This window comes from Poecilia mexicana, unplaced genomic scaffold (genome assembly GCF_051168715.1).
Source record: "Poecilia mexicana isolate PSO_F unplaced genomic scaffold, ASM5116871v1 scaffold_19, whole genome shotgun sequence".
NCBI classification, from domain to species: Eukaryota; Metazoa; Chordata; class Actinopteri; order Cyprinodontiformes; family Poeciliidae; genus Poecilia; species Poecilia mexicana.
The window spans coordinates 16,857,704-17,001,882 of NW_028263388.1; the positions used below are offsets into that span (position 1 = coordinate 16,857,704).

The following is a 144,179-nucleotide window of genomic DNA, read 5'->3' on the forward strand; positions in this document are numbered from 1 at the left end:
GTTGGCCTATCTTCTCTGTAGCTGAAATCAAGGAGCAAATGTTAATATGGAAAGGAAAACATAATAACATATCTAAAACCTTTTGTGTAGAGCTTAAAAAAGGGGCTGATTTAACATTTACAGTGTTTAATTAAAATAATTTATCAATAATTTATTATTTATTTATTTATGCCCTGAACTGTAAAATCAGACAATATTATGTCATTATCTAAAATGGTTTTCTATAAAGTATTTACTACATTTCCATTTGTTCAACATTTATTTCTCGTGTGCTTCCATATGGAATCACACATCTTTACATACTACTAATTAGAAATGTATAAACTTTAAGTAAACTTTTCCTCCAATGTAGCTGTGTGAAAATGGTTTTAAGGGCAAACTGTCCAGTTTCTCATGTCAGAAAAGCATCCAGACATAAAATTTCCACAACTCCTCACAGCTGCTGATGGGGTTCATCTAAGAAAAAATGCCTTTGATCTTAACCGGACATCTGCACGACCCTTTGGACCCTTTTTCCTTCTGTACTGGATTAAAATGCTGCCTTTTTGGTGGTTATTATTCACATCAGACAAACAGACGTTGAGCTGAATTTAATTGCACAGCCAGAAAGAATAAATTGTCTAAGTTTTTAAACCCTCTTTAAGTTTCAAAACTATATTAATGTCTTCCCAGACATAATGATAACCCAGCATTTAGTAAAAAATCTTAATGTGATGACAAAAGGATCATCACCTCCTTTCGCTATGTGAGAATATTCATATTCCTCTCAGTTAATCTGCAAATATGGATCTTGATTATATTAGAAGGATAAAATAAGTGTAATTACTTCACTCACATTTTCTTTGTGAATAACATGTTTCAATTAGTACTTTAGCTGTAAAATTTCTCAACATTGTGCCAGAAGCCATATTTTACACCTGTGATTTTTAAATAGTTTAAATAGTAATTTATTATTTTTAATATTCGGGGGAAAATGAATTTACAGGTAAAAAACTAAACTGGTCTTGTTTTTCTCAAAAGCCATCCACAAAGTGATGTATTCTGGTTGAGGAAAAAGAAATTGTTCTCTTTAATTATATTTAGACAAAAAATTAAAAGGTCTCTCTATTAATTTTTTAACCTGATTTTGTTTTGTTATAGTAAAATTGAAATTAAATTTCCACATTTTCTTAGGATGTCCTAGTCTGTGTCTCATGACTATTTATCTAATCCTTTTTGTGTCTTTTTAACCTTGTGTAGGTTAAAGAAAATTCCCAATGAATTCAAACCTGAGCATCCACCTGAGCATGTTGTAAAATCGTTCCTCAGGAGACATAAAAGCTAATTAATCAGACATTCATGCTCATGATGAGTGGATGTTAAATTCTGACCTGAACTTTATCTTCATGCACGTTTTAAAAATGAATTACAACCATGCATGTTCCACACACTTTTGCCGAACCATGCGGAGGAGAATTAAGATATTGCCTGTGCAAAAAATCTGTATAGCTACAATTTAAGCCCAGTCACTCCAACAGAAATTAATTCTCTAAAGCCTCATTGAGCCATGCTCCAGCTTCAGCTAGAACTTTATCAGCATGTCTCAACAGTGAAGTGTAATAAGAGCCTGATCAGTGGAGACTCCCTGTGGTTTCTTCAGGTGCCAGATTGTTCAGTTTATAATTAACTAAGTCTTACGTTCGTAAAGGTAGCAAAAGTAAGTATGTAGCAGAATCCACAGTGAAGACATAATCATCTCAAGGCTGAGTGGTATATATAAACTTAATTTTCTTTAAAAGGAAAACATCAGGAAGGATGAAAAAGTTGTATTTATAGGTGCTGCTAGTACAATTGAGCACTGCTGAAGGTCTAAAAGCTCATGTTAGGTTTCTCTTAAAAAAAACAACAACAACATATAGCAAAGTAAAAAGATATTTGATCTCATGTAAGAAAAACATGCCTCCGAGTTACATTGAAAAATGGATGTCAGTAGGCCGTGGATGACATTTAAATGAAGGTAATTTTCATGCAGCAAACAAGTAATTCATGTGTGAGAGTTAGCTTGGATACTTTGCGAGGTTTTATGAAAAGGTTGAGAACATACTTGATGGCCTATACTCAAACGCAGCATTTTTGTACCCATTCTATGTGTTTTTGTTGTTGTTTTGTTTTTTAGTTGAACATGTTGGCATATATATGTTGAACATGTACTAATAACTAAAAAAAATGCTGTTTGTGATATGTCTAGACTCATAATTATTTTAAAAAAAATGTATATCTTTTGTTATATTTGCCACCATTAGAGGTCGCCATTTTTCACCACACGCAATGCATGCTGGGTTGTTGATGCAGTTGGGTCCATTGCCTTCAAGAATCTACAGTAAACACATGAAGTTTAACTTTACCCCAGTTGGTTTTTATCATATTGTGTTTGACTGGTGTGAATTCAGACACTGTGTTGCTGTTGGCTGTAATAAAGAAGTAAATAAATACAAATTTAAAAAATAGTGAGATGAGTCTGGATCCTTTACCTCATGAAAAAAAATTAGAGTGCAGTGGAAGAAGAGCTGAACACAACTTCTGAAGGCCATATTTCTGTGCCCTCAACGTTTTTCTCCAGAAGACTTTGAGTCATTTGTACGAGCAAAAATGATAAAGGATCTAAAAGCTGGTCATTACCTTCGCAAGCTAAAACCAAATCCTGTGCCGACAGTTTTTATCCACAAAGCACCTTAACCCTGTGGGTAAACCTTTGGGCACAAGGTAGAGTTGCTACATAATTATAGAGGATATTTTTTTCTGTTTTGTTCCATCACTCCATCAGTCTGCAGTGTTTGTGCAGGAGGTCATATATAAATTGTGAAAGGAAGACAGCTGAGATCTGACAAAAAAAAAAAGAAAAATCCCTCATACCTGTTGCACTTGATGGTCTTGCTTGCAATTGTGAATAATCTGTGGTCTGCTTCTGAAGGCATGTTTCACACCCGGAAAGTGCAACTATTCAGGCACAGCTCAGCATAAGCCCCAGAACCACTCGGGCAGCACTTTTTGACCAGAAAATTGGCTTTTTGGTAAAAATGAATTGGAGCTGGTGGACTGCTGGCAGGGAATCAGGGCCAAAGTGAAGTTTTTCATATCAGAGCAAGAGTCGATGTTGGTGTCAATCTGGCTGAAGAGCCACAGAGGAGATGGAGATTAGATTTAGTCAGAAAAAAAAAAAGGAAAGGATAACGCTGATGCCCATTTCCATTCTGGAAACGAGTAGGAGTTGATGTCAGAGATGGAGCCTCGCTTTTGACTAAGAAAGCTGAAGCAGATGACGAAGAAGACGATGAGTGGAGTCTGAGTTGCGTCAGAGTGGAACCAAGCAGATAATTGCTGGAATGAAGCCAGCACCGAGCTGCGGGAGTCTGAACTGAAGTCAGAGAAAGAAATGAAGTGTGGAGGAGGAGCAGCGAGATGAAGACGTGTTACTGAGGGAGGATTTGTGATTTTTGTTCTCTTTTTGTTTTATTTCGTCTCTCATCCTAACTGTGTGTTGCCAGTTGAGGTTTTCGGCAGCGAGAAGCTGACAAAGAGAAATTACGCTGTCAGTTGTTGTGTTGCTCTTGGCAGGTGAAGAGGACGGATTTGATTTGACAAAACGGAGACTGTTTGTTGCTCTGGAGGCAGAGGATCTCTGAATAGGACACTTGACAGCCTCTTGTTTGTAACCGCAGGAAATAACTCTATTTCTGGAAATATAAACATGAGCAAGCAACTCAATTGATCAGTTATCTCATATATTGTTCCTTTTGCTCAACTGCGAAAATTATTCACAGCGATTCACAAAGCCGTTTGGTAATGGACTGAGTGGTAAATGTTAACGTGTATCGTTCCAGATCAGATGTTTTTGTAATAATATTTTATTTCTGACAACAATCTTTTCACTCCTTTGTCCACTTGGGATTGAAAACACATTTAAATAATGCATACACCCATCAGAACATAATGCTGTGCCTGCTGAGAGGTTAAATGCCCTTAAAAACATTTTGTTTGTCTTGGCACAAATTAGAGGGTAGGATACATTAGGAAGTAGATGGACATTTAGTCCTCAAAGTTAAGGCAAAGCAGGACAAAATGGACAAGCATAAGGATTTGAGGAGTTTAGCAAGAGCTAAATTGTAACGGTTAGTCGACCAAAACTGGATCTGCAATGGCCAGTATCTGTCAAAACTGGTCTAAGGAAGGAGCAGTGCTAAATGGACGAGAGGTTCAAGGCTCAGGAATGCATGTGAGCTCAAAAATCCACTTGTAAACATCTTAAGAATGTTACTTTAACACGCCCAACCTAACTAAGCATTGTTGAAGGCAATGTCCATCCTTTCATAGAAACAGAAAAGAAAATGGTTCAGGAATGGCTCTTTTTTTAAATAAGTGACACTGCCAGGGGTTATAAGGTCACGATACGTTTTCAGTGATTCGAAAAACATTGAACAGTTTCTGTGAAACATTATGAACTTGCTTTATTTGTACATGCAGTAGTGCTCTCAATTATAAATGAAAAGTCTAGAGCACTTCTGTCCAAACTACACAATTAACTAAACTAGATTTTAAAAATCTGTTCCTTTAGTCTTTTATTTTTCACATTTTAAAAACAAACAAACAAAATTTGTACAACGGGTTAGACTACAAAGCTTGAGCCTCTTTCAAAAAATAAAGTGTAGATGTGACCTGGCAGGCGAATCTGTCAGTCAGGCCTCTCTCAAGCAGAGCAAAAAGGGTCAGAGAAATTTTCTCACCATTGCAAAGGTAAATAATAATTTCACATGAAAGTCTTGTGATTGCCAATCACCCAGAATCAGGAAGATCACAGTCAATCCATCAGGTGGTCGATCAGGTAGCACCCTTACTGCTGCTAGACAGGTGGTCGTAATGTTAAGCCATATTGGTATAATTTAGACTGATGTGTTTGGCGCCCTGGAAATTTGTCCCCATGACAAATCCTAAATTTCTCTGTGCTCTGTAACGTCTTCTGTTCCCACGCAACAGCTTTAATCTCCTCTTTCCAAATCTCTGCACTGCTGAACGGAAAGAGTTAAAGTCCTTCACTGATGGTGTGTTAAGCATTTTCGCTTCTCACTTTATTTCAGTTCTCAGAGTATTTCAGTGTACTCCTTTTGATGTTTCAGAGATTTTTTTTTCCTGCGGTACCTCAAGGTCATTATCTCATTGAAGCATTTTTTTTCTTTCCATCTTTCTTTCTCTCTTTTTTTCTGCCGCAGCCTTGCACTGAGCCCAATTCAGAAGGCTTTCTTTTGGGGTTGATTGATGAGTACGCTGCACTAAGGTGCTCGCTATGTTCGATGTGCATCATACAGATGAAAGAGTTGCGATACGTGCAGCCCTTTAGATGTAATCAGATTTTATGGTCTTTAAACAACAGATTTAAAGACATTGTATTTAAAGGTACACATATCAATGACAAAGCAAGACTCGGCTTTGATCAAGGAGTTTTGTAAATGCATTGAAACTGAAGTGGTAATTAATTTCCTTACTGCAATATGTTATGTTTCTATTAGTGGCACTCGAGATGCTTCATCAACGTGACGGTGCTTAAAAATAACCAACATGTTTGCATGGTAATTGGCATGGGGAGAGTTGGGGTAGTGGTTTTTAGCATGTACTAAGTTTTACAGAATCAAATGTGAGCCTTTAAGTTTAACATTGAGTTCTAAAGAGTGATCCGAAACACAACAGTAAGTCTAAAACAAAAATAAACAAACAAGTAAAAAATGATGGTGTTATGAAGGCTCAGTCAAAGTCCAGACTTTATCCTGATTGAAAGTCAAGATTTTTAAAAATCTGAACCAACAAGAGACTTATAAGGTTAACAGAAAACAACTAATTCAAGTTATTGTTGCACGCTTAATTATTTTAAATGTTCTGCCGTAATGCGAAACCAGTGTATTTTTGCTAAATGTTATCATGCTGTTAGCAGCTCTTGAAGGTCCTTGCCAGGGCAGCACTCCACCAGCCAAGCCTTCATAGTGAAACAGCCCATCCAAATGCACTAAAAGCTCTCAGCAGCTTAGTCAATAAAAGATGCCAAAAAGTACCTGGATGTATCTCAAACCACAAGAAGCAAGATTGTCTGATCTGAAAAAGACAAAGATGGAAAACGTCCTAGTTGGCTGCAACTTGTAAGACTCTGGGCACTGATCATTATCTCATTACCACAATCCCTAGACTACATGGGATAAAGGTAAAGAAGGCCGTGGAAAAAACACTGAGCGATCTCAACAGTCTGCTTCGGAGTGCCAAGGAAACATGAGTGGCTTCAGGAAAATGTTGTGACCTAGTGAGAGTTTGGACCAGAACCCACTAGAGCATCTCTGGAGGGATCTGAAAATAGCTGTGCAGTGACTCCCCAACCTGCAGGAGCTTGATGTTTCTGCCAAGGCAAATGGGAGTAACTTCCACCGAATACTAATGATTATTAGATGATATCATTCCGATGTTTGAGTTTGCTTTCACCAAGTACAAAGTGATGGATCTAAATATTTCACTCTCATATTATTGACACATTTACAAAACTTTTGAAGACCTGTTTTTTGCTTTTCTCATGAGGAGAACTCCTGGTGGAGTAAAAATAAACTGGCTGCACCATAAGATGATTCTGAAACATGCCAAAATGTGTAAATATTTGAGGGGGATATGCCGTGTTTTTAGTTTCTATCTCCAAGAAATAAAAGTAGCACAGAGAAATGTCTTCTTTACACATCTGCGCCCTACTTTTAATGATGAAGCGGTAAAAAAAAAAAAGACTGAAGGCAATTCTGTGAAGCTTATTTCGTTATTCTTATCATGGTATCGTCTCACTTGGAACTGTAGTATTATGAAAAATGTCAAACCAAAGTCAGATTTTCTTGTCAAATTTTAAAATGATCTTGTTCAGTAGTTCCAATCCCAAGGTTTACCTTTGTTTTTTTCCTTTTTGTCAATCAGTATATTCTAGCTGAACTTGACAGCAAATCCTGGAGGGAATGTTTGAAAATTAGAAGAAGTAGAGACATGGAGGACAAAAAACCCCCCACATGCCTAAAAATGTATCTACTGCAGATAAAGAGAATCTGAAAATAATGCCTGCAAGTTATAAATAAAATCAAATCTGATTTATACAGAAGGTTTGGTGAGTGTTTATGTGAAGGGATGCAAACATGCACTGATGTGTGTGTGTGTGTGTGTGTGGGTGTGTGTGTGTGTGGGGGTGTGTGTGTGTGTGTGTGTGTGTGTGTGCTTGTGAAGCTGAGTGGGGTGTCAGAGGGCAGAGTTAAGTAAGGTGAAAGCTTTAGGGACAAAGCTGTTCCTGAATCTGGTGGTTTTAGCCCAAAGGCTTCAGTAGCACCTCCCAGAGAGCAAACGATCTGTGTGCTGGGTGGAAACAGTTCACTAACGTTTATTGCACAGCCGAGATGCTTCTTGTAGATGTCCTAGAAAGGGATGCCCTAGTGAGACCTGGGGCAATTCTCCCCACCTTTTTTAATGTAGTTCTAACACAAGACTCTAACACAGTTATTAAAGATGACCCATTATGCTTCCTTGAATAGATTAGGGTAGGTCTGTGGGCTTTATAATACATGTTCATCTTATTTTTGCACAATATAATTCTTAGATAATGAGATTTTAGTGTGGTTGAGCCTGTTTTAGGGCATCTTGTCACTTTAAATCCAAATATGCTGCTGTTGGCCATGCCCCCTAACTCAACATTTACACTCAAACGTGAAAATGGTTGCAAAAAGGCGGGCAACTATACCACCATACATCTTTGAAAAGCAGAAGTAGAGCCTCCTGCACAACCAACAAGAAAGCAGCAAGTGGTTTCTGGATGGTAAGTCAACAACAAATAGTGTAGTATTTTCTTTTCCAGCAGCCATTGTATAGTGAATACAGCATTAAAACAGCTGACCAAACATGCTGGGCTTTGCTGGGATTGCTACGTAATGGAGCAGTCTGACTAAACGATCAGATTGCTTTTGAAATGTCTTGTTTTCCAAACATCAAAAAGCATTAACTTATTGCCATAAAATGGCTGCTTTTTTAAGTACTTGGACTGTTTTTAGAAGCAGTTGAAACCCAAACGGAAGTACAAAAACATGCAAAATGTGAACCTAATTGCATAATTTGTCTCATTTAAGGATGGTCTTGATAGTTCAGCAGTAAATGTTCATCAGGATGTCTGAGAGGAGATGTTAATCCTAGCTTGCTTCTTTTGTTTCTGTTTTTATTTGTTGAAAATTCTCCTATAATTTCCCCATGACAGTTTTTTTTTTTTTTTTTTTTTTGTGGTTTAAATTAATCCTGAGTGGACGAAACATACTGAAAGAATTTCCTGTTTGACCAATGAACCTCTTTGTTTTGTTTGCAGTAATCATTAATGTGAAGTTTTACAGCAGCCTGGTGCACTGCGCTCAACATGGCTGTCGTTGAGCTTCATCTGCATACACCCTAAAAAAAAAGTGCTGATTGACTTCCTTTTCCTAGATGTAACATTAGTGTTTTTTACTTCTAACACTTTGGGCAACTAGCAGAGAAATTCAGCCAAATGAAGGACAATCAGCAGACGAATGCCTTTAAGGTGCCACCACCTAAAGTGTTTAGACACATATTGACTTTTCATTATGTTTTAATGGTGGTTCATCCATTTAACATCACACCATTGGACGTTTAACCACTTGCAGGAGATGCCGCTCTTTTTACATCACCATCTTCTCCTTTTGTTTCATCTTATTGTGACAGTGCAAGTAATAAGTGCCGAAGTGGAATCACAAATGGAATGGAGCCAGTTGGTGGCTTTCGATGATGAGGTGGCCGTGACTGCGCCATGGGTCAGATTGGAAATTTAGCCGAGCCACCAGGGAAGGTAATTGTTTTCCAGGGATGGCAAGGGTTACATGAAGTGGGGTTGGGGGGGAAGAAATTGGGGAATGATAATGGAAACTGTGAAGGGAGGGTACGAGTAGGTAAAGCAACCCGAAGCGCCTCTCTCTCCTCCTCCTCTTCTCCTCCCTGTTCCTGTCCTTATCAGATAAGCGGACGCCTTCATTTTAAAGCAACTACCAGACATCACCAATACCCATGTGTGTGTTCGTGTATGTGTAGGTGTGTGTGTGTGTGTTTTGTGACAGTTATGGGAGCTTGTCATCATGCCCCCCCATCCCCAGATCAATGGAGCACAGTTTCCTAGCAACCTGCTGATCGGGAGGAAAGAGGCGGGAGGGAGAGGGGAGGAAGAGAGGGAACGGCATCACATTAGGAATGAAAGAGGGAAGGAAAAGAGGGTGAGATCAGCAGTAAAGAATGCTCTGGTTGGATGACAAGAAAGGGGACCTAAGACAGTAGAGCTTAGCGTGTCAAATCTGTCTTTGTGTGTACAGTAAGTTGTGGGAGGAGGAGGCGGGAGGCTGCAAGTGTAACGTGAGGTGTGCAGCAGCAGCAGTTTGGGACTGACGACTCAATGTTGATGCTATCACGCACAGAAAGCGAACATCAAAGTGGTGACGACAGCAGCACAGTTTCTCTCATTTAGCTGCTGATTTAATTATCTTTATCTTAAAGGGGGAACAAAGTGGTTAAACGCAACGCGTTGGCAGGGAGCAACAGCGGCAGGAGAGAAAGAGAAAACCTGAACGGGGGGTGGGAGGGTGAATTTCCACAAAATGGGGAAAAAAACGAGGCGAGGGGAGGAGAGGAGAGGAGAGGCAAGGACGAGGAGGTAAAAACGGGGGAAAAGAAGAGATAAATAGGAGGGAGTCTGATGATCAGGTGTTGGTTGGCCTCGTGAGAGATGCACACATATGCTCCAAATCGTCTGTGGTATTTGCATATTCTCCCTACTCTCTTTCTCTGTCTCTCTCTGCCCACGATGGCAGAAGGAATGAAGAGGAGGAGGAGACAAAGGGAGGATAGGGATGTCATTATGAATAAAAAAAGAAGAGAAGTGAGGGAGAAATAGCTGCACATCCCAGAGGTATCCTCTGTGACTGAGTTAGAATAACATGTGGAGGCAGAGTGGCTGTTAAACTTTATGGAGGATTGAGAATGGACAATTAGCATCTCAACGATTCTCCCTCTGTTGTCATCATACCTCCTCTCCTCCTCCCCTCTATCCACTCGCACTTCCTAACTCATATTCCCCCCACCCACCTCTCTCTTTCATTTGGCCTCAGAGTTCAGAGCTGCTCCTACACACTCCTGTGCACACAGACAAGCAAATGGGGCACTTCAAAAGTAAAATCAATGCAAACGAAATGTTGAGTGCGTCAAGTCTGGGTTGGTTTTTCATTCAGGGAAATCCTAATGGTCCTGCATGCAGTGGATCTGAATGAGAAGAGGAGATGATGGTTTCCAGAAGGCTAATTTATGGGTAAAGACTTAACCACACGTAGATGCATCTTAATTAACATCAGTAAGATAAAAAAAAAAAAAAGTGCATTTAAGGTTAGATTTATCACACACAGGCTGCTCTGTTTCAGTTATTTATTTCTAATTTTGATGATTACTGGTTATTGCTCTTGAAAAGTTGTGGACTTTTTAGGAGATTCATGAGTTGGACTCTGAGTTTCAAGAGCCACAGTGCACTGACGTATCCAGGAGATGAACTACAAGCGTCGCATTCCTGGTATATCAACCACAAACATCAGAGGATCCCTGGATCAAAGAGAAGTTTGACTGAACTGTTGCTCAATGCTCAGGTAGGTAGACTTTCATTCTTTTTAAATGAAAGTCTACCTAGAAATTTCTGATTGTAGCTTTAAGCCCGCACTCCCAAATGCACCAATGCCTGATTTGATGACCAGATGACAGAATGGTCAACAAACTGGCCTGACCTGAACCCCACAGAGAATTACTGTTGAGAGGAAGATGGGAGATACCAGAACCAACAATGCAGATGACCTGAAGGTGTAAGGATTTGTTTTTTGTGTGTGTTTATTTGGGTTTCTGTCTGCCTGTGTATTTAAACCCGCCTGTGTTCCTTGTTCTTTGTCGGGTCCTCGTCTTGTCTGCTGTCAAGTCTGTTGTCAGTGTTTTTCTGCACCAGTTGCTACCAGTATTGACTTGATATTTCTGACATCATCATCATTAAAATCATCATTTCATTCCCGACAACTTGGGTCCTCTGCGTCTGCTTCACCACCTCTCACCGCAAATCATGACAGAAGGCTGATCACTTCTGTGCCACACCGCACTGGTGCAGTGATTCATGCAGAAGAAGACCAGACCAAGTACTAAATGCATAATACTCATCTGGCATTTCTGCATTTTTAGAGTCGTTAATAATTTGGATGCCCTTCCTGTATATGGGTTCTCTCTGGGTGCGCCAGTTTTCTCCCACAGTCCAAAAAAATAAAAAATAAAAAATGCATACTAGTTTTAATATCTCACTCACTTGATTATCTGTCCTCTGTGTTGCCCTCTGGCGGAGTGACAGACGTTAGCCAGAACAATGAACGCTAGGAAAAGACTTCAATGCATTATCAGCTTTACAGCCGCAGCTACTGACACAACAAAAGACCCAGCAGTGTCCAGAGTTATGACACACTTGGCTTGAAAAGGTCTCTTCTTAGGATCTTTGTGACTGTTAGTCTAATATTACCTTGCTTTTTTTGTGTCTCCGTTAGGTTTCCTGGAAAATTTGCTCATTACTTGTTCTTTTTGTGATTCGAGTTAATCACGAGTGGACAAAACTCAAAGAAAGAGCTTCCTGCGTGACCAGCGGAGTGCTTTGTTGAGAACCCATTTTGACCTCTGGAAATTTGCACCAGCATATAATCCTCAAAATACTTAAGTATTTGAACTTTGTGATGATATCTTTATTTGTTGAGGTGCACCTGCATGGCAGCTTTGTGTTGAACTCGACTGCCAGCTTCACTGGCTGAACTGAAAACAAGAGACCTGTGTGAATGTCGTTGTCACTGCTTGTGCCACAGGCGTCTCTGCTCCAGTACTCTGAATATACAGCTCCAAAGCTCCAGCTGGTTGTAGGATTTTGTTATCCAACTTCAAACTTCAACTTGAACTGGAAACAGAAGCTCTAGAAAAGCTGCCTGAGGAAACTGTGCAGTCTCACTCAGAAGGCAAGCATTTAGTCAAACTGCTTCCTTTCAATGCATCACAGCTTTGGAATCGTATGGTCGTAAACAAAAAGCATGCGACAGCCGTGGAGGGGAATTATATAGACAAAAGGGAAAGGAAAATAAAGGGGAAAATACAATGACATCAAGAAAATAAGCTGGAAAATTACTGTCAATGCTGTACGTGCTATTTAGTATGAAGTAATGACGGAAGATTTATTGTGAATGTGTGCGCTAAATTAATTTTAAGCATAATTATAATAAAACTAATAAGTATTTAGAAAATATATGGTGAACAAACAAATAATAAAAAAGTGAACAATGAAATATAGATAGCACATACAGTCACCACAATTAATCATTTTTTTACCAATCAAACCAGACGTTTACATACACCAAATTTATTTTTTTAATTGTTAAATGAAACCAAACTTTTTTTAGGTACATATATTTGAACTGTATCGATTGAGTGAACTGTTTTACAATAGTTTGCTGGGGTTCTTGATTAAATCAGGGCTTTGTGATGGCCAAACCAAAACATTTACTTTGTTGTCCTTCAGCCATTTTCTAACCACTTTGGCTCAATCTTTATGTTCATTGTCCATGTGGAAGACCAATCTGCGGCAAAACCTTTACTTCCTGACTGATGTCTTTAGACGTTGCTTCAATATTTTCCCATAATGTTCTTTCCCTCTCATGTTGTGATTCTCTGTTGGGACCGCTGCTCTTACACCCTTTTTCCTCCAGATGTAATGATGCTCATTATGTGTCTGGATGGTTACGGTTATTGCCCATTTGAAAGAACTATTTCCAAATGTAGCAGTGGTCATTATGGCCAAACCTTTCCACTTTAGTTTCATCAGATCAGAGGACATTTCTCTAAAAATGAAGGTCTCTGTCCTTGTGTGGATTTACAAACTGAAATCTGACTTTTATGTTTCTTTAGAATAATGACTTCCTCCTCACTGAGTGACCTTTCAACCCGTGACATGTCTCATTGTGGAAAATGAAACTGTTTTAGCATCTTCACAGGGTCTTTGCATTTTGTTCTATAATGGTGGCACAATAGAAAAAGGAAAAAAAAAACGTGCAGGCGAGTGAATATGTTCGGTTTTTATCTTTATTTATGATATTTTATAAGGCTGGTGTGACTGTTTGCTATTTTGTGCTTGTGAGTTGGTCTCAGGTGGTTCGGTCCGCAGGATGACATTCCCCACCAGAACAACCCCCAGGAGGTACCCTGTTCATTGGGCAATCATAAATCGACATTTTTTTCTCATTTCTGTTTCAAGCACGGTCTCTATTTTATCTTATCTGTTTTATTATTTATGTTTTCTATGACGCAACTGGAGGAAGGCTGAGTACCAGAACTTGTCTCTCATGCTGTCTGTCTGCTGCGATTCCCTGCAATGAACGTGTTTGTTCCCTCTCCAATCCCCAGTCACTGGAGCCAGGCCATGCAATAATTTATATTTAATACACAGTTACAGATTCAGGTTTTTGGATAAAAAACCTGAATCTAATAACATTTATTATTAGTAGTATTAGTATTAGAACTAGTATTGAGTGATGTTTACATCCTGTGCCACCAAAATATTATCAGTGGCGGCCATTTTGACAAGTCTGTCGACAATCTTTGGTACCCATCTGCCCCAGTGAACTGGGCTATATTTAACAACTAAACTATTTATATATTCATGTGGTAATCTTGCTTTTTTTACATTAATTAAAAATAATTAAAGAGAGAACTATTTTTATTTTTATATACTGTTATATCCAACGTGAAAAAAAGATGCCTTGTGTTGTTTGGATGTAGTTGAAAAGTTGAGTTTGAATTTTAATGACTTTGTTTAAAACAAATTTAGACCAAACATATGGGCCGTAACAGCTTAACGATTTCTTTGGGTATGAAGCCATAAAATGACTCACAGACATACTGATAAAAACATTGCATTTTAGTCCAGTTTTTGATACTGCGGATCTTTACAATTCTTCCGACTACTTTTTGTCGCAACACCCATGGAGACAGCAAGGGTGTGCTTCTCCAGAGCTATCATGACATGAAATGCTTATCATAACTTATGACTGTACTTCTGTTGTTCCATCTGTATGTTATATAAGCTGGTATTAAACACGTGGTCATTTGGAAATCTTTCCTTCAAATATCTGCACATTCCTCTGGAGAAGTGAATATTTGGCATGCAGAGGTTATGAGACCACAAATGTGAATTTTAAGGAATATTTTATTAGGAAATATCTTCCCTGAATTGGGCAGTCTTACTGTTGTGAGCACATTTTGTGTCATAGTGGATGAAATCGCGTGTAAGCTGCCTGTCCGTGTAATCTGCAGGTGTTCACTTCTTGTGAGACACATGCAGCTCCACCATTAAACCACTAAAGGCTTAGCCATGTGTGCTCTGCAGCTAATTTGATATTCTGGAGGCCCCAAGATAGAAGGCCAGGAGTCCAGGCAAAAGGTGACAGCATGTTCCTTGTTACTAGTTTCCCTGTTCATTATCCATTCTCTGAAGGTGGCCCTCGGACGCAAACTGCTTGGACCCTTGACCTCCGTCCCTGCAGCTTTAGGGCATGGTGTGCAGCAGGTTGAACGGAGCTGCATCACCACGACAACCAGCAGCAGCAGCACTTTGGTGAGGATTTGCTGTCGTTTTGCAGCCCACAGACTGAGCTCTGCAAATATGAACACATCATTAAATCAGTAGTACATGAGCTAATCAGCTGTGGATCTTTCCCTTTTCCTTTCATTTGGCCACACATGTGAGCACATCCACCCTCATCCATGCAGCCCCTGGTCTTTTATTCTGTCTCTAGTCTGAGTTCCTACGTATTTTTCACATTCAAAACTGTTTTTTTGGTCCAAGCAAAAAGACCACAATTAATTTGCAACAGATATTTTCTACAGAGGTCAGGTTTTAAATAAGGAAGCTGCAAACATCACTGAACAGATGAATCCAACATTTAGACAATCGAAGGGGGAATAAAGTCAAAATATACCTCCAGTTTTTCATACTATACTTTCATTCACACACTTATCCAGCCAAGTAAAACTCTTAGGTCTTGGACCAGCAATCCAGGGTTCAATTCCCCTTCTGGGGTGGATGTCTTACTCTTCTCTCTCTGCCTTTCTTCCTGTCAAGCTACTATTGAATAGAGAATTGGTGCTACAAAATCTTAAAGGGGACTTGTGTAAAATTGATATTTTGCACATTTTTATGCTTCCATTTGGATTTTAGCTGCTTCTAAAAACAGCTCAAACACTTACAAAAACACCCAGCCACTTTTTGGCAATAAGTTAATGATTTTTGGTGTTTGGAAAATGAGACCTTTCACTGCACCATTAACTAGCAACCCACCTAGAGCATGAGACATTTGCTCAGCTGGTTTTACAGCTGTATGCCCTGTACAATGGCTACTGGGAAAGACCAATGTTTTGTTGTTGACGTACCATCCAGAAACCACTTGTTGCATTCTTGTTGGTTGTGCAGGAGGCTCAACCTTCTGCACTTTACTGAATTTAAAGTGACAAAAGGTCCTAAAACAACTCATTCTGAAAAGAGCTCAACATAGGCAGAATAAAATCTCATTATCTAAGAACGTTTTTTTTTTTTTTTTGTCTTGCATAACCCACAGACCTATCCTCACCTGTTCGATGAAGCAAACTAGGGCACCTTTAAAAGAAAAGAATAACTTAAGTCCAATTCCAGACTACAACAAAACCTTGGGCTTTTCACACACAGACACAAGCACGCAGTCAGACAGTGTTTATTTGATCCTTGTCGGTCACTCTCCATCTGCTGGTCAGATGATCAATGCTAATGCCTGCTGAGAGTGCTAATGACACACAGATCCATACACAGATGGACTGCACGTTTGCTCCGCTCCGGCCGCGGTGCGCAGGGGCGTCCGGTCGTGCATGCTTGTGCACACACCAGCTAATGTTATTTGTGTTTAGAAATTGCAAATCCTTCGATGAGGACAGGTCGGTGGTATTGTTATAAATGAGAGTGAGATTGCCGGGAGGTGACCTCTCCCACGCTCGCACACATGCACACACGTGGCTGTTTGCACTATTGGCATGCGGAATTAGTAAATGTATGAGCTACACAGAAACTCATTACAACACGATTAGAGACAAACCTCCCATTTAATCACATTTAGAAAAGGGTGGGTGCCTGTCAAACGCACTCACACCGATACGCAAAGACTCACTTACACACACACCGATACACACTCATACTTACGCAGAGATGACCCTTTCTGTATCATCGTTTTATGAGTCCGACTGACTCATAAAATGATGCTCTTATAATTATGTTCTCCCACCACTCTGGAGGTAAGTGTTTCAAATGACACCAAGAGTCTTTCACTTAAACATAATCCCACCTCTGATATTATATTACAGTTAAGAGCCATATTTCTTTACGTGTTACTTCCATTTACAGCTCAAACTACATAAACCTCACTATCTTAAGCTCAGGTGCAACCTCACCGATTCAGTATCCCTGCAGACAACCATCTTTTCCCAATGATATTACTAACGGGGGCTATCAAAATAAAATCCACGCAATATTTTGGTGACTACCAAACCAAATCAGAGTTTGATTATTTAGTGTCATCCTTCTCAGTTGCATGTGGATCATGAGTATAATATTTCTACTTCTGATAGCTGGAAAGTATTTTTTGTCGTAATTTTATAATGCATATTATTATTGTTGTTGTTAGTTTTTATATACATACATATATTTCTAATACTTTTGGATCTTTTGTGTGAAAGTATATATCTTGATGCTGCTGTTACACCTGAATTTCCCCACTGTGAGACAAAAACAAAAAAGGCTATTCTATTCTATTCTATTCTATTCTTGCAGTATGTAAACTTCAAAACTTCAGGAATTGTCAGGAATATATCATTTTGCAATTCAGTAATTATTCCTAAATTATCTTTAAAAAATGAAAATATTTTGTCTGGTTTGATGTCAAATAAAGAAATGTTGTTTTTTTTCCCCTATGTAGATAAACAGTAAAAATATACAGTAATATAAATATCTGTTGCATGATAGAAGTCGACTAATTCATCCAGGCAAACTGACTTGAAATCTTAAAGTTTATAGGAGGCCATATTATCTGATCCTCAATTCATCCTGTTGATTTTTATTTGGATGTAATTTGGGTGATTAAATCCAAATAATCCAACTAATAAATAATTAAAAACAGTGTGTTTCTTAGCAACTTTACTTCATTTCTCTGAATCAAACCCAGAGTATTTTTCACTGTGTGTTTGAGTTTATTGTCTAACTTAAAAATCCACCAGAGATCAAAAATGCCATAAATACATTTCTCCATTCATCTCTCCTTTAGTGATGTGAAGTATTTTTGTGTTAAATGATGGAAAACAACCATCATTTAACCACTTCACGTGATGTAGTGTTTTTGGGTCGATGGGCCAACCACATATTCAAATTTGATCTCATTTGATGATATTTTTCCTGTATTTTATTGACTTGTTCAAATAAAAGCAGGTTAAACATGCTTTTTCTTCAACAGTGGAGTCTTGTGTAGGGAGTATGCATACAGACCAGTACAGTCCTTTTTATTTTATCTTTAGGAAAACTGTACCACTGCAGATCCAGGTTTTTGAATGCTTCTCAAATTATATATTATTTACCCTCAGTATGGTTTGCAGTCTTAGCATTGGAGAGATTTTCACACAGCTTGATAAATTTGCAATTAGAAGCCTTTTCATAGGCATTAGATTGCTTTGTAGATTTCCTTATTTCTGCACTAATTTGTGTTGATTTCTTTGTGTGTGAGCTACTTGACTTTTTTATTTGACTAAGATATGATGTAAATTTCATACCCATACCCTCATTAGAAACATACTGTATTTACAGAGCTCAATGCTTATCCCCGTTTCAATGTGGATGCAAGATCAAAATCTGGATGCACGAACGGCACACAGACACACAAACTGACCGGATGCTGACAGATGAGTTTTTATTTTTGGTTGTATATTCTCTCCGCTGGCAGTTTAGACATATATTACCGCTAGCACACATACTGCATATAAAGAAAATATGTATACACACCCACACACACACATATACAGTGACCTTCTCTCTGCTGAGTAGGCAAAGAGTCAGGGGTCAGCGCTTGCTGTCAGCCTGTCAGAGCGGGGAAGAGAGAAGAGGCCAAGAAAGGCAAAGTAGTGAAGGGGAGGGGAGCATAGAACGAAGCTCTGGTTCATCATTCAATAAGGACTAATGCTAAAAGCTGCAGCCTATATCTGTCTAGCTTAATGTTAGCTGATAGAGTCACAGCAGTTTTAAATGCTTGTGCTGTAATGCATTTTCCCCCTGTGTGTCTTACAGATGGATGATGCATCACGTCATGCCTTGATGGCTGCTGTTGAAACAGATAACATGTTTAGCAGCATACCCCACTGAGTCTGGCTTATGTCTGACTATTTTCCTCTTTCTCTCTTTTTTTTAATTTCCTTTATTTAACCAGGTAAACACCATTGAGATCCAGATCTCATTTTCAAGGGGGACCTGGGGTATTAAAATCTTAAATCCAAAATTTTCTGAACTCTGCTTCTCCAGTTCTCAGAATTGAAGCAGATAATTACACACTCTGCTTCTGTTTCATCATGCAAAAAACAATGCTCCCATGGTGACCACAAAACTTACTGAGCTTCAACCTGCAAAACGTATTTTTTATCTCTCAATTGTGACAATTTTTACATATCAACACAACATTCTTGTATCTAAGCTATTATATTGTAGCCGTTTATTTTTGTTGACCTGCTAGAAGACTGTGTAGCTTCAGGTTTTCTTCCTCTGTATTTGGCTTCATCAATCTTTCCATAATGTCTAGTTTCTAGACTAGTTTTCCTTTGAGTACATTATAGCTTGTGCAAAACTTCAAATGGGACTTCTTATCGATTTAACAGTGATTTTCCAATTAATACTCTTGTATTAATTGCTAGACGTTTGGACTGTGATAAAATACTTAACTTTTTTTGTATTCCAGTGAAACTCTGTAGAATTCACTGTTGTGTTTCTGACTTCTTTAAAGGAAAAAAAGAAAAAAAGAAATGAATGTTGGCATGCAAGTCCAAACATTTAAAACTTTGAAAATTACTTTGAAAATATAAAATCAAAATGTTACACTTCACAGCATCAATTATTTTAGGGTATATTCATTTATTTGATTTTTTTTAGAAAGTAAAATTTAAATGAAAATAATCTTTTTTATAATATTTCAATATTTGTTTATTTTATCATTTATTGAACAAGCTTATTTTCAAAAAAGCATTTTAAGCAAATATTTGAGTAAAATTAAATGTTCAAAATTAAAATGTTAAATGTGCTTTTTTGTTCACAGTGAAATAAAACCTTTGGTGCATTTCTGCTTTCAAGAAACATCAGTTGGCAAAATTATATTTAATAATTTTGTTTTAATCCAACAGATTGACTTTCACAAGAGGAGCATTACAGTTTTACTCCACTTGATGGTTCTTCCACCAAATATTGATTTCTGAACTCTTCCTGAGTTAAAACATTAGTATTGCCGTTTCTAAATGAATATGAATTTGTTTTCTTTGCATTATTTCAGATCTGAAAGCACTGCATCTTTTTAGTTATTTTGACTATTTCTCCTTTTCTGCAAATAAATACTAAATTTTTGCTTGGAGTTTAAGAGACATGTCAGTACTTCATAGACTAAAACAATGTCCATTATTCAAACATATACCTTTAAAAAGTAAAATCGGAGGAACTGATCATTTAAAGTGGTCTCTTAATTTTTTCCAGAGTTATATATACATATTTTTTTAATGAACTTCATCCATTCATTGAGCGTCTTTGTCCTTTATGCTTCAAGGTAACAATACTGCGCAGCTCCTACTTATCTATTTAAAAACTTAATTTCTCAAAATTACATTCAAATCCCTAAAAACATTTTGATCAATACATGGTAGTTTTTTTTTTGTCTTTTTTTAATAATCTTAAATAAGACTGTGTGTTTTACAAGCACAATGCTGAACTACTGTGAATTAAATTTATTGTAATCGATGGCCAAACTTAATAACACCTTAATCTTATTAGAGCAGTGAATACATACTGGATCTTATGTGTGCTTGGTAATCCACAGTTCTTCTGAATTTTTGGCGTTTCTCTTTGCCAGGCACCTTTAGAAAAATATTATTGCGACTTAATGCCATTTGGTCTAAAAGGTCAGCCTGGCACAGTGGGGGGCCAGGAGCTAAAGAAGGAGCACCAGCAGAGTATGAGGGAGTTGTGGTGGTCTCACCAATGGGAGACGGTGTGCTGATGTTGAGATAGTTTCCATAGTAACACCTCCTCCACCCTGTCTCCTCTTTCTTCTCCTGTGTTTCCCCTCGCACACAAGACTGACATGCAGACAGCTGCACTCTCAGACTTCCTATCTTCGTGTCGGCAAAGGTTTTTCTGGTCAAACCCTTTCGGTTTTGATTCTGTTGCTCAAATCATTTTGACTCGTTCTGCTCCAGCTGTGCAATAAAACTGATGGTGGTTCAACCACAGAGCTGCTTCTCTGCTCCGTCTAACAGTCGACTGCCTTGCTGGAGTAAATAGAGTATGCACATAAGTAAATACCTCCAAGCACCAAACAACTGTTAGATTAAACAATCCTCCAAAGATGAGAACCACTGTGCAAAAACAGGGGGAAGCAATGTTTTTTGCTGCCAGCTGCACTTCTCCAAGAGTCATTGTTTGGAGAGGATCCACAATGATGTCACAGTTTTTCTGCTTTCTACAGGACAGCCTTGACGCCAGTCGATTCCCCAGCTGCCCTGCTCTCCGGCTTAAGGTGTTGGTAGGAAAAAGCAATTTTAACAGAGAGTCTGAGGGGCGAAGCATGTGTCGGCTTGTCGAAGGCAGACAAACATGGATCCAGGAAATGAGAAGGGGGGGAAAAAGAGCAGCAGCTGCGACGGAGAGCCCAGAGAGATCACTCCTGAGCTGGGCTCAACCCAGCTGGAGTCCCACAGATTTAAAAAAAATACACAAAACAAAACAAAAACACGGTATGATGGGCCTCCATCTTATTGGAAAAACATGTCCATCACAACAATTACATGCAGGAATCAACTTTCAAGACTAATAATATTGGCTGCCAATCAGAGACCACGGCAGCAGGTGTTATATTACCAATGCTAGTTTAGGGGATTGTTTTTGTTAAAGATTGTTCTGGAAAATTCTGATTAATTTTAAGCCATCAACCCAAATATTTTACTCTGACTTTTTGGTGCCTATATCTCATCCAGGCAATGTTCTTGCTTTAAAAGCAGATGAACTTACCTAAATGTGAGAAACTGACTGTGATTCCAACAAGATGAAAATACTTTGAGGTGAATCCGTCCAACTGCTAAGATCACTGGCCAGCATCAACTGAAATAGTCCATTTTTGAAGTGGTTTTGTGAAATGCAGACTCCAAAACCAAACCCGTAACAGGGTTATGTTGAAGCTAAATCATTATCTGGCATAACATTATAACCACCTGCCTATAAAGACTTGGAATGGATTAGCAGCTTACTGAAAAGCAAAGTTACAAAATCATGAAGAGTACACAAACAGGTATATGAAAAAAAAACACACACACAGAGCCAAGCAGTGACAAATAAATGCGGGGTAGCAGTCCAGAGAAGAGGCCTAGTAATAGAAGAATTTGGCAAGAAAATGACTGACGAGGAGCATTAAAACTGTGGAGGACGCTTACCAGAATCAGGATCAGGTGAGCCTAATTAACAGAACATGTTGCTGTTATGTGGGAAGCAAGACAAGAGGAGAGTCAGGAGAATGACTAAATGAAACAAACCTATGTGAACCACACAAGCATGCATAAAACCCCCCACCAAACTCTAAGTCAGGGATGATGAGTTTGTTTTTTCCTTAGGTACAAAATCATATATGTTACCTACTAACTGGTGCCATGATGAAGAGGTAATCAGTGTTATTCTCTTCATCTGTCAGTGATCACAATGCTGAGCCTGATTGGTGTATATTATACATTGTTATCTATATAGGTGGCAGACATGTATGCTAAAATAAGAAAATCATTGAAAGAAGATATCAAGTAAGTTTACTGAGTTACAAGCCTTTATTGTTTGTAAAGGTCTGTTTCAATATCCGGGGAAAAAAAATTCTATTTAATTCAAAAATACTTTATTTAACCAAAGGGAATTAAATGTTGTTATAACTCATATCCTTCCAGGAAGGATCTCAGGTAGCAGTCAGTCTCGCAATGAATTTGAAGAGACCTCTGACTGAAGATTGTTTCTATGACGGTATCATGATGGTCACGACATGGCAACAGGTCGATTTCAGCACAGCAGATAACACAAGCAGCTGCTAATCCACGCCATTTGCTTTTGCTGCTTCTCTTTAAATCTCTGTCAGGTTAGAAATAAAGGTCGGAGTTGAGGTATGGTCCTTGCCCATTATGATCAGTGGAGGAGGTAGGTTAGGTTAAACATCTACCATCAGCCTTGAAACGCCCTTTTCAACCCTTTTCAACTCCACTGTGGTTTGGGGTTGTAATTCAGACATTATTTGAATTTTTAAGATACCAAATATCTGCTCCGATTTGTAAAAACAACAGGTTGTTGCCAAGGTTACACATCCTAACAACTGTCCGAAAGTTAAAAGTAAGAGTAATAATCTTTTCAATCGCACAGCCTCCAAAACCAGAAGGAAAAATGTTCCAAATGACTGAACCAAAATTTCTTTTAACAAGACAAAATTAAAAAAAGCAAATCGGAACTAAAGTAAGAGTTATTTCAATATGCCGCCACCTTCAGTGGCACAATTTTAAGAAGTCTAAGTCAACAGTATAGTAATTCAGTGAAGACTGGAAATGTAGAAATGTCACCGTTCAAGCTTTTTACTATGCAAAGTCAGATTATGTTCTTTTCTAGGAAAATCGTGTTAATATGCAGTGTACAGAGAGACTGATATATATCTTCAGAGCATCTCTTCAAACATTGATAATAAATCTGTGTGAAGGCTGAGCCATGCTTTGTATTTTACATGATTCTGTATGTAGCTGGAACTCATTCAGAGCTGTCAGAATGGGTCTTTGTTTTATTCACCCAATAATTATGAACGAAATCACAACTGGTTATTAAAAAAAAGCCCCAGAATCCAAATGGGGAAAAATCAAAAATCAGTGAAACAAACAATAATCTATCAATCTGTAAGCAAAGACCCACTCTGGTAACGATTAACTCAGACCATGTGGGTGGAAGATAAAAATGGATTTTCCAACTGAACATTTGAAAGAGCAACAACAAATGTTTTTTCCTAAATCATTTTCAAAAAATTCACTAAGAGTGTTATCATAGGTGCTGATTCTTTTACTTTTTTCAAAAAGGTTGCATTGTCTAGCGCCTTTAGACACATGGAAGTTGTAAACATTGTCAACAAAAATGTGTTAATGGGGACAGAAATTAGGTCACTGCTCACTGCTGCACTGTTTCGAAATCCTGAACAGTGAGACAAGTTATTGTCATTTAAAATAAAACATTGTCTGACAAAGATCTACTATAATAACATTTTCTCTCGTGAGCAGAACAGACAGCTAGCTTAAACTAAAATCTTGTAAGGAAGAATTTTTGTTTGTTTACTTTTTAATCACATCGGTCAAGAAAACAGTTACATGTGTGAGTAGGTTTGTGAATGTTTGGGTAAAGACAATTAAATCTAATATATGATTAAAGGCAATCTATAAAAGCACAAAATCACGTAAGACATTGCAAAAGGAATACCTGGCGAGCAACATGAAACTACAAGCAGAAAGAGATTTTCGCATTTTGTAATTTGGGTGAAAAAGAGACTTTTGATATGTGAACTAACTATTAGGACTGACCAATAAATATGAGGATCATTTTCTCGATTAGTTATTTGAGGAATGAAAAATTTAGAAGAGAGGTTGACTCGTTATACCAACCTGTTGCAGCCAGGTTTCTGTAAAACAAAATAAATTATTCTGATTTTAAAGATCTACTTTGTTTAGCTAAAGTAACAGGATTTGTTATGATGAGATTTTCATGATTAATTTCAGTTATTTTTGGCATTGCAGCATTTAGACTTTGAACCAGTGAGCTGGGTAAAGTTAATAATGACATGTTTTGTGGTTATTACTTACTCACTGCTTTATATCAAATCAGACCATGTTAAACTGTATTTATCTATGTTTTTAAACAGAGAAAATGTGCTCTATTTTTAGTTCTTCTGAGTTTTGCAGTCATTTATTCTACTTGGCCTGCCTGTTGGTTTCTAAACTCTCGCCTCCACATTCTCAGTCATACTGAGTCATAGGATGAGTTACATTTCGTCAAACATTTATCAACAACCCCTCTTATTGTTTAACTTTTTAAACTTCTTTGATTGTTTTTCAAGTTGTGAAAAACACTCATCAATCTTTTATTGCTGTTATAACTACAATGCACTTTGGAGCATTAATTTTTCATGAGCTTTTATTGTTAAAAGATTAATTACTTGCTTTCTAAAGCTATATTCTCATTTATTGAGTTTTTAATCACATTATTAAAGGAATTCTGTTTCAATTCTATACCCGGCTTTGCTAAAATCTACTAAAAGTGAAATGTACATAAATGTGATTTGTGACTCAAGCCTTATGCCAGTAATAAGGTGTTAAAAAAACTTAAGAAATAGTAACTAGTTACATTTACTTGAGCCACTTTTTTTTTTTTTTTAAAGTACTTTTAGGAGTAGCTTTACACTTACACCGTTTCTGACTGCTGACCTTACTGAGAAGTTTGGTCGAGTAAAGATACAGTAAATACTTTACAGTGTTCTGCCAAATATACATTACTTACTGTAAATATTCAAGTTTTATGTTGAAAATTTGATTTGGGAAAGTGTTTTTTCTGCCTCAATTTGTCAGTTTGTAAATATGTTATGTATTTGTATTCATTTTTAATTTTAATCTTTAAAATACCAGAATTTGCACATAACTTTATATTTCTCTGTCTGATAACATCATTTTTAAATGATTAAATTAGATGTTATGATCAGATGTTCAGTACTTCAGTAACCTTTTTATCAAGTATTTAGAGTAATTTCCTGTTGAAGTAGTCCAATTATTACTTGAGTATAATTGTTGACTGCTCTGCCTGCCTCTGTATATTGTATTACAACAAATTTAAATGCTTTACTTAAAAAAAAAAAAGAAAAGGTTTTTGTGGCCTTTATTCATCAGTAACTGGACAGGAAAAAATGGAAAACTACAGTAAGTGGCTCAGGGCCAGGAACTGAACTGAGGTTCACCTCTGTATAAGTTTCACCTGTAGCCGGGCCACAAAAAGTGGTTTCACTGAACCACAAACCAAGAGTGAAAGAAAGGATTTCACTGGTATTTAATAAGGGGGGAAAAGACAACAAAAAAGGGAAAGAAATTCTGCTACGATATGTAAAGTTTTGAACACATTAATCGATGCGTTTCCAGTTGGCTCAGATGGTTTGAATTAAGATATAATTCAAACCATGAATTATATATATATATATATATATATATATATATATATATATATATATATATATATATATATATATATATATAATATATTTCGCGCGAGCCTTGAATGAGCGCTGTCCAAGGTGCTGCAGCACCGCACGTCCCCTCCCTTTCTCTCCCTTTTCCTCGCACACACACATTTTCTCTCCCTGAAAACCACGTGACCCACCCCTCTGCCGAGTCTGCCGCGAGAGCATCATCAGACTGCACCTTTTCCTCCTCAGGAGAACGGAGGAGAGAGCGACCCAGTCAGACAGACGGAGAGAGAGAGAGAGAGAGAGAGAGAGAGAGAAAGAGAGAGAGAGAGAGAGAGAGAGAGCGGGAAGCAATAACACCTTGTCATCTTCAGTCCGAGCCTGTAATAGTTGTGTTCCTGTCTGGTCGTTTCCCTTTTTCCTCTCTTCTCGTGTCGCGGATTCAAAATCCACCTCAAATGGGAAGGGAGATCGATGCGTCGCGCGCGGCACTGTTGCCACGGGACCACATTAAGCGCGTGAGGTAAGCAAGGATCCTTTGAACAAAAGCGGTTCTGTGGCTTTTATTCACAGACGAAACGCGCTCCCACGTTCTAGTTGGCGCAATAAACATCTGCTTTTGTTTGTTCATAATGGAAAAAAGGAACGGAAGTAGGAGATAATGTAGTAGTTAGCAGCTAATAGGGCGCAGGTGACGATGAAGCTGAGCAACTGCCACAGGGAGTGAAAGGGGGAAAAAATGGAGAAGAGGTATGGGTGCAAATCGAGAATCGATAATTCAACCGCATTCATTCACCCCGTCTATCAATACCTGTGATGTCTCCGCTTTCTTTTGCTTTTTTTCAACACGGTGTGAAGCCTCCTGTTAGTGTAGTGAGCGGTTATATTCGCAGCCAGTGCGGGTTGTGTCCCCCTTTTTTTTGGTTTGAAGGCGTTCAGACGTTAGAAACGGGGATTTTGGAGCGTAATTCGATTTGAGTCATCCACCGCAGTAGCAGCGGTGGCGGGAGCTGCTCCCGCTCTTTGTGATGGGGCTAACTGGAAACCAAGAAGGTGCAGTGAAACAGCTTCTTACCGTAAAAACATTTTCTCCCTTAAAAATAACAACAAAAATGGAGTCAAGAAGTCGTTCAATAAAGACAGCATTTAGGAAAATATTAAGTGTTTGAGGGATATATTTGTGACTTGAAGCTAAGTTGCAGGTATGCCGCCTAAAAAACCTCCTGCGGCATTATGAGTCTCCGTTATGGAGATGCTCTTGGTGTGTGTGAGTTAAAGTCAAGCTTTTAATCCCGATGTGTTTACAGATTGATCAAATGTGACCAGGCTAGCGGTGCGCTCAAAATCCATGAGAAAGTGTAATTTGAGAATAACAGGCTCAGCTTGCTTGCGTGTGTATGTATGTGTGTGTTTTGTATGGATGTGTGTTGACCCTGGTTGATTGTGCCGTCTCTGTTCTCTCTGTAGGTCGCTGGAGAGAGGGGTGACGATGGCACACACTCACATACACACACATATTTGCCCACACACGCTTTAAGTCTTGCCCCTCAAAGACAAGGAAGAGGAGAGGGGGAGAAAATACTGCTATGACGGTGTCATTTCTCACCATTACCAGTGTGTGAGCTGCACACAAGCACACTTGCACTCCGTGGGGAATTGCCTGCATGGGGGATAAGACCCTATCTAGGGCACAAAGATGGAGTTTGCATCCTGTTTGTCCCACATCTAACACACAAACATACTCACACACACACCTGGAGTCTCATGACTGAAATAAGGAATGAAGAGGAGACGCTGAACATCGAAAAGACAAGACAAACACCAGGCCAAGGCATCAGAAGATGTTCAAAGGGTGTTAAGAGAACAGAGGGTGCTGCCGTCTGACCCCTCCCTCCCTCTCTGGAGGTCCATTGTAGCTGAGCTCTCTTTGGTTAAAAGCATTACCAAGACAGCAGGGTGGACAGGTGACAGTGTTCTACGAAGTGCCCTGCAGTTGTCACCATGAGCTGTAGGCTAGAGGGAACACCCCAGCTCTAGCCTCTATTTAATTTTGTGTGTGTGTGAGTGTGAGAGCGAGTGTGTGCATGAGTGTAATGGCGGTTTGCGTTTGGGCGGCAGCCCCCCTGCTCTTTCTGGGGCTGTGCCTGTGCAGCGTAGGGGGCCAGGCCCAAGGGGAGGTCCTGGAGTTTGGGGGCGTGTCCAGCCAGTGGGGGCGGTTTCCGGTGTGGAACGCCTGCTGCGAGAGCGTGCTGAGTTTCAGCCTGCGGACTCAGAGCCAGGAGGGCCTGCTGCTCTACCTGGATGACGAGGGCTTCTGCGACTTCCTGGAGTTGCTGCTTCTCCACGGGCACCTGCGCCTACGCTTCTCCATCTTTTGTGCTGAGCCAGCTGAGCTGCAGTCAGGCGTGGCGGTGAGTGATGGGCGGTGGCATGCGGTGCGTGTCAAGCGGGACTGGAGGAACACCTCGTTGGAGGTGGATGGGCGACTGGAGGGATGGGCAGAAGTGACGACTAAGAGAAGAGACATGACAGTATTCAGTCACACATACATGGGCGGGTTGTCAGCAGATCTCCACTCCTCGCCGCAACGCCTCACCTCACCCTCAGTGCGGGAGCACCCCGCCTTTCGTGGCTGGATCACGGCAGTGAGCATCAACGGCTCGCTGGTGGCGCTGGACAGCTCAGAGGGCGTCACGGTAACAACTGGCTGCGGGCCGGACCTCCAGTGCCAGAACGGAGGGGTGTGCAACGTGGTCAACGACCAGGCCGTCTGCAACTGCTCCGACACCGGCTACCAAGGCAATGACTGCAGCGAAGGTAAGGCCTGAAACCATGCTGACCCTTCATATACATCCCATCCTTTACAAATACTGACACACATACATACAGATTTATCTTAAACCATATCTGCAAATTTAACCCGGAAATTCCTTACCCTAGCTTCCTTAAAAGAGCATATCATTCACACCTTCACAGTTCTCCACGGCTGGCATCTATAGACCAGCAGCCTTCACAAAAAGTGCTAGGCCTGCATACTGATTATGCTTTATATTGATTTCTTGCCTGCAAACGACTCCCAGCCTACAACGTTCACCCAAACTCAGATATAAGGCTCCTGCTAGGAAGGGCAATCAGTTTAGCGAGGCCTGAACCGAGATGGTGGGAACAGCTGTTAAGTGTCGCAGTAACACGGTAAAGCCTTTGAGTCAGCAGACTGAATACAGATTCCTGAAACCCAATGAAAGGTCTCTCCTGGCTGGCCGGCTTTGAAGGCCTACAATGGTGTATTTGGCAGAATGCAGTACCCATCTAGATCCACTATGGATGGGGTAGCTGGATGGTGTTGAGAAACTCTATTTAGAACCGTGCTAAGAGGCTGGAAATCACTAGTTGTTACATGGCTGACACCTGACTGCCTGTGTTAATGGATTTGGATTGATTTTAGATGGCCTTCAGAGCTACTATGCATAGGGTGTTGAAATGATGTGTGTAGAATCTATCACTTGCCATTAATTTTAACAGCCTCCAGCCTTTTGAGATGCTCTGTTTGCGTCTGAGTGATTTGGTATAGTGTGTGTTAATGTGACAGCGCTCCTATAGAAGACAGAAACAGCGTAGGACGCACTTCATGAATGAATAACTGCTCAAAAAGGAACAATATGCTTTAATATTTAAACACCACAGAAACACCCTCATTTAATTCTGCCAAACAAGCATTTGGTCAATATGAGCGCCAATAGGCAGGCCATTGTAATTATGGCCATTACAAAAGCAAAACAGTTGCTTAATGAACTCAGCTACCTTGTTATGGCCCTCAGTGCAAATGCTTTCATTGCCACCCCGCTAAAGATGTGTGTGTTGTCAGATCTGCTTGACTTCATTGAAAACAAATCTGCATACTTGATCAATAGCTCTAGAAACTGCTGTAAACCAAAGATACCTTCCAGCTTTGGCCAAGCCATTGATTTTTTTTTTTTTTTTTTTTACTCCCTAGAATTTAATGATACAAATGCATCTGCCAAAAATGGTCGGGTTGCCTTGCAGTTTCTCCACCAGGAAATAAAAAAAAAGACCTTATAGCACCGCTGTCAGCATCACACACATCTCTTTAGCCACCCACCGCATCACACCTTCTCATTTAGTGGACCGTGGGATGGCCTGGGTTGCCATGGAGACAGGACTAATAAGGAGACCTCATGCCAGGAGTGTCTCTTCATCATATTTCTTTCATTTCCCCCTTCGGCGTTAGCCTCCCTTTTTCCTTGGTACCTGCAGGCTGTGCCCGGCTACCGGTGACGTGAGCCGTAATTTTCCCCATCCAAATCTGCATTATCTGAACTTCTTTGTGTGCAGCGTGTGCGGTTAATGTGGGAAGCATCAAGCTTTACCAAGCAGCTTTAAAGGTAAATTTGCTGCTGCTTTGTGTTCACACGTGTGGAAATAATTAATCCACTGGGGGAGAATTAATAAAATCACGCTCCAACAATTAGTCAATTAGTTGTAGAAAATGAATCATAAAATAGCTCAATTGTGAACTCTCAGGTAAAAAAAGAAACACGCTAATTATTTACAGATTCAAGAATCCTAAATGTTTGCTTTTGATGCCTTTTTACTGGCATATATGATAAATTTTCAAGGGATGCACAGTTTTATGGTTTTCTTTGCCTATTCTGATTTTGACCAACGTTTAAATGTCAAGGACTAATAACACATAAAACAGAAAATATTACTGCCAATTCCTTTATAAAAGTAGTTGTTTTAAATCCAACAGATAATTAAGAAATTACACGATAATCCCTATTTACGCATCAAACTGTTTGTCCCAGATCTTTATCTGGTTATTATACTCTAAGGTGCATGGTGCTGGGTGACAAAACTGGGGGAAGTCTGAGTTTTGATGCATTTGATGAATAGGAAAAAAAATCTGATTTTCCATATTTTGATCACTGCTGACCTTGGAAAAATCGTCCAATTCCAATCCCCAGATGACTGATTCTTGCATCTCTAGAGATGCCCCAAAACATCATCTGACAAATAATCTGTACATTATTTGATTACAAAATAAGCAGAGTATTTAGCTGCTGTTGCTTTTAAAAGATGCATACATTTTCTCTCAATTTAAAATCCTTTATTTTCACTAGGTAAAATGAAGCAAAAACAATTATCAAAATCTTTCAATGTAATGTAGAAGCTCAAGTAGTGATAAAACAGAATATTGATTCATTATTAATAAAATAATTCCTGCAATAAGTGTTTGCAATCAAAGCACTTAGGCTTTCTTAAATACAGGAAGTGACAAGTTAAGCTGTGCAAAGGCTCCCTGCTGCACTGAAAATTACTCTTTATGTGATCCAAGCCAGTCTAATCCAGTCTGCTGTTTTGCTTCTTCTCAGCGACACACTCATACCTCCACAAACATATGCAGCCCAAATGTACAAACACATGTAGACACACATTGTGAGATATGCAGCCTCCAGGACCACCATTATTCACACCACCGCTGATGTACCTGACAGCAGGGCAAGCTCTATGAGCCAAATAGGAGATGCATACATTTTACATAAAGGCTCTCTGCAGAAGCATTGCCTACATTGCGCTGGCACTTGTCACTCAACAAGAGACTGCTCGAATCTATGAAGTGGAAGATATATATTCCTAGAAATGGGCTCACATATTAGCTGCGAGTGTTGTGGATAACACCTGGTACACAGATTGTTTTCCCCTCTTGGCAGTAGATCTTCTCCTTAAATGGGTCCACGGGTTGAGCAATAGTATGTTTGACATTGGGGAAAATCATATAGCTTTACAAGAGAAAAATGATACTTATGCTGCCTCTTGAATAAAATTACAGAGCTGGATAAAGTATAAGAGGCTATTATTTGTGGGCTGAGTAACAGGGTCTCTATTTTTTATTTTTTTCCCCGTGCCATTTCCATTTCTCGTGTTTGCATATTTGAGATTAAAGGGACAGTTCAGTATAAATGAGATTCTGTAAAATGCTCAGTAGCAGTTATTAATCTACATCTTCATTTTATATAAATAGTTTCTTCCGGAGGCTAAAGATAACAGCTAGTGAGAAAGTGAACTTTGCCAACAACATGGAAGCAAATGGACTTAAGTAGCTCTAAATTGTTTCATGCAGCAGCATTTTGAGTATTTGGATGAAAAAAAGAAAGAAATGGTGAAAATGTAACAGACAAGAGACAAACAACTTAGGAGGTAAGAATATTGCAACTGGCTAAATGTTAGCAGCTAACAATGCTAAAATAAGTATCTTATTGTGCTGAAAAGCTTTTACACTGTCCAGTTAGTGTGGACTGCACTGGATAATTAAAAATTAAATGTTATTTTTCATTTGTTTATCTTAAACCACGTTTGAAGTGTTTAGCTTCCAGAGCGAAGATGTGGTGCTTTATTTTCTTTAAATAACATTAAATTTAGCTTTGCTTTATCTTTTCCAATTGGCACCTAAATTAAAGACTATTTTGCTGTTTTGATGAGTGTAGATTGTTATATGATCTCTAAATGTTAACAATAATTTCAATATTTAGGTTGGATTAGACTGTAATTCTTGAATAGATGATTTAAAAAAAAAAAACACTGTTTAGGATTTCTGAAGCTTTTATGTGTGAAACACAAAATGGGAGCATTTTTAATGCTTTCTTTGCATTAAAACCTCCTAAGCAATATAGTATAAAATGTGCAAAAATGGATTTGTCAGACCTTTAATTTACTGACAACAGAAGTGAAAGCCTTTGCTTGAATTGTAATAAAGAAAGGAATCATCTTCTGGTTTTCCCAGAATTGTTGCTAACCTTGTCTAATTCTTGTCTCATCTCGTGCTACTCATAATGTTTTAGCAGAACCAAGCTTAAAAACTACAGAACTATCCCTTTAAGGCGCAATTTCTGTTTCAGAAAGATGGTAGAAAAAAAGACAATTGACAGTTTGGAAACAGTAATTCAAGTCCCTGTTTTGAAAGTACAGTAACTTGTGAACTTTAGCCCAGTAAACGCAGTCAGCGTGCTATTGAACTGAAAGTGTTTCTGAGCAATTTCGCAAGAAGATAAACCAGGGTGCAGTACTCTTTAGAGTGTTTCCAGTTCTTCTCCCATACCCATTTGATTCATGTTTCTCATTTTCTTTAAATAGTTTAGAGATACAGATAGCTCAGAGAGGAGAATTTAGCAGATGATGTATTTTTGTGGATGAATTAGATTGTGCTTTAAAGTGCTTTTTATGGTCTGAAGTGTTTTTACATCTGGTCCTCCATATACTGCAGTTCATTTTGGTCTGACAAAGATACTGCCTCGGTGTTATGCCTCCAACCGCAGTTTGTGCAGGCTGCAGCTAATATTTATGCCACTACCAGGGAGTAGCCTTAATCAACTTAGAGTATGTCTGCAGTAAGAACGGGCCGGTACGAAGTTACCAGGAGTAAACCTATCATATATCATGATTTATCTAAAACAAAAAGCACCTACAGTTCCTGCAGCTGCTCTAATAATATAACATTGATTAATGTGAAAATGTTTTCTAAGAACCCTATTTATAACCATGTTTATATATGAATGTGAATAAATGACTGCTAAAATTTAGTTGTTGGATCAAGTGGTCATCACACAGAATATTATATCCTTTTTTGCCAAATGATAAGTTAGTAAGTTGACATCAGGCAGTTAATCTGTTGAGTCTGCTGCAGCTTTAGTCCTAAAACAGCTTTAATATAATGATATTAATATATGGAGATCCTTTAGTTCCATTACTGTCTGTGTTTTTCATGGCAGTGAATATTTCCAAACAGGCGAATTTGTATTTTTGTAAACAAAAGAAAAGTGTAGAGCCATGTAACAGGAAGCTGGCTAGCAGTGGGCAGGTGGGGGAAGAGATAACGTTGTGCTACATTAAAAGAAGTTCAAATCATAGCAGAATTTATTACCTCAGTCTACCTTAATACTGGTGACTCTTAGCTCAGAGGTACTTTAGATGCACTTATTAAAAGACCTAACAAACTTATTTCCTGATTTCTCTTTGCACTGAGAGCTTGACTTCATGATTAATTTGGCTAAGAATTATCTGACTGCTTGGAGCCACTAGTACATTTGAAAACCAAAAACAAATGCTAAGCAGAAGACTGTCGATTCCTCACTCTTGATCCCAATACACATGCACTATTCAGAACAGGAGAGAGTACATAGAAGAAAAGGCAAGACTTCCACTTTATTTCCTTTACCTTTGGACCCACATTATGGGTTTTACTCCAGGAAACACGACAAACCAGAAAGCAGCTTTACAGCAGCTCTAATTTTAAATAATAAAGGGAACATTTTTAATTTGGAGTTGCAGTAATGACTCGACTGGAGCCTATTTTTGCTTATACTCAGTTAAATTTGAGTGTATTTGTTATTTGAAGTATTCAGGCTTTTTATTTCTTTAATACATAAATAATAATGATTTCATTCTATTTATTTTTGACATGCTTCAGGTAGCATGTTAATCTTGGGGTAAATTCAGTTTTTTGGTGTTCAAAGAATTCCATAAGTTTGTTGGAACAAAATAAACTAAATTGAAGTAAAACAGCTATTTATTTTTGGTCTAAATTAGTCATTTAGATTAATTCAGATTCAGCGATTAGTCCAAAAAGGAATTTGGTGGTGGCAGCCCTAGTTTGAGCAGATCCGTGCCTAAATTTAATCCCTGTCTGACGCATTTTGCCCTGCAGTGAGAGCAGAATGAACCTGGCTTGTTAAGCCTGGCCTGGCTTGCATTGTCCTTGAGGGCCAACCACTGTTAGCATGCTAATGGCTCCACCTGTTTCTGCCATGCTACTAGCGCAAGGGCAGAGGCAAGGAAACACTCTTCTCACCACGCAAATCAAAACACACGCACGCACTTTCACACATGTACACGCACACACTAAAAAACATTGACACGCACAGTCAGACCCAGCACTGAATCATGCATGCCCCTTGTCCTTTTTTGCACTGCTAATCCATCCCTACATGTTTTCCCTGCTATTTCACGTCATTATTACTGCCATAGTCAATGTTGCTGTGTTTGCGTGAAAGACGGCGAGAGTGTGAGAGGGAATGTGTGCGATTGGGTTTGTGGGTATGCGTGTGTGTGTGTGTGTGTGTTGCATGCTATCTGTCGGGGTGCTCTGGGGAGAGGAAGCAGCTACAAGGTAAGTTGTGGGGTAAACGGCTCTTGAATCCAAATCAACAGGTAGGAATGTATATTGATGCCAACACCCCTCTCCTCTCTTACTTCCACCCTCTCTTCCTACAAAATGTGGGTGCTTGTGTGTGCTGTTAAGACAAGATCTAAGGAAAGTTGTGCATTTCTTTAACCTGGCTGCGTGAATATACGTCTAAGCAAACCTCAGTTTTGGCTACCAGTGCAGCATGGTATCCATCGTGACGTTTGTGTTGACTTTGCATGCACGATGCAACGGTTAACCCCTGGACGGGTGTGCATGTACAGTAAGTAGCCATGGTGACCCTTGGGCTGAGCATGCATGTTAATGAATGTCTGTCTCTCTCTCTCTTCGCCTGGCCGCCACGCCCTTCCAGAGCACAGCTACACTCCAGGTACGTCACATTATCTATCTATCTATCTATCTATCTATCTATCTATCTATCTATCTATCTATCTATCTATCTATCTATCTATCTATCTATCTATCTATCTATCTATCTATCTATCTATCTATCTATCTATCTATCTATCGCACCAATTTCCTTCATGTCTTTTCTAATCTTCTCTTTCTGCCTTTTGTTCCTCATAACATCTTCTACTGTCTATACAGTAGCACTAAATAGCCAGGGTAGAAGTTAGCCAACTTGAGTATATTCTGGGTCTTGTGTTGTTATGTACAGTAAAGGTTCTTTGCTGTCATCTGGTAAGTACTACATCTCTTGTTGCAATCATCTGAAGCGGCACTCGCCTCAAGGTTACATAGACAGATAGATAAATACTGCGCCGTGTACGACCCAGTTCATGGCTGTGTGCAAACGTCTTTGTACGTACCTGTACTGTGCGTAGGATAAGTAAGTGCGTTCAGAATGGTTTTATTCTTATAATTTAGATGACTCATATTTATATATATATATATATCTATATGCACACACACGCAGGGAAGTAGCCTCCTCCAGCATGCCACTGACAAACTCCTGCACCATTAAAACACATCTATGCATAAGCACTCACACACTTCATGGTCCTTTGCTGTGCTGACTGTGCTCTTGTTTTCCTTCAAGGTCTGGCACACCTGATGATTGGCGACCAAGGTATGGCCTCTTCTTACCTCACTTCCTGTTGTCCTCTGCTCTTCCATCACCCCCAACCTCCTCCTCCTCCTCCTACTTCTCCACCTCACACCCCTACACTCAAAACTCCTTGTATCCCTCCTCCATCTCATCAACACCCGGTGCGGATGGAAGTTGTTTCTCTAGGCACAGAACTCAGGTCAGTCCTTCATGAGATTCTGAATAATTTTGTTATTAAAAGAGGTAGCTTTAATTAGAGATGTTTTTAACCTCTTGACCTGAGAGCAACTTTCGCTATATATATGTATATATATGGGGAAACACATATATACATATATATTCTAGCTGCTTTGCTGGAATTAACTCCAGGTCATGGCAATGGAGCAAAAGGACATGTGACCCACTGACCCATGGATGGCGGATGGTTTGAATTGGTTTTTCCTCTTCATTTCAGTTTCCCTTCTCCGTATGTTGGAGTCTGATTGTAGCCATGTGGTGTGTGTGCGTGTGTGCATAATGCTTATACACATGTGCATGCATGCCTCAACATAAATCAATGGCAGTTCTCGCTGCTTTCCCCCATCGTGCATCAGCTTCAAGCATGTCTCTTTTTATGCCACCACTGGTGCTCAAATGGGCTCCTGATCATACGCCGGCGAGCGCATGTGATCCCGAACAGCTGTTTGCTGCAGTGTTTGTAAAAAGCAATGCTGTTATACCCCGCAGCCTCTATGTAGTCCATTGTTTTTGAAAGTAGCCCAAAAACAAGAGCCGCAACTGGTCTGCTTTTAGAAAAGAAAAAAAAATGTTTCTCGATAACCAGAACTCACAGTGCCACCCTTTTTTTGTTCTTTCCCTCTCTGTTCCTGCCCTCTTTCTCACTGTTTGGAACTCTGATTTTAGGAAAACTCAGAGGTACACCCATGATTTACTTATGTGTTTGGCTACTGGGTTGTTATGGATGGTGAAGACGTTGCTGAATGTGTTGACAAGCTCTTGACTGCACACTAAATGTGGAGCTTCTCAGCAACAGATTTTGTATATTTGAGATAGAATTGGAATGTGACATTTTTGACAAGGTAAGGTGTTGTGGCATGTAAGTGCAAGCGTGTGTGTGTGTGTGTGCGTTTACGCGCGTGTGTGTGTGTGTGTGTGTGTGTGTGTGTGTGTGTGTGTGTGCCTGCATGAGTGCAAATGAATAGAAGCTCCAGCCTACTGTGCTTTTGAAAATCTGAAGGTAGGTGCCGCTCGATCATACGGCTCTGCATGACGCTGATGAATACACTGATTGGTGCACATGAAGACAAGCCTGACCGTGACAGGCTATTGTGCTCTCTGATTGGGCAAAAGTAGACATAGTGATGCCTATGCCCCATAGTGAGAAGTTGTGTTTTTTTCTCAATGTGCTTTTTAATAGAAAAAGATTTGTTTAAGATGGCTGCTAGTTGCATCTTGATGCAAGGTCAAACAAGCTCCATCATGGGAGTTATCTCTAACTAGACTTGTATCGTTTTTTTTGTTTGTTTTTTTTTTTGCTCTGTTCTGGTAAATAAAGGCCTTTGCAAAGGTATTTATACCCCTTGAACATTTCCACATTTGGTCCTGTTACAGCCACAAACTTCTATTTATTTAATTAGGATTCGTTAGACTAACACAAGCTAGTGCATAGCTGTGAAGTGGAAGGAAAAAGACCAATGTTTCCCCTTTTTTTATAAAGAAAGCACAAAAATAGAGAATCGCATATTTCTTAAACTCAAGCAGACTGGATTGGGAGCATCTATTAACATAGATTATATTTTTGCTGCAGATTCTTAATTGGATTTAGTCTGAGCTTTGACTAGGCCATTCCAACACATTAATATGCTTGAGTATAAAACTATTACATTTCAGCTCTGACTGTATGTTTAGGGTGAATCTCTGGCCTCAAGAGGTTTTCTTGTTTTGTATTTAGCTCCATCCATCTTCCTATTACCATCCCAATAAAGAAAAGCCTCTCCATAGCCTGGTGCTGCCACAACCATTTTTCACTTTTGGTTTGGTGCATTCAAAGTCCTGGCCTTCTTGGTTTTCTTTTTTGCACTCATCTGTAACAGGACAAATCTGAAATTAACTGTACATCTCTGCAGCTCTTCCAGAGTTACCTATTATAAACACTCCTCTGGTCTGGCCTGTGACTTTAGGTGCATGGTATTTTTTATTTATTAATTTTTTTTGTAGGTTTGAAGTTTTCATCTTCAGATGATGGATTGAACACAGCTTTGTTTCTGCTGTGTTCCTTGGTCTTTTTGATGCCGTTTGTTCTATAACAAACCTCACAAAACAACTGCATTTATATTTAGGATAAACTCACAAATTATGCACTACTTTTACATAAAATCCCCCTAAAATACGTTAATATTTGCAGTTGTAATTTGACGAAAGGTTGGAAATTTCCAGGGGTGCAAATACTTTTACAAGCCAGTGTAAATAAGCTCATAATTCCAGATTCTGCCTCAAAATGTCTGCTGTGATTCATCCAGGTGGCACGGAAATTTTAATTGCTTGATCTGGCTTATGCTCAGCATTTTAAATCACCTGCTTAGGTACTGACAGGTATTAACATATGTTTGCAGCGTTATTACACAATGTATTCTGTGTATCTGTTTGCTGGTGCCCCTCACTATGAGGTGTGTTTGGATGCTGATAGGCTAAAAGTATAGCTGTTTCTTTTTTTTCAACCTTTGAAGTTTCTGTACACATGAAAAAGAAGGCGTGTGTTTTTGTGTGAGTGTGATTTTTTGTTCTGCATACTGAGATGTAAAGGCTGTCAAATGGTGCAGACGGAGCCTAGCTTAGGTTAGTTCAGCGTAAAGAGGCTTTTTGAGGAGACCGCAAAGCTGAAATGAGTTTCTTTGAGGGGGTGGATGGGGTGTGCAGTCTTGAAAAGATATACAGCATGTGTGTGTGTGTGCGTGAGTTTGCGCGTGTGCGTGTGTGGGCATTAGAAATTGAGAAAAAAGAGACAGCGCCTCTGAGAGACGACCTAAAGAAATGAATGACAGAGGAAGGGAGGGGGAGAGGGAAAGAGCGAGAGATAAAGTGAGTCGTCTTCTTGCTCCTGTGATGTAGAGCAACTGGCTGTATCTGCAAAGCGGCAGCGACGGACCCGCCTGCCCTCCTGGTCCAGTCATTCTCCAAGGGACATCGGCCCTGATGGGGATCCGCGGACCTTTCCCCTCCTCTACAACACACAGCTATCATTCTCTCTGGAAATGATACCCACAGATCACTAATCACTTTGAGTGGGTGAAACGCAACCAATTGTGGAAGGAAGGAAGGAAGACAGAAAAGAGGCAGCCAAATTGGATTTTCATAAGTATTGAGCAGCCAAAGGAAGAAGGGGGAAATGGATTTTTTTTCAAAGTATTGAGCAGCAATAATCTGGATGGAAAATGTGCTTAAAGCCAAGTAGCAGATTTAGCCTTTTATTCTTTTCTCTTTGCTCGGCCAAGAGGTGCGCTGGAAGAATGAGAGATTGCAGATTTTGAGTAGTTGGTTTATTGTTCACCGACCGGTCACTTTATTAGGTACACCTAAGCACTTTTTAATATAGTTTTTGTCAGACTCTTGACTGAAGTGTGTTATGGCTTTAATCATAATTTATTTTTGATTACAATTTTAGATTTGACCAAATTTGAGCTGCCAAAAATTTTTCATAAGTGGGGAAAACTATTTTCTGTACATCCAGGTTAAATATTTATGGAATGGATATATACAAAAATTGCACACAACCAACCTTATATCTGACAGGATTTAATACCCTCCATATTTGTCTCATCTTGAATCGGTCAGGAAAATATCAATGATTTCTGTTTGAGTCTTTCAGCTTTAGTTTTCATTTCCTTGGTCTTTACCAAAACTAGCACAAAACAATGTTCATCAACAAAATCAATACTTGTTAGTACCAGATTGGGCTCCCTTTTTACCTTCAGAATTGCCTCAGCTCTTCATGGCATACATTCAACTTGGTGTCAGAAAGATTCTGAGATTTTAGTCCGTATTAGCATCTTGCAGTTGCTGCAGATTTTTCTGATGCACATCCATGATGCCAATCTTTGATTTGAGCTTTGTGACATGGAGAGTTATCCTGCTGGAAGAAGAAATTAAAAGATAGATACACCGGGTTTTAAAGGGTCAGAAACAAGGCTTAGTTTGTACTAAAGCATCCTAAGAGTTGTGAGAATATATCTCCCAAACCATTACACTGAAATGTCAATACCAGGCAGGATATTTTGTTCATGCCAGTTTCTGACCTTGCAATTGAAATTAAAATTGTTTCCCAATGTTGGTGAGACAGTGTGAATTGTAGCTTCACTTTCCTGGTTTTAACAGGCAGCAGTGGCACATGGTGTGGTCTTCTGCTGCTGTAGGTCATCTGCTTCAAGGTTGGACATGATGTGCATTTCGTTAGGGTGCATTCACACCAGCCCTGTTTAGTCCGCTTTAATTGGACTCTAGTTTGCTAGAAAGTTCAGTTCGTTTGAGGAGGTGTAAATGTGTAATCAAACTCTGATGCCGACCAAAAAAGTGAACTCTGGTCTGCCTACAAACTTGGGTCTCACTTAAGTTAAAGTGGAATCTGTTCACATTTTCCTCTGTCTTCACACACGAACATGACATTGTTGTTTACACAACTGCGATTTACTGGACAATTTCTCTTTTCAAACCATATTTGCACATAAAATTCCCAAATTTCTGGCAAGCAAAACATGGAACTACCATGCAACTCATTAAAAATCACCTTCTGATGCTTGCTTTCAACTTCAACAAGTAGTCTCCATCATGCTCGATACCTAAGTGCATTGATGTAATAATTCACTGTGATGTGCTTAGAAGAAATTGAACGGTTGTACCTAAGAAAGTGGCCGGTGAGTTTCAAGCTTTAACACAATGTCAACTTAATAATGGCTGTTTGTTTGCAGCCTGTCCAAATGTTCTCGATATCAATCCAAGAATCACAACCTAGACATGTGGTCAGCCTCTCTTGAGGTGACCTTTAAAAGTACGTGAACGGACGGACAAACGGACACACACTCACACACAATAACCTTTAGAGAGTGCCTGCTGAGTGTGTGAGCTAGCGTGTGCTGGGTGTAAATATGCATGAGTAAGGCTGCCTGCACATATTCTTCATGGTCAGTGGATGAAGGCAGGAGAGGGATTGAGGCTGTGTCGGGTTGTGTGTGTCTGTGTGTGTGTGTGTTCTGGGGAGGTGGATTGTGAGTCATGATTTGTGACTCATAAAGCGTCGGCAACCAAAACGGCTCTTTTTAACACATTGTTTTGTGGCAGAAATGCACAGATGGGGGATGCACTCCACTCCATAATGGGGCACATGTTCAATGTCACACACTTTAGATTTCTCAGAATTATTTGCTTGAGTTTTATTTATTTCTTTTGTTTTTTTGGCCTTTCCGCCACCCATGGCTTTGTCCTGGACATATGCATATCCCACAAACACAGAAAAAGCACAGATAGCCGCAGCAGACGAGCTGCACGCTGACTTCACCATATGTGGGGTTGGGAGTGGTAGCAGACGCCAAGAGAAGAACCAGTCAGTACCAGCAACGCACAGCATGTCTCCTACCTCTTACTCATCAGCATGTACAGTCCTAATAATAAATCAGCTACCGAGTATGAAACAAATTTAACTTATTTTAATTAGTTGAACACACTTTTGACTTACTCCTGTTATAGTCTGTTGCTTTATGAAAGAAGCGTAATTGGATTGGCTCTTAATGAAATTAATATTCTGTTTCTTTTATGGAACTTGGGGACAAAATTTATGATCATATTCGTAAGACCTGACATTGCGGTGTTATTGTTGGGTTTTACGATGGCAATATTGATTTAATTTGGCCCAAATTTCCCTCACTACTCTTTTACTTTTTCATTATTTCCCTGCTCCTGTCACTTTCCACCAGATCTAGCATTTTGGACACTGAAATTTACATCAAATGTGGACATCAAGGGCATTGAGAGTCCATTTCATTGGTTAAATATGTTTTTCCAAACAGAGCTTAAAAAATGACAAGCTACTAAATATTGCATCCAAGCAGTCCTTTGCAGATGCAATATTGCAAAAATTGATATTCAGAGATGCACCGATCAGGCTTTCTCTGGTGGAAACCAATTTCCGTTCTCCTTAAGGTCCAACCTGCCATGTCCTATTTTAACCAAAGACTATTACTCATAAAAGAAATGGGCTCAGGGTTTTATTGATGTAGTACTTTTGAATCTAGCAGAAAAGGTAATAAGGACGAGATTATTCCCATTTGCACATTAAAGAAAATATCCATAAGCTTTATCTGAATGGAAAAAGTGCATCAATAAAACAGGCTGTTGTAAACTGGAAATGTTGCAAGTTCTTCATTTTGATGCATTTACTGAATAGGGAAAAATCAGACAAATTGAATGATTTACCTTGAATGATTTCACATTTGCGACTGCAAATCAAACTTAACTGGAGTTGTAACACAACAATGAGAAACTATGAGATCATGTGAAGATTTACTGTTATTATTACTCCATTTTTTGTTTATAGTCCGAATCCTGGTGGTACTGAGTCAGGTTGAAAGTACATATCATGTCACTGGAGTGGGATTCAGTTCAGATTAGTCTAGATTGATACCAACTGAATGGTTGTCTTAGTCTTTATAAATTCTCATTCAAGTTCAGATTAAATGTAAGAATAGAAAAACCTTAAATGTATGGAAGTAAATTAGTGCCACTAATAATCCAAAATTACCCTATTAATCCCTAAGACAATTTAATTAAAAACAAAAAACAAAACGACAAACTGTTTGTATCTCACATCTTTTCTTAGGGCAGATATGTAAAATCATCAAAACTACAATAATTTTACTGAAACTTTAGGGAAAACATATATTATTAATTATTATTATTATTATTATTATTATTATTATTACAATACCAATTTACACTTCTTTGCAAAAGTATGCACTTTGAACCTTTTCGAATTTTGGTAGGTTCTAACCACAAATGGAAATGTGTAAATAAAAATCTTAGAAGTGTGGCATGAATTTATATTAACCTTCTCTGACACAACAAATGCAGTTAAATGACCTTTCTCTGCAGTGATGTCTTAGGAGATGTCTCTATAAGTTTTGCACATCTAAATATTGAATGGTTATAATCAGTGATTTTTAAGTTTAAAATTGTCGTTTTGCTGCTTCTAAAAGGAAAACTCTGACTTTCTTTCCTGCTTCTGATAAAGGCATTCATCCCCACAGCATAATGATGTCACCATCCTGTTTTGACATGGGGAGAGTGTTTAGAAGTGCACTTGGTGTGTTCGTTTTCTGACACGCTGTTCTGCATAAAGGGAAGCAAGCAAATTCTTTGATATGTTTAAAAATATATCTATATTTGCCATAGCTGTTGGTCTCTTTAGCTCCAGACTGACTGGCTGCTTCTCCTAAAGTCCTGGTAGCCAGAACCTGTCTGTCTACATCCAAAAATAAAATTTTAATAGAATACAATGAAGTTTTTGCTTGACAAAATGTAGAATGGTCCAAGGGAAGTTAATACTTTAGCGTAGATTTATCGAACTCACTGTCAGTTTTCAGTCAATTATTTTTGAGAACTTATAGAATATTTCCCCCTGAAACATGTCGCATTTTACCAGAAATATTATCAGAAAAAATATTTCATGTTCACAAAACTTCTTAATCAGTGAGGAAAATCTGCAGAATAGACTGCATAATTGTCAATGAGGGATCCTTACTCGACACATTAGTCGGTAATGGTTGCGTAATCTCACAAGGCGAGCAAATGAGCAGTGTCCAACACAAGACGGAGAAAGAGAGAGACGCTTGGTGTTAAGAGGCAAGTGTCTGTTGATTGGCTTACTGCCTCACTGACTGGCGTGAATTTGGATTCTGATGGCCACATCTTGAGCTGTGAAAAAAACTGTCCCCTCTGGCCGTCAACACTCGAGAAGCAATTGGTGCAAAGTTGTTTTTTTACTGTGAGATGCGCAATTTTCCTGGATTTTCCTCCTTGTCTAATGGGACTAATTCTGCCTCTTCTCAATTTTGCTAACACACATTACAGTAGAATGCTCATTATTGCTTAACACCCATGCAACTCTTGTAATGAAAGTCAAAGCGCCACATACAGAGCTCTGCCCCCACATTATCAAGGAAATACACAGCTACTAAATTCAACAGGAGAGATGTGTAATCCCACTGATAAATGTAGACTTTTTTCCCGGTAATTGTATGCAATTATCATCCTGTTAGGACGTGTACATATTAACACCTTTAGCGTTCATTGCTACTAATAAGGAACAGACAAAACCAACGGTCTTTGTAATCGCCTAAAAATAAAGACATCAAATGGACACCAAGGTTTTCAGAGGATGGAGGAGGGGGGAAGATAGAGCGGAGGCTGGGAGGGAGTGTGCGAGGAGGATAGGGCACGGGAGTGTGGAAAAGTGATGGTGAGGAAAGATACGAACGCTTTCGGAAAGCGGGAGAAGAGAGGTGGAAAGAGAAGGTCGGAGACGAACATGGAGACAGGGAGGAAGATAAGACTGCGGCGTTTCTCAGCAGGAGAGCTGCATCTCTCCTTGGGCTTAGCAACACGACACAGTCTCAGAATCAACCCGGATGGTTTTCATCAGCGATGCAGATTCCTCAAACAGCACTGGCATGCACACACACACACACACACACACACACACACACACACACACACACACACACACACACACACACACACACACACACACACACACACACACACCCACTTGTCTTTTTGGAATGAAAGAGGGAGTCTAGTGGGTGCTCCAATTGTCTCTTACCTGCTCCAGCAATTTCCATCATTTCTGGGCGGGTGCTGGAAGTAGCGGCCCGATTGGCGATTCACTCCAGTACCCCATCTGGCATTTCGTGTTCATTTCTTTGCCGCTTGCCAAAACAAGAACATACACACATTGATTTAGAGTGCTTGTTTGGCATTTAGATAATTGAAATAGCCACAATACTAATTATGGCCCCATTATATTACCTTTATGAAAATATTTCCTTATGCCCTCATTATTTGTTAACAAGCATATGAAAGAGAGCTTCGGTATTTTTTCCTTGTGCGTATATCTCCACGGGTTTGTCCTTGTTGCTATACAAACGACCTGCGCAAATGTAAATTTTTCACATTGTGCATGCTTTGCCATCCCTCTGTGATCCTCACTGTGCATTTGCGACATGATACCGCCGCGCTTATTTCTGTGTGCGTTTGTCTAAAAAGGAATGAAACTGACTCTGATCTTATCCAGCTTAAGACAAATACGGTGTTCCGCCTGAAGACATTGTCATGGAAACAAACCGGTTTCCCTGGGTACCAGAGAGAAGGCCAAATTCAAACTCTACAGATGGAGGCAGAAGGGAAGGAGAGATATGAGCAAAAAGACACACGAGAAGTTAAGATTTAGCACAGTAGCAGGAGGCGCTTTTCTCATTACTTTACCTAAAATGAAAGCCAGAGGTATTTAAAAGACTCCTAGGTGTGACGAAAACGCATTTAGAACATGTAAATCTGCTATTATGCAAAAGACTCCTAGGTGTGACGAAAACGCATTTAGAACATGTAAATCTGCTATTATGCAAAAGGTTTTGTTGTCATTAATGCTAGTTTAATGTATTTAAAACATGTATGTATGCCATGTATTCACACTCTGCATACCAATAATATTGTTGACCAATTAAATGAACCCTTGATGTCCACATCTGATCTAGAGATTTGATTTGGGGGAAAAAAGAGGACAGAGAAAACATTTGTTTACTGCAACTGGTATCAATTTAACTACTATGAAACACATTTTTCTTACATTGTGTAGCTTTTTTTCACTGAGATGAACCTCCATGCTGTTATTGGTTGACTCAGAGTTAAGGACCTCATACTTGACACCCCTTCTAAAAACACTTATAATTGCCTGTTTTAATAGTTCAAACTCCAAATATACCTTAATATCCATTAATAAGCACAGTAGAAACCATGAAACCACAGAAACTACTGTCTACAGTCTTCCTCATCTCCGCTCTGGGCATAGCAAGTCTAGTAGCATCAGTATTTTAGCTTCCCAATCTGCATTTTCTTTTGAATATTTTGGACAAACTCAGTGACTTTTCTGCAATAATTTGGATTTACTTTGCACAGAAAAGTCCACAAATAGGTGAATCCACAAATAGCTCCTACATAAAAGTTCAGTGGTATTGATTGGATATTGTAATATAATTGATACCGACCATTAGAAATATGATAGAGGAAGTAGTTTTGAATCCCAACAAAAAATGAAGGACTAACATTTATGAATGTATAAGTAATGTTCACTGAGTAAAAAGTTTCACACTAAAGAGTTGCGTTGTTAGCACTTCCTTGCTGTGTTGTTGTATTGTTAATTTGCTGATTATAAAAAGCAATACTTTTGATTCTGAAACCAGTCATTTATCGGTCAAGGCTGGTCAGGCAGAAAAAAATTGGTCTGCCTGATGTTTCCCCTCTATTCTCAACTGGCTTCTTTATTTCTATTTTCTGCTTTTAATAAATTAATTGGTTTAAAATGGCAACAAATGGCAATCTAAAAAGACAAACTGAAATCACACAATCTGTGGTGTAAAATAATGAGAGTCAAGTCAAATCTAAGTAAAACTAAAAAGGATCAACTAAAGCTGGAGAATGTTGGCAAAAAGATCATTAAAGCTTAATGAATATCTTAAATCAGGAAGACATATACAAAGTTTCTTCAGATTTCTATTTGGATCGATTTCCATTTCTTTTTCCCAAAGAATGTTATGCATAAAAGATATAAATGTACTTTTGAATCCAACAGAAATTGAAGAAATTAAAAAAATGAATCCATTTGATAAATCAAAGCATAGTCCCCTGACCTGCATCAGATTTCTTATTTAACCTAAAAGGTTCTCGCTGTTCAAACAGTTTTGATGCACTTAACGAATAGAAAAGCTGGTCCAGGTAAAAATGGCCAGTTCTGATCTCTATTTTTTCCAATCATATCAATTCTTTTGTACTGATTTGTTACGCACCTTACTTTCTGCAACCCGTGTGGCGCCTTATACAGGAATTTAAAGGTGCTACACTCAAACAAGCTAGCCTTCCCAATATCACTCAGTGAAAGGACATTGTAAATCAGAATTGAACAAAACCCATGACAATACAATAAAGGAATTTGATTTAAAAAAAAAAAAAAAGAAAGAAAAGAAAAGCAGTTCACACAATGTCCAATGTAGCTGATTTGAACATGGTCATTACTGAATAAATTTTTCCATGTAGATGCATAATAATGACACCACCTTTGCATCCTAATGGTGTCAGTTCCCCCAGTTATCACAGTCTGCTTGTTCACAGTCCACATGGTTGTCCAGTAACCACGACTCCACCCGAGACGTAAAACAACAAAAAATAAACACATCAACAAAATAACTTCCAAATCAACATCAAAGTAACAATCACAACCTTAAAGAACATTTCATGATAGATGTGACAATTATGAATTATCAACTCAAAGGACATTGTTGCTTTGACTCACTCAGCCAGTACTCAGATTCAGCCATTCTCCTGGGCAATCTGCTCTGCCTGATTCCAGTTCCTGAAGTTCTGATGGGAATATACAGTAATAGAAATGAGTTATGTTTAGGATTATATAAATTTATTGACCAGGGTTTTCATGCAAGAGAAAGAACTAGGAACTAACATCTTCATTTTAACAACAAAAAAAAGAAAAAGGAGAAAAAGAGATCCCATATTTGAGACAGCCGATCTGTCACTGCGTCCTGACAGTAATATCCTCCTCTACAGTATTGCTCCCTTGGCTGTGATGTGATAACCCAATCGGTTTCTAAGCCAGACGTGGTATATCACAGAGCAGAGATGGAAACAGCACTCGTTTAGCGAGCTCGCCTTTTACCGACTGAATTTTCAGACGTGAAGGCACTACTATCGGAACGTTATATACACCGAAATGCATTTACATACATTTCCAACTCTGGACATCTACATCTATACACTGCATATGAGTTTTTAGTTAATCCACCTGTCGGTTATTAAGAAGGAATGCCTTCATGCAGGATGTTTGCAATATAAATTGTGTGTGTGTGTGTGTGTGTGTGTGTGTGTGTGTGCAGTGTCTGAGTGGAGCTGATAGCAGAACTGCATGGTGGGCTAAAAATGAGGTGCAGGGGAATTGCAGTGTGCCATCTCCAGCAGAATGACAGGGCTGCCATGATTGAGGCTTGCAACACCAGGATTTAGATACACCAGCATTTTTCTCTGTTTCATTCTCTCCGGCCGGCCTTCCCAGCCCCTCGATCTGCCACTCCCATACCTCGAGCCGTCTTGCTATCCCTCCATTTCTCCCATCTCAATGAGTGCCTCCATTCCCCGCTTCTCCTTTCAAATCCCTCCTGTGCATTTCTCTCTTTTCTCTCCCCTGCTTCTTTCCACCCTGCTCCCTCTATCAGGTGCTGTATAATGAAGGCTCCCCTGATGTGCTCCCAGCCTCCATCCGCCATTTTGATTCAGTACAGCTGTCCATGATAATGTACTGTTCACTCAATCACTCTTTCTCTCTCTTCTCCTCCTTCACCATCTCTCTTTCTCTGAAAGACACATGCACACTCTTGTATTTCGTTTTTTTTTTTTTTTTTTTTTTGCTGGAGCCCCCTGTGACACAGGGTTGCCATGGAGAAACCAAATTACTCTGTGAAACATTGAGGAGGAGACCCATGAGATGAGACAAAGCCGCAAATGACACACATGCACACACACAATACGTGCACCACCAGCATACAGGAAAATCCGTGTGATGTGTGTTTGATTATTTGAGGGGAGGTACAGTTGCAGCTGGTCCCTCAGAGCAGCAGAGATCCGATCAGCTTTTCCGTCTCTCCCCGCCTCCCCTGTCTCCCCACAGATTGCCTTATTCATAAGAGCAGCAGCTTTCAAGGTCTAACGCCAATCATCTTTAAATTTCTGCTTATTCCCGCTCCTCCTCTAGCCTTGATTGTTCAGATCTTACTTCTTTTGAACACTGTTCATATATATTTTCAGATGCATTTCATAGATTCACATTTTTTTCCTTCTTCTTTCTTTCATCCTCGCCTCTTATAGTTTATGGCTGCACGGTCATTAGATCTATACTTCAATTTCAGTTTTATTCTGTCCAGCCTTCCTGTTATCTGCTGAAAGTCTCACTCTTTTTTACGCATGTCATTGTAAGTACAGTTTTCTTTCATATAGCTTCTAACATGGGCTTCCTCTGACTTAATTTGAAAAACCAAAATAGTTAACCTTATATGTCTTCTTCCTTCAGTAACTCCACATACACCAGAGAATATTGAAAATAGTCAAATGTTTCGGATACGTTGTCACAAGACAGAGCAGTTCCAGATGAAAAACAGCAGATTTTAATTTCTAATTACTGAATTTTTAGGTTATTCAGTCAGGGCATTTTACTGCATAGTCCACCTCCTTCTTGCTTAGCTGAGTGGCAAAACATTGAAGGTGGCAACTATTGTTAGCAGTTGGATAAGGGGTAATTAAATATTTACAACTGTTTGACTCAAAAGGGATTCTTGTGACCGACAAAAAGATTATTCTGAATACAAAATCACAGTAAAGCAGAGACAAGAGTTGCCTTTCATTTATGCATTACTTATTTCTACAGTGAAAATTTTGCAAAACAAAGTCTGGGCCCATTTAAATTCCTGGGTATGCATATGGACTCAAAACAGGAAATATGATCAATCTCAAGTAAGTCAAGAACCTGAGTGGACACTTTAGCTGCATCTTCGTACTGTTCTGTGAAGATGAAATTATATATTTTAATTCATGGTGCTGCCTCTGATACCCTATATATGATGTCAGTGCAGATGTGGATAAATATCTGGAGGGCAGAGATGCACATTACAAAGCAACATATGTAAAGTTAGATCACATCTTGTGTAGGTTTTAACTGCAGAATGTGAATGATAGCTGTTGTGCAGTACAAGCACATTAGGGCTGTTGTAAACGAATATTTTAGTAATCGAGTAATCTATCGATTATTCTTACGATTAATCGAGTAATCGGATAAAAAAAAAAATATAAAATGAAATATTGGTAAATCTGGCATAATACCGGTGTTACTATCAGATATCAATATCAGTCCAATTTTTCATATTTGAGCATCCCTAACAGTTGCTTTTTTGTAGTTTAGAAAACTAACCTGTAACAATAATAGCTCACTTTCTAAGTTAACCAGAAGAAAAGTTATAGAAAAATCTGAAATTATATTGAATTTAATAACAAAGAGGCAGGCTCACAAATATGCTTATAAAAAATGTCTACAATCCAGTTTTTAGTTTATGTATTCATCTTCAGTGAGTTTAATAGATTAATTAAACTCACCTTGCCACCTAACCTGTCACGCTTTGGGTTTGAAAATACGGGAAATGCCGCCTGGAGTGGGAGGAGAGGGCGAATGAACGAACGTAAGATGGGGTGGAGGAAATAGACCAGCGGACTGACGAACCGTTAGACCGGGGGACGAACACGGGGGGAAGCAATACGGGATATTTACGACACCTTCACTGGTCACACTCAGAAACTCATCTACCAGCCATGTACGATGCGCTCCGCCACCCGTTTCTTCAGACCGGGATATGAAATTTATTGTGCGGTTCGTCGGTAAAGCTACATTTACACGGTAAGCATCAGCTACTCAGCCGCCCGCCCTGTTCAGTCTATCCGCTCACCTCAGCGCTCTTCCCGCCGTTCGCTTTCAACCAGCAGCCCCGGAGGAGAAATGCTGCCGTACTCCAGGCATTCCCCCAGTCATTTTAAGGATGCTTATTGGTACCCCAAAAACGATAAAAAGTCGGGCATTACCATCAATCAATAAAATCCCCACGGGCCAATCTTGCAGATTGGACTTTATGCCGCTGAGACTTAGCTTTTGTCAACAACTCAGAGGCGGAAGTGAGAGCTCCGCGCAACGCAAATGAAGTCCCGGCCGGAACACGGTGCGCTAACTAATAAAACATAAATTAACGAAGCTTCGAGGCAGGTAAATTTTCCTCGAGGAATTTTAGTAATCGAGGTACTCGAATCATTCGAGGAATCGTTTCAGCCCTAAAGCACATTATTTAGGTTCTGTAAGATCAAAATGTTGGTCGATAAAAGGCACATGAGGATGCAAAAATAAAGAAGTTTAACCCTCTAGTCTAACAGATTAATCAAGCCAAATTTGCTGTATCGTAATTCCACCACACTTTGTGCCATCTGAAAGATTCCTGAAAGGGGAGACGTTGCACTTTCCAGCCAATATCAAGGTTATTACGGTAATTTCACCTCCACCGTAGCAGGAAGTGAAATTAATCTGAGGGGTGCTCTTTTAATAGACGGTAAACTGTGAAAATAACTTGCTAGATATTGAAAGTTCCAGTTGTTATGGATAAATGGGGAAATATATTTACTCACAAGACATTTAGAAAACTGCGTACAATTAAAATAAGCAAAAATATCCAGGTGGAGATTTGAAACATAGCTCTAAGAAGGTTAATGAGGCAAAGGGGGGCAAATGAAAACTGAAACCAGAGTCCAAAAATCAGAGTCTAGGAACCAAAATCTAACACATGAAAAAAAAATAACAAAGAGCAGGTTAAATCCGAATCCAAAACAAGAACTAGCAGAGACAGACTCACCCAAAGAGGGATATATACTGAGGAGAGGTGATCAGTGAAACATTACACAGGTGGAGACTAATCAACCAGAGTGAGGGCAGCTGATTGAGAAAAGCAGATAGCAGAGACAGAGGGAATGTAATGGAATAAGTGGCTGAACAGAAATGATCAATCACGAAACAGAACACAATTAGAGTGACCAAAGGAGACAAAGAAACTATGAAGCAGGAGAGAAAGACAACAGGAAGTAAAGAAGAGGCAGAACAGGAAGGACATGGTGTGAAAACAGCTGAAGCAGCGCCACAGAGTTTTTCTCCTTGAGCTTTGGTTTTTAAGAAACAAAGAAAATTCATTTCTCATTTTGTAGCACAGGTTTTTATTTTTTGAACATCACTTTTAAAGATTTTCACTAAAACTAAACCAAAAAACATACTAAAAACTGATTTATTTGTTTGTACGGTTATTCTATACCAGCTTAACATCAAATAATGTTTGACGTTTTCTAAAAGACGAATTGGTTGTTGTTTTTTTCACTTCATCTTTAAAATCAACCAGCTAAGCCTCCTGGAGACAGGAATCCAGTTTGAGGGTTGGATTCTGTTCTGTTGTTTGTTCAACTGAATCTAATCAGACTGTATTGTTGAGATGGTTTCTGAGAGGCAAAGCCAGGCGAATAAAGGCCAGACAGACCTCAGACCACTTTTACCACAATTAAATTCAACAAAAATTTATAGCTTGCGATTGTACTTGAAACAGGCACACAGTGCCCTGCACAAATATTCATACCTCTTTAACATCGAAGACAAATGCTACAGGACAGAGTTTAGGATGCCCACATGAGAAAGAGGAGAAAGATGAAGATTAAAATAGCCGTTGCAATACTTACAAATATTCTCATATAGCAAGATTTTCTAATTTCATGTAGCCCTAATATTCTCTGATCTAAATTATTTTGGTTGTATTTAACTGATATCTTTGTTGGTCAGGTAGTAATGAAGCCTGAATATTAGTGATATTAAACCAAAACTGGTTTAGTTTCACCATTTTCCAGACTTAATAGATGTTTCATCTATTAGACTTCAGCCGCAGTCTCGAGTCTTTTTCAGAATTATGCACTCCTTTCACAAAGATGATCACAAATATGATTCATTGAACTTTGGAGGACAAAGTTTAAGAAAAAGAAATACTTTTGCACATCATTACATTTTGGAAATTGAGTTTCTTTGTCTCCTCAGTTTATCGTTAATGTCAGGTGATTGTTGAGCGTCTCCGTGTCGGGGCCATGGTACTTCTCCGTCGTCCAACTCCCTGGCGTTGATCGACAGTGCTTTCCACAGGATGAAGTGTGACATGCGGTGTGTATGTCAGTGTCTGCTTCAGTGTTTACTCTGAGCTAATACTGACTCACTCCATTAATCTGAGCTACAACAGATCCACTCCAACCTGCCCACTTGAGGGAGATGAAGGGGCGGGAGCTGTTGCAGATGCACGCTCAACACATGGTCTCCGTCGTGTTCGCGTAACCCCACGTATGCCTTTCCCTTCTGATTTGCACGCGTGATGCAACAGAGCGAGCGTTCACGGGCCGGGACGTCCAAATCGATGCGGAGATGCTTTATGTTCTCCTGTCTGCTCTAATGACGTGTCTGTAAATTAACAACAGAATAGCGGAGCAGCGCTCTGAAACCTAATGGCACCTCTGTAAATTACCGCTGAATGCTGCTGGACGCCTGTGTGTGTTCTCATTGTAAACACACCGCCATCCCCTTTTCCCTCCTTTCTTTGTTGGCACCTCATCTACATTTGTCTGAGGTTGTGTGGTTGTGTGACTGTGTTAACACTGTTGCTTGTTGTTTCAGTCTGAGTGTGTGTTTTTTGTGTGTGCCGATCTCTCTCTCTCCCTTCCCCTTGCTCTTTCAGTAAAGACTAGCCCGAGGCCCTGAGTTGGTAATAGCTTTTCTGACAACTATACACCAATATTTACAGAGACCAGCACCCACCCACACCCACACATATTTAATGCACATATAAAATAGTATGTAGTTTCCCGTGCACACTTTCACATGCCTAAATGCAGAGCTGCACACAGTGTTTCTTTCTGTAGGCGCACACACACAGTCTTAATTAACATGCTGGGAGGGAAGGAGTCACACACCAGAGGAACTCTCACACATGCTGGCAAACAACGTGTTGTTTCTCACTCGTATATTGGCATTCACACTCTGGGTTGTTGTTTTTTTCATGCAGCAGGACTACAGAAAGACCATTTGCCACAATTTGGCCCTTGAATTGTGATATATTCTCACTTTTTCCTCCTCATTATTCTCTTTGCGTTACATTCACTCGAGTGCGGCCAATTCCATCCTAGCGCTCCTCTCCCTTCCTCTCGCCACCTTAATAACCTATTACACTTCAGTCTATTCATTATGTGGCAATCCTTTCTACCCCTGGACTCTACGGCGGTTCCCTTGCCAAGTGTCTGTCTTTCTGCGGCTTCACCTGGTCTGCGTTAAACTGCTCCTCTCTTCTCCTCGTTATGGCGAACTACAAGATGGTGGTTGTGCCCGGAGAAAAGAGCAGAAAAGAAAAGGAAAAAAAAGAGGCCAACAAGATGTGTGGAGAGGAATGGTGGCATGAGGCCAGGAGGGAGGTGTGAGAGATACTGGGATGCAGAGGAAGAGTGATGCTTTGGTGGAGGAGAGATAATGTCATCTCTTACTTGTTTATGCGATCGTTTTTGTTTTATTGTTCTCGCTTGCATGTTTTTGTTTTTGTTTTTTTCTCTGCTTGCTTTGCATTGATGTGTGAGTAGGTGTAAGAGCAGATAAGTAAATGTGAGCTTAAGTATGATGGATTGTGAAACCTTGGTTTCGTGTCCTTGGAGGTCACAGAGGGTGTTCAAGGTAAGTTTCCATTGGCCGAATGCCTGGTTCTCTGAATTTCACAGCAGCTTGCAAAATGATTCATACTCCTTAAACTTTTTTTCACACTGTCATGTTTGAACCAAAATTTTTGGTCTACATTGTTGTGATTTTATGCGACAGACTAACACAAAGGAGGGGATAGAAAATGATACGTGGGTTTCAAAATGTTGCATAAATAAAAAAGTGGAGAATGTATATTTGCATTCAGCCCCTCTGAATTAATACAGTAAAATCAGCACAAATATGCACAATTAGACATTAAAATTTTAGCTCCATACACTTTGATGCCTCCACCACTGTGTTTTCTTTTAGCAAAGACGTATTCTGGGTGCTTTGCATGTTCAGCGTTCGTACTAGTCCTTAAAATCCTTGAAAATGTTTGAATTTCAATTAGGCGTTTTCAAGGTTTGGAAAATGCTTGATATTCAAACTTTAGCAGTTTTGTAATTAAGTGCAATCTAGCATTTGATTAAAAGCCTAAATTTGGAAAACATTACTAGCAAATGAAACCAGATATTTTCATTGACTTAATAAAAAGAAACATTTTTTTTTCTCACTGACTAAACTTTTCTTGTTTAAGGTCGGTTAAAATTACCAACATATTTAAATTGCTAAACGCCAGAAAGCTTAGCAAGAACATTTTCTAGAGATTTTTTTTTCTTTGTATATTGTGTTTAAGCATTAAATTTGAGCAGGAAGGTCTTTAACCTTAACATGATTTATTTAGGCTGTTTTAATGTATAGAATATTTATTACAATAAATTTCTCAATGACTTATTGAGCTGTGTAATTGAAACAAATGTTGTACAATACATGTTAAACAATGTTACTGAAATTGGACAGCTTTTTGTAAAATTTGTGACATGAGGATCTTCTTTTTTCACTAATATGAAGTTAGTTGGTTGTGTTGGGTTTTAATTAGTAGGACCACACCTTTCAGATCTTTATTTTGAAGAAGAGGACAACCATGTATCATATCCCCTTTACTTAGCAATCCTGCACTGCCTTGTGTTGGTGCACCACATAAAATCGAAGCAGAATGCACCACAATTTGGGTTGTGTGACGAAATGTGAAAAAGTTCAAGGGCTATGAATATATTTGCAAGGGACCATAATTGGCTTTGGCTGCCATGAAGCTTGCAGGCTGCTCTTCTCCATTTCCATCGGCAGTTTTTCCCAACCTTATCGAATTCCTCCAAACCTCGACTGCTGCCGCACAAAGTTACACCAAAAAATTGTGTCTTTTTCCGAACATCGAGAAATGAGCCATGTTGTCAAACAAGACCACATCACTTTCGACTGCCAGCACAGCTGTTCTCTCAAAAGAGAGCGTGGCAGGTTTCATAACGAGTTTGGAACGCTCTACTCTCACGACTGTCTCTCTCATATCCACACTGTTTAATCTCTAACCCACATGACTGATCAAAGCTTGTTTACCCACCACTCCATGGTGCGATTAGAGGTACTGAAGGAAGTGTTTCTTCCAACTGCTGGCATCAGTGAGGCTTTGCTTGACAATAACAACATTTTCAGCATCTTAAGGAATATGTTTTTGTACTGAGCATTGGAATCAAATTTAACCAGCCAGCTGAGATTTGTTTTACTCGACTGGCTCTGATGAACACCCACCATTTTCTTTCCCTGAGCGGTTTATGAAGAGCAGTGTGGGAAGAGGCATTATAGCTGAGATAATGTGCTAATCATTAGAATAATGTTCAACAACCCTGTAACATTTACAAATGTATTTGTTCTTTTTTTCTCCCCCCCCCCTGCTTGCCTCTCTTTATAGCTCGTGAGGAGTATGTTGCCACCTTTAAGGGCTCTGAGTACTTCTGCTACGACTTGTCGCCCAACCCCATCCAGTCCAGCAGCGACGAAATCACGCTGTCCTTCAAGACGCTGCAGCGCAACGGCCTGATGCTGCACACGGGCAAGTCAGCCGACTACGTGAACCTGGCACTAAAGAACGGTGCCGTGTCCCTTGTCATTAATCTCGGCTCTGGGGCCTTCGAAGCCCTGGTGGAGCCCGTCAACGGCAAGTTCAACGACAACGCCTGGCACGACGTGAAAGTCACCCGCAACCTGAGACAGGTAACCAGACTACAACAGGTAGAGAGAGGAGTGAGCGGCCGAGCGGAAAGGAAAAGCAATAATAAAGAGTTAAACTAACACAGGGACAAAAATAGAAAAGACAGGAAGTACATCAGAATATAGAGCCAGCATTTACATAAATCTATATTGGTGTAAAAAATTATTATATGTTAATTATTCCCCATAATATTTTTCATTAAGTGATTCCCTGGTGATCAGCCCTGGAATCATAGCTATAAAATGTTTACTATGTAACAACTTCACAATTAACTGAGAATTTCTTCTTTATATCTTCACTTAAGCTTGATTTCTCTCCAGAATAGATGGTCTTGTGAGTAATACTACTTGGCACTCTCTTTTTTCCCAATGCCTTTTTAATGACAAGATGTGGGTCATATATATTTATATATAGAATTTATTTTTTATCTCACAAATATGTCATTTTTCGTCAACTATTTTCCCACCTGAAACAACAGAAATATGGAGCATTTAGAAAACAGCAGGACCACATTTTTTGGTGTCTGATATCAAATTAAATTCACACGACAAGCAAAAATATTTCATAGGTGATCACTGTTTTGTGAAGCTTTTCTTCCTACATTTTCTGCTACTTACCCTGACTAGAAATGTTTCACTAATCTTGTTCTCAGTATGTGTTTCACACAGGAAGCTAATTAAAGGTGCGCCACCTCCTACCCTAATTTTCATGAACTAATCACCTGCTTCTGTGTTAATAAAAACCCGGTGGAAATGTAATAACACTTCATAGATTCATAAAACACTGTTGGCATAAATGATGTTTATGATTTATTTAGACTGGAAGAGTTTTCGTCTTATTAGCTTATTGGCTGTTAGTGTTAGCATCTGGGAGAAACTAATCTAGAATTGAATTAAATAAAGACTAAGATAATTTTATGCTAACTTTTAAACTGTCTCTTTAACATTTATAGTTTCTGACTCCATAGTGATTGAAAAATTAGAAAATAGTCATTTTAACTCTGCTATTGTGGTAGCAGAGTTAGCTACGAAGGCTCATCTGGCTATTCAGCAATCACTTACATTTGCATTTACAAAGCTTCCAACTCTGTTAGATAATTTATTAGACAACATTTTGGTGGTAGATGGAAACAACATGAAATAGTATTGCCACTGGCTAACTGTTGCTAACGGCTAAAGTTAGCAACTGCTCTGCAGTTTCTTCTCTGCGCAAAGTTAATTGGCTGTTTTAGCTCTTTATCATCTTTAGACTCATTTAAAAGCAGTCAGATTAATCAACCCTTTATTGAATCATTAAACACAACCAAATTTGAGATTTAGAAAAACTTTATTCTACTTTTCAATGGTTGTTTTGTTTTGGCATAGAATTAGAGAGGTTGAAAGTGCAATGAAGTAGTCAAACCTAGTCTGAAAGATTCTGCTCTAATAACAGATGGTGTGATTTTTAAAGCCTTTTACTTTATTAGTGAATAATAAACACATAAATATATATATTTTCCCAAAATATTACTGAAGTCTCACCTGGTTTTGCTCTCATAACCCTAACATTGTGCGACATTATGAGCTGTATGCATTGTTACGCCCCTACAAATTAATAAGCTACAGTTTTAAATTATCAAAATGGATTTTGAACTGAGATAACTGAGTAAATTACAAATTTTTAGCTTGGTTTTGGCTTTTCACAATGGTTTTACTTTTTAAAAAGTCTTTTTATGTAGCTGAATGAAGCATGAAAATGTCACCTCAGGCTATTTAAAATTGGTTTAAACCATGAATGACCATTTTCTGAAACCAAAGCTCTATCGTCGCTAAATTCAAAATGAAAATACTGATCTAAAAAAATAAAATCCTGAATGTATTTTTTTGTATTTAAGCAATGCATCGCAGATTGAACTGACGAATGTGTTTAGTTTTAGTGTATTTGACTTTGGTGAACCGCATAGCCTGCTGCAGATGAAGGGCAGACTGTAGTCCGCAGGAAGAAAATAATCAATGTAGAAGCTGCCGTCAGCGCACTGTTGTTCAGCTGCAGCGATGCTGTGGTAGTAAGAAAACACCTGAGGTTTCGGTCTTAGTTTACAGTGGGTTAACCACCAGGCCAGCTCTGCTTTCAGCTCTAGGTGAGTGCTTTCCCAGTCGAGTGTGTGCTTGTGAGCGAGTGTGTAAATGAACAAATAAAGCGAGAGAGTGAACTAGAAAAACACTGAGGATCCACCGGCACTCAGGTGCTCCTTCCTACTTCCTGCCTCGACCGTTTGCCTGTCTGTACTACTAACTTGACTACTAACTGAACTAACCTGCTAGTGAAACTAACCACCATCCATGGAATGATTCATTCTACTAACCTAACCTGTGCCCTTCTCCTAGCAAAACCACTCCAACCAACCTACTAATCTCACCAGAGGCCTTCTAGCTTTTTCCTTTTTTTTTGTTCCCGGAGTTGTTCTGTTCACAGTTTTTTGCCTTCCTTTCTCCCCCTCTCCTACAAAGCACTCAGGCATTGGACACGCTATGGTAAACAAACTCCATTGTTCGGTAGATATCATTCTAATTGTTTCTTAGTTTGGGTTTTCCCCGTGTCTATTTCCTTTTGAATCATAGACATCAAAAATAAACCAATAAAAGGATAAATGCGGTTGGTAATCTCTTACGCTTAAATAGCCCCTCTCCCCTTCTCCTTGCCAACCACGTTTTTATAACAAAATCCCTTTCCTCCCCTATTTCTATGATTTTTTTTTCACTCCATCACTTTGTGACTGACTTGTAGGCGTGCACAGATTGGCTCATCTCTCACATGCACGCAAATGTCGAGCCCCACCCTCCCTGCATGTCCTGATTAAGAAATCCTTCTCTGATTATTCCACAAATTGATTGAGAGGTTCCCCCTTCCCTCCTTTCTTTTATCCTCCTTTTGAATTTTTCGTCCTACGATCTGTCATGCATGTTCCTCATGGTGCCTCTGAGTCATGCAGTTCTTTGTTTTTTTATCTGCTGTGTCCTCTTTGCTAGTGGTTGCATGCAGAGAGAGGAGCAGGCTGCATGTCTTTTTGCTATTTATATATATATATCCGTGTGTGTGCGTGTGTGTGTGTGTGTGTGTGTGTGGAATGAGCCTTCGCCCTGCTAACACCTGTATGTACATCAATACGTGTGTTTTCTTCTGTGTGTCATCTCATTCTGACTCGCTGATCCAACAAACCCCCCTCAGACCACAAACTAACACCATCATCACAACTCACACAGCAACATGACATCATCACACCTACTAACAGCATCAAAAATCATTAACCCTGATCTCAGTAACCCACCACAAGTAACACCACTTTGCTTGCCAGCAGTGCTGCAACTAACAACTACTAACCAGTAAATAGCACTAACACCTGCTGTGTAGCACGAAGACGCCTGTGAATACCTAACTAACAGCTGCCTGGCTGGGCAAAATTTGCCTGGCGATGCTAACACTGTATCTTAGTGGGAAAGTAATGTGCTAGCAAGCTTTATAGCCAGTTTAACATGGTCAGTAATGTACTGCAGAAAATCTGAGTGATAAAACTAATTGCAGCTTGCATGTGACAGCATTAGATCTCTGTGACAGCTAAAAGCCCCTATAGAGGCCATTAGGCAGCAGAGTGAGCTAATTTAATTACAGGAGAACTAGAGTCTCTGTAGGTAAACCATTTAGGGGAAATGTTGTTTGTATACTAGTAAGTAAATCCTGCTGCATTTTCTCTACCTAAGCTGTACAGCAGCTTAGAAGCTAATCATAAGAAAACATTCATTAGTAAAGAGAGAAGAATATTTACTCTGGTTCTGCATAAAGCAGGACGGATTAGTTTGTTATATAATGTCAGTAATTTGCAGTTGAAGTTAATGAAAAACGTTGAGGGTACAAATTCAGTATCGGGTGCGCCAACGCTTTGAGTTTCAGCAAGTCCAAGTTAATCACACACAGAGTCACCATGCTGAATAATGGACTGACTGCTATCTCCAGTCTGAGGATGCCAGACCACATGGAGAAATATGGCACAAACACTATGGTAGTTCCAGCATCACCACAATCAGATCTGCTCAGTTTAACGTCACAGTCAGCACTGATCCAAATGCATTAAATCAAATCCCACCAGAAGCACAACCATCCCTTCTCCAAAACCAATCCGGGCTTTTCCAAACAGAAGGCACATACATTTGGTTACTACAGTAACGGGGGCTAATTTGGCTGGTCAGCGCCTAGCTAGCGCTTAGCGCTGCCTTTGGTGTGAGTATATAGCGTGTCCTTTCCCTGTGCTTTGTTGTGTAGGTGACGATCTCCGTGGACGGGATCCTGACCACGACGGGCTACACGCAGGAGGACTACACCATGCTGGGCTCTGATGACTTCTTCTACGTGGGAGGAAGTCCCAGCACAGCGGACCTTCCTGGTTCTCCTGTCAGCAACAACTTCATGGGTTGTCTCAAAGAGGTGCGATGCATGCTTAATGGTGTAAATACACACTCAAATTGTGATTGAAAACTGTGATAGTGGTGAAAAGATGTGGCTCAAAACATTTCACACCTCTGGCGGATTTTAGTTTACTGAATTACTTAGAAACTGAACATTTAAAAAAATATATCTCACGGTTTTCTGTAAAAATGCAAAAAAAAAAAGATCCTTCCAAAAGACTGCAAAAACACGAGACTGGGGCGCCAATGTACTAAACATAAAAGCAAACATATAGAGTCAGAGAAAACTAGATCAATGCATAATAATGTGTTGGAATGGCCTAGTCAAAGTTCAGATCTAAATCTACTTGAGAACCTCTGGGAGAATTATAAATTTAAGTTCACTGTTGCTCCCAACCCAATTTGACAATGACAGATGGATAGCAAAAATGAATGAAGAGGAACAATTACTCCCAATATATGTGCAAATATTCCCATTACTAAAATAACATTTAATTCATGTCCCTTCCTCTTTACAGTTATTGGCTATTTTATATTGGTCCATCATAAAAGGCCATTAAAATGCAGTGAAGTTTGTGTTTGTAACAAAACATTATGTGAGAAAGTTCTAAAATATGAATAGTTTTGCAAGGCGCTGTATTCCTCTTTATTCCCTTCATTAAAAGTCAGTAAACTATAACTTCTCAGCATAGCTTGTCTTATTTTATGCTTTCATCCTGCACAAATTTAAGTTTTCATAAAATAGACCTTTTTCTTATGCTTTGTTTCCTTCTACTGCTCTCCCCCTTCCTCTCTCTCTCTCTGTCACGCAACACAAACATTTCACACACATTATCTTTTAATACTCACACACCGAAATTCTTCCATTTGGCAGACTCACACAAACAGTCCCAGACACACACAACCCATCCAGCATCAGACAGAATCAGTGATGAGTGTCGTTGAGGGAGAAGATACAGCACTAAGCTCTAACATGCTAATTAGCTACGCCACAGAGACGCTCCATCCATCCGCTCTGCTTGAAATGGGCCACAACGCCGCAGCAGCAACGACTAGCATGACACACCGACGAGAACACACAAACGCCAATACATGTAGTCTTTTGCACAAATTTGCCCAGAAATGCAGAGAAAATTAAAACGATCAAACCAAAATGAGTGCAAACCACTTCTCTCATACATCGTCTTGCTTATGTAACACACAACCTGACTGAGTTTCCCTTTCACTCACAGGATTCACACAGAGGCATAAACAAACAACCCAACAAGCCGACAGATGATGTGCCAAACAGAGAGCTATCTGTATCGGCGCTGAATGCTCTCTGTGTTGCTTCATTAAGACTGATGGTGTTTAAACAAGACCGCCACAGTCAAAGTGAACCCTCCACTACCAAATTTGCATATTTAATACAATGATATGATAATCCATGTGAGCAAATTAAGATGTATGCAGCAAATCACACGCGTGAACAATCGCGGCTATAACAATTTTAAGCATTCGATGCGCCGCAGGCTCATTCTTCCGCACAAACACGCTCCCACATGCTAACACCACTTTGCAGAAGTTATTATTTTCAAGAGTCACCTTAGTATCACTGCAAACACACCCAAATGCCCCTGACGAGCAGTAAATGAGAAAACAGCGGTGGAAAGTCCGTGTTGTTGCTCAAAGGTCATATGAGAAGATCTGGTTTATTAAAGAGGAGCTTGTGTGAGCTTGTCCCTGTCAGCATCAGAATGCTCAGCACAGGCACACTCTTTACACTCACGCGGCTCAGCGATAATGCAGACTGTGTCGTAGAAGGGGGAACGAGAGAAAAGCAAAAGCAAAGAGGATAAAATTGAAAAACCTCTTATGAAAGTGGCAGGGTCAGGATGTTTCAGAGGATTCATCTGAAAGAAGCTCAGCGTGCTCTTAAGGTTGCTGCGTTTGAATGGAAATGCTAAAAAACATTTGAACTGGAGAAAAATGTGGCGATAGTAAAGGAATGCAGCGAAGCTTTGAGGTTTTCACATTTTCTTGTTTCACAATCACATATATTCTATTTAAATGAGTTTTTACGTAACAGAGTAAAATGATACATGGTTTTCAAATGTTTTCACCCCTTTTTACTCTGATACTGTGAAATAAAATCCATTTAACTTCAAAAATCAGAGTAAGTGCAGCTGTAGGCCTCAGAGATTTGACAGGGAGCATCAGAAAAGAAACAGCATCATGAAACTCAAGGAAGACAGAGTTGATTCAGACATAAACATATCCCTGTTTTTATAGTGGCCCAGTCAAAGTCCAGACGAAAAACATGTAGGAATATGTAGGACGTCTTGAAAATGTATGTTAACAGGCACCTTTTCTCCAATCTGACAAAGTTATTTCATAAATCAGAATGAACTCAAAAGTCAGTTTCTACGTGTAAAAAGCTGGTAGAGGCTGAAGAAACGTCTCTCTTTTCACAAATACACTGAACCCCATTGAAAACCTCATGGTTAATCCACCAAATATGGATTTCTGAACTTTCCCCGAGTTAAAACATTGGCATTGTTGTTGGTAAATTAATATAAACTTGTTTTATTTGCATTATTTGAGATCTGAAAGCACTGCATCTTTTTTGTTTTTTTGACCATTTCTCATTTTCTGCAAATAAATACAAAAGTTTTACTTGGAATTTCGGAGACAGGTCAAAACAATGTTCATTTTACTGAAACATTAAATAAACATTCGAAGTGGTCTCAATTTTTTTATTTCAGATTTATGCTCAATTGTGTGTTGGGTTATCATAAAATCCTGATATTATACACACACGTACATTTTTATGTTTTATGTATGACTTACTTCTTTCTCACTTCATTCACTACTAAGACCATTATTAAAATCTTGTTTTTCCATTTTCTTTCTGTGAAGGTGGTGTACAAGAACAACGACGTACGGTTGGAGCTTTCCAGACTGGCCAAGCAGGGCGACCCAAAGATGAAGGTATTCTCTTTTAGCTACATTAAACGATGCATTATCCTCTTACACACTGAACATGTGCACTTTTTTGTCTCATAACCCCCTGCCACGTCCCATGAGTCTTTAACTGTAAGGAATTCAACTAAATGGGATTACATTTGTTAAAGGCACTCAACCTCTTTGGTCTTTTACTCTGTTCACAGCTGGGAGCTGGCTTCATTTCAGCCTCAGACTACAAAGGAGCCGTTTTTGGCCTTGATTTTTCTAAATGTCTCAAACCTTTTTACATCTTAGTTTTTCTGCAACCTTCACAGGTCAGTGGTGTGGTGTCCTTTAAGTGCGAGAGCGTGGCAACACTGGATCCAGTGACGTTTGACACCCCAGAGTCATTCGTGGCTTTGAGCAAGTGGATGGCGAAGAAGGCGGGATCCATTTCGTTTGACTTCAGGACCACAGAGCCGAACGGGCTGATGCTTTTCAGCCATGGAAAACCCAGACAACAGCAGCGCAAAGACCCCCGCACCCCTCCTACCGTCAAGGTGAAGCTAACAGAGCACCACCAACTTTAAACTAAAACAGATTAAAACCATGAATAGCTAATCAAAAGACGATGCTTGAATTTAATTGCTCGCCAATCAAAGTGAAAACCTTTGTGCTTTATGTTGAACATCAGTTATTTTTTTTCCGTCTAGTTAAAAATTTGAGATTGAGCCCTCAGAAATATTTCTTTAATCATTTTTTGTATGTGAACTGAGTTCTGGTTTTTTAAAGACATCGATAGTTTTTAGGTTTTAAAATGACAACTTGTAGAAAACCGTGAACTCTGATTCATATTTGTTTTTTAAACATATATGCAGGCAGAGATACAGTTTCCTCCACATTGGCAAATATGCTAAAAGAAAACTTAAAATAGATTAACCTTTTTCTAAAGCATCCACCTTGGAAAATGTAAAAAAAAAATAAATCTATGTTAGGGAATCACACTTCTACAATTCCTCCAAATATAGCTGAATGATATTATTGCAGTGATTATTACCCACAGTGTAATATTGGCCTTGTTTCATAATTTTCTCTAGGTTTGTAGAGGATGTGTCCACGGGGAAATTGTCCACGCAGCTATTTTCTCCATGTATAGATTAAAACATGGCCGTATTACAACGTTTCTGCATCAAAAATTCTTCCTTTTCATCTTTTTACAAGCTTTTAAACTCTGTTCATTATCAAAATTAGATGTGTTAGATATTGTGAATGTTATTTATAAATATGTAACTTTTGAAAGATATTGTGCATGTGAGACGACTGGGTTACAAAATTTTTTTTTTTTTAAAGTTGTCTGTGTGTTTTCAACTGAATTAGGATTATTTTTGCACCTCTGAATCCACAGATTACATCCAGTTTTCTCAATCAGGTCAGATTTTTATTCTAATCCAATCTTCTGACTAAATTGATGACATTTTGTGATATTATCAGTTAATTTCCGTTACTATTTCTCATCCAAAAAAGGTTTTAGGATTAAAAAATTTGTTTTCTATCAGAATATATTAATTAAACTTGGATTTCTGTAAATTGAATAAAAAACACTGATAAGGGTAAGTACATGTAAATTGAACATTATGTCTTCATCTCTCCTCCTGCTCGTCAATCATTGATCCCAGATTATCGGAAAATCAATCCACATGTGAGAACAAGTTGTGCATTTTGATGCTCATGTTGCATCCAGAGGTCAGAAAGTTGACCTGGTTGAGCAAAACCAATGTGATTTTTTTGATTCAGCGCATCAAAATGACCCTAAATCAGTTGAAAAACTCAGTTTTTTGGCCAGTGCTATCAGTTTAGACTTTAGCAGTTTAGACTTTTTGCTCATACATGCAGCTTTACATATTCATTAATTCTGCTGTTTTCCCAGAATGTTAACAATTTTTATGTTAATTGTACAGGTGGATTTTTTTGCCATTGAAATGCTGGACGGTCACCTGTACCTGCTGCTGGACATGGGATCTGGGACCACAAAGACCAAGGCCATCGACAGAAAGGTCAATGACGGGGAATGGTATCACGTTGACTTCCAGAGAGACGGACGCTCAGGTAAACTTTCTCTGAAAGGTGACGTAAGCATCAAAACAATTCCCACGTTTTAATCACTCATAGCTCCTAAATGCACCTGAAGCTTTTGCAGGCATTTTATTCAAGACAGTGACCGCATTTGACCTAAAACAGTATTTTATTTTATTTTATTTTACTTTAAAGTATTGATTTATATCATATCATATTCATTCATACCCTGGTGATGAAAATACTGCTGATTAATGAAGTATATATTTCACTTGTATGATGTCAGAACAGCTAAATAGTTTTCTGTTTATCTTGGACGATGACATTACAACAGGTGCAAGATTTGATCTGATCAGCTTAGATTTGTAGACTTAAGGTCAGAAAAACAACTTTTAACTCATTTTGACTAAGTCTGATGCATTTGAGCTTTATTGCATTCTAGCCTTTAACAAACCGTTTTAGTTTTTTTTTTTTTTTAGGAGAAATTTGATTTAAAAAAAAATAGATGAGCTCAAAAGAGCTCAGATCAGCAGCTTTATGCCTTTTGTGATGTCACCACATTGACTTTTTAACATTTCTCCACTAAATTGTAAAATAAATTAATACAAGCCGGCCATGATAACTTTCTACAGATAAAACACCATATCAAACATAAATGTGGCTAATTTTAAAGAAAAGTCTTGCTGGTAACTTTAATTTATTTCTTTAAGTGTTCTTTAAGAGAGCCTTGGAAAAACCGAAGGTTTATTTTAATCAGCTTGTTCATATGTTCTGCGCAGCCTTGCACTTGTGTAGCTATTGTTCTACCTCTGTGTTAATTATAGACTAAAAGCCTTCAGTAGAGGCTGCCAGTGTTCTTGACAGGGGTCTTGTTTGAATGTTGTAACTGAATAAATGTCTGAAAATAAGGGAATTAATGATTTATTGGTGGCACAATATTGAATGTAGCACTTTTAGCCCAGCTGGAGTTGGCAAATATAAAGAAAAAGCAAAAACGAAAACAAATAGTCACTCTCTGTTGTAGCGCCATCACTTCATCTTAGCATGGGCTTATTTAAATGGTTTTATGTGCTCCAAAAATACAACATTATTAACAGAAATATGCAACTCATCTTCTATTATTACTCTGTTCTGCCACAGAAATGGAAAAAGTCTCCCATCTGGGGTGAGCGAAAACATTCGAATGCATCTCTGATCCTTTTTGTTTACTTCAATTGACAAGATTAATTAGTTTTAGGCTTTAGAAAAAAACATAAAAAATGTTTAGATTTATTAAAATCAAAGTATTATCAACTACAACCACCGTCGTGGAAATGTTTAGGTTAAAAACTGAGATTTCAGTAGTTAACTAAAGTGCTAAATCACAGGCTAGAGCAAAAAAAGGAAAATCAAACAAAAAATAGTTCAGCAAATATTTGATTTTAGGCACTTTAACAGTTGTTGAATTGCACTGTATACTTAATAAACTATTGTAGGGCTGAAGCGAGTAATCGGATTAATTGTGATGAATCAAATATTGAAATAATTGTTAACCAATTTAGAAATAGATTAATTGTTAACTGGAGTGTACAGATTCAAAAAAGGTCATTTTGTGAAATAACAACATAGTCAGAGCTGTTACTAAACCAAAACTGTACAAAATATATGTACATTTTGCTTTTAAGGTGAAAAAAAAAAGGTCTGTAAATATGCTCAAAGCTACTCACGCGGCAAAGTTTTAGCTTCACCAGGTTCAAAAACTGTAAGCTAAAACTAATTTTTGTCACTAAAATTTTTATTTTTTTACTTAAAAAGGGATTTTTATTATTTATTTACGTATTTGCATTTTTTTTAATGTATTTATAATATTGTATAAATAGGCTGAAGTGGTTAAATAAAAAATCTGAAGCATTTGCCTTTGTAGGAAATATTTTGCATTTCTTAATCAGATAAAAATGCAAAAAAAATGATCTGACTAATAAATAAATTGTGACAGTAATCAATATGATAATTAATTATAAAAATAATCTTTAGTTTCAGTTAAGCTAATTAACTAAGCTGCCAATATTTTGGGTTAATAAAGTATTTTCTGTTTGTTCTTTACTAAAATAACTTAGTAAGGTGCACTAAGACTCGCAGAAGGTGAAATTATTGAATTATTATTAAATTTTTTACTCGGCACATCCCAGCTTTCAGGGTGATGACTAAGGCAAGGGATTTTAATTGCCTCTGACTATAACAGTGATGTGTGGGTGATGATGAGGAAGAGAAAGATTGACGCTGGTGATGATGACTCTGTAGATTGCGATGCGAACGATCGCGCTGAAGGTCAGCAGAGTTCTAAAGGTTGTTTTGTTGTGCACAGGAACCATCTCGGTGAACAGCGTGAGAACGGCGTACACGGCTCCGGGGGACAGTGAGATCCTGGACCTGGACGACACGCTGTACCTCGGAGGACTTCCTCAGGATCGCGCCGGACTCATTTTCCCCACAGAGGTTTGTGTGTGGCATATTTAATTTCACAGCCAGCAGCACAGGAATCTTTTCTTCAGAGAAAAGAAGGCGTTTAGATATGATGGGAAGTTGGATGAAGCTAAATGCCGGTTAATCCTGGATCAAAAGCTCGGAGGCCGAAAAAGATTTATGTTCATCTTGCTGCAGGACAACGACCCTATACATAGAGCCAGAGGTACAAAGGGAGCGTAGATCAAAGAATTTCACGACTGCGACTTGCCCTGACCTAACTCTAATCTAACTCCAATCAAGGATCGGTGGCAATACTTAAAACATTCTCTCTCCTTCCAATTTAACCGAACTTCAAAAAAAGGGCGAAACTTTCAGTCTGTAGATGTTCAAAAAACTTGTGGTTTTAATTGCAGCAAAAAATGGTTCCACAATCATCGACCGGGCTAACGACAAATGATCAGCACACTTTTTGGATCAAATACTTTGAGAACCACGTATCGTTTAGTAAAGTAAAATGCATTGAAGGTTATGGTGGTAATGCTAGAAAAATGTGAAAAAGCTGAAAATTTGCGAGGTTCTCAATCAATCAATCAAATTTTATTTGTATAGGACATTTAAGCAGCAAGGCATTTCAAGGTGCTTTACATAATTAAAATAAAAACAGCATGTGAAAAAGAGAAAGAGATTTAAAAAACATAATTAAAACGTTAACAGTGAGAAAGAGACATAAAAAGCTGTAGGACTTTAGTTGAGACGCCGTCAACTGGGACTCCAACCCTTTGTACTTTAGTCAAAACGCCATAGCTAGTTGATTAACATAAATAATTTAAGTTTATTTGAAAGAAAAGATCTGGCTGGAGTCATTGGACTCTATATTGATCTGCCTGCTTTGTAGTGTTTTATTTAACTTGCCTCATCCAGTAGGCAAACAAGCAAAAATAGGCATTTTCGATTTTTCTCAAATCACTTTACCAATAGGTAATTATTTGTCTGATTAATTTTTAATTGGTTGGACTTTTGTTGCTCCTTTTTAGAGGTTAAGCTTTGGGAAAAAAACAGTAGTCAAAGCTATGCAAAGATGTGCTGCATCATTTAAGGCTCATATCAGGTGATTTTTTTGCTGGATACTTTACTCAGATTTCACAGCAAAGCTGCATTTATGCCTACATTTATAAAACATAACACAACTGGGCTGATAACTCAAATAAGGTAATCTAAAATGGATACAAAAATCCACCCTATCAGCTGAAAAACACTGCGTTCTAGGCTCTGCATTAACCAGAAGTTGATTGATGATGTGTGTTTTTCTTCGTGGCACTTTGCTCGTACGTGATTAATGGCAGAATTAACCATGATGGTTCTGATAGATCCACAGTGCTTTAAAGTGACGCCTTCTCCCACCTGCAAAGAGTCCCAACTTCATGAAAGAAGCTCACTCTGCACTAGAATCCACTCATTATTTCTAGGTAGTTTATGCACAGGTGATAAGCAAAAGTGTAGAATCGGTTTTGGCTGTATTTTCTTTGCATTACCATCCTGCTGCAAATTCATACTCCTTGATTTTCAATCTACTTTGCCAGATCTTCTATTTATATTCTGTGGATGCTTTTAGTCTCCTTGGCATAAAACGTACCGTAAAATCTAATTTAAGGTTTCTCCAAAACCAGCTTAAAAGGTCAAATCACCCCTCCATGAAATGTTTCTGACCTTTTGCAACTCTAATTTTCACACAAAGGTAAAACAACTACTAGAGATATATGACAATTTTTTATTAATCTTGATTAAACCGCATTACTTTTCATGCGTCAACAGGAGTAGAAAATGGTGTACAGAACCACACTGACCCATTCATTAGAGCTCTCACCTTCACATGTACAAAAATAACCAACAAATATGACAAAAATATGGAGGAGCTACACCCCTAAGAAGAACTGAAACATGTTTATAAATATGCAACAAAAAAAGAAAAGAAAAACGCACCGCAAACAAAAACGATCGTTTGTTCTTCAGGTGTGGACAGCCCTGCTGAACTACGGCTACGTAGGCTGCATCAGAGACCTGTTTGTGGACGGGCAGAGTAAAGACATCAGGCGGCTTGCTGAGGCCCAGCGGGCGGTCGGAGTGAAGCCTTCGTGCTCCAGAGAGCTGCCCAAACAGTGCCTGTCCAACCCCTGCCAGCACAACGGCAACTGCAGGGAGGGCTGGAACCGCTACGTCTGCGACTGCTCCGGTACTGGATACCTGGGGCGCTCCTGTGAGCGAGGTGAGAATGACGAGACGCTAGCGAGGAAGGCGGTGAGAAATAAACTCTTCAACCGGACTCTTGGCAGGCTGTTGTCACGCTCACCGATGACAAACCCTCTTTCTCACAATAGGGATGAGTCAGATAACTAAAAACAGCCTCTAAACACCAACATTTTGTGAAAAATATTTCAAATGTCATGATGTAAAATGCAGCCGTAATGACAGATATGTCATTTGTCATCCTGAGAATGATGCCTATGGAATGAGTGACAGAAGACGGATGACAAAGGGCAGAAAAGTCAGAAGTAGTCAAGTCAGAAACACCCTCATCCACAGTCGAAAATACATTATGATCATCAGTTATACTGGGCCGTAAAATCTTTATTCATTATACCTTTGAGTTATGCTTTTATTCCTTTAAAAGCCCCATCCTAGCAGATTACATCAGCATGACAGTACTCGCTCTGATGTGCTAAAAAGGCACGCTCATAAAAATTTATGGTAGATAAAAATGTGACTAAAGTCCTTTTCAAATAAAAGAGCTGAAATGGAGTTTACCCTCAACTACCTCTCTTCTGATGCGGAGAGGAGGGCAGAAGAAGAGCGCAGTAGGTATGCAGGCATATTGGTAGAACGCCACTCAAAGTGCCTTACAGAAAATTACATAAATATAAACACATAAATAGTAAAATGACATTTAAAACTAATTAATAGGCAAGAAAAGATACATTTAACTATATTCTACATACGTCAGGTGCTAAGGAGCATCGAAATTAGACGCTGCCTCTCTTTCTTTAGTTCTGGTCCTGTGAACACTGAGTGGTCTCTCTTGACTTGAGGGGTTTAGATTAAGGATTACTGACCAGTAATTAGATTTCAAAGTCGACCATTTTCAAACAGGGAGCCGGTGCACTTACTTAAGGTCTGCTGGGATCTATGTCCCTGTTGTCAACAAACAGGAGGAAATTCTGACTCATTCCACTAATTGATGTTTCAGACACACTTTGTGATTGATTGTATTTGTGTCCCGATTAAGAAATGCAATGTTAGAACACATATTTCAAGAGATTTAGCAGTTCTTCATAATCTGAGCTATGTGGAAGATCTTAGATTAGGGGTCTGCGATTTGTGGCTCCGGAGTCGCAAGGGGCTTTTTGGACCTTCCATAATGTGCTCTTAATAACTTTGGCAGAAATTTAAATGAACTAAATTTTTGCCAGATGCAAAATTTCTAATTGTATTAAAAATGTTTCTGCAGTATATGCACTGAATCTTCACATAAAAATGACACCAAAAGTACCAATAATATGCTTTTAGATCTGTTTTCCTTGTCATTAAGTTCAAATGTGCTTATTTTAAAAGAAAATATACATCTTTAGAACATAAAGATAAATATATTGAAGTAGCTACTGTGTTTTCTCAAAAGTTATGTAATCTAAATAAGTTTAATTTGGCTGTCCTGAGAGCAAAATGTCTCTTTAAGTTATAAAGGTTGCAGATCTCTAATCTGGATATTGAATTATGGCTAAATAAGACAAAGTGGTTCTTCTCTGCTAAATGATAACCTTAACCAATTTTTCACACAACCCAGTCCTGCTCCAATCCACTAGCCGGCATGTTTTGATCAAGTGTGTTAACTGTGTTGGTATAAAATGCTCAGCAGCAAAATAATAGTAGTAGCTCTGGTTTTCTCTCTTTGGCTGAATCTGTTTTTCTATTTTATTCAAAATTACACATTTTCTGTGTTGGAGGCAGAGTAGTAAAATGCAGGCAGAGAACGGAGAGGAAGGAACAAAGGTGAAAGAAAAGTGGTGGGAGGAAGCAGAGCTGCAGACAGGGCTATTGGACGGCTATAGATGTAGTGACTGGGAATCGATGAGAGAGGAAATGTGCAGAAAGCGGGGAGCGGGAGCCATGACAGAGAAGGGAGGAGAGAAGGAGGGGGAGGATTCACCGGGCTGGAACCACCATATGACAGAGTGTGAGATGGGAATAGAAAATCTGCCTGAGAGGGAGAGAGTTATGAGAAAAGGTATGAGTTCACATCGAAAGCGAATCGACAGAGGGACTGATAGAGGCCTGTTGGAGGAAGCGAGATGGAGTCAGACAAGAAAAAAAATAAATAAGGACGAAATGTTGTTTGTGTCACAACCAGTGATGCGTCTCAAGTGATGATTGTACTATCATCTAACAACAGATATACGGTGCACACACAAATGCACACAGGCGTCCTGAAAGGTGTTGATATGAAAATGTTTTATTTCAGAGGACAAGAATCTGAAGCGAGCCTTTCTCTCCTGTTTTCCGTTGCTCTTTCTTCCTATCTTTATCTTTCTTCATCCCTCTCTGTGTGCACTGAGGGGTCACTAACTGGTGGTTCAGTGGATTGAGGAAGCGCAGATGGAGAAGCAGATGGAGGGAGTGATTGCCCGTGTTTATGCCTTCTACCTGCGGTTTCTCCATCCCTCTTTTTTTCTTCCTCATTCTCCCACTCTCTTTGTTATCCTCTCTCTCTACTTTATTAAACAAACACAGTTAAGGTGCTTCGGCACAGAAGGTCTTTTAATTTCGCCACGTATTTTGAGTTTCATCTTGCCTTTCCTTCACATGATGACAGAACGAGTTAAGAGAATAACAAAAGAATATAAAACACTCAATTCTGAAGCTATGAGGTATAGGCTTGCACAATAGAAATGTGGTAAGTAATTAAATAAAATTTAAATGTATACACTACTGTTATCTGTTCCAATATACATAAAAAGCTTCTTCTCGGTCGCAATGAAAAAATAGGGGAAAAATCCTATCTTTTGATTCAGGCACATTTATTAATTGGGGGAACTTATCTCGTGTTTGAAAAACTGTCGTCAACAAAATCACCGGTGTCATAATTATTTCTTTGAAAGGAATTCAACTAAAGGAATTTTGTGATAAGTTTCCAAATTTTGAGTTTCTGTTTCAGTGGAAAATGACATGAAATTTCCACTTCTCTTAGCCACTCTTTAAAATGGGAAAGACAAGAGCACATGCCATCTCAGCAAGGAGGTAGTAGTATGTAAATGTTGCTCTTTCCCTCTTTTACAACTTATTGTCTCTCTTGTTTTTACCCCCTCTGATTACAACTGGTTTAGAAAATAATTTAATTTGATGAGAAATGTTTAAGTTTCATCTTGCTTGAAAAACTTAAAATATGACAAAGTATTACACAAAAAAACATTCATATGGTCAACAAAAAAAAAAAAGCAATATTTTTGGTAGAAATCAAATTAGCCTTGTTAATAATTTATTCATATAAATGTTAAATATCTACAGTGGGCTCTATTATTATGGCACCCTTGATAAAAATTAGTAGAAAGCTTTGAAATAATTTTTTTTTGCAGGTGAAAAATAATCTCACTGAAAAATATTTGACAAATTTTACTTTAATTTGTATACATTTATTCAGTGGAGAAAAATAACAGTTTTTAACAAAAATGATTCTTTCTTAGATTGATTACAGTGCCTAGGAACCTTTATTTAATAATCTGGTTTTCCGGGGGTAGAACTACGACGTGACAGACAGAAGTGTGTTGATATCATGTGCTTTTTCTCGACTGATCTGTGGAGCATCAGTGGCTTATTTTGCTAATATAAACTATTATTAGAGGTATTTATAAAAATCAGATGTAGTTACAGTAAGTCCAACCAGGCATAACCACAGTTTGACATCAGGTCAGAACAGGTGATGCATGAAACCTGACTGGACCAGAAAAATCTTTGTTTTTTTTTTAGACTAACAGTATATCTACCCAGATATAGAAATAGATACACATAAAGTAGTATAACCAACACATTGAGGAGAGAGAATGCATTCAAGAAATGACAGCATACTGAATTGAAATAAAGGAGTGTATTGCACTCATTTGTATTTGAAAGATTTGTGGATAACAGACCTACGACTGCATTTTTTCTGATGCACAAAACGGTGTAATTTAAAAGTGAACAGTGTAAAAGGTAGATATAAAGGTAGATCACTGTAGATATTAGTTTCTCTTCATCCAGACTTAAACACCTCTTAGCACTGCCACAGGAAGTAATTTTAACCATCCGTTTGCAGCTAAGAACTGAAAACATCCTGAACATATGAAATTGCTGCATTAAAACTGCATGTAGTTTGTAAAACAACTCAAAAACACATTGTTTGTGTTGGAAGTGCTTTATCTAAAAGTGCTACACTAGGTGACAAGTCATCACAGCAGAAATCAATCTAATCTACTTTAATTAGTTCACTTGTTCAGCTGCTTGTTAACAAACAGTGAATCAGCCAATTAGATGATGACAAATTGCTGAAGTTCAGAACGGGAGGAACATCAGATTTAGGTAACTTTTACAGCATCACTGATGTTAAGGGTGGGCATTTCTCATAATGTTTTTCACTTGAAAGTTCTTAATATGATAAGAATTTTGATTTATTGTTGTCAGTAAATTCCAGTTACTGATGTTTAGAATGAGCCAAAGCCATCCATACAGTCGGGATTATTAATTTAGAAAATGGAGGGTACAGTTCATACAGGATCGCCAAAATTGAGAAAAACTTCAGCTGCGATATTCAGATTTAATAAAATCAACATACAAGCAGAGATCGAACCGTCCTGGTATCAACGATGTGGTTAGTATATATATATATATATGTATATATATATATATATATATATATATATATATATATATATATTTTGTTTTACAGGACTTAAACTTGTTACTTAATATATCATATATGGAAATGATAGGTTGGGATCTGCTCACCAGAGATAAGGTTAGACAGAAATTAAGATACAAAGCCATATTTTGCCTTAGAGTCACGATGAGGTCCTTGACACCAGGGAAAATATTGAATGCCACCATCTTTGTTCCTTATTCTTCCTGGTATGAACCATTTAGTGGAAGCTACAGGCGTTTAATGGTTTGTGACACAGCCAGTATGCATTTTGCTGTCGCTTTCTTTTCCATTTCCTGGCATAAATAGACCTGCACTCTTCCTTCTCACTGACTCTCCATCCTCTGTTTGGCTGGTTGTGAGTCAGGTGCTGTGGTTTGGAAAATTTAGTCAGCTGTCTCGCTTATCAAAAATGTATGCACGTGTGCGCCCGAGTGGGTGTATGTGTGGCTGTTAGTTATGTTATCTGTGATATAACAGGCCAACCACCTTCTTTTTTTTCCTCAAGTTAATGAGGATTCATTTGCATTTTAGCCAAGAGCTTTGCTGCCTCTCCCTCGTCTTTTTCCTCCCTTTCGTGCTCTGTCCTTATTTTCTCTCCCCCTGCTCTCACTTTACTAAACCCCTCTCTGTTCACACTTAAATTCACTCACTTATTCTGACATGCACACACACACTATCTCTCTCTTTCCCTCCTTCTTAGCTCATCAGTATTCATGACGCCTTACTCCCTTCCTGTTCTCTTGTTTTTTTTGTGTGTTTTTTTTTTTTTGCCTCAGCTTCAACCGTCTCCCACAGAAACAGGGTGAGCGAATCCAAAGCATAAATTGCGTGGAGAGATACATGGGGAAAGGAAGAAGAAGGACAGGAGATAACGATGCAGATGCATGGAGAGCGCATGTAGTTGTGTGGATGTAATTGTCCAATAAAAACAGGGACTCTCGAAGGTAAACAGTTTAGCAATTGGGGACTGGCCTCAGCGGGTAGCAGGGAGAGGAGATTATGAATATGCAAATGAGTATGCAAAAGACATTAAAGTGGGATCACCTGAGCTTGTTACATTATGACTCCGGGGTCCAGGATGTCAGCGGCGGTGGCTAACACACTCGGCACCTTGCATTTTGATTTAAGCGGATAATGGGGCCAGACAACCAGCTGCAGCTATTTTTGCACCCTCTCCTCCAAGGCGAGGGAGTGATGATGAATCAGGGTTGGGAAAGTGACGGGATAATTTTGTCGGAAGCAGGTTTTGAGTCTCAACATGTCGCGGCGGGGGAAATAAGGGAGTGCGGCAGTACCGAAACATACTCTGTCATGTTTAAATCTGATTCACTCTTTGTCAGAAAATGCTTTTGTGCTTTTCCCTTCCCCTACCTTGTGTTTCTTCCCCTCTCCGTCAATCACCGCTCTGCCATTTCTCCGTTTTGTACGTTTCCTGCACAGATGCGACCATCCTCTCCTACGACGGCAGTAAGTTTATGAAGGTGCAGCTGCCTGTGGCGATGCACACTGAGGCGGAGGACGTCTCGCTACGCTTTCGCTCCCAGCGGGCCTACGGCATTCTCATGGCAACCACATCCCGGAACTCGGCAGACACCCTTCGTCTGGAGCTTGACGGCGGCCGAGTCCGACTCACTGTAAACCTAGGTACACCCAACCGCACCCATATGTGCACACACACAGCAGAATCTTAAATTTTAATTACCTGTCAGGGGAATGCAGCTGACACCAGCCTCATGGCTATTTCCTGCAGAGATTTATATGTTGAATAATAATTCTGTCTTACTATTCTGAACAAATCTAGAAAATTCAGCTGTATCTGTGGTAATTTGACTCATTCTTGACAGAGTTACAGACTTTGGTAGGAATCCAAATTTGTTCCCTGGTGAAGATCTATAAAAAGCTTCAACATAAACTCATCTTTTATCACAGTGGCACAATACTAATTATGTCACTGCTGTAAAATCCAACCTTTATTTTCAGGACATTTATTCAGTGGAAATCATAAGTAACTGTTTTTAGCAAAATCATAAACTTTAAAACCTTAAAAGACGCTCGTAACACTTTCTGTGTATTTTGTACCTGTGGGTATCTTGTTAAACATGTCTGTGTTGATTCTTCTGTATGTTTTGGATCATCAATCTGATCAAACATTTTCAGTATTCTTGCAGAGGCCACCAGATTTTTACAGAATATGAATCCCAGGGCCTTTGGAAGAGAAACAGACCCAAAGCATCATGCATCTTTCACCATACTTAACAGTGGGCATGGGGTGTTTCTTCACAGATTCATCCCCCAGGAGTCTGTCTCTCCATAATTTACTTACTGCAACCTATTTAGCTCCAGTGAGCTATTTAGCTCCAGTGAGCTAAATAGGTTGCAGACCAATGCTCTAGATGCATTGAGTGTTTTAGCTATAGTCTGATCTGAATCAGGTAATGAGTCTAGTTAAAGTTTCAGCAAATTTTAGCAAATGTGATGGAAGCTCAGAAAAGTTTTTTTTTTATAGCATGGCGCCCAAACAAAGGTTGCTATGGATTGCTTGGTGAGCAAAAGATACCAGTTTTTACAGTTCACTAACAGTGAGCTTTGGAGATTCTTTTATTATTCATTAAAATGTTCTCACTGTGAGTGGTAGAACATTTAATTTGCGTTATGGATCATAAGTCAACTTCTAAAGTTATCACACATTTGCCTTAATTGGATGCTGTTTTCTCTTGTCTTTCCCATTTTGAGAGGTGGTTGAAAGAGGATGACCTTTGTTCCACGCAAATTTATATCCCAGGGAAACAGAAAGTCATTAATTACCAATTAGAAGTTCCTCTGCATAATGTGCATAAGTATAAAATAGAAATTCTTCAGCTGCATATGTTTTAAAGCTAGTGTTAACTGAAACAACAATTGTACAACTGATTTTAAAAAAGCATTATGAGATGCATTTATTAAGATTTTTTTTCCCTAAATGGATAAATGTTCTCAAATTAAAGGTTGGTGCAAAAAGAGTTTAAGATTTCACATTTATTTTAAGGTTTTATACACACCTTTACCAGGAAGGCCAATTTATGCGAACCAGAAGTGTATTTTATCATCTGCACGTTGCTCACTGTGTATAAATACACACCAAGTCCAGTCGAACAGAGGGTCAAGCCTTGAGCTGCATTCTCTCTGCTCACTCCCAGCAGACCTGTGCATCCCCAACACTCTCCAACTTATCAAAGCAACAACATACAACTAGTTAACTTCACACCTACACACATTTTTCAGTCTTAGTTTGCACATGAGTTTAAATGCTTACACAAAGTAACACACACACACGCAAACACATCCTCACAGAGGGGTGCATGTGTTGGTCTCTGGTTGTCTGCAGCCACGTCTTTTCTGTGGTTGACGCCACACGACACACCAAGGCATCGTGGGTTATAAAAAAGAAAAAAAGGAGAGAAGGTTTAATCTTCCAGGTGTTTTGTGAAGATTATTCCTCTAAAGGGGCGACTAAACTTCTGGCATGTGTTCGGTGTAGCGGCAATCAACTACTTTAATTCATTTAATAGTCGATAAACCGATGAGTCTTATAGGTTATTAAAACTCCAATCAGTCTCATAGTTTGTCAATAAAACTAATTGCAGCTAATGGGTAATTTTTACCTTTTTATTGAGTTATCTGCACTTAAAAAGGGGGAGGTTTTGTCATTTTCATGATTAATATGAATTAAATTAATCATTATTAATTAACAGTTTATTGCTCCTTGAGGACAAATGAGATCTACTAATCAATTAATGTCTAGGTACTACTGATAAAACAAGCTAAATAAAATAGGATGGACATAAACTAATTACCTAAACACAATTAACAAAAAACAAAAGCACTTTTATACAGGAATTAAAGCTGATTAAACACCTTAAAGTTATCAAGTATTTGTTTCACACAAAGATGTCAAGAGGAAGGTTCTTTTAATGGTCTAATTCAGACTTTCATGACCTATTTTAATGGTCGAAGAGGCAGATAATCCTTTCCCTTTCAGTTTCAGAATAGCATATATAGGAGAGTGTAAGACGCCTTACTTTGGTCTTACACCAACGATAATCTAATGTCTTTTGGAGGAAAAAGCTGCATAGCTGGCCAAGTGGAGGGTTTATCTGATTCAGAACCAGATGACATGCTTGGAGAAAAGTCATGTAAACACACATCCGACTTGTGTGTTTTACAAAAATCAAGTAACTATCGTGAAAATGCTGCACAATATTAGAAAATCATGCATTTTGGATAATATCAACCAATACTGCAACGATTACATCAGGTGCAATAAATCCCAGTTTTCTTCACTTTTCCCATTTGTGTCCGTCAGCATTTTGGAAACTATAGACTGTGTCAGCTGCGGGCATTTATCATAGTGATACTCCACCCATTAAAATGATCTCATAATGCATTAACATGAAATATGTGCACTCAAAACTCTAAAAATATAATAGTTATTGCAGCCCAAACAGTACTTTGTAAAAGTATTACCTATTTCTTGTGCAGCCTCAAAGAAGAATCAGTCTGGCTTTTTTGACTAGCTAAATTATGTCACAGAGAACAAAGCAACCAATCAGGAGTGGATTTTGCTGCAACCATGGTAACTAATTATTGTGAGAGGAAATATCACATTACCAAATTTGAACTGCCTCTTTAACATCAGACGGACAAAGCTTGTGCAGATGCAGTGTGTCAATAAGGACCTTGGTCACAATAATTTATATCATTATACAAGCAAGATGGTAAATCAGCTGGGACTGTTGGAGAAAACATGAATTATCTTCAAAAAATATCTTGTATTTTCAAAATGTTTTTCCAACAGAGAAACTGTTTTTTCTTGTCCAAATCAGAAAACCCAGAAAAGCAAAGAGTCATTCTAAGGCCAAAATCCAAAAAGTTGGTTCACACTACAGCTGTCAATGCACAAACTGACTCACATGACTCATCTCACTCTAAAGCCGTCGCTCTGGCCAGTGCAGCTAGTAACCATGCTGCTTTACGCCCAAATTTAAATATTCCGATTTTTCTCCAGACTTACCAACAAATTTCACGCTCGGAGGAGATGAATTTTGCAGCACACTGTTATAAGAAAACACAGAGTCCATTTTATGGTCCAGTGAGTGTTTCCTCAGCAGTGTATTTGCAAAGCGTACGCGCAGGGTGTGTCGACGTGTGCGTCCCCAGGGCGTGGGGAGTATATGTCTGTGTGTGCAGCATTAACCCTCTGCTCTGCTCTCCCTCCAGACTGTATCAGGATAAACTGTACAGCCAGTAAGTGATCCTCCATCTCACCTAACTCCTCCCCTCCTCCTCCTCAGTATGTGTGTGTGTATATATTGTAGAGAGTGCTTTTAATGTGTCCAACCAGTTTTTACTCCTTTTGTCATGTTCATCTGTTTCATCTTAATCTCTTATTCAACCATCTTTGTGCCGTATGTCTGCTTGCAGATACACACGCGTGCTATAGAACGAAGGCGGTATGGGAGTTGAGTGTGTGCATGTTAGGCTACACTGCAGGGAGAGGCGCGATAATTTTTTTTTTTTTTTTGCTGAGGGCCAGGGTTTTCCAGGTCGGCCATTTTAGCCAAGAAGGATAGATGGAGGAGAGGAAGTGAAGGGAGTGTAAGTGAAAGAAAAACGGGAGGAGAGAAGATGAGTAGGAGGGGTGATGAGGAAATTAAGAAGAAAGGAGAGGAAGCAGGTGGATGAGTGAGCGACTTCTCCTCTCATTTGTTGTTTTATCTTTAAACACACAACCTATTGTTGAGCGGTTTTTCCTTTTTATTGCCCACACGAGTCGGTGCATTTTTCTGGCCGGTGTTTCCGTCCGTCCCGCTGCGATCCGAGCCGAGTCCCCCGACGGAGTTTTAATTCCCTCACGTGGAGTTCCTGTCACGACCACGGAGAAGGAGCGAGATGGAGATGGAGTAAGGAGAGAGCGTTGGGTGGGGGGGAGGCGAACGCTCCATGACGGCAAAGAGGTGGTGAAATGGACGACTGCAGTTGCCATAGAAACCCTGCTAGCCACACAGCGCTGCCGTTCCGAATGTCTGCCGGCCAATTTTAGACTGGTCGTCTCAATGAAGATTTCAGTAGGCAGCCGCTTTTCTGGCACACTGTGCATACAATAAATTATGCATATCATATTCAAGGGGGGAAGAAGGAATGTATTTAACAGCCAGGCGCCACTGAAACAGTCCACTCAGCAGTCAAATAAAAGCCTCGGCATTGCAGAGATTTGAGGCTTATCGTTCAGGAAAAAAAGCCATTTGTTATTTAGAGCTAATGAAATATGAATTGCTTTTCTCCATTTTGTTTTCATTATTCCCCTCCTCTTATAATCCTCTGTGGTTTATTTTATTTGCTTTGATTTGTGTTTTCTCTGCAGCAAACAGCCGACAGACTGCAGACAGTGTATTAGTCTCAACTCATCATGCTCGATGCCCTTTTAACTCTTACCCAAAAATAGGTGCATGTTTGTCTGCTCCTAGGTTGAGACAGATCACTGCCTCGCTCTCACTTCAGTCTGCTCATTCTCAGCGTATTCAGTTACATGTGGAGACCCACACACACACACACACACACACGTGCATCAACTCACACAAGCTCACACATATTCTCCTGCCTTACTCCGGTGCTAAGCAGTGATCCATGGTAACTGGATGAGATGCATTGCCCAGAGCACAGCTGAGTCTCCTCAGGGGAACCCTGTGTCCTCTCTTAATGCACAACGCGCTCTTTCAGCTCCGTAAACGCACACTCGGCCGTTTCACGTTGCCACTTCCATTCTGATCGACTTCTCATATTTGTTTAATTAAGTTTGCTTGTCAGCATTTCTCTCTACCTCCCTACCTGCGAGTTTGTGTTTGCCTGCGTGCCTCCGTGATTGATGTAGACATGCTTGACATTTTCTGCAGCAGAATCTGTTCGGGTCAGTTTACTTCTCACCTCCTCTCTCCACCCCACCGTCATTACCTCCTATAGGTCACTGTAAGCAGATTCAGTCACACCTCACGAGCCCAAAGCGCTTCTGAGAAGGAAAGGGACTTCTGCATGTGTGTGTGGTGGTGTTGTGTTCAAGGTTGGAGGGTCGGCTGTAAAGTGTAGAGCAAGGGGACGCTGTCAGTCTGTCAAATGTGTGCAGTCAAGTATGTGAAGATATGAGGTTGTAGATGGACAGGGAGAGAGACATCATGCAAACACATCACGGCTTCTTTCATTTTGCTGCACATCAGCACCTTGGAGAGGACTCTGTTGCTCCTCCGTGAGTGTAGTGCCACCTCGAGGCCTGCCGAAGAAATGCACTCCTGGTGGAAAGCTAATTAAAATTGCATTTTCTTGTAAAAGTATTCGTACCACTGGAGAGTTTTCATATTTTTCTACCTTTACAGCTACAAACATCTATGTATTTTATCTGGACTTTTGTGATTAACACAAAGTAGTGCATAATTATTAAGCGGAAGAGAAATTGCATGCTTTTCAGCGTTCCCTTTACTCTCAGACCCCAAAATAAAATTCACCATACTCAAATGCCTTTAGAAGTCATGCTAATCGCAAATAAAGTCCATCTTTTTGTAATTTCATCTCAGTATAAATCCTGTCAGCTGTTCTGTGGAGGTTTCAGTGGTTTGTTAAAAAACATTCGAGAAAAAACAGCTTCATGAAGACCAGGAAACACAACAGACAAGTCAGGGATAAAGATGTTAAGATCTTAAGGCATTTGACATTTCACTGGTCACTGTTCAACCTTTCATCTACGAAATGTAAATAGTATGACACACCTGCAAACTGACATGCAGGGTTAGGCTAAACATCTGGAAGAAGGTGTTCTATTCGGATGAGAGCAAAATTGAGTTTTTTGACCTACAGGAAAGAGGCTATGTTTAAAGGAAAGCGAAAACTGCTTATCACCGCAAACACACCATCCCCAGAGTGAGATATGATGGTCACAGCTTCATGCTACGAAGAGACTTTTCTTCAGCAGGGACACGAAGCCAGCTGGGCTTGATGGGAAAATTAAGGAAGCTTAGTACGGACTTACAGCCTCCATCTTAGGCATGCATTAGAATAGCCCAAAGTTCAGACTTCATTTGATCTGTATCAAAAGTTGAGAACAGATAATCCACCCTTACTTTGCTTGAACTACATATTTTACCAACAAATGGACAAATTGTTCAATCTCTATTTGTATAAAGCCAGTCGAGAAATACCAAAATATTACCCAGTACTTTGTACCAAATAGATGCTTAGGAATTAGAAACTACCTTGTATTTATCCATCATAAAATCACATTAAACTGTCATTAAGTTTGTAGTGGTGAGAATGTGAAAGCGTTCAAGTCCCTGTAGAGTGTGTGAAGGGTTTGGGGGCAGTTAAGGCAGGTATGAGTGTGCAGTGTGTGTGTTTGTGTGGGTTGTAGGTGGTCATGGCGATGTCGTTTATCCACAGATGGATTGTCTTAGCATGGGCCTGTCGTGACTCACAGCCTCCATCTTAGGCACCCAAAGCATTCCCTTATGTTAATCTTTCAGTCTATGTGTCTCATCACCTGTCTCTCTGCTGTGTCTTAAAGGAGACATGTCTGTCTGTCTGTCTGTGTGAGATGGCACAGAGGTGTTTGTCTCCCCAGGATATGTATGATTCCTTACCCCTCTGCTCCCAGCTTCCATTTCCTCAAACTTCTGTCCTCATTTTTTTATTCAACCTGCCTGGCTTTCTGCTTTCTCTCCTTCTGGTTTTCTTCTCCTGTCTCTACAACTCTTTTTCTCTCCACCTCTTTGTGCATTTGGTTAATGGTGCTCTGGGCTATGTGTAGGTAAAGGCCCAGAGACAATCTTTGCTGGGTCGGGCCTCAATGATAATGAATGGCACACGGTGAGGGTAGTCCGACGCGGCAAGAGCCTCAAACTCACCGTGGACGACCTGCAGACTGTCGAAGGTAACCACTGCAGCCTTGTAATGTGCAAAGGTTTTTCTTAACATTTTACTTTCAAGGAGACGGATAGTTTTGCATTCTTTAAGAGTTTTAATATTACTTCATGATTTCTGAAGGTCTTTCAGCTTTTTTTCTTTGGACAATGGCTGCTTCTTCATTAATTTCAGTTTCAGTCCAGTAAGTCACCATTTTCAGAGGAGTACTTGCTAGTTAATTCTGACTTTTGAATCATTCAGGCATAAAATCTGTCACAGAATGGTGGAAAATGGATGAGAATAGGACAAAAATTGTAAGATCTCAGAGGCACAAGATGACTGGAACCAAGAGTAGATAAAGACTAAATCAAAACTGAAGCTAAACATTTAACCAGTCCTCCCAACTGCGAAATGCTGACATTCAAATAGAAATACTGACTTCAATGTGTGAAGCACAGGCCGGGGAAACAGACAGCCTGACAAAAGTAGACCATATATACACACAGTCAGGCTGACGAGACACAGGTGCAAACAGTGAAGACAATAATAAGGAAGACAAGCAGTGAAAGTTCAACTTAGACTTTTCCAAATAAAGCAGGAAGCAAAGTTTCTCAAAAATAACACAATATAACTAAAGCTGCTGAGGTTAAAGCCGTGATGAAATCTGGGAGCAAAAACAACAGCATGACAGAAACGGATCTTGAGTTATGTCTACATTTAGAATCTCATAATCTAGTCCTGGAAGGCTGGTATTCTGCAACTTTTGGATGCGTTTCTGCTTTAACACCGCTGATTTAAATAATTAGGTTATTAACAGGAGGTAAAGGCTTTGGACCAGAAATGCATCCAATAATTGCAGGACACCCGCCCCTCGGGGACTTAAATTGTAATTTTTGGCAGTTTCAGACGATCACTTTTAGACATAAAGGCTTAGCTAAATATAAGCTTGACAGAACATTGTATTTAAGCACTAATGAGGTAATTCCCAAATATTTGATGATCAGCTGATCTTGGAGATACTTTTCTAAAGACACACCTTTCACAGACATCCATATGCAGGGGCCAGTTTTGTAATATGATACTGAGATTTTAAGAAGTTACATTTCAAAGCCACTAAAGCACACTGGTTAAAGAGGGAGCATTTATCTTGATAAACATTTCTTTATATGATTAACATATAAAAATAGTAAACAGCTGTTAATGCAGCAATATAATCTTTTTTTTTTATTTGAGCTGCTATTTTTGTTTAAAATAAAAAAATACAGAAAAATCAGCCAAAGTCCAATGAAGAAACTTTAAAGATCTTCAAAATGCACAACGTATTGCTGATCCCTTTAAAGCAGGGGTGTCCAAAGTGTGGCCCAGAGGCCATTTGTGGCTCTTGAAATTATTTTGATTGGTCCCCAACCACAAGTTAAGAATGCTAAAAATTTGGCTTTTAGTAAGCCCACAGTGTGAACAAAGTCTTTTTATGTTTTGGATCTTTAAGGATTTATAGTTTTCATAAAAATGTTGTTTGTTATCAAGCAGGTAAAACAAAATCACAAATTAATTTTTTTCATTTTTAATTTAATGAAGTTTGTGGCCCAAGAGAAGCTTAAATTTGCCAGTTTTGGGCCCGGGGGTAGAACATTTGAACATCACTGCTTTAAAGGATTTCAGGAAGGTTTGATTTATTTTTAACAAAATATAAAGATATAAATTTCACAGCACTGTGATTGGTTGCTAGTATTGTTTCATGGGGGACACATTTAACTATTAATGAAACACTAAGTACAGTATCTGTTGTGTTGGAAAAAGTATTTAGAGTAAATCCCGAGCCCTCACCTCTGAAGTTTACCCACCGCCACCAGGTCAAATGGCGGGTGACCACACCCAGCTCGAGTTCCACAACGTGGAGACGGGCATCGTGACGGAGAAGCGCTTCATGCCCATCGTGCCCTCAAACTTCATCGGCCACCTCCAGGGCCTGACGCTGAACGGCATGTCCTACATCGACCTGTGCAAGAATGGCGACATTGACTACTGTGAGCTCAACGCCGTCATCGGCTACAAGAGCATCGTGGCTGACCCCATCACCTTCCGCTCCCGCTCCAGCTTCGTCACGCTGCCCACGCTGCAGGCCTACTACTCCATGCACCTCTTCATGCAGTTCAAGACAACGTCCCCAGACGGTCTTATTCTCTTCAACAGGGGAGACGGCAATGACTTCATAGTCATTGAGTTGGTTAAAGGGTGAGCTGAATAATAAAACTGTGGGTGATAATTTGGAGTAGCCTCTTGTTACTGTGATTTATTAAAGTATACAACATTGAAACTAAATATTTATATACACTGAATAAAAAAAACACATTATCTCTTTTCCTGGTTTGCATCTGCTAGGATGTAAGCATTTGGATTACATACATGTCCTTAATGTTATAGAAGGGATTTTAAACTTGGGCCAAACGTTTTGCATTTCCTTCCACAAGTCTCCCACAATAGTTTGCTGGAGTTCTGGCCCATTCCTCCTGACATAACTGGTCATGTTTGTCCACACAGCTTTCCATCTCTCCCCTTAAATTTTCTATATAACTAAGATCAGGGCTGCATGAAGGCTGCTTTAAAACATTAACTTTGTTGTCCTTAAGCCACTTCATCCACTTAAAGAACCCATTTGTGCTCAAGTCTCAACATTCTGGTTGATGTTTTCAAACATTGCCCCAATATTTCGACATAAAGCCATCTATTTTGTGCACCAGTCCATCTTGCTGCATAACACTCCCATATGTTTATCCTGTACTTCACAGCTGGGATGGTGTTGTCAGACTTGCAAGCTTCCCTCTTTCCCTCCAAATGTAAAAATGGTCATTATGGTCCAACAGTCCAGCTTCAATCTGGCTTTTTTGTGTTTCTTTTGGAGTAATGGCTTCCTCCTTGCCTAGTGGCCTTTCAGCCCATGAAAGTAGAGGACATGGTTCACTGTGGAAAAAATACACAGCTTCAGCAGCATCTTCACCAGGTCTTTGGCTTTTATTCTGGGATGGATTTGCACATTTCAGACCAAAACATGCTCATCTCTGGCACACAGAGCCCGTCTCCTTCCTCAGCGGTGGGATAGTTGGACATTCCCAACATGTCTATACTTGCGTATAAACATTTCATATTTATTCTCATGCTGCTTTTAATGGTTTCTTTCTCCCCGAGTAGCATTTCAGTCTTTCTGTGAATATAATTCTCTTACAGGCTTCAACCACCGTCTTTAAAAAATCTTACTTTTGTTCAAGTGTTTCTGGTTTCTATTGTAAATGGAAGCTTTTTTTTTTTTTTTTTTTTCAATTTAAAGCGAGTTTGCCCTTGATAAAGAGAAAAGAATTTGACAGTGAGGTTAAAATGGCCTGTTAAATTTACAATATAAAAAATGCACCAACCCAGCACCTCTTTTTTAAGTCTTGTAATTAAGATTGTACAAGACAGTTAATAATGCCCCGAAGTGTGTGACCCTGTGTTGTTCTTCATCACGAAAGTGATTAATTTGCTTTCTCTCTCCTCCACACTCTGCTTAACCCCTTCCTTTCTCCATTTGTTCCCCAGCTACCTTCATTACATCTCTGACCTGGGAAACGGAGCGCACTTGATCAAGGGCAACTCCAACAGTCCGCTTAATGACAACCACTGGCACAATGTGCACATTTCCCGGGACACGAACAATCTGCACACAGTAAAGATTGACACCAAAGTTACCACTCAGACCACAATGGGAGCCAAGAACCTTGACCTAAAAGGTACGCAAAAAGGAAAAAATAGAATATCAGGGTTAAGGCTGATGGAGCTTGTTACCTTGAATTATTAGCCTGATATTTCATAAAGACTATTTTGGCATTTAGTGATTAAACGCTCATTAGTCCTAGAATGATTGGAAGGTTAAAGGAGAAGTTTGGGCTTTGAGGAATAGACAGAATAAGAGTCTACCTACCACTCTTAAGCCAGCTAATTAACACCTCGCCTCTCTTTAATTAGTGCAAAAACAAAGACTGAAACCAATTTAGTTATTTCTTTTACGGCGTTAAGTGGCAGACTATTCCCAACCAATCAGCTATGAGAGTTTTTCTTCTTGCCTTTGGATAGAGTTAAGCTTCTTCTATCTGTTATATTCCAGTCTCCGTGCTAAACTAAGTTAAGTGTCTCCAGGCACAAGCTGCATATTATCATACAGACATGAGAGCAGTATCTTTTTTTTTCAGAGTTGCATTCATTAAAAAAGCAATTAACCATGCTTCCCGCTGGAACATTTTTGGGGTAAAAGCATGTATAATCGATTAATTGTTTTTAAATTATTAAATCAAACTGACAGCTATTCACTCTCAATTTATGGTTCCTGCCACATAACTGCTAACTGCAACATGGACTGGTGTGAGATTCTTAAGAGGGTGATAACCTTAAGAAATACCAAGATTTAATTGTGGTTAAAATGTTTATATCATTTTAGAAAAGTTACCGATATTGTTCAATTATATTTATTTTAAGCTAAAATACTGCTAAAGTACCAAAATGATAGTAGTTTCAAACCACTGTCAGCTACTGGTATTTGGAAGATTACAATTTAAAGCTCAATTATATATCAGGTATTAAGGAGGGATTGGCAATAAATGTTCCCAAAAACCACGTTTATTATTGAGGATCTAATCATTGGCTTGACAATTATTCCAAAAATGTATTAGATTGTAAACTAAGTCTGACTTTTTAGCATATTTATTTTGTTTCATTGCATATTTAGTCTTAATTGACTTCACCCAGCTCAGCTAAATTTGAGCTGGATGAAGTCATTATGCCACTTGAGCAATTCTGGGTAGAACATATTTACAAACAAAGGGTTTTTTACTCTCAAACACAAAATGTATATTTTCTTAAGTACTGCTCTGAATAAATTGTTCTTTCATTAATTGGCCTTTGTTGAATCTATATTCTCCAGTTATCGATTAATGAATTGTCGGCGATTATTTTAAAACCGATTCATCACATTAATCGTTTCAGCCCTAGTGACAGTAACCTGTATATTTTAAACCTGAATCCCAATAAATGAGTGATTCAAACATTTTCGTTGCCCATGCATTTTGTTTCTGTTGTAATCCGTTGGGGTTGAGGAATCTTTTCATAGATTAATTAATAATAGATCTAGTAGCTTATGCTGCATCCCTTCATGCTTCTCCACAGGTGATCTGTACATTGGGGGTGTTACCAAAGAGATGTACCGCGAGCTGCCGAAGTTGGTTCACTCCCGGGAGGGATTTCAAGGTTGCCTGGCAACGCTAGATCTCAATGGCCGCCTCCCGGACCTCCTTGCTGACGCCTTGACGACCGTGGGGCAAGTGGAGAGAGGTTGTGAAGGTGAGGCGCCATGGCATCAGTTGTGTTGCAGCCCCCCATGTCCCTTTTGCTTTCAGTTTTCATTTAGCTCACTTCTGTTACGATAACCCACTAACAGCTTTTGTTCCACTAGCTGTAATTTTTACTCTCCGTCTCCTCAGCTGGTCTTCCGTTTTGTTTTGTTTTCTTTTTTCCTGCACATTGAGTTTTCTCTCTCAGCTCCACTCTTACAGCAGTTCACAGGCATCTGTGTGCATTGACTAACCATCTAACTTGCTTGTTTGCTTTTTTGTTTGGCCGACAAAAGTTACATTGATGAAAGCTGACCTGCAAGGTATATCGCTTTGTGTGAGCATGTGGGACGTGTGAGTGTGAGCGACTGAGTGTGCTTACAACTACCCAGTGATGTTTAGTGTTTGTGTGGATCACAGCGATCCAGAGTCAAAGGTCAGAGTTGATTTTTCCTCTCCTAACCGTTAGAGACATTATATCCGCTTGACTTGAGTTCCCCGCTATTCCAGTTTTCTGGCTTATTAACTGCATGCTTTGTACCCTTTTCCTAAAGACTCGTAGCTACAATTCAATACTCCACTGATGAATCATTTCACAGCCTTTCCTCCATGCCTCATGTTAGAACTTCAACGAGGGAATTAAGTTTCAAGGTTTGATGTTTTCTTCCTCATGAGGCACAGAGAGGAAACTGACAGAATGATGAAGACTGAGTATTGGGATCTATGCCTTTCTAGCTAAACTCCTCCTCCAGCCTCTGACCCAAACATCAAGTCTCACCACATGCATGTCCTCCTCATTTCACTCTTTTCACATGGAAACAATCAAGTTTAGGTTCAGTGCTCTTTACATTGTATTATAGCATCCTTCTATTAGCGAGTCTGTCCACAAAATCCTTGTAGACATTTACAGTGCTGGCCACGTTTATTGATACCCCTGCTAAAAATGTGTAGAAAAAAAACTTGATATAAATTAATTTTTATTGCACTAACTTAATATCACACTGAAAAAAAAAAAAAAATTACCTTTACAGTGTGATTATTACAAGTGGCATACTTATTGGTAACCCTGGTGGTCATACTGTGTGCATTTTTACTTAGAACATCTCGGCATTTCAACAATTCCTTGATGCTGGGCAGTGAAGTAGTTTCTGATTCAGAAATTGCATGGAATGTTAGTAAACACTGTGTTTTTGCTTTGTTTTTTAGTCTTTTTTATGCAGATTTATTGTGGTTTTTCTTTGATTTTGCTGCGTTTCATTAACATTTTGTCTGTAAAACTTTTTAGTCAACTTTGGTTATTGCTATATAAATATTTATATTGAAACATTTCTCAAATTAAAGGTTGCATTTTTCTTAAATTTTCAGTTTGATGGTATTCAGATGCAATAAAAGTTTAATTTATTGTACGGCGTTTTACACATCCTTCCCAGGGGTACCGATAAATATGGCCAGCACTGTATATGATTAATTATGCCATTAACAGCACAACATTTTACAACTTTCAGTCTGCAAAGTTTTTCAGTTAAATGTGGCCCAAAAATACCAACACATTCCTGTCATTAACAACAATGGGCTGCAGTATAAACCACAACAAAGTGTTCTTATGATTCTTTTCAACCAATTTTTTGCAACCGCCATGTCTGTCACTGCAGGTCCCAGCACAACATGTCAAGAAGACTCCTGCTCAAATCAAGGAGTCTGTTTGCAGCAGTGGGAGGGCTTCACCTGTGACTGCAGCATGACATCATACGCCGGGCCACTCTGCAACGACGGTGACTATTCTTCTACATTCTAATAAATCTATGATGCAGCCTGTTAAGGCTGTAAAATTTATTTTTTTCTTAAATATCTGCTTCATCCTGCAGATAAAATGTAAGATTTTCATTTAATATTTAGGTATTTGATGTTTCTCTGCCTCTTTTTAAAGGGATGCTTTTGCAAACTTAGCCAGATAAATGTTCACCTACTTTTTATCAACTGTATTATGGAGTTGTGGTATGCATTAATCAGAGCCACCACAGGAGGGCGCTGTCAACTACTTCTAAAATGAAATAAAAACTCCAACCTCTTAAGCTGAATTCCTAAAAGTGCCTCGTTTCTGACAACAAGCAACAAAATCGCTGCATTAAATTCTTTAAACATCAGATTTTCCTCTGTTCAATCATTTGTAAGTGATATACACAATAGTTTTGTTGCTGCCCTCTGAGTCAAACAAATGCATGAGTTGGTATTTGCATGAGTCATCCCAGCCTCCTGCAGTAATGGTGAATAATTTGGGAAACACAGATTTTAGATCTTATTCAAGCCTGTAGGAGGAACAGTTAAACTGTGACATTTAAAGCTTCTATTACATTCCTAATTTACCAAATGCTCCTTATTTGTGGAACATTTAGCACCATATGAGCGGTGGCATCATCCGCTATGAGGACTGTGATATATAAACATTTTGGTTTTTCTCTGTGCTGTCCAGCTGGAACCACCTATATCTTTGGCCGGGACGGCGGCGTGGTGATTTACACGTGGCCGCCTAATGAGCGTCCCAGCACCAGGGCGGACCGGCTGGCTCTTGGCTTCAGCACCCAGCAGAAACATGCCATTCTACTCCGAGTGGACAGTGCATCTGGCCTTGGAGACTACCTTCAGCTGCAGATAGTAAGACTACGCAGTCACTTTTAAGCAATAGCAGCATTTATATTTTTCCTACATGCAAAGAAAAAAATTTAAAGCTTTATTTAATTAATTCAAATCAAGAAGTGGAGGCCATCTCAAAGCACGAAACATATATATATTTATATTTGTTGTCAAGTGAAAGCAATCATGTAAACATAATTTAAAGTCTAATACATCCATTCCAAATTTGATCCTATTTATAAAACAGTGCTGCAAAGCTCAGTTTATTTTGCCAGTTTATTTTGCTAAATGAAACATTCAGGAGAGAAGCATCTCACCTAAATGCTTCTCTCATTTAGGAGAGATGCATTTAGCAAAATAAACATATTTTAAGCCAGGTGTAAACAGTAGTACATACAGTCAGATGTAGCATCTTCAGTAGCTTCACCTAGACAAGACAAAGTGATATTAGCCTTTCTTTACATTTCTCTCAAGGTTGAGGTTATTCCTGTTGCTTGCGCACCTTTTGATGCTCCAATTTTTTCTTTCACTCAACTTTCCATTAAGCAGCACTGTGAACAGTCAGCTGTTTAAGGTCATCTTTTCTTTTAATATTTTCAATAGTAGTTATAGATCTAAATAAGGTTGGAGTTCCACTTCTTCTTGAACTGAATTACAGTGCTAATTCAAGGAGTTGAACCTATATTGCTCTCGCCTAAATAAACACACACAGCAGATCTACCATCACTAAAAATTGGTAAAGCTTGTCATTATAGAAGAAATCTACCAAAATTATCTCAATCTGCTTTGCGTGCAGCTGCCCCACGTTTTTGATGTAAATGGTTCATTAATTGCATTAATTCTTTCAGATGTAATCTTAATGCTTTATGGTTTATCCTACTTATTTGCTAATGAGGGGGGAAACGTGAGCAAACAGAGCAGCTGCGGCTGTGCAGCCATGTTTCTGCATTGAGTTATTTGACAGCCTCATTAATCAACCATGTTTCAGAGAGTCTTCACAAATCTGTACGTTAGCAGTAATAATGAGCGGACTGGCATTATGGGCAATTACTGGAAATGTTATGCAAAAATGTGCAGAGCTAATTCTAGCTATTCCCACTTCTTGAGAATCATCAAACAGTAATATAAAATTATAAGTAATATTTGTTGCAATGGAAATCTGGTGAAAAAGACAAAGACTAATGCGTTTTCAATGCTTTTAGGTTATTTTCTGTTCCTTTAAAAAAGATTAAGGAAGTTAATAATAAATTCACCCTGGATGGAAAGCTCCAGAGTGTTTTAAAGAACCTCAAGTTGTATTTAAGTTTTGAATTTAGGAGATTATTGTGTTTTTATTGAGTCTCACCTACTGTAATAAAACATTTATAGATTAATTATGTCCCTTTTAGCTGCTGGATAAACAGTGAGGCTTGAATTTATAAACTGAGGCTGTAAGAAACACAGGATTCATTACGATAATAATACAACACAAGTTTTGATTTTGTAGGTTTACAGCCTGGTTATAAACATTAGTAGCTGGTACTTAACCACGGTGGTATATGCATTTATGTACACTAAAGTGTCTTTCTAGTCTTGTTGCACTCAAAGTACTTTAACATCACAGGGTACATTCACCAGTGCAGAGTTTAGTGTTTTACCCAGAGAAAAGTCGAGATCAAATCACATTTTTTTCTGTTACCAAACTGTGATTTTACTGGAAACGTAAAATCACAGAATGTGATTTTAGGGTCTTCGAGGTCTGGACAGGATTGGAAAAGACGTTTATTCCCTGTCCAAACATCTTAAGTTTTCCATTCCTCCATCCATCTGGTTGCATCATCCATTTGGTTTCGCCTGCCCATCCATCCATTCATATCTGGCTGTCCTTCCTTCCATTCATCCATTTATTTGTCCATTATAGCTCAATTTGTCCTTCCTTCCTTCATAATATACGTTTTCTGTTTATACTTAAAAGCACAGAGAATCCTTGACTTCTATTAATGAAAGAAGCATTTTCTCAAAGTATTCTACATTAAAGTCGTTCTAGATTTCTCCTCTTAGAGCGAGTCCTTAACTAACAAACCTCATCAATGCTCCTCAGGACAAGGGCAACATAAGGGTGGTGTTCAATGTCGGCACAGACGACATCAACATCGAGGAGAGCTCCAAGTTCGTCAATGACGGGAAGTACCACGTAGTCCGGTTCACCAGAAGCGGTGGCAACGCGACCCTGCAGCTGGACGACCTGCCGGTCATAGAGCGGTACCCCTCAGGTAGGCCCTGCCCCACCTGTACAACCCAGACCCGACTCCGCCTGTCCTGAGGCAGACCCAACTACACCTCAGTTCAAATCAAGCCATCTTTTCCTGACTGAAGAATGATAAACTTTTGTTTCTTTCTGTTTATTTCCACAAACTGAGGTTGAGGAATTTGTTTTACTGTTATTGTGTTTGAAATGAAATGAAATATGTTTGATCTGACATGAAATATGACTTTTTAAACCATAAAATGAGATGAGGCATTACAGTAGCTTGTTTACTCGTCAGTTGTGTTATTTTAGGCCTGTTAAATAGAGTTAAAGGTAATTTATGTAAATAGTAAATTCAGCTGTTAGTGTTTTTTCTCACCATAAAAGAAAATAATAACAGTTGGTGCATTTTTGGATAAATAATAATTTTAAAACTTGGCATATTTTGAGATAAATGTTTAACTAGAGAGAAAAAATAAGGTAAAAGAAAAAGTGTATTTTGTTGAATATATCTGTTTGTTTTTACATTTAAAAGTGGTAGTCGTAGGTAACATAATGAGGCTTCAGATAGGTAAAATGATAAAAGGTAGTTGTTGTGAGGTGTGTGTGTATGTAATCTAAACTCAGTCAGTATGTGGCAGCTGTAACATTATTTCCCTGTGCTCTTGCAGATGTTAACCCCTGAAATGTTTTTTTAAATTAAACCCAATGAACAGAGAGTAAGAGTCCGCTCACTGGAAACGTAATGAGTGCATCTTCTCTTCTGTTAGACAAAAAGAATAACAAAACATAAACACAGTGACATGCCGACAATGAGCAGACCATTACTTTCTTTTCATTGCTGTTCTTTGTGTATCCAGCTCCTGTACCACGTATGGATGTGCGTAATTACTACTGTGTTTTCATCTCTAAATTAAAGGCAACAATGATAACGAGCGCCTGGCCATCGCCAGACAGCGAATCCCCTATCGGCTCGGTCGAGTAGTTGACGATTGGCTACTCGACAAAGGTAAAAACCCTGATTAAAATTCCTTAAAACTTTGAGCTTAAAAATACAACTTGAAGGCAGTTGATTATACTATATTGTGCACCATCAACTAACATCTAAAAATCTAAATCCATAACTAAGTAATTAAAAGTTGGGCAGGCTGTAGTGTGTAATACTGTGTAAACTCTAGTGCCTGTGAACGTATCTTGTTAGTGTGTATCTGATAATATCAGGTTAAAGGGACGAAGGAGAGATTTAAATGTGAATAAATCGGAAAATAGAAAAAGAAGTACTGATAAAAGATGCTTTATTAAGACTGGTAAATAATTTTACTATCAAATTGTAAACAATAAAGCATTTATTAAAGATTTAATGTATTGAAAAAAATTGTAATCAAGTTAAAGTACATGCAAATTATTGTTTAAGAATTATGTAAATTTGAAATGACTAAAAGAGCAATGCTTTTTGAAAAAAATGTAAAAGTTTTCCTCCTAAACTTCAGCAAAGCTACTTAAATTAGCCTCTAGTCCCTTTAACAGTGAGCAGTGCTAGAGCTTATAACCTGTGCATGCTTTATAGGGCTGTGACAACCGTTCTCTAGATCTCTGTCTCTCTGTCTGCCTGTCTGTTGCTCCTTCAGATACGATGTTGTGCTGCACAGCCATCACCACATCAACCATCTCTCAGCCCTGTCTTCACGGGGCCTTCTGATTCCTCTTCTTTTCCTCCTTTTTTTTTCTCTCCCTCATCTGCTCTGCTCAGACTCCTCGGTCTCTTTCCCTCCTTTTCTCTGTTTTCTGTCATCACTCTTATCTCTCAGTCTCCTCCACGGTTCTCCACGGCTTCGATTTGCTCTGCCATGCTTAATCTATCCCATCCTCTCGCCATGCCTCGGGGGGGGTGGATTGTGTAACACTCAAACACTGTTGTGTGTCTGTGTGCGTGTGTGTGCGTATGCACGTATGTGACCACTGGCGTGTGTGTGTGTGTGTTTGTCTGTCCACTCTTTTTTTTTTTTTTTCTTGGTGCGTTGTGGTGTGTTGGATGCGATTGGCTGTGTTCGTGCAGGTCGCCAGCTGACCATCTTCAACAGCCAGACGACGGTTCGTGTCGGCGGAGGCGAGCGAGGTTCTGCCATGTTCCAGGGCCAGCTGTCCGGCCTTTATTACAATGGCCTCCGCATCCTCAACATGGCCGCCGAGGGCCACCCGCACATCAGAGTGGAGGGCAGCGCGCGGCTGGTCGGCGACATGCCGTCCTCCTCCATCACGCCGCAGTCCAGTGCCGCAGCCGGCGGCAACCGGTCAGACTCCGCCCCCTCCATCAGTGACATCACAACCACCACGGCGACAAATAAGAAGCAAGTCGTGACACAGGTCAGCACAAAGTCCCAGTTTTGGTTTATGTCCGTCAACGTCTGATGTTCGTACGCAGTCTGGAAAAGTGTGGAAACTGATTTTGTTTATTTCCAAGTGGAAAAGTGCAAAGTATGTTAATTTAAAAGTAGGGCTGGACGATATGGCTGAAAAATATATCACAATAAAAGGGTTTCATATCAACTGATATCAATAACACTGGGTTACAAAAAACTGTTTTTGGAAATTGTCTTTTTTTTTTTTTCCAATTGAATTAGGACTATTTTGCACAGCTGAATCCAAAAATGCCATCCATTTTTCTCAAATCAGGTTTTTATTCTAATTTGATTTAGAGAAATCCGATCTTCTGACTAAATTGATGGCATTTCTGTGACATTATCAGTTAGTTTCCATTAACTGCAGTTCTTGGGTGGGCTGACATCACTTTGAACTATGAAAACTTAAGGAGTGCATTAGTGAAAAGAAATCCAAATTTTTCCAAAAATGAAATTTTCAAAACCAGATAATTTGATAAATCAATAAAAATTGATTTATTCCCCAGTGCTACTAATACATATTTTAATTTCCAGACAGTATTCCCCATCTCATTGTCTAAATGTTGTCCTTTTCTCCACTGTCCATTCTTCTTTCCTATACTTTCTTCTGTCCTTCCTTTTTTCCTTTGTACCCTTTCTTCTTTTACTCCTTTTACCTTTCTTTTCTTTTATTTCCTCTTCATGTCTTTCCTTCCTCTCCTTGGGTCCTTCCTTCGTCTCGTATCCTACTTTCCTCCCTTTTATCTGTGTCCTACATCGCTTTCTTTTCATTATTTTCCTTCATTTTACTCTTCCTTCTTTCCTTTTCGTTCCTAGGGATATCTTGCAATGGCAATGTTGGTAAATTTTGTGATGACTTTGCGATATTTTCTTCTTTCCCATCTGTACTTCCTTGACCTTTACCATTTTAGGCAGTGTCATTCGGTGTGAGCATCTGTTGTCGTGAGTCTGTGTCTAACAGGCTAAATATTACATTAGCATCTAAAATGTGAGTTCATAGCACTTGGAATATATTAGCCAATAGTTATTGCTCTCCAATTATTTGTGCTGGGTGACACGTTTAACTGGAAGTGGAGACCCTAATCAAATTCTGCTTTGGGTCTTACCCAATCTCGGGGCGACTCGGTGGTCATATCTCTTGTTCAGATGTAATTCTTCAGACGTCCTCAGCACGCGAGTCTTATCAGTACCCTGCCATCATCCTTTAGTATGACAAAAGGTAATTAAAATCATAATTTGCTTTGATAAGATTCATTATGAGTGCTGTAAGAGGATTAGTATGCACACAGCCCATTTATCAAGACCAGCAGAATATCAAGATGTGTCAAGGGGAGTGGGACTGTTTTTTTTTGTTGTTTTTTTTACTCTTCTAGTGTTAAAGGGAGTTTATTCACGTGTCATATGTTTCATGCGCTGAGGCAAACTAAAGCGCCCCCCAAAATACATTACTCATGTTAAATACGAAGTACAGACTGAGACATTACACATTATGGATGAAAAACAGCAATGAATGATGATGGCAACTACAAATTAAGTTCCATTCAAACTGTTTGTTTCAAGCATTTTAGTCAAAATTATCTTAAAAGTTTATGTTTTTAGTCTCTAAACAGAAATATTGCTTATGTGTTTGAAAGTTGTCAAAGGTGTGAGAAAATAGTCTACAAGCTTAAGATTCAATTCGTATTCAATTTAAAAATTGAATGAGTGCTGGTAGGAAAGATCTGCAGTAACAGTCCATCTTGCAATAAATCTAAAGAGACCTCTGACCAAAATCTATTGATGTATGACGGTCTCATGCTAACATGCTAACAACTCAATTTCTGGCTAACGGATTCGATATTCCATAGTAGCAAGTCCTGGATGACACCATCAGTTATTGGCCAGCACTGCTAATCCACCTCGTTTGCTTTTGCTGCTCCTCTTTAGATCTCTGGAGAATTATTTTAATTTTTTTACTTTTTCCAGACTCAGTAGTTTGTTTTTAAATATGGTCAATAATGCCTTCTAGTAAGGCATCATCACTTAGTCAAATTTCCTGTAAAATGTAAAACATTTTTTAAAATAAAAACACGGTGGACCACTGGTGGGCTTCGTTAGGGAAAATCCTGCCATGTTGGCAAGCATATGCATCATAACAACAGTGTAAAAAATAAAAAAAATAGTCCAAACATGCAATGACTCAACCCAAAAACATTATGAACAAATCAAGAAGAACAAATCAGCAGAATTACTCCAACATTCTGCTAACATAAGTGGTGTAATTCTAGAAGCAGCTTCTTTTTTTTACAAAATTGTAATTGCGAGGAAGAATTTTTAAGAGTGGACGGAAGTAATCAGGAATTAGATTATTGAGCTTAAGAAAGATGGACTGTAAAAATCAATTTGGACATTTTATGCTGCAGAAAATATATCATCATTATACAATCCTACACTGTGGTTGTTTCATGTAACCACTATCTGAGCTGCCTCCAAGCACCTCACAATCATTCCCTCTTCAAGCTGTCATTACATTCAGCGAAACTTTGGAAATTTCAATACTGAAAATATGTCAGAAATAATAAATATTTCTACATATTATGATAAAAAAGGGATAACATAACCACAAGATACGTTTTTGTTTCTTGTTGGTGCTGTTGCATAAAGTGATGTATAATTTTTTCCTCATCTTTGTTCTGTAATCCTGTCTGAACAGACTTCAAGGTCTGTGTGAGGAAAAGTATTTTGTGTACAGTGGCTCTCTGAATTTCTTTCCAACAACACATTCACCTAAATGGATTAGACGGTAAATTCTCGGCTAATTGGTCCCTCTGCTGACTTACGGGGCAATAAATGTTTTTGCTAATGGAGAATGGAATCGCTTTTACAAAATATGTGTTCAGTAATCCAGTAAGACTGAGACATAATAGTTATTGATACATAATTATTGTGACTGGAACAAGAGAGTTGGTGTTAAAATAAGAGGAGACAAACTCTACAGCTTCACCTCAGACTTTTTTCGCTCTATTGTTCAGATCACTACAATCGAAACGTTGTCAAGCTCTTAGTGGGCGTCTGTGTCTGCTGCAGTTCTTCTTCTGAGTTATAAAACAGCCGCACCGGAAAAAAATCCTACATGATACCAGTTGCCATGGAAATAGTGGGCCCCACTACCCGCAGCTTACTTTCTCTCTTTCACTCGCATCCAGACTCCCACAGAGAGTTGTTCCTCTGTGTATAAGCCACCAGCTGTTTCAGACGTAAATAATGGAGCACTGATAGCTGTGAGCTAAGCCTCAGGCATCAATAATGGATTACGTGAGCTGGATGGATATGGCTGCAGAGTGACACCACTGTCACAGGGGCTTCTTTTCACACCTCACCTCTCAGTGTCTCCCTGCGTATGTGTGTGTGTGTTAGATGAACGGCTCTAGCTTTGTGAAGTCCTGATGTCAAGGTTAAATCTGACATGCAGCGTTTTATGGTGGAATCAAAACCACCTGATGTGAACTAGGTCAGACCTACTATAAGCTCAATATACTGAAGAGAGCTTTTGTGCTTATATGAGTCAAGTCACTCATGTCAACTCTTAAATTTTGTTTGTAGTGGTTATTTTCAGTGTGAAATGCTCACTCGCTGAGTTTTACACAAAATTAGCATATTTCATAACACTGATAAGAATTATTAATCACAGGAAGGACTGCTGCCTTTACCTTCTCAAGAAAAGCAAACCACAAAAAGTTCTTCACTGTTCACAAAGTAGTGTATCCAAACATATTACTAGAAAGTTGAGTGGAAAGAAAAACTGTGGCGGGAAAAGGTTTGCTAGGAAACAGAAACAACCACAACATTCAAAGGATAGCGAATGAAGAAGGGATAAAATAAAAAGCTATTAGATGCACCGCTATGCGGACATGGACACTTCTGAATCATTAATCAAAACTTGGATTATCTTAATGTTATGTCAAGGTCAGGTCAGTTTGCCACAATCAGAATGACATAATCAGAACAATGATGCCAAAGCTTATTACAACTTTTACTTCTTTTCTGCTGCAGTTGGTCAATAGAATTGAACCTAGTGAAGTCCGGCTCCGAATAAAGATAAAAATTAGATTATTACTAAATTGAAAATTAAAGAGAGAATTAAGCTGGAGAAAGTCGCACACTCAGCCCACAGTGTACTCACCTGGTAAATTTTCTAGCAAATATAAAATTACAGGTTAAACCTTAAATGCTAGAAATTGTTAACAGACGTAGTGAACAAGCAGACAATTCAAAATCTAATTATTGGTTCTGGGTATCATCATTAAAAAAGAACAGAAATACCTGTTATTGTCCCACAGAGCAGAAAGTCAGGTGTACCAGCAGCAAGTTAAATATATGGAAGTATGCATATTCAAACAAATTCAGTAAAATTACCCCATTAAGCACCATTTACTATCCAATTAGTAATTAGGTAATTAAACAGGTTAGCCCTGCACTGTAAAGAAAAAATAATAATTCTAATTTATGGTAAAATACCTTCATTTGTGGTCGCCAGAATTTTACCATAAAAATATACAGGTGCTGGTCATAAAATTAGAATATTGTGATAAAGTTCATTATTTTCCATAATGTCATGATAAAAATTAAATTGTCATATATTTTAGATTCATTGCAGACCAACTGAAATATTTCAGGTCTTTTATTGTTTTAATTTTGATGATTTTGGCAAACAGCTCTTGAAAACCCAAAATCCCTGTCTCAAAAAATTAGAATATTATGAAAAGATTCTCTGAACGAGCAATAAAAATAATCATCTGAATCAACAAAGTAACTCTAAACACCTGAAAAAGATTCCTGAGGCCTTTAAAAACTCCCAGCCTGGTTCATTACTCAAAACCTAAATCATGGGTCAGACTGCTGACCTGACTGCTGTCCAGAAGGCCATCACTGACATCCTCAAGCAAGAGGGTGCGAAACAGAAAGAAATTTCTGAACGAATCGGCTGTTTGCAGAGTGTTATATCAAGGCACCTCAGTGGGAAGGCAGTCGGAAGGAAAAAGTGTGGCAGAAAACGCTGCACAACGAGAAGAGGTGACCGGACCCTGAGGAAGATTGTGGAGAAGGGCCGATTCCAGACCAAATTAAATTTTCATCTCCATAAAACTTTTCAGCAGATGGAAGCATGAAGTGCTCCAAAATCTTCTGATAGCTGCTGCATTGATCCTGCCCTTGATAAAACCCAGTGGACCAACACCAGCAGCTGACATGGCACCCAGACCATCACTGACTGTGGGTACTTGACACTGGACTTCTGGCATTTTGGCATTTCCTTCTCCCCAGTCTTCCTCCAGAGTCTGGCACTTTGATTTCCGAATGACATGCAAAGTTTGCTTTCATCCGAAAAAAGTACTTTGGACCACTGAACAACAGTGGTCCAAAGTGCTGCTTCTCTGTAGCCCAGGTCAGGCGCTTCTGCCGCTGTTTCTGGTTCAAAAGTGGCTTGACCTTTGACCTGGGGAATGCGGCACCTGTAGCCCATTTCCTGCACACGCCTGTGCACAGTGGCTCTGGATGTTTCTACTCCAGACTCAGTCCACTGCTTCCCCCAAGGTCTGGAATCGGCCCTTCTCCACAATCTTCCTCAGGGTCCGGTCACCTCTTCTCGTTGTGCAGCGTTTTCTGCCACACTTTTTCCTTCCTACTGACTTCCCACTGAGGTGCCTTGATATAACACTCTGCAAACAGCCGATTCGTTCAGAAATTTCTTTCCGTTTCTCACCCTCTTGCTTGAGGATGTCAGTGATGGCCTTCTGGACAGCAGTCAGGTCAGCAGTCTGACCCATGATTGCGGTTTTGAGTGATGAACCAGGCTGGGAGTTTTTAAAGGCCTCAGGAATCTTTTTCAGGTGTTTAGAGTTACTTTGTTGATTCAGATGATTATTTTTATTGCTCGTTCAGAGAACCTTTTCATAATATTCTAATTTTTTGAGACAGGGATTTTGGGTTTTCAAGAGCTGTTTGCCAAAATCATCAAAATTAAAACAATAAAAGACCTGAAATATTTCAGTTGGTGTGCAATGAATCTAAAATATATGACAATTTAATTTTTATCATGACATTATGGAAAATAATTAACTTTATCACAATATTCTAATTTTATGACCAGCACCTGTAGTAAAATCTGTATTTATACAAGAAAATTTGTAGGTCCTAGAATTGTACCGCATTTATACCTCCGGTACTTTACCATAAATTATAAATGGTCTTTGGTGGGGGGTTTCAGTGTAGACTGTACTGATATTAGCTGAAGCAAAGGCCTCATTTAAGTATTTATTTAGCTGCATATGCATTCTTTGCTACATATGCTTAAGCATACGCTAAAGGAATACTGTTATCGCATTTTAGGACATTAAATATTTATTTTTTACTTGGAAAATGACTTGTTTTGCATTTCTTTCATATTTTTAATATTATATAAAATATGGTAAAGCGGTTAAATGAAAAATGTCACTTTTTTCAGCCAATTAATCATCAGAATAATTAACTACTAAATTAATTAGTTGCAGTCCTACTGATATAAACTCCTTTCAATATTGAGTTTATAGCCCTCTATTTAGTACAAGAAAAAAAAGCAGTTTGAATTCTGAGCCCCACTAAAAAACTCTATATAATGTCCAAGTGGACAGTGTGAACACAGCTTCTGTCTTGTTTGAGAAGAGTCTACAGCCTCCCTATTGAGGTTGCCTTGTGTTGCCAGGCAACTAACCTGGCCTTAACCACCTCACACAAAAAGTGTAGATAAAAACAGATCGCGAACACACAAACACTCAGGTGGATGTTGAACAATAGGCCTGTATTGCAGCACATTGCATCACAGGTGGGGCAATGGGAGATGTCTTATTAAAGACGTTGCAACTACAAATAATTGAGCAATTTACGCTTTGGTTTGCGTATGTGTGGAAGTGCGTCTGCTCGCATCGCCAGCGGGTTTCTCTGCTTTCTGCTTTGTGCAGAAAGAATGTTTTCAGCAGCGTCTCCTGAAGTCCACAGTGAGTTGATTTTTGTGTGTTTGTGTGTGCTGAAAAAGTGGAAGGGATTAATAATGCATGACAGCTGAGAACCAGCGAAGAGATTGTGTGAGTGTTTATGCTAGAGGCGCGCTCTGAGTCACAGACCCCGGTTTGGGTTTGATGCTCGCTGTCTGTGGATGCAAAAGCTTCGGCTCCTGCGTACGTGAGCTCTTGTGTTCAATGCAAAGATTGATAGATGAAACCTGGGGCTCAGAGGGGCCGTCTGATTGGCTAAGAGGAATCAGCTGACATGTCCACGAGCTCTTTGAATATCTGTTGTACATCCACACCCTTCCTCCCTCTCTTTCTTTTTCTTCTTCACATCTTTGTCTCCATCTTTTTGTCTGCCCGCTGTTCATCTTTTAAATCTCCCTGCTCACTTTTTTTTTCCTTCTCACTTTCCCTTTCTCTCTTCCATCCTCCATATCTTTCCATATTTACTCACTACCTCCTCCTCTTCGTGTCCTGTACCCCCCTCCCTCCCAGTCTGTGGTTGAGCTCCAGTGATAGGCTGTTAATGCAGGCGTTGTATGAGTCTATCTCACCATCTGCAGTAGTGGAGCTAGCTCCTCTCCTCTCTCGTCAGGATCTCTTCATCAGTCCTCCAACTTCATCCCGGTTTGCTGTATGCCTGTGTAGACGAGTCTAAATAGAAACAGACCAGTAGAGCATGCTTGGCTGATATAGGAAGTGTGTGTGCATGCGTGTGTGTGTGTGAAAGTAGCAGACAAGCTGTTGAATCTTCTGCAGGAGAGTGTGAGGACTTAGAGCAGGTATTATGTGTGAACTAGGCAGTCAGGGAGGCTTGGACGGCCGCTGGCACTGCTCAGCTGCTCAGGTAGAGACTTTACTCTTTAAGCATGCTTCCTGTCTGTTTATTACTCTGTGCTTTTCTTACGTTATTAACATTTATTTGTCTGTATGTCAGCATGTTCTGTTGTTAGACTTTAAAAAGTTGGTGAGAGACGGCGCATCTGGTAGCATTTGCGAGTCGGCAGTAGGGTGTAAATTGATTTTGTTCACTGTGCCCCGCGCAAGAGGTGGATCGATACTCCCAATTGACACCTTCCCATTTGAACAGGGCGGTCAGCTGATTTTGTGATGTCACAAATTCGAGGAGGGACCTTGTAAAATTTTACTTGTTCGATTCTGATTCTGCAGGGCGCGTTGGTTTCTTCGGATCAATGATTAAGCACGATCTGCTGGGCATTGATCTGTGGCAGATGTCACGGGTGATGAGGTTCATGTGCTGGTCGCGTCCTGGCAAAGGCACAGAGGTTTTATTGACTGGCTAGATGCCAACGGCTAATCTCACCCCAGCTGCGTTTGACAGCCCAGTGGGCTGAACTGATTGGAAACCCAGTGAAGGGAAGAGACAAAGCCAAGCATCAATGACCTAATGCATGTTTCAGGCCAACATAAACCACAGAAGACTTGTTTGGACCACCGTCGTACCTTACAAGGCCTGGGCAGACTTTATTAGACAATAAAGTAATGAAATCTTGTCTTCTGCTGATACAGCCCATGTTCCTACAAAGACAAGTTGATGAGAAAGACATTTTTAGTGGGTTTGTTACTCCAAGACATCATGGACCAATTAGTGCTTTGATTAGACTCCAATTCTCCCCCAGTTTGGATGTAATCTTCCTCTCAAGCTCTGCTGCTCTCACTGGGTTACTAACATCCACTGCAATGCATCACAATCCAATTTTAATTTAGAGCCGGCACCGAGCGCCCGGCATGGTTAAAATGCACGCACACACGTTTAAAAATCTCTCATGCCAAGGCGTCACAGGCAGGCAATGTTTAACGGTAGCCCATGAATATGCGGGGCGCATTAGCGTTAAAGAAAGACAGCTCGCTTTTATCAAAGCCCTCATCTCCTTTTTTTCCTCCAGAACTGCTTGCTCTAAAACATAAAAAGAAAATCCTCTTCATCCCACCATCTATCTTTAACCAACTCTCTCTCTCTTTCTGTCCGCTCCACACTCAGGCAGGAATAGCAAATCAATGCACAGGTCCCCATTGAGGGTGCACACTCCCTTTTTTTTTCTTTTTTATATTCCCCATCATTTTTAACAGCCTGAACTTAGAGTTGCCATGGCAACAGGCGGAGCAGGGATGGAGAGGGAAAAAGGGTGCCTTTTTTTTTTCCACAGACAGAGAAAGGATCTGTTGTTGAGGTATTCACTTTTAAGCTATAGACAGGTGCTGGGGAGAAAGAAATAAAAAGAGGAAGAGCTTGTTTAATGTTTTGCTGCTTATGCCGCATTTAACTCCCAATATGAGGTGGAGAGAGGCGGGGGGAGGAGGCTGTACACAGGAAGTGGAGAAATAAAAAGGCTGGCTGGAGGAAATAAAAGGGGGAGGGCTGACAGAGCAGGAGATAACGAGTGGTTCCCTTGTGGGTTAAGCAGGATTCATAGTCGTCCCCCCACCCTGCGCTCCTCCCTGCTTCTTTTCTTCTTCTCCTCTTGATGTTGGCTGCCAGCCATTCTTACAGGCCAAAGCGTTGGCAAAAGTGTGGTTGATGGATGTGCTTTCTATGAGCTCAAAGGTGTTGAAAATAAACAGAACGGATGCAGAGCACAGACTGTCTCTGTACTCTGTCTCTTATATTTATTTTTTTAAATCTCCATGTCTTCTCTCCACAGACGGTAGACGACCTGCTGGTCGCGTCGGCCGAGTGTCCGAGCGACGATGAAGACATTGACCCCTGTGACAGCTCAGGTGAGACAAGTGCTAAAAAAATACATGTGTCACATTGATTTCTCTGCTTGTTTTTCATGTGTCGCTCAGTTGTCGTTTTCTTCCCCTTGGTCACTCCCTGCTATGAATTTTTCATTTCCACTTTGGTTTCTGCCTCCTGGCACCACTTTTTATCTTTGTGCCTTTCTCTGCTTTTGCTTACTCCCGTCACCTTCTCCTACTCCTTTGTTATTCACTCCTTATTCTTGGGAAATGTATCTTTTTCTTCATCACATATAAAAAAGAAAAGAATAGAAAAAGGTCAGCAGTGATCTTATGTAATAGATCAACACAAAGCAGTTTTTATTTGTGAATTAGAAAAGTATGGGATTCAATGGTGAGCAGCAATGTATAAAAAGTTAATTACACAAACCCTAAATCACTATTGACATTGGTTCCACTAAAGCAAAGGCACTATACTATACACAGTATTTAGTAGAAGTTAATGGTAAAATGCTTCACCAACAATATATATTTAGCAAAAGCTAATACTAAAGTGACATAAAACCATGCTATTACCCGGTAGCTAATGCTAAAGTACAACACCAACATTGTATTTACCAGAAGGTAATGCTAAAATGCTATCCCAACATGGTATTTAGCAGAAGCTAATGCTAAAGAGCTAAATTCGACCATTTTGATACCCACCATGTGTCAATGATGATTTCCACTGTATGACATTGTCCAAGGAGCACAATCTGTACAGTTAGCTCATTTGCACATGCGCTACAATAAATAGTTCTGGATTATTTACTAGCTATAAAACAACATATTTTCCAGAAAATGTTACAATCCCTTAATGAATGATGGTCATAATTTAGATTGAAGATGATACTCAAGTAGAAATCTGTGTAATTGGACTGTAATGCATACTCTGCTGGACCCGTAGACACGTTTTTATGAGACGCTGATAGTATCCCATATGCTGAGATACTATCAGCGTCAAGCAGAAATGGCTGAGCAATTAATGTTGATGTTAGAAATAATTTCTTAGCTTCAGGTGCATCCTTTGATGCAAATCATCAAATGCTGGTTATTTGTATCGGAATGCTGTTATTGTATTTTAGTTTTTTTTTTTTTATAGGAATTTAATTATTTGTTTATTTCCATCTTTAAATGTATTTATAATATATAAAACGGCTTTGGTGGATAAATAAAAAATCTGTAGAATTTGCTTTTTTTTAAATCTGATTAATCAATTAATTATTAGAATAATCAATAACAAAAGCAATCATTAGTTGCATCCCCGAAATGCATGTCATAAAGTGTAAGAACTATAATTTGTTTGTTCTGGACTTCCTTCATGTCATGTAATCTGCAATCAGACGATATGTAAACAACTTTGGCTCTAAGCTGCAGTTTACACTTGACAGGCTGCCATTATGCAAAATCCTTATCAAATAATTCATCAAGATGATGCATTTGTCTTCTTGCTCCCCACCCACTGCCTTTGCATGTAATTCAAATTAATAATGCATAAAGCGATCTGAAAAAAAATCACATCACTTTTCTCACCTCTCCTTTGCCTACAGCCCGCCCTCCGCCGCCAGATGTGAAGGTGTTCCCTGGTCCGTCCGAGGTGGTGCGGGAGAGTAGCAGCACCACCGGTATGGTGGTGGGCATCGTGGCGGCCGCCGCCCTCTGCATCCTCATCCTCCTCTACGCCATGTACAAGTACCGCAACCGCGACGAAGGCTCCTATCACGTGGACGAGAGCCGCAACTACATCAGCAACTCGGCCACGCAGCCCAACGGCAGCGCCAAGGACAAACCGCTGGGCATCGCCAAGATCTCCAAGAACAAGAAGAACAAAGACAAGGAGTATTACGTCTGAGGCGGACACGTCTTTCCCCTCCCCCCCAGAAACAGACAAATATGCGTACACCTTTATATATAACAATATATGTACATAACTAGATATATTCTCCAAGAAAAAAAAAGAAACAGTCATACACAGGGGCATAGACATGATGATTTTAATGTTTACTCTCCAATAATCACACCTGCACACATTCTGTCAAGCACAAACACACACAGGCAAATCCGCACGCATACATTTAAGCACAAACATACACACACAGATGGACCTGGGGGCCCGGGCCCTCACTGTACAGTATTTACCAATGAGCAGAGCCTCTGACAGGGGCTTGTTTTATGAGCATTAACACCATTCCAAATGAGTTAGAAAGCACCAGTTCAACCACCATTTTGGCTCCAGCCTGGTCTGCCACAGTCTGTTCAGACTGCGAGGGGTGAAAACCAGACTTTAAGTGAAGCACACGGCGGGCCGAGCGAGAGGCAGTGCACCCGAACAAAGATGATGTAAAAGCACTAAGTGTCTCTTCCAAGCTTCTTGGCCTTCCTCCCTGTTAGCAGACAGGACTTGGTGAAGCACAGCGGACGGCGAGGAAACAAGCACACCAGTGGCTCAAAGTTTAGCCCCGCAGCTACAGGACAGGAACTCAATGTGTAGCCATAGAGACGGTGAAGTACTACAAGAAAAACAGGCAGGGCTGGGTGAGCTGCTGTTGTTATGCTGCAGAGCTGATGTTTTTTACAGCCTCCTGTATAAATCACAACGAAGGAAGCAGAGGAAACAGAGAGATGTTTTCCTGCACAGGATACTTGAGACTTTAGATGCTACCTACAGACACCAGTGGGCCGTGGCCGCTGTGTCTCCACTCGCGTACATACGGCACCACATAAAACAGTCGACACAAAAGGATAAACATTTCCCTGCAGCGCTAAAAACCCACAAAGATCTTCATAACTGACTCTGAAGACAACAAGACGGTGAATTGATCACTACGATGAAGACGAATATCAAGGAACATTTGGACAGTACAGACTTTGGGGAAGGGAGGTGTGTGGGGGGGGAATCTTATTGCACGTGAATTATCTTAATCCGTGTGATTTATACTGCGTTGAAACTCCAGATACACCGCCATCTTAAACTCCACCACCTCGGCTTCAAGTATTCCCAAACATTCGCTTCAAATAGTTTGGTTTTCAACAATAATTTAAGGCCCCGCCCACACTGACGAGAGATTTTAATCACAATCGAAATGGTTCTTCTGTAATCTGCAACTTCTTTGTTTTAAAACAATATTTTTTATCTGTTTCCCAAAGTAGAGATTTGCTTACATCTTAGAAATTAAACAAAGTGCAATAGAAGCCTGTTTTGCACAATGATGAAAATTAGAGGATTAAAATTAATTTAATGGTTTTTTTCCCAATGGCTGCCTCGCCTTGTCCTGATGCCGTTTCCAACCAACGCTAAACGTCAGCTGAATAACTGAAAGACAGGTGTATATAAAGAAGTGCATGGACAGATTTAATCCTTCTGGCTTTATTTCCTAGGAAGAAAGTCAGAAAAAACATTGACTAAGTGTTTCCTTACATTCAACTTTCTTGTTGTCTTTCCATTCTAAGCCTCCTTTCTTCCATAACTGTTGCTGCTCTGTTTTTGTCTTATTCTTTGTCTTTCCTTCCTTTTGTTACAATTGTTTCTTCTCCCTTCTCTCTATTTCCTTCCTTTCCTCCCTCGTATCCTTCCTTCCTCTCCTGCATCTGTTATTCCTTGTCTTCTTACCTTCCTTTTTTCCCCATTTGTTCTTCTTGTCCAGCACCCTTTCTTCCTTCCTCTTTCACTTGTGACTTTTCTCACTTCCTGTCTTTTATTGTTTTTCTTGGTCATGTCCTTCCTTCTTTCCTCTTACTTGTCCTTTATTTCTTTTCTTCCTTCTGTCCTACTTCATTCCTTCTCTCCCATCTGCCAGAAATTCATACTAAACTGTCATTTCTTCATGAATTGCTGAAATGTTTAGTAGGGGTGGGATTTTATCGTCTTGTCATCTATTATGTTAAAATGTCTTATAATAAGAATTTTGATTTATCGTTGTGATAAATTCCAATTAAGGTTGTATTAAAAAAAAACTGTCCATATTGTCAGGATTGTTAGTTCTACTTTGTTCAATGAGAATATCAATTAATATTAATAAATTGGAAAATATGATTAAATGCAGTTACTGTGAGCAGTTTAGTGATACAAATCACGTCTTTTTGTGATTGGTTTCCTAAAGCAACATTTTTCAAATGGAAATGTTTTTCAAGTATTGCAATAGCGCCACAAAATATTGTGATAAAACTTTAAGTCCTATCGCCCACCCTTAATGTTTAGCCTAACTTTGCTCATAATCTTCTTTCCTTTTACGTAATGTCGACACTCAACACCTGCTGATGCAAGGACGGTATTAAACCAACGTTTTTAATTTGAATTTCTCAAACCCTACAGAAGTTTACTTGGTTTACTGATAAAAAAAAAATGTTTATAAAGAAAATCTCCAGAGCAGTGCAGCCGGGGCCTGAATATTTGAATTAAATCTCAGTTTGAATCTTTTATTGACAAAATGTGACCATCTGGACTGTGCTGCATGCCTGAGTCTCTGAGCTGTGCTGTGGAGTGGTGGTGTGTCCAAACCCTACAGAGGTTCATTTGGTTTAAACTGGTGGCGGCGGTTGCCATGCAACACCTGGATGTATATCTGCGTGTATGTGAGTTTGCGCGTGTTTCTGTGTGTGTATGTGTGTGTGTGTGTGTGTGGGCCATGCCCTATTTTCTAGTTTGATGTCCTATTGGCCACGCCTACTACACCTGCTCCAATCGACCACCTTTCAAAGCGAAAACCAGCCGAGGAAAAGAACGACCAAGAGAACAAGGTAGATGTTTCCACATGTTGCTAATAGATAGACAAGTCCAGTTCTTGATGCCATCAGCTACACGACACCTTGAGTTTTCCCTCTTTCAATTTACCTCCACGTTCCGTCTGCCCTGACACAACCGTTCTGTTGGGTTTTCCTTACAAACTTTTGAAGTGTGTAAACCCTCTGCAGCTCCTGAATTGACACAAGCAGTGCCATGACTCAAGCAAAGCCCCTTCCAGTTCTTCCGAAAACGTGACCCAACCAGGCGGATGCATGTGATACGGACTGGGGGCTTGGAAGAACATGAAACTGACTGAAGCGTGTGAGATTTCAGTGTATCGTCAAAATTAACAGAACATGTTTGCATATTTTATTCATCCTAAACTGGCCTTTTTGCCCTCTTTTCCCTGATTTTCATCCCCCTCTCTCTCTCCTCCTTCATCCACGTCTATGGCTTTCTTTCCCCTCTATCTCCATGTTGTGTTGCCATTCGAAACAAAGGGAGGCGTCTCCACCGATGGGATCCCACATTTAGGTGTTCATTAACCATGTTTATTTTCTATATGTACAATTTTTCTACAGTATTTACTTTTATTTTTATTGTTACGGTTCTTTGATGAACATAAAGTGGAAATTTATTATAAAAAATAGTTTTGAAGATTAATGAGTAAATAAAATATTACCCAAGTGAGCCTGGAGTGTGTCAGAAGAGTGTTGGGTTTTCTTTTTTTGCTGCTGTCTGCCTGCAGTCAGCGCTTCAGTCTGTCATCAGGAAACATTACAGTCAGCCATGAAGGCAGATAACTGTCAAATTAAAACTGAGCTGTCAAATTTGCATAAAGTTTTCTAAGCGGAGCTTTAGGCAAAAGAAGACAGACGCTCCTTTTATGTTCTTTAATTAAAACTGGGCCTATAGCCTGACTGTTTAATACATTCTCCTTTAAGTATGTTTATATAAATACAGGTTTATTTACAGGGTTTTGTAGATTTCATGAACTCAAAACCCATTATGAATAGCATTTAAGTCCTATGCAGAAATATACCATCTGTCGATAAATTTGCATTTACCAATAATAGACGAAAAAAAAATAGCTAGCTAGCAAGGGAATGTTAGCAGCTAGGTAGCGGTAGCCTCCATGGCCTCAGTCGTCTCGAGCGCGATGAAGAGGTCTGTGTGCGACCCAAAATTTGCCTGACAGAAAAGTCCCAAGAGAAAAAAACAAAGTTTAAAATATGCAATCTAAGATAGTTCTGTCAAGACAAAATGTATATGTGATTAACATATTAAATGCCAATTTAGCTAATTTTATAAATGAATTTAAGACATTTTAAGGTCTTAATTTTAGAAACTTAAGACTTTGTAAGGATGCATGGACACCCTGATTTATGGTAAACCAACTGTAGCTCAAATCCAATCACATTCGTCCATCCATCTGATTATCTTTGCAGGCAGGGCCAGATTTAGAAGGCTAGTGCCATTTATGGTGCCCTATCAGTAAATAAATGAAAATAGGCATTTTACTCAAGCAAATTATGCATTGATAGGTGGGTCGATTTGACATGTCCCATGGAAGATGGCTTCAATTATGGTTCCAAACAGATGAACTAAATAATTTTAATATTATACACATTAATAAAAATGTAAAAAATATTAACACACTTCATATAAGCTTATGCGTTTTGGATAAAGTGCAATCTGTCATTAACTGAGAGGCAGGGAAAGGCCTCAACATGTCATCAGCCTTTCACAGGGCAAAACATAAAACAACTATGCACACACACACACACACCTGAGGACAATTTAGAGACCAAATAACCTGAAAGTCATGTTTTTGGACAGCGGGAGGACAGCTAGAGAGAACCACAAATTCATCGGAAGTAAAAATAAAAAAAAAAGAAAAACGATCGTATTAAAACACCCCTAAAATTTAGTCGACAAATATAACAGAGCAGTGACAAATTTTTATAACTTTTACTAAGAAAGCAGACATTAAAGTAGACATTAAATATCCTCATTTCATTTTACATCTTTTTATTGTTTGTTGACTAAAATAACAAAATGCATCAAATAGGACACCAAATGTCATTTTAGACCTTTTTTACTCCTATAAAAGAAGCTTTGACAGTAAAGAGCCAAATAGACCTGCAGTGTTTAACAGAGGTATGTAAACTCTTACATTTTGGGGTATTTTTTGTAGTTTTTTTTTTTTTTTTTTTACTTTACAGCAACAAACTTTTATGTTAGTTGATAATTTTACTGTTGATAATTATGAAGTGGGTGGAAAGGGAACCCGAAATGATTGATCATAAGAAAGCCCATCAGATTGATGTACTTTCTGCTTCAACTAAAGGAGCTGCTGGTCATCCTTTTCATGTTCCATTACAGGTTTCACCTTCTTCCACATGTATGCTGTGTCACAAACTGCAAGGTAGACGCGTATAAGATTTCCAACAGCTCTCTCCAAACAAGACCAAACACATGGAGCTAACAATAATTATCCTATCAACAGATTTCTCCACTTGAGCTGTGGACATCTCGGGGCGTCTTGCCTGCTTCTCTGATAAATGCTCCCTGTGTCTGGTCTGTCGGTTTTGGTAGATGGCCACAACTTGCTAGATTTGCACTGTTTTAATTTCATATGATGGATTGAACAGAGCTCAGTGAGATGCTCATGGCTTGAGATCTTGTTTCATAACCCAACCGAGTTGATGATCTCCACAAAAAATACTCTGAGGCGTTTATGGCTAGATTTATTCTGAGATTAAATTACACACATGCAGATTCAGCTAAATGACTCGGTTGTGGTAGATTTTATTATTTTTCTGGTTTCATCACAGAAAATCCCAATAAAAGATATTAAAGTTTTTGACAAAATGTGGTACAGTTCAGGAGGTGTGAATAATTTATGAAGGCACTGCAGAGAGTATTTTTTTTGTGTGTGTGTGTGTGTGTGTGTGTGTGTGTGTGTGTGTGTGTGTGTGTGTCAGTTTAGGTTTCGTTTCAGTTTTATTCAACACTTAAAAGCATCTCTCAAACAATCTGAGCCTAATGGAAGCTGCACATCTTCCCTCCTTTTTGTTTTCACCTTCAGCCTCATCAAAATACAGAAAGCGCCACCTTTTCTTACAGAGTCGTGCTCTGGGACCGCAGACATATAAATACTCCCATGCACACACCAAGCAGGCCTTTGAAGTCTGAGTCAGTGCAGTAAACTGTGCGAGTCTCTGCAGAGTTACTTTTTTTTTTTTTTTTTTTTTTTGCTGGATGAAAGATTCCTGAGACTGCAAAGCTGAGCATCCTCAGGTGAGAGCAGCTACAAGGACCAGCTATTTCAATAAACACCTCCCAATTCTCTCTAGCTTGTTCTTTCGTGGTTTGTTTTTCCGTAACTTTCTGCTGAACAGTCTGTCCTCGACAAAAGGTTTGTGTTCGGCTGTAGCCATCTGCTGCCTCGCTATCCTTGAGAACAGGCAGCCAGCACCAAGATAAAGAGATATTCAGGCTATATTTCTGGGGAGAATGCAAAACAATTTCAGTGCTAATCAGCACTCAATCAGTAAGCAACAACAGAAGCCTGCAAAATTCAAAGAAAAAACCACAAATACACCAATTATTTAGCAAGTGTGAGGCAGATGTGTTTTTACAGACCAGTGTCTACTTCATTTAAGAGGTCATTTAAATGAGGAAAAAGAGAATATAATCTTTGGAGTATTCTGTGTAATTATTAGAGTACCATCCGGAGCTGGGTGGCTCAGCTGGCTGATCACGAGCAACATGTGCTTCACTCAGCGTTCTCCTGCATCACGTATCCTGTGCATATTGCTGTGTGTCTTCAAACTCTGTCAAATGGCCTAAAAGGACAAAAGGACAAACTCTTGTGGCCAGCCCAGCAATTATGCAAGGGTAAATATATATATAAGAATTGACAATTAAGAATGTTGATGTAAAAAAGAATGTTGATGTAAAAAGTTTCTACAGAATCAATCTACTTTTGTCAACTAGAATATCCTTGTAAATCACCAATCTGAATTATTTTTTTTACTAATTTAACGACAATTTCTATGATGCGGTGTCCTCGTGTTGTCTTTTTGGATCTGTTGATCTAAATAGAGGAAGTATTTGTCAGAACTGATCTATTTTACATATTTGGCTTCCCATAGAAAAAGAAAGAGAGAGAGTGAGAGAGAGAGAGAGAAGGATGGGGGAGAGAGGGATGTTGTTATAGAATCAAAACTTATTTATATTCTGGGTCATCGTACAAATTATTTTTTTTCTGTTTCATCTTTTAAGTACTTCCATGCAGTATATATATTTTCTTTTTTGTATATATTTCTATATCTACATATATAGATAGATATATTCAAAGAATAATTTAGTGATTTACCATTTATTTTTTAAGTTTCATATTTATGTCTTGGTTGAAGAAGATGAATGTATGGTGTGTATGAGCTGATACAGTATATTAAAGAGGTCAAGGGTCTTCTCTTGGGGGCCAATGGGGTGTCCAGAAATTTTCCAAGGTGGCAACGGCCCCCCTCTGGCCATCTCTTGGGGACGCCACTGTCAGCATGCTTATTTTTGCAAAGGTCTTCATTTCCGTTATCAGCCTGCTACTGTAAGTGCTGCAGATGGAGCTCCTGTCCACAAGGATTAACATAGAAAATAAAGATTAATCTATGCTTTATGGTGAATTATTCTTATCATTATTCACAAGAAAAGTGACAGACAAATGACCACTGAATTAGGCCTGCATTTAAAAACAACTCTGAGCTATCTTTGACTCCCACACAGGTGTTCTAGACTTTAAAGATCTCACCTTCCTGCACTTTCTTCCATTGCCTTCAGTGAAGAAACGTCCTGTTTCTTCCTTCAGCTCAGTCTGGGTCAGGAGCTCCCAGCAGATCAAGGCTCCGTCGTCTCCTCAGCTCTGCTCTGGGTGTTTTTCACTCGACAGGATGCCTGTTTTTCAAATGTAAATAAGGTTCTTAGCACTTTTCAACCAAAAATAGGTATACCTTCTCAACATAAATATTGATACTCGGTGAGAAGGCATTCTGGTGTCGTATGTGGGTGTGTGTGAAAACAGAAAAGATGAATCAGAAACAAGTGTGCTGCAGGCTGCTTAAAATAACTCAACTCAAACGTCAAAGAGACGATAAGACACATAATTAGTTTGGTTCGCAGCGTTTATTGTTTCTCATTTTCAGATTAAATGAGTAGATGGGACATGTTTCCATTCATTTTTTATTTATTTTCTTACTTTGAGGTTTTTCTATTTGAATTTTTTCCTCATTTGATGTCCATAGCTACAGAAAATCTTTGGCTAAACATTTGCCTTCACTCAGTGGACCCAGAGCTTCAAACTGTGATGTGGTAACATCTAAGTTATGTCCTTTAGATTGTTTCTGGTTCTACTGTTTCCTAAATCTCTCTCCATCTTAAACACAGTGCCTTGCAAAAGCATTCACACCCGCACACTCATGTTACGAACACAATCTGCGTAATTCACTGGGATTTGACGTGAAGGACCAACACAGTACGGCATAATTGTGAACGGGAAAGTAAAACGTTGTTTTCAACATTCTTCAGCAATCTGAAAGAATCTGAGTCGTCCATTTCTGTTGTATTTAACCGCCTGTGAAACACTTTGTTGATCCTCCTTTCATTGCAAATGCAGATGCAAGTTTTTTTTAAGTGCATCACCTCCAACTTTACAAATCTAGAAGCAGAAATCTTTGTCCAGTTCTTCACTAAACAGGTGATTTTAGGAGGCAATTAATTGTGCAGCGTTTTATTTAGGGCAAGGGTCTTCAAAGTGGCGCAGAGGTCATTTGTGGTCCTTTGGCTTATTTTCTAATTCAAGAATGACAGCGTTTGCCCGTTCAGCACAGGTGGTTGATACAGATAGAGGTGTTTTTTTTTTTTTTATGTATTTGTAATCAGGGTAAAATTATTACCTATATAATCCTCTTACAGTGGTAAAGTATTCAACTTTTCACTACCAAGCTTTTATACAACGTAGAACCACGTCTCTCCAGAGACTTTTACTGAAAAGCATATTTTGCTGCACCCAAATCAGCTTTAATTTAATTTATTAAAAGTGTCTAAATATAGCAAGCGTTTGGAAAGAAAGTGACCCATTTCCTGTTCTTGTAACTGAGAATAGATTTCTTCAAATCGACCCAAAGGAAACTTGGAGTAGATGCCTTTCTTTAGCATAGTAAATGTGCAAAATCCTCAGATCTGCAAAGAATAACACATTGCTTTCCTGCAAAAAAAACAAAGAAAAATAAAGGACTACTGAAAGAAGTTGTGAGTCCAGAGAACCTACACGGTAATTTAGTCTTAAAGTATATAATTTCAGCGTATCAGTTGCCGTCACCATGACGAATGATGAAGCGTAGATAAAGAGGTCCTGCTTGCTTCATTCAGCGCGTTCAGGCTGTGCTAGACTGGATCTTACTCAGTCGCAACGTCAGCTGCCCTGATTTATCACATCCTCACGCCAAAGCAACATCCAAACAAGTTTTCTGTTTATAACCCCCAGAGTTGATGCACATAAATTGTACATATTCTCATCCAGACAGACCTCTGCAGCAGAGAGTCAGTCTGCAGATACAACAGGACCACAAACACTCTGAACGCATCGTACATTTTGACTAGTCGGAGGCGCATTCAGACGTGAACGGAAGACAGAGCCCTGAAACCTGGAACACCTGTTTCATAGACAAAATATATCCGTGAAAATAGTCTGCTTTTAATGCATTCAGCAGGATTTCTGAGGAGGGGGCAGCAGAGGCATTTATCGACCTCCTCTGCACAGGTGTGAGGCAATCAGCAACAGATCAATCTGCAAACGTGTGAAACAAATACCATGCATACCGATATAAGAACATTCCACAGATCTTATCTTTCATTTGCTCTCCTTCCTGCAGCTACACTGTTTCTGCTTTTTTTTTTTTTTTTGCCTTTTTGTGTGTAAAGAACTGTGGGAGAAGGGATCTGTGTCTATCTGTGCTTATCTGTGTGTGTGTGTGTGTGTGTGTGTGTGTGCGTGCGTGCGTGCGTGCGTGCGTGTGTGTGTGTGTGTGTGCATGTCAGGAGCTCAAGGCTGAATTTTTCCCTCTGTGCTGAGGAATAAATCATAAAGATCTATTTTCTTTCAGAGTCCCCACAGCACTCACACGTTTATAGCTGCATATTGTTAGCGACTAGAATGGACGGAAGCAGCCGAAAATGTAAGAGTAGCAAACGTCAATAAATTACTGCCACGCAAGTGTGCTTGAGATGTTGTTAGCTTGTGAATGCAGGGCGTCCTTGCAAGCATCTGAGGAGCCCATTGTCAAGTTTTGAAAATCACTTGCAACAAATATGAGATTTAACATGAAGAGAAGAGGGGAAATTATTTAATTATCTTCATTTTCACTGATTTAAGAGACAAAAGGACGTAATCTAAAACAAAAAAGGAAACTTTTATGCTTACTGCATGTATGCAAACAAACTGATTACTGCAGGTCATAAGAAAACAAATGGAACTTCAAAAATATTATTGCCACCATATTGGATTTAAGAATGGATGCAAAGTATTTTCTCTCATAATTCCTGCTGTGTAGTTGAAAAATTTGTGTCTAAAAAGATTTTTTTCAGTGTGTGCAAGCATGTTGATTACATTTTTTTTAAATTGCTGCCATGTTGCAGATTTCAACATAGCCACCTTGAATTCCAGTTTAGATTTTACTCTAAATTTGCAAGTTATGCTTAATTTCACAGCAAAAATAGAAAGACAAGAGTAAACTATAAATCTGAGACGCGTTTTAATTTTTAAAAAATCACTATAGATTGCCATTTTAAACTCTGCAGTTGTGCTACAGACGAGTGATGCCACAATTCATACTATTCAACAAATCCAGGTAAGAATTAATTACCATGTGCCATGTTTTGAGTAAATTAAATAAACTGGAACATTTTGCAAAACACCAAAATTGTCATATTTTGGATTGTAGAGGACCAAAACGCAGAGACGAAGAAAACCACGAGAGCTGATCAGAGGGAAATGGCTTAGAGAAGCAGGTTTAAACAGCTATGAAGAGATAAAACTGGACATGAATAAGAAATCTTAAAGAAATGAAGCAAAAGCTTAGCATAAAGATACACTTAGGGAGCAAACATATCTGATATTTAAAGAAAGTTAATTGATAAAATATATTATGCAATGTAGTACCATCACCATACCAGTAGGTGGCGGTAATGCACACCAAAGCTGTGCGTATTGATGAAAAAAGCAGAACAGGAAACTAGATGTTATCTTTTTTACTTTGAACACAGACTTTCTCCTTTTCTTTTGCAACTAATAAATGTGGATCTTTTTCCAGTCAGCCAGTAGAGATTGGTTTTATTTGATCAAGCAGATTAATAATACATGCACACTCCATATGAGGCCATCCAAAAACACAAACACATTATATAGCCAAGTCTGGGATGGGATGATAGATTCATGTAGGCAGTGGCTGCTATTTGCTAACAAGCGCTGTTTTTAATGAGGTGTTATAAAACAAAACAAACAAAAAAATTAAAGCTCCGCGGAGCCTCAAGCGGCCCTCGCAGCCAAGCGCCGCTCAAGCCTATAGCCACCGCGGATGTTCCAGCACCGCCTCCCGCCGGCCACCGCCGACGCTCGCGCGCCGTCCTCCATGCGATCCGCTTCGATGTCTTCGGCAGCGTTCACTGGCCATGCACCCAAAATCTGGAGCAGATTGGGCCATGTGGCAAGGAGATACAGCTGTTTGATTAACCTAGGGGGCGCAGTGGAGTCAAATTGCAATTAAACTGTATTGGGCTCCTCAGAGGTTCACAAGTTTCACTCATAAAAAGTCTGGTGCAAATAGGATGATGCGTTTGTGAATAAGAGACGATCGTATGCATATGGCGAGGGACAGCCATTTTGCCACTCCCCCACGGGTCTGTAGGCATTGACAGAGTTCATCATCATCTCATGTTATGTCAGTGTGCACAGGGTTGGAATCCATGACACACCAACATGTTTTAGAGTGTAAAAGTAAGACATACAGTATAAAAAACAGGTGACTTCCTGTCGGAAGTGGGCGGGGCTAAGGTGATGTCATCAATCGACCACCTAACTGTGATGAGGGCTGGTCTATAATGAGACATAGAAAGTCTGATGCATCTGTGACCTGGCATTAGGAAGTAATTTCACATTCATGTTTCATGATGTATATTCAAAGTTTGGGACTTAGCCACGCCCCCACGGGTCAGTAGAGTTCATCACGGCAGAGTTCATCATCATTTCATTTCATGTCAGTCTGCAGAGGATGAAACCCATAAGAATTAGAGAGAAAAAGTAAGAAATACAGTAGAAAAAACAGGTCACTTCCTGTCGGAAGTGGGCGGGGCAAGGGTGATGTCATCAATCGACCACATAACTGTGATGAGGGCTTATCTATAATGAGACATAGAAAGTCTGATGCAGCTCTGACCTGGCATTTGGAAGTTATTTCACATTCATGTTTCATGGTGTATAGTCAAAGTTTGGGACTTAGCCACGCCCCCACGGGTCAGTAGAGTTCATCATGGGAGAGTTCATCATCATTTAATTTCATGTCAGTCAGGACAGGATGAAACCCATAAGAATTAGAGAGAAAAAGTAAGACATACAGTAGAAAAAACAGGTGACTTCCTGTCGGAAGTGGGCGGGGCTAATGTTATGTCATCAATCGACCACCTAACTGTCATGATGGCTGGTCTATAATGACACATAGAAAGTCTGATGCATCTGTGACCTGGCATTCGGAAGTAATTTCACATTCATGTTTCATGATGTATATTCAAAGTTTGGGACTTAGCCACGCCCCCACGGGTCAGTAGAGTTCATCACGGCAGAGTTCATCATCATTTCATTTCATGTCAGTCTGCACAGGATGAAACCCATAAGAATTAGAGAGTAAAAGTAAGACATACAATTGAAGAAAGAGGTTACTTCCTGTCGGAAGTGGGCGGGGCTAGGGTGATGTCATCAATCGACCACCTAACTATGATGAAGGCTGGTCTATAATGAGACATAGAAAGTCTGATGCAGCTGTGACCTGGCATTTGGAAGTTATTTCACATTCATGTTTCATGCTGTATAGTCAAAGTTTGGGACTTAGCCACGCCACCACGGGTCAGTCGAGTTCATCATGGGAGAGTTCATCATCATATCATGTCATGTCAGCCTACACCGGATGAAACCCATATGACTTAGAGAGTAAAAGTAAGACATCCAATAGAAAAAACAGGTGACTTCCTGTCGGAAGTGGGCGGGGTTAAGGTGATGTCATCAACTGACCATCTCAATGTGATGAGGGGTGGTCTGTAGTCAGATATAGGAAGTCTGATGCAGCTGTGACCTTCTATGTGGAAGTTATTGCATCTTGATGTTTCATGGCGAATAGTCAAAGTTTGGGACTTAGCCACGCCCACATGCTTTGACATAGAAAAATTCCTACGATAACTTTTCATCTTTAATGTCTCAAGTCTCTGCTGACTGAGTTTGAAGTCTCTATCTCAAAAGCTGCAGGAGGAGATAGATCAGATGCGATGTCTATGAAAAAGAGGAAATGGCTGATTTTGATCCAAAATGGCCGACTTCCTGTTGGGTTTGCACCATGGCTCCAAGAGACTTTTTTGTAGGTCCTGACATGATACACATGTGTACCAAGTTTCATAATTCTAGGTTAAAGCATGGCTTGGGGCTGATCATTTAAAAATTTCTAGGGGGCGCTGTAGAGAAATTAGGCCACGCCCATCAACGACTGTTATGGATTCCTGTTCGGGGATGGATAAGGATGCATCCTAGTGAGTTTGGTGCAGCTGGGCTGAACGATGTGGAATCTAGAGCCAAACGTATGGCGGCGGCGTTACCTCTGCTTCGCCGCGGTCCCACGGCCACGCCCTCTACAGAAGACTCTTGGCGCTTTAAAGCAAGTGAGACTAACATGTTATCTGTCATCCAACACAGAATCATGTTGATTAGGTGCAGTGAGCCAGAAAGGCAGCTTTCCATGGAAAAAAAAGCACTTCCTGTTCTGAGGGGGCGGGGCTTAGATGACGTCAGACTATGACAACATAGGATCGTAGGGGACCCTACCAGGATCACTCATGTAAAGTTTGGTGCAGCTGGCCTCAAAATTGTGGAATCCACAGCCAAACGTAAGGACACGGCGTTTAGGGTCACTTCGCCACGCCGCCACGCCCACCTGCTGGATTCAAATGAGCTTGGCTTGGAATCCTCAACACACCAACATGTTTTCTGTCTGTGGACACAGTTTCACCTCGATTAGGTCAAAGGGGTCAGATAGCGACCGTTCAGCGTAAAAAATGACACTTCCTGTTCTCAGGGGGCGTGGCCTAAGTGACGTCATCATTTGACCGTTGGGTATTGTAGAGCATCCCATGATGATCAATCACTGAAAGTTTGGTGCTTCTATGAGTTTTTTTCAAAGAGTTATAACAGTTTGATGTTTCATGGCGAATCGGTGACCTTTGACCCCCGGAAAGACCCCTTCAGCAAGCCCGAAAACGCAAACCTACGATAACTTTGGATCGGCCATGCCTTATGAACGATCTGACCGAGTTTGAAGCCGATCGATCGAAATCCCTAGGACAAGTTCGATCAAATGCGAACCCTGCAAACGCCCAAAATCGGATCAAAATCGGAACTTTAATCCAAAATGGCCGACAATCTGTGATACTTGCACTATGACATTAATTGTAAATTCTGAGTGTCTTGGGGAGCTCTACAAGTGTACCAAATTTCAAGTCTCTACTATAAAGTAAGTGAATAGGAAAGGGTCTTTCGAAAGTTGCTAGGTGGCGCCCTTGAGCCGTTTCTTGTGCGATTTTTGCAGGTACCTTAAAATACGTAAATTTTACACGGGCTCTATGCCCCCGCCAAGTTTGGTGAGTTTTTGAATATGATAAAGCCCCCAAAAAGCCAATTCATTTGGCTGAAGAACTATAATTAAAGCTCCGCGGAGCCTCAAGCGGCCCTCGCAGCCATCGCCGCTCGAGCCTATAGCCACCGCGGATGTTCCAGCACCGCCTCCCGCCGGCCACCGCTGACGCTCGCGCGCCGTCCTCCACGCGATCTGCTTTTATGCCTTCGGTAGAGCTCCCTGGCGATGCACCCAAAATCTGGAGCAGATTGGACCATGTAGAGAGGAGATACAGCTGTTTTATTAACCTATGGGGCGCAGTGGAGTCAAATTGCAATAAACTCTATTGGGCTCCTTAGAGGTTCACAAGTGTCACTCATAAAAAGTCTGGTGTAAATTGGATGATGCATGTGTGATAAGAGATGATCGTATGCATATGGCGAGGGCCAGCCATTTTGCCACGCCCCCACGGGTCAGTAGAGTTCATCATGACAGAGGTCATTATATTCTCATTTTCTGTCAGTCTGCACAGGGTTGGAATCCATGACACACCAACATGTTTTAGAGTGTAAAAGTAAGACATACAGTAGAAAAAACAGGTGACTTCCTGTCGGAAGTGGGCGGGGCTAAGATGATGTCATCAATCGACCACATAACTGTTATGAGGTCTGGTCTATAATGAGACATAGAAAGTCTGATGCAGCTGTGACCTCATATCTCCATGTTATCTCACTTTCATGATTTATGGCGAATAGTAAAAGTTTGGGACGATCATATGCATATGACGAGGGACAGCCATTTTGCCACGCCCCCACGGGTCAGTAGACTTCATCATGACAGAGGTCATTATCATCTCCTTTTATGTCAGTCTGCAAAGGATGAAACCCATGTCAATTAGAGAGTAAAAGCAAGACATACAGTAGACAAAAACAGGTGACTTCCTGTCGGAAGTGGGCGGGGCTAAGCTGATGTCATCAATCGACCACCTAACTGTGATGAGGGCTTATCTATAATGAGACATAGAAAGTCTGATGCATCTGTGACCTGGCATTTGGAAGTTATTTCACATTCATGTTTCATGGTGTATAGTCAAAGTTTGGGACTTAGCCACGCCCCCACGGGTCAGTAGAGTTCATCATGGGAGAGTTCATCATCATTTAATTTCATGTCAGTCAGGACAGGATGAAACCCATAAGAATTAGAGAGAAAAAGTAAGACATACAGTAGAAAAAACAGGTGACTTCCTGTCGGAAGTGGGCGGGGCTAATGTTATGTCATCAATCGACCACCTAACTGTGATGAGGGGTGGTCTGTAGTCAGACATAGGAAGTCTGATGCAGCTGTGACCTTCTATGTGGAAGTTATTGCATCTTGATGTTTCATGGCGAATAGTCAAAGTTTGGGACTTAGCCACGCCCACATGCTTTGACATAGAAAAATTCCTACGATAACTTTTCATCTTTAATGTCTCAAGTCTCTGCTGACTGAGTTTGAAGTCTCTATCTCAAAAGCTGTAGGAGGAGATAGATCAGATGCGACGTCTATGAAAAAGAGGAAATGGCGGATTTTGATCCAAAATGGCCGACTTCCTGTTGGGTTTGCACCATGGCTCCAAGAGACTTTTTTGTAGGTCCTGACATCATACACATGTGTACCAAGTTTCATAATTGTAGGTTAAAGCATGGCTTGGGGCTGATCATTTAAAAAATTGTAGGGGGCGCTGTAGAGAAATTAGGCCACGCCCATCAACGACTGTTATGGATTCCTGTTCGGGGATGGATAAGGATGCATCCTAGTGAGTTTGGTGCAGCTGGGCTCAACGATGTGGAATCTAGAGCCAAACGTATGGCGGCGGCGTTACGTCTGCTTTGCCGCGATCCCACGGCCACGCCCTGTACAGCAGACTCTTGGCGCTTTAAAGCAAGTGAGACTAACATGTTATCTGTCATCCAACATAGAATCATGTTGATTAGGTGCAGTGAGCCAGAAAGGCAGCTTTCCATGGAAAAAAAAGCACTTCCTGTTCTGAGGGGGCGGGGCTTAGATGACGTCAGACTATGACAACATAAGATCGTAGGGGACCCTACCAGGATCACTCATGTCAAGTTTGGTGCAGCTGGGCTCAAAATTGTGGAATCCACAGCCAAACGTAAGGACACGGCGTTTAGGGTCACTTCGCCACGCCGCCACGCCCACCTGCTGGATTCAAATGAGCTGGGCTTGGAATCCTCAACACACCAACATGTTTTTTGTCTGTTGACACAGTTTCACCTCGATTAGGTCAAAGGGGTCAGATAGCGACCGTTCAGCGTAAAAAATGACACTTCCTGTTCTCAGGGGGCGTGGCCTAAGTGACGTCATCATTTGACCGTTGCGTATTGTAGAGCATCCCATGATGATCAATCACTGAAAGTTTGGTGCTTCTATGAGTTTTTTTCAAAGAGTTATAACAGTTTGATGTTTCATTGCGAATCGGTGAACTTTGACCCCCGGAAAGACCCCTTCAGCAAGCCCGAAAACGCAAACCTACGATAACTTTGGATCGGCCATGCCTTATGAACGATCTGACCGAGTTTGAAGCCGATCGATCGAAATCCCTAGGACAAGTTCGATCAAATGCGAACCCTGCAAACGCCCAAAATCGGGTCAAAATCGGAACTTTAATCCAAAATGGCCGACAATCTGTGATACTTGCACTATGACATTAATTGTAAATTCTGAGTGTTTTGGGGAGCTGTACAAGTGTACCAAGTTTCAAGTCTGTACGATAAAGCAAGTGAATAGGAAAGGGTCTTTTGAAAGTTGCTAGGTGGCGCCCTTGAGCCGTTTCTGTTGCGATTTTTGCAACGACCATAAAATACAAAATTTCGCACCGGGCTCTATGCCCCCGCCAAGTTTGGTGAGTTTTTGAATATGATAAAGCCCCCAAAAAGCCAATTCATTTGGCACAAGAACTATAATTAAAGCTCCGCGGAGCCTCAAGCGGCCCTCGCAGCCAAGCGCCGCTCAAGCCTATAGCCACCGCGGATGTTCCAGCACCGCCTCCCGCCGGCCACCGCCGACGCTCGCACGCCGTCCTCCATGCGATCCGCTTCGATGTCTTCGGCAGCGTTCACTGGCCATGCACCCAAAATCTGGAGCAGATTGGGCCATGTGGCAAGGAGATACAGCTGTTTGATTAACCTAGGGGGCGCAGTGGAGTCAAATTGCAATTAAAGCTCCGCGGAGCCTCAAGCGGCCCTCGCAGCTAGCGCTGCTCCGGCCTATAGCCACCGCGGGGGTACCAGCACCGCCCCCCGCCCGCCACCGCCGACGCTCGCGCGCCCTCATCCACGCTATCCGCTTTTACGGCTTCGGCAGAGCTCCCTGGCGATGAACCAAAAATCTGGAGCACATCGGGCCATGTAGAGAGGAGATACAGCTGTTTGATTAACCTAGGGGGCGCAGTGGAGTCAAATCACAATTAAACTCTATTGGGCTCCTTAGAGGTTCACAAGTGTCACTCATACAATGTCTGGTGCAAATCGGATGATGCGTTTGTGAATACGAGACGAACGTATGCATATTACGAGGGACAGCCATTTTGCCACGCCCCCACGGGTCAGTAGAGTTCATCATCAATGAGTTCATCATCAATAAGTTCATCATCATTTCATTTTATGTCAGTCTGCACAGGATGAAACCCATAAGAATTAGAGAGAAAAAGTAAGACATACAGTAGAAAAAACAGGTGACTTCCTGTCGGAAGTGTGCGGGGCTAATGTTATGTCATCAATCGACCACCTAACTGTCATGATGGCTGGTCTATAATGACACATAGAAAGTCTGATGCATCTGTGACCTGGCATTAGGAAGTAATTTCACATTCATGTTTCATGCTGTATAGTCAAAGTTTGGGACTTAGCCACGCCCCCACGGGTCAGTAGAGTTCATCACGGCAGAGTTCATCATCATTTCATTTCATGTCAGTCTGCACAGGATGAAACCCATAAGAATTAGAGAGAAAAAGTAAGACATACAGTAGAAAAAACAGGTCACTTCCTGTCGGAAGTGGGCGGGGCAAGGGTGATGTCATCAATCGACCACATAACTGTGATGAGGGCTTATCTATAATGAGACATAGAAAGTCTGATGCAGCTCTGACCTGGCATTTGGAAGTTATTTCACATTCATGTTTCATGGTGTATAGTCAAAGTTTGGGACTTAGCCACGCCCCCACGGGTCAGTAGAGTTCATCATGGGAGAGTTCATCATCATGTCATTTCATGTCAGCCTGCACAGGATGAAACCCATAAGAATTAGAGAGTAAAAGTAAGACATACAATTGAAGAAAGAGGTTACTTCCTGTCGGAAGTGGGCGGGGCTAGGGTGATGTCATCAATCGACCACCTAACTATGATGAAGGCTGGTCTATAATGAGACATAGAAAGTCTGATGCAGCTGTGACCTGGCATTTGGAAGTTATTTCACATTCATGTTTCATGCTGTATAGTCAAAGTTTGGGACTTAGCCACGCCCCCACGGGTCAGTCGAGTTCATCATGGGAGAGTTCATCATCATGTAATTTCATGTCAGCCTGCACAGGATGAATCCCATATGATTTAGAGAGTAAAAGTAAGACATACAATAGAAAAAACAGGTGATTTCCTGTCGGAAGTGGGCGGGGTTAAGGTGATGTCATCAACTGACCATCTCAATGTGATGAGGGGTGGTCTGTAGTCAGATATAGGAAGTCTGATGCAGCTGTGACCTTCTATGTGGAAGTTATTGTATCTTGATGTTTCATGGCGAATAGTCAAAGTTTGGGACTTAGCCACGCCCACATGCTTTGACATAGAAAAATTCCTACGATAACTTTTCATCTTTAATGTCTCAAGTCTCTGCTGACTGAGTTTGAAGTCTCTATCTCAAAAGCTGCAGGAGGAGATAGATCAGATGCGATGTCTATGAAAAAGAGGAAATGGCTGATTTTGATCCAAAATGGCCGACTTCCTGTTGGGTTTGCACCATGGCTCCAAGAGACTTTTTTGTAGGTCCTGACATGATACACATGTGTACCAAGTTTCATAATTCTAGGTTAAAGAATGGCTTGGGGCTGATCATTTAAAAAATTCTAGGGGGCGCTGTAGAGAAATTAGGCCACGCCCATCAACGACTGTTATGGATTCCTGTTCGGGGATGGATAAGGATGCATCCTAGTGAGTTTGGTGCAGCTGGGCTGAACGATGTGGAATCTAGAGCCAAACGTATGGCGGCGGCGTTACCTCTGCTTCGCCGCGGTCCCACGGCCACGCCCTCTACAGAAGACTCTTGGCGCTTTAAAGCAAGTGACACTAACATGTTATCTGTCATCCAACACAGAATCATGTTGATTAGGTGCAGTGAGCCAGAAAGGCAGCTTTCCATGGAAAAAAAAGCACTTCCTGTTCTGAGGGGCGGGGCTTAGATGACGTCAGACTATGACAACATAGGTTCGTAGGGGACCCTACCAGGATCAGTCATGTCAAGTTTGGTGCAGCTGGCCTCAAAATTGTGGAATCCACAGCCAAACGTAAGGACACGGCGTTTAGGGTCACTTCGCCACGCCGCCACGCCCACCTGCTGGATTCAAATGAGCTTGGCTTGGAATCCTCAACACACCAACATGTTTTCTGTCTGTGGACACAGTTTCACCTCGATTAGGTCAAAGGGGTCAGATAGCGACCGTTCAGCGTAAAAAATGACACTTCCTGTTCTCAGGGGGCGTGGCCTAAGTGACGTCATCATTTGACCGTTGGGTATTGTAGAGCATCCCATGATGATCAATCACTGAAAGTTTGGTGCTTCTATGAGTTTTTTTCAAAGAGTTATAACAGTTTGATGTTTCATGGCGAATCGGTGACCTTTGACCCCCGGAAAGACCCCTTCAGCAAGCCCGAAAACACAAACGTACGATAACTTTGGATCGGCCATGCCTTTTGAACGATCTGACCGAGTTTGAAGCCGATCGATCGAAATCCCTAGGACAAGTTCGATCAAATGCGAACCCTGCAAACGCCCAAAATCGGTTCAAAATCGGAACTTTAATCCAAAATGGCCGACAATCTGTGATACTTGCACTATGACATTAATTGTAAATTCAGAGTGTTTTGGGGAGCTCTACAAGTGTACCAAATTTCAAGTCTCTACGATAAAGTAAGTGAATAGGAAAGGGTCTTTTGAAAGTTGCTAGGTGGCGCCCTTGAGCCGTTTCTTGTGCGATTTTTCTGAGGACCTTAAAATACGTAATTTTCACACAGACCTGACGCGTCCGCCAAGTTTGGTGAGTTTTTGAATATGATAAAGCCCCCTAAAAGCCAATTTATTTGGCGGAAGCATAATAATAATAATAATAATTAAAGCTCCGCGGAGCCTCAAGCGGCCCTCGCAGCTAGCGCTGCTCCGGCCTATAGCCACCGCGGGGGTACCAGCACCGCCCCCCGCCCGCCACCGCCGACGCTCGCGCGCCCTCATCCACGCTATCCGCTTTTACGGCTTCGGCAGAGCTCCCTGGCGATGAACCAAAAATCTGGAGCACATCGGGCCATGTAGAGAGGAGATACAGCTGTTTGATTAACCTAGGGGGCGCAGTGGAGTCAAATCACAATTAAACTCTATTGGGCTCCTTAGAGGTTCACAAGTGTCACTCATACAATGTCTGGTGCAAATCGGATGATGCGTTTGTGAATACGAGACGAACGTATGCATATTACGAGGGACAGCCATTTTGCCATGCCCCCACGGGTCAGTAGAGTTCATCATCAATGAGTTCATCATCAATAAGTTCATCATCATTTCATTTTATGTCAGTCTGCACAGGATGAAACCCATAAGAATTAGAGAGAAAAAGTAAGACATACAGTAGAAAAAACAGGTGACTTCCTGTCGGAAGTGTGCGGGGCTAATGTTATGTCATCAATCGACCACCTAACTGTCATGATGGCTGGTCTATAATGACACATAGAAAGTCTGATGCATCTGTGACCTGGCATTAGGAAGTAATTTCACATTCATGTTTCATGATGTATAATCAAAGTTTGGGACTTAGCCACGCCCCCACGGGTCAGTAGAGTTCATCACGGCAGAGTTCATCATCATTTCATTTCATGTCAGTCTGCACAGGATGAAACCCATAAGAATTAGAGAGAAAAAGTAAGACATACAGTAGAAAAAACAGGTCACTTCCTGTCGGAAGTGGGCGGGGCAAGGGTGATGTCATCAATCGACCACATAACTGTGATGAGGGCTTATCTATAATGAGACATAGAAAGTCTGATGCAGCTCTGACCTGGCATTTGGAAGTTATTTCACATTCATGTTTCATGGTGTATAGTCAAAGTTTGGGACTTAGCCACGCCCCCACGGGTCAGTAGAGTTCATCATGGGAGAGTTCATCATCATGTCATTTCATGTCAGCCTGCACAGGATGAAACCCATAAGAATTAGAGAGTAAAAGTAAGACATACAATTGAAGAAAGAGGTTACTTCCTGTCGGAAGTGGGCGGGGCTAGGGTGATGTCATCAATCGACCACCTAACTATGATGAAGGCTGGTCTATAATGAGACATAGAAAGTCTGATGCAGCTGTGACCTGGCATTTGGAAGTTATTTCACATTCATGTTTCATGCTGTATAGTCAAAGTTTGGGACTTAGCCACGCCCCCACGGGTCAGTCGAGTTCATCATGGGAGAGTTCATCATCATGTAATTTCATGTCAGCCTGCACAGGATGAATCCCATATGATTTAGAGAGTAAAAGTAAGACATACAATAGAAAAAACAGGTGATTTCCTGTCGGAAGTGGGCGGGGTTAAGGTGATGTCATCAACTGACCATCTCAATGTGATGAGGGGTGGTCTGTAGTCAGATATAGGAAGTCTGATGCAGCTGTGACCTTCTATGTGGAAGTTATTGTATCTTGATGTTTCATGGCGAATAGTCAAAGTTTGGGACTTAGCCACGCCCACATGCTTTGACATAGAAAAATTCCTACGATAACTTTTCATCTTTAATGTCTCAAGTCTCTGCTGACTGAGTTTGAAGTCTCTATCTCAAAAGCTGCAGGAGGAGATAGATCAGATGCGATGTCTATGAAAAAGAGGAAATGGCTGATTTTGATCCAAAATGGCCGACTTCCTGTTGGGTTTGCACCATGGCTCCAAGAGACTTTTTTGTAGGTCCTGACATGATACACATGTGTACCAAGTTTCATAATTCTAGGTTAAAGAATGGCTTGGGGCTGATCATTTAAAAAATTCTAGGGGGCGCTGTAGAGAAATTAGGCCACGCCCATCAACGACTGTTATGGATTCCTGTTCGGGGATGGATAAGGATGCATCCTAGTGAGTTTGGTGCAGCTGGGCTGAACGATGTGGAATCTAGAGCCAAACGTATGGCGGCGGCGTTACCTCTGCTTCGCCGCGGTCCCACGGCCACGCCCTCTACAGAAGACTCTTGGCGCTTTAAAGCAAGTGACACTAACATGTTATCTGTCATCCAACACAGAATCATGTTGATTAGGTGCAGTGAGCCAGAAAGGCAGCTTTCCATGGAAAAAAAAGCACTTCCTGTTCTGAGGGGCGGGGCTTAGATGACGTCAGACTATGACAACATAGGTTCGTAGGGGACCCTACCAGGATCAGTCATGTCAAGTTTGGTGCAGCTGGCCTCAAAATTGTGGAATCCACAGCCAAACGTAAGGACACGGCGTTTAGGGTCACTTCGCCACGCCGCCACGCCCACCTGCTGGATTCAAATGAGCTTGGCTTGGAATCCTCAACACACCAACATGTTTTCTGTCTGTGGACACAGTTTCACCTCGATTAGGTCAAAGGGGTCAGATAGCGACCGTTCAGCGTAAAAAATGACACTTCCTGTTCTCAGGGGGCGTGGCCTAAGTGACGTCATCATTTGACCGTTGGGTATTGTAGAGCATCCCATGATGATCAATCACTGAAAGTTTGGTGCTTCTATGAGTTTTTTTCAAAGAGTTATAACAGTTTGATGTTTCATGGCGAATCGGTGACCTTTGACCCCCGGAAAGACCCCTTCAGCAAGCCCGAAAACACAAACGTACGATAACTTTGGATCGGCCATGCCTTTTGAACGATCTGACCGAGTTTGAAGCCGATCGATCGAAATCCCTAGGACAAGTTCGATCAAATGCGAACCCTGCAAACGCCCAAAATCGGTTCAAAATCGGAACTTTAATCCAAAATGGCCGACAATCTGTGATACTTGCACTATGACATTAATTGTAAATTCAGAGTGTTTTGGGGAGCTCTACAAGTGTACCAAATTTCAAGTCTCTACGATAAAGTAAGTGAATAGGAAAGGGTCTTTTGAAAGTTGCTAGGTGGCGCCCTTGAGCCGTTTCTTGTGCGATTTTTCTGAGGACCTTAAAATACGTAATTTTCACACAGACCTGACGCGTCCGCCAAGTTTGGTGAGTTTTTGAATATGATAAAGCCCCCTAAAAGCCAATTTATTTGGCGGAAGCATAATAATAATAATAATAATAATAAGAAGAATAATAAACAGCGCGATTACAATAGGCCTTCGCAGCGCTTAGCTGCTCGGGCCTAATTAAAGCTCCGCGGAGCCTCAAGCGGCCCTCGCAGCCAAGCGCCGCTCAAGCCTATAGCCACCGCGGATGTTCCAGCACCGCCTCCCGCCGGCCACCGCCGACGCTCGCGCGCCGTCCTCCACGCGATCCGCTTCGATGCCTTCGGCAGCGTTCCCTGGCCATGCACCCCCAATCTGGAGCAGATTGGGCCATGTGGCAAGGAGATACAGCTGTTTGATTAACCTAGGGGGCGCAGTGGAGTGAAATTGCAATTAAACTCTATTGGGCTCCTTAGAGGTTAACAAGTGTCACTCATAAAAAGTCTGGTGCAAATCGGATGATGCGTCTGTGAATAAGACGATCGTATGCATATGGCGAGGGACAGCCATTTTGTCACGCCCCCACGGGTCAGCAGGCCTTTACAGAGTTCATCATCATCTCATTTTATGTCAGTCTGCACAGGGTTGGAATCCATGACACACCAACATTTTTTAGAGTGTAAAAGTAAGACATACAGTAGAAAAAACAGGTCACTTCCTGTCGGAAGTGGGCGGGGCAAGGGTGATGTCATCAATCGACCACCTAACTGTGATGAGGGCTTATCTATAATGAGACATAGAAAGTCTGATGCAGCTCTGACCTGGCATTTGGAAGTTATTTCACATTCATGTTTCATGGTGTATAGTCAAAGTTTGGGACTTAGCCACGCCCCCACGGGTCAGTAGAGTTCATCATGGGAGAGTTCATCATCATGTCATTTCATGTCAGCCTGCACAGGATGAAACCCATAAGAATTAGAGAGTAAAAGTAAGACATACAATTGAAGAAAGAGGTTACTTCTTGTCGGAAGTGGGCGGGGCTAAGGTGATGTCATCAATCGACCACCTAACTGTGATGAGGGCTGGTCTATAATGAGACATAGAAAGTCTGATGCATCTGTGACCTGGCATTAGGAAGTAATTTCACATTCATGTTTCATGATGTATATTCAAAGTTTGGGACTTAGCCACGCCCCCACGGGTCAGTAGAGTTCATCACGGCAGAGTTCATCATCATGTCATTTCATGTCAGCCTGCACAGGATGAAACCCATAAGAATTAGAGAGTAAAAGTAAGACATACAATTGAAGAAAGAGGTTACTTCCTGTCGGAAGTGGGCGGGGCTAGGGTGATGTCATCAATCGACCACCTAACTATGATGAAGGCTGGTCTATAATGAGACATAGAAAGTCTGATGCAGCTGTGACCTGGCATTTGGAAGTTATTTCACATTCATGTTTCATGGTGTATAGTCAAAGTTTGGGACTTAGCCACGCCCCCACGGGTCAGTCGAGTTCATCATGGGAGAGTTCATCATCATATCATGTCATGTCAGCCTACACCGGATGAAACCCATATGACTTAGAGAGTAAAAGTAAGACATACAATAGAAAAAACAGGTGACTTCCTGTCGGAAGTGGGCGGGGTTAAGGTGATGTCATCAACTGACCATCTCAATGTGATGAGGGGTGGTCTGTAGTCAGATATAGGAAGTCTGATGCAGCTGTGACCTTCTATGTGGAAGTTATTGCATCTTGATGTTTCATGGCGAATAGTCAAAGTTTGGGACTTAGCCACGCCCACATGCTTTGACGTAGAAAAATTCCTACGATAACTTTTCATCTTTAATGTCTCAAGTCTCTGCTGACTGAGTTTGAAGTCTCTATCTCAAAAGCTGCAGGAGGAGATAGATCAGATGCGATGTCTATGAAAAAGAGGAAATGGCTGATTTTGATCCAAAATGGCCGACTTCCTGTTGGGTTTGCACCATGGCTCCAAGAGACTTTTTTGTAGGTCCTGACATGATACACATGTGTACCAAGTTTCATAATTCTAGGTTAAAGCATGGCTTGGGGCTGATCATTTAAAAATTTCTAGGGGGCGCTGTAGAGAAATTAGGCCACGCCCATCAACGACTGTTATGGATTCCTGTTCGGGGATGGATAAGGATGCATCCTAGTGAGTTTGGTGCAGCTGGGCTGAACGATGTGGAATCTAGAGCCAAACGTATGGCGGCGGCGTTACCTCTGCTTCGCCGCGGTCCCACGGCCACGCCCTCTACAGAAGACTCTTGGCGCTTTAAAGCAAGTGAGACTAACATGTTATCTGTCATCCAACACAGAATTATGTTGATTAGGTGCAGTGAGCCAGAAAGGCAGCTTTCCATGGAAAAAAAAGCACTTCCTGTTCTGAGGGGGCGGGGCTTAGATTACGTCAGACTATGACAACATAGGATCGTAGGGGACCCTACCAGGATCACTCATGTCAAGTTTGGTGCAGCTGGCCTCAAAATTGTGGAATCCACAGCCAAACGTAAGGACACGGCGTTTAGGGTCACTTCGCCACGCCGCCACGCCCACCTGCTGGATTCAAATGAGCTTGGCTTGGAATCCTCAACACACCAACATGTTTTCTGTCTGTGGACACAGTTTCACCTCGATTAGGTCAAAGGGGTCAGATAGCGACCGTTCAGCGTAAAAAATGACACTTCCTGTTCTCAGGGGGCGTGGCCTAAGTGACGTCATCATTTGACCGTTGGGTATTGTAGAGCATCCCATGATGATCAATCACTGAAAGTTTGGTGCTTCTATGAGTTTTTTTCAAAGAGTTATAACAGTTTGATGTTTCATGGCGAATCGGTGACCTTTGACCCCCGGAAAGACCCCTTCAGCAAGCCCGAAAACGCAAACCTACGATAACTTTGGATCGGCCATGCCTTATGAACGATCTGACCGAGTTTCAAGCCGATCGATCGAAATCCCTAGGACAAGTTCGATCAAATGCGAACCCTGCAAACGCCCAAAATCGGTTCAAAATCGGAACTTTAATCCAAAATGGCCGACAATCTGTGATACTTGCACTATGACATTAATTGTAAATTCTCAGTGTTTTGGGGAGCTGTACAAGTGTACCAAGTTTCAAGTCTCTACGATGAAGCAAGTGAATAGGAAAGGGTCTTTTGAAAGTTGCTAGGTGGCGCCCTTTAGCCGTTTCTTGTGCGATTTTTCCGAGGACCTTAAAATACGTAAATTTTCACCGGGCTCTATGCCCCCGCCAAGTTTGGTGAGTTTTTGAATATGATAAAGCCCCCAAAAAGCCAATTCATTTGGCACAAGAACTATAATAATAATTAAAGCTCCGCGGAGCCTCAAGCGGCCCTCGCAGCCAAGCGCCGCTCAAGCCTAGCCACCGCGGATGTTCCAGCACCGCCTCCCCCCAGCCACCGCCTCCCCTCAGCACCACCTCCCCCCAGCCACTGCCTCCCCTCAGCACCATGTCACCCCAGCCACCGCCTACCCCCAGCCACTTCCTTGCTCTCACGGAGCTGCCAAACCCGCCCTGAAGATAGTCACCCTGTCATGTTCGACATTGCTCCCAGACAATGCACAAAAATCTGGTGTAGATCAGCTAATATCGCAAGGAGACACAGGTGTTTGATTAACCTTGGTGCGCAGTGGAGTCAAATCGCAATTAAACTCTATTGGGCTCCTTAGAGGTTCACAAGTGTCACTCATACAATGTCTGGTGCAAATCGGATGATGCGTTTGTGAATACGAGACGAACGTATGCATATTACGAGGGACAGCCATTTTGCCACGCCCCCACGGGTCAGTAGAGTACATCATCAATGAGTTCATCATCAATAAGTTCATCATCATTTCATTTTATGTCAGTCAGGACAGGATGAAACCCATAAGAATTAGAGAGAAAAAGTAAGACATACAGTAGAAAAAACAGGTGACTTCCTGTCGGAAGTGGGCGGGGCTAATGTTATGTCATCAATCGACCACCTAACTGTCATGATGGCTGGTCTATAATGACACATAGAAAGTCTGATGCAGCTGTGACCTGGCATTAGGAAGTAATTTCACATTCATGTTTCATGATGTATATTCAAAGTTTGGGACTTAGCCACGCCCCCACGGGTCAGTAGAGTTCATCACGGCAGAGTTCATCATCATTTCATTTCATGTCAGCCTGCACAGGATGAAACCCATAAGAATTAGAGAGTAAAAGTAAGACATACAATTGAAGAAAGAGGTTAGTTCCTGTCGGAAGTGGGCGGGGCTAGGGTGATGTCATCAATCGACCACCTAACTATGATGAAGGCTGGTCTATAATGAGACATAGGAAGTCTGATGCAGCTGTGACCTTCTATGTGGAAGTTATTGCATCTTGATGTTTCATGGCGAATAGTCAAAGTTTGGGACTTAGCCACGCCCACATGCTTTGACATAGAAAAATTCCTACGATAACTTTTCATCTTTAATGTCTCAAGTCTCTGCTGACTGAGTTTGAAGTCTCTATCTCAAAAGCTGCAGGAGGAGATAGATCAGATGCGATGTCTATGAAAAAGAGGAAATGGCTGATTTTGATCCAAAATGGCCGACTTCCTGTTGGGTTTGCACCATGGCTCCAAGAGACTTTTTTGTAGGTCCTGATATGATACACATGTGTACCAAGTTTCATAATTCTAGGTTAAAGCATGGCTTGGGGCTGATCATTTAAAAATTTCTAGGGGGCGCTGTAGAGAAATTAGGCCACGCCCATCAACGACTGTTATGGATTCCTGTTCGGGGATGGATAAGGATGCATCCTAGTGAGTTTGGTGCAGCTGGGCTGAACGATGTGGAATCTAGAGCCAAACGTATGGCGGCGGCGTTACCTCTGCTTCGCCGCGGTCCCACGGCCACGCCCTCTACAGAAGACTCTTGGCGCTTTAAAGCAAGTGAGACTAACATGTTATCTGTCATCCAACACAGAATCATGTTGATTAGGTGCAGTGAGCCAGAAAGGCAGCTTTCCATGGAAAAAAAAGCACTTCCTGTTCTGAGGGGGCGGGGCTTAGATGACGTCAGACTATGACAACATAGGATCGTAGGGGACCCTACCAGGATCACTCATGTCAAGTTTGGTGCAGCTGGCCTCAAAATTGTGGAATCCACAGCCAAACGTAAGGACACGGCGTTTAGGGTCACTTCGCCACGCCGCCACGCCCACCTGCTGGATTCAAATGAGCTTGGCTTGGAATCCTCAACACACCAACATGTTTTCTGTCTGTGGACACAGTTTCACCTCGATTAGGTCAAAGGGGTCAGATAGCGACCGTTCAGCGTAAAAAATGACACTTCCTGTTCTCAGGGGGCGTGGCCTAAGTGACGTCATCATTTGACCGTTGGGTATTGTAGAGCATCCCATGATGATCAATCACTGAAAGTTTGGTGCTTCTATGAGTTTTTTTCAAAGAGTTATAACAGTTTGATGTTTCATGGCGAATCGGTGACCTTTGACCCCCGGAAAGACCCCTTCAGCAAGCCCGAAAACGCAAACCTACGATAACTTTGGATCGGCCATGCCTTTTGAACGATCTGACCGAGTTTCAAGCCGATCGATCGAAATCCCTAGGTCAAGTTCGATCAAATGCGAACCCTGTAAACGCCCAAAATCGGGTCAAAATCGGAACTTTAATCCAAAATGGCCGACAATCTGTGATACTTGCACTATGACATTAATTGTAAATTCAGAGTGTTTTGGGGAGCTGTACAAGTGTACCAAGTTTCAAGTCTCTACGATAAAGTAAGTGAATAGGAAAGGGTCTTTTGAAAGTTGCTAGGTGGCGCCCTTGAGCCGTTTCTTTTGCGATTTTTTCAACGACCATAAAATACGAAATTTTTCACCGGGCTCTATGCCCCCGCCACGTTTGGTGAGTTTTTGAATATGATAAAGCCCCCAAAAAGCCCCCTAAAAAGGGTGGCAGAATCGTAATAATAATAAGAAACAGTACAGGAACAATAGGCTCTCGCAGCGCTTAGCTGCTCGGGCCTAATTAAAGCTCCGCGGAGCCTCAAGCGGCCCTCGCAGCCAAGCGCCGCTCAAGCCTATAGCCACCGCGGATGTTCCAGCACCGCCTCCCGCCGGCCACCGCCGACGCTCGCGCGCCGTCCTCCATGCGATCCGCTTCGATGTCTTCGGCAGCGTTCACTGGCCATGCACCCAAAATCTGGAGCAGATTGGGCCATGTGGCAAGGAGATACAGCTGTTTGATTAACCTAGGGGGCGCAGTGGAGTCAAATTGCAATTAAACTGTATTGGGCTCCTCAGAGGTTCACAAGTGTCACTCATAAAAAGTCTGGTGCAAATAGGATGATGCGTTTGTGAATAAGAGACGATCGTATGCATATGGCGAGGGACAGCCATTTTGCCACTCCCCCACGGGTCAGTAGGCATTGACAGAGTTCATCATCATCTCATGTTATGTCAGTCTGCACAGGGTTGGAATCCATGACACACCAACATGTTTTAGAGTGTAAAAGTAAGACATACAGTAGAAAAAACAGGTGACTTCCTGTCGTAAGTGGGCGGGGCTAAGGTGATGTCATCAATCGACCACATAACTGTGATGAGGGCTTATCTATAATGAGACATAGAAAGTCTGATGCAGCTGTGACCTGGCATTTGGAAGTTATTTCACATTCATGTTTCATGATGTATATTCAAAGTTTGGGACTTAGCCACGCCCCCACGGGTCAGTAGAGTTCATCACGGCAGAGTTCATCATCATTTCATTTCATGTCAGTCTGCACAGGATGAAACCCATAAGAATTAGAGAGAAAAAGTAAGACATACAGTAGAAAAAACAGGTCACTTCCTGTCGGAAGTGGGCGGGGCAAGGGTGATGTCATCAATCGACCACATAACTGTGATGAGGGCTTATCTATAATGAGACATAGAAAGTCTGATGCAGCTCTGACCTGGCATTTGGAAGTTATTTCACATTCATGTTTCATGGTGTATAGTCAAAGTTTGGGACTTAGCCACGCCCCCACGGGTCAGTAGAGTTCATCATGGGAGAGTTCATCATCATGTCATTTCATGTCAGCCTGCACAGGATGAAACCCATAAGAATTAGAGAGTAAAAGTAAGACATACAATAGAAAAAACAGGTGACTTCCTGTCGGAAGTGGGCGGGGTTAAGGTGATGTCATCAACTGACCATCTCAATGTGATGAGGGGTGGTCTGTAGTCAGATATAGGAAGTCTGATGCAGCTGTGACCTTCTATGTGGAAGTTATTGCATCTTGATGTTTCATGGCGAATAGTCAAAGTTTGGGACTTAGCCACGCCCACATGCTTTGACATAGAAAAATTCCTACGATAACTTTTCATCTTTAATGTCTGAAGTCTCTGCTGACTGAGTTTGAAGTCTCTATCTCAAAAGCTGCAGGAGGAGATAGATCAGATGCGATGTCTATGAAAAAGAGGAAATGGCTGATTTTGATCCAAAATGGCCGACTTCCTGTTGGGTTTGCACCATGGCTCCAAGAGACTTTTTTGTAGGTCCTGACATGATACACATGTGTACCAAGTTTCATAATTCTAGGTTAAAGCATGGCTTGGGGCTGATCATTTAAAAATTTCTAGGGGGCGCTGTAGAGAAATTAGGCCACGCCCATCAACGACTGTTATGGATTCCTGTTCGGGGATGGATAAGGATGCATCCTAGTGAGTTTGGTGGAGCTGGGCTGAACGATGTGGAATCTAGAGCCAAACGTATGGCGGCGGCGTTACCTCTGCTTCGCCGCGGTCCCACGGCCACGCCCTCTACAGAAGACTCTTGGCGCTTTAAAGCAAGTGAGACTAACATGTTATCTGTCATCCAACACAGAATCATGTTGATTAGGTGCAGTGAGCCAGAAAGGCAGCTTTCCATGGAAAAAAAAGCACTTCCTGTTCTGATGGGGCGGGGCTTAGATGACGTCAGACTATGACAACATAGGATCGTAGGGGACCCTACCAGGATCACTCATGTCAAGTTTGGTGCAGCTGGCCTCAAAATTGTGGAATCCACAGCCAAACGTAAGGACACGGCGTTTAGGGTCACTTCGCCACGCCGCCACGCCCACCTGCTGGATTCAAATGAGCTTGGCTTGGAATCCTCAACACACCAACATGTTTTCTGTCTGTGGACACAGTTTCACCTCGATTAGGTCAAAGGGGTCAGATAGCGACCGTTCAGCGTAAAAAATGACACTTCCTGTTCTCAGGGGGCGTGGCCTAAGTGACGTCATCATTTGACCGTTGGGTATTGTAGAGCATCCCATGATGATCAATCACTGAAAGTTTGGTGCTTCTATGAGTTTTTTTCAAAGAGTTATAACAGTTTGATGTTTCATGGCGAATCGGTGACCTTTGACCCCCGGAAAGACCCCTTCAGCAAGCCCGAAAACGCAAACCTACGATAACTTTGGATCGGCCATGCCTTATGAACGATCTGACCGAGTTTCAAGCCGATCGATCGAAATCCCTAGGACAAGTTCGATCAAATGCGAACCCTGCAAACGCCCAAAATCGGGTCAAAATCGGAACTTTAATCCAAAATGGCCGACAATCTGTGATACTTGCACTATGACATTAATTGTAAATTCAGAGTGTTTTGGGGAGCTCTACAAGTGTACCAAGTTTCAAGTCTCTACGATAAAGTAAGTGAATAGGAAAGGGTCTTTTGAAAGTTGCTAGGTGGCGCCCTTGAGCCGTTTCTTGTGCGATTTTTCTGGGGACCTTAAAATACGAAATTTTTCACCGGGCTCTATGCCCCCGCCACGTTTGGTGAGTTTTTGAATATGATAAAGCCCCCAAAAAGCCCCCTAAAAAGGGTGGCAGAATCGTAATTAAAGCTCCGCGGAGCCTCAAGCGGCCCTCGCAGCTAGCGCTGCTCCGGCCTATAGCCACCGCGGGGGTACCAGCACCGCCACCCGCCCGCCACCGCCGACGCTCGCGCGCCCTCATCCACGCTATCCGCTTTTACGGCTTCGACAGAGCTCCCTGGCGATGAACCAAAAATCTGGAGCACATCGGGCCATGTAGAGAGGAGATACAGCTGTTTGATTAACATAGGGGGCGCAGTGGAGTCAAATTGCAATTAAACTCCACTGGGCTCCTTAGAGGTTCACAAGTGTCACTCATAAAAAGTCTGGTGTAAATCGGATGATGTGTCTGTGAATAAGAGATGATCGTATGCATATGGCGAGGGACAGCCATTTTGCGACGCCCCCACGCATCAGTAGGCATTGACAGAGTTCATCTTCATGTCATTTTATGTCAGTCTGCACAGGATGAATCCCATATGACTTAGAGTGTAAAAGTAAGACATACAGTAGAAAAAACAGGTGACTTCCTGTCGGAAGTGGGCGGGGCTAAGGTGATGTCATCAATCGACCACCTAACCGTGATGAGGACTGGTCTATAATGAGACATAGAAAGTCTGATGCAGCTGTGACCTTGTATGTGCATGTTATGTCACTTTGATGCTTAATGGTGAATAGTCAAAGTTTGGGACTTTACCACGCCCACACGCTTTGACACACAAAAATTCCTGTGATAACTTCAGACCTTTATTGTCTCAACTCTCTGCTGACTGAGTTTGAAGTCTGTATCTCGAAAGCTGTAGGAGGAGATGGATCAGATGTGACGTCTATGAAAAACAGTAAATGGCGGATTTTGATCCAAAATGGCCGACTTCCTGTTGGGTTTGCACCATGGCTCCAAGAGACTTTTTTGTAGGTCCTGACATCATACACATGTGTACCAAGTTTCATAATTCTAGGTTAAAGCATGGCTTGGGGCTGATTATTTAAATAATTCTAGGGGGCGCTGTAGAGAAATTAGGCCACGCCCATCAACGACTGTTATGGATTCCTGTTCGGGGATAAATAAGGATGCATCCTAGTGAGTTTGGTGCAGCTGGGCTGAACGATGTGGAATCTAGAGCCAAACGTATGGCGGCGGCGTTCCCTCTGCTTCGCCGCGCTGCCACGGCCACGCCCTCTACTGAAGACTCTTGGCGCTTTAAAGCAAGTGAGACCAACATGTTATCTGTCATCCAACACAGAATCATCTTGATTAGGTTGAGAGAACCATAGATGGAGCTTTACAAGTCAAAAAAAGGCACTTCCTGTTCTGAGGGGGCGGGGCTTAGATGACGTCAGACTATGACGACATAGGATCGTAAGGCATCCCACCAGGATCACTCATGTGAAGTTTGGTGCAGCTGGGCTTAAAATTGTGGAATCTACAGCCAAACGTATGGCGACGGCGTTACAGGTCAGTTCGCCACGCTGCCACGCCCACCTGCTCCATCAAAGCGAAACAGGGTTGGAATCCATGACACACCAACATGTTTTCTGTCTGTGGACACAGTTTCATGTTGATTAGGTCAAAGGGGTCAGATAGCGACCATTCACAGTAAAAAATGACACTTCCTGTTCTAAGGGGGCGTGGCCTAAGTGATGTCATCATTTGACCATTGGGTATTGTAGGGGACCCGATGATGATCAATCACTGACAGTTTGGTGCTGCTGTGAGTTTTTTTGTAAAAGTTATAACCGTTTTATTTTTCATGGCGACTAGGTGAACTTTGACCCCAGGTAACCCCCCTTCAGGAAGGTCGAAAACGCAAACCTACGATAACTTTGGATCGGCCATGCCTTATGAACGATCTGACCGAGTTTGAAGCCGATCGATCGAAATCCCTAGGACAAGTTCGAAAAAATGCGAACCCTGTAAACGGCCAAAATCGGGTCAAAATCGGAACTTCAATCCAAAATGGCCGACATTCTGTGATACTTGCACTATGACATTAATTGTAAATTCTGAGTGTCTTGGGGAGCTCTACAAGTGTACCAAGTTTCAAGTCTCTACGATAAAGTAAGTGAATAGGAAAGGGTCCTTTGAAATATGCCAGGTGGCGCCCTTGAGCCGTTTCTTGTGCGATTTTTCAGAGGACCTTAAAATACGTAAATTTTACACGGGCTCTATGCCCCCGCCACGTTTGGTGAGTTTTTGAATATGATAAAGCCCCCAAAAAGCCAATTCATTTGGCACAAGAACTATAATAATAATAATAATAATAATAAGAAACAGCGCGATTACAATAGGCCTTCGCAGCGCTTAGCTGCTCGGGCCTAATTAAACTGTATTGGGCTCCTCAGAGGTTCACAAGTTTCACTCATAAAAAGTCTGGTGCAAATAGGATGATTCGTTTGTGAATAAGAGACGATCGTATGCATATGGCGAGGGACAGCCATTTTGCCACTCCCCC

The 144,179-nt window shown here is 40.3% G+C and overlaps 2 protein-coding genes across 2 annotated transcripts; both read left to right on the forward strand.

The window, feature by feature from the left end:
* The first annotated feature begins 27,760 nt into the window (after positions 1-27,760).
* LOC148153682 (neurexin-1a-like) lies at positions 27,761-70,951 on the forward strand. Its single transcript, XM_088001058.1, has 10 exons — positions 27,761-28,484; positions 35,927-35,956; positions 56,389-56,690; positions 60,985-61,146; positions 64,026-64,097; positions 64,388-64,612; positions 66,011-66,158; positions 68,470-68,600; positions 70,581-70,865; positions 70,946-70,951. The coding sequence occupies exons 1-10, from the start codon at positions 27,761-27,763 to the stop codon at positions 70,949-70,951; spliced, it is 2,085 nt and encodes a 694-aa protein (XP_087857184.1).
* Positions 70,952-75,545: 4,594 nt separating this feature from the next.
* Positions 75,546-112,220, forward strand: LOC106904147 (neurexin-1a-like). The gene is made up of 13 exons (XM_014968365.2): positions 75,546-77,154; positions 80,767-80,793; positions 84,338-84,460; positions 86,286-86,667; positions 88,006-88,196; positions 89,626-89,799; positions 91,442-91,561; positions 92,260-92,441; positions 94,501-94,672; positions 95,567-95,656; positions 96,704-97,011; positions 106,732-106,807; positions 108,358-112,220. Exons 1-13 carry the CDS (start codon positions 76,854-76,856, stop codon positions 108,657-108,659), a joined length of 2,448 nt encoding a protein of 815 aa, XP_014823851.2. The 5' UTR covers positions 75,546-76,853; the 3' UTR covers positions 108,660-112,220.
* The last annotated feature ends 31,959 nt before the right edge of the window (positions 112,221-144,179 follow it).

Bases quoted from the DNA above. Each gene is read 5' to 3' on its own strand.
- LOC106904147 (XM_014968365.2), top strand. From the start codon at position 76,854: ATGCTTTTGTGCTTTTCCCTTCCCCTACCTTGTGTTTCTTCCCCTCTC. The intron at 80,794-84,337 runs GTAAGTGATCCT...GGCTATGTGTAG, and splicing joins CAGGATAAACTGTACAGCCA to GTAAAGGCCCAGAGACAATC. The intron at 95,657-96,703 runs GTAAAAACCCTG...GTGTTCGTGCAG, and splicing joins CGATTGGCTACTCGACAAAG to GTCGCCAGCTGACCATCTTC.
- LOC148153682 (XM_088001058.1), top strand. From the start codon at position 27,761: ATGGCGGTTTGCGTTTGGGCGGCAGCCCCCCTGCTCTTTCTGGGGCTG. The intron at 35,957-56,388 runs GTATGGCCTCTT...CTCTCTTTATAG, and splicing joins CCTGATGATTGGCGACCAAG to CTCGTGAGGAGTATGTTGCC. The intron at 56,691-60,984 runs GTAACCAGACTA...TTTGTTGTGTAG, and splicing joins TCACCCGCAACCTGAGACAG to GTGACGATCTCCGTGGACGG.